At 45.2% G+C, this 144,179-nt stretch overlaps 1 long non-coding RNA gene across 1 annotated transcript; it reads right to left on the bottom strand.

Moving 5' to 3' along the window:
- Positions 1-79,102: 79,102 nt before the first annotated feature.
- Positions 79,103-139,582, bottom strand: LOC138565865 (uncharacterized). The gene is made up of 2 exons (XR_011301668.1): positions 139,403-139,582; positions 79,103-79,277 (listed from the first exon to the last, which is right to left on the bottom strand). It is a non-coding gene; the product is annotated as an uncharacterized lncRNA (long non-coding RNA).
- Between the last annotated feature and the right edge of the window lie 4,597 nt (positions 139,583-144,179).

Genomic DNA, 144,179 nt, shown 5'->3' with positions numbered 1-144,179 from the left:
GACATTTGGGAGTATATTTGTATATGGTCTATGTATTGGTAGAAATGGATGCTGTGTTTGCTAAGGGTCTGTCCCAGGGATTCAACAAATAGTTTGAAGAGGAGGGGAGATGGAGATGAGCCTTGCAGGACCCTATACTTAACAGAGGTGGGGTGTGATCAATATGGGGGCATGTAGACTAAGTGTGTCGTGTACGGGAGAAAGGAGATGAACCAGTCGAGTATGTCCCAGAGAGATTCTGTGGGCTAAGATGTCTAGTAGAATGGTGTGGTTGATGGTGTCAGATGATGCAGAGAGATTGAGGAGTAAATGTAGTGCTGTGTGCCCGTTGTCGCTGATGCTGTGGAGGTCATTGATGATGTGAAGAGAAGTGGTCACAATGCTGTGCCCAGGTCGAAAGGCAGATTGGAAGGGGTTGAGCAGGTTGTTTGTGGTGATGTGTTTTCACAGTTGGGTAGCGACAAAGTGTTCCATGATTCTGGCGAGGTATGGAAGGATATTAATAATGCAGTAGTTTTCAGGTAGCGTGGGGTCAAGAGATGGTTTTTTGAGGACAGTGAGATTTTTCCAGTTTTTGAGAGCAGCGGGGCTAGTACCATCTGAGAGACATGAGTTGACGATGTTTAGCTAGTGGAGAGCTAAGGTAGTGGTGCAAATGGATGCAGCTTGAGGTTGTCATGAATCCTCCAATAAGTGTGCAGGTTTTGTTTTGGCTGTTAGTGTGATGAGGGCATCACTGTTGTGTATTTTGGAGTTGAAGTTGTTCATGAGGGAGTTGCATACAGCAGTGGATGGGGATGCGGAAGGTGTGGATGGTGGTTTAGAGAGGGACTTGATGATGCTGAATAGGTTCTGGGTACGAATGGTGGTTGACTGAGTTTTTTGGAGGTAATAGGTGGCTTTGGCATTGCATATGGCTCTTTTGTATTAGTTGTGGCAGTGTCTGAGGAGTATCGTGGTAGAGGGGTCTAGGTTCATATGCAGGCTCTTTCTAGGCATCTGGCTTCCTGCTTGAAAGGGAGGAGGGAACTCTTGAACCATGGTTTGTGGTTGTTGTTGTAGGGGTTTTGTGATATGAGGGGTGTAACGTCGTCAAGTGCCTGTGTGATGATGGTGTTGAATTAGTTGAGTGGGATGGAGGGGTGTGCAGGTGGGAAGGGGGAAGTGGTATGCGTGGTGCTAAGGCTACGTCTGTAATGTGTTTGGTTTGCATGTCTGGGGGATGAATGGGGTGTTTGGCAGGTGGTGGGATTTTGTGTGGTAGTGTGACCGTGAAGGGGATAGCAAAGTGGTCAGACCACAATACCCAGATTCGATTATCCATGGAGATATGATTTTTGCTTGCAATCAAAAGCTCTAGGGTGTTGCCAGCAATGTGTATGGGTAGCTGATGAGTTGTGTTAGGTCATAAGGGGTGAGTGGATTGAGGATAGTCTGTAGTATGGGATTCGTGTCTGGAAGGGAACTACTGTGGTTGATGTCGCCATGGTAGATATTGTTGCAAGGGAAGGATGTCAGGCATTGAGGGGAAATAAACGCGGTTGCCAAAGGTGGGGTGTGGGTGAGAGGGAGTGAAGCAAGTAGAGAGAGTGCTTCAAAGGATGTATATGGACGTTGTCTGGGATTACTAAGGGTGAGTGTATCTTTATATGTGGCGACAATGCCACCACCTTGTTTGTGTCAGAGGTCTCTATGGTGGATGAGATGGTGCAGGGGGAAGTATGTCCGGCATAATAGGTGTGTGGTGGGGTTTGAACCAGGTTTCTGTAAGGAAGAGTATATCTGGGGCGTGTGTGCTAATGAGTGTTTATGCTTTTGACAATAATATGTTCCCTGTATTGCAAATCATTATTTGTTCTTTTCCCTGTTTTTCTTGTTAATATTGGGAGGGCATGTAGTATTGTATTTGTGACCGTGCATGCTATCTCCATGTCCTGTGCAGTGCTGTTCTACTGCCACGCTGGGAAGTGGGGGTACACTGTACAGTGCATTGTTTCATGTGGGCTTGCCATTATAATAACGACAATTATAGTTATTCCAACCTGGGTGTGTTGTATTTGTATTATAAATAAAGGAACTTATATCAAAATTTTGACTGTTATCGAGGACTCATCCAGATCCAAAATATAAATCCGAAACTGAGCATCTCATTGGCAGAAAAGACCGAAAGCTTTTTGAGGAGCGGCCATATTGGATTCCCACATTAGCAGCATCTTCTGGGACACTTAGGGCCTATTTTAAGTATGGCAGTAACAGGTAAAACCGGTGCTGTTCCAAATACCATATGGTATTAAAATACCACCTACTAATGAGTTGATATTGCATTGGATATTTACTGCATGGGGTATATTGAAAGCACGCTATGGGGTAAATACACACCCTATGTTACACACCCTATGCAGTGCTTTGCATGACACAACATAATAGAGAAAAGAGGCTGGCCCACCAAATTTATTTTAGACTGCAGGGATATAAAATCCGGGATGAAAAAACGAATATCAAAAGAGAGAGTCGGGGCCCTGACATTTCAAAGCAAAAAAACATTTAAACGTATTTGTAAATACCGTTATTCAAAGAGAACTCTTTGTTCAACATGATATGTAGCAAACAAAATGTTTTCTTTAGTAAGTACTCTGAGGAGTTGTTCAATGATGATTATAAAAAGTTAGAAACAATCAAAAACACATTAAATACAAATTACTTGAACTCACAAAGTCTAAAAATTGCAAAAAACAAATTCAACCATCTAAACCCCACCGTGGAAAACACCATGAGTGAAAAAGCAAAGATTAAATCATATAACCAGACATAATAAATAAGAAAAACAAAAACAAAGACATTTTCCATTTGAAGGGACACAGGATGAGACCCTATCTTGTGTGGCTGCCTGCAGGCATGAATGTGCCTCCAAACTGTGAGAAACCTGAAGGTGTCTCCCTAGCTAGTCCCCGGGGATCTGTCATCCAGGTGGCCAGGACACGGCCATTGCTATTGGATCATGTTCCTGGTGGTGGACCAGTGAGGGAGGATCACCTGGATGGGGGGGTCCTCTGGGAGTGGGAGAATGACGGGTGAGACGCGGTATCAAAAACACTGCCCCCCATCTATTATGTCACAAACACTTGCACAATACGCAAGAGAACGGACTAAAACTAGAGCCATTTACCTGACATGTCCTACTACAGGGGTCTGGCAATTGACCAGAAGCACACACACCGGACAGCCCTTTCCCTTCCCCACAGGGATAAAAGGTGGAGCAAGAGAGCACAGTATGAGCAAGGCAGACCGCACAGCAAGACAGCTAATCTAGCATGGCAGTTCAAGAAGAGGAGAAAGGGGACGAATATCGAGAGGCTAACAAGGAGAGACACAACCTTGCCCTTTTTTTGACGCAGACCTGCAAAACCTCTGCAGAAGGAATCCTAAGACAGAGGGCACTAGTCCAAGTGTGTTGCAGCAGATGCCAATGGTACACGGAGCATGCCTACGGTGATAAGCAGGAGTGAGGGAAACTCCTGCTACCGTGGTACCGGCCTTGACTCTAGATACAAGGAAAGCCAAGCGGTTCATCACAGCCGGTGAGTCGAAGGGAAAGCCGATAAGAACCGAACTGTGTTAAATGAAACTCACAAAAGTGACATATTGATAGATATTCCAACAACTACAAAGTGTTGAGGGAAGACAAGCTTCCGAGGGAACCGACACCACGTGGGTGTTAACTCGTGAGAAACTCTGTTTTATCCCATAGTGATAAAACTATAGATACCAGAAGGCCGTAGGAGAGCTGCCAGGACAGGTCAAAGTGGTCATACAGGAGGTCTAGCAAAATCCCTGTACAATCAAAAGACTTTGACATAATAACCACATCAAAAGCAAGGGAAGTGAACCCTGCGTCCTTAGAAATCAAGGGAAGTGAATCCTGCAGAAATTTAAAGCAAATGCGAATGTGAAGTTGGCTAGAGTGAGCCCGGCAGAGGGAAGCTGATGAAAAGGGGGCAAAGTCTAAAGTCCCAAGGAACAGTGTGTTGACAAAGGTGAACCTGGAGAGGGATGTCCACTGGAACTGTTTAAAAAGACATTGAGATTCCTGAATGAGGAAAGCCATGCTGAACCTTGTAGAGGGTGGCTGAGAATTGAGAGGGGTCTGCCCCCAGAAGGGTGGGACTCAGCGGTGAAGAATCCTCATCCCAAATATAAGTTGAAAAGAACTTTCATTTGTTTGTTATTTACTGAAACTCGAAGGCAAGAGACGTTTGCTGAAGAGACTTGGCCGTCGAAACCTGGAACTGCCATATCGTGCTGAGGAAAACTCGAGAAGTGTGCTCTGCTCAGAAGTCCCATCTTATCCCGTTCTCAAAATGTGGGGAAGGGAGACCCAGGCTACCACATCATGACATATTATTTGTGAACACTTCTTTCTTTTCTATGACCACTATCCCACACCCTTTGTGTATTAGTTGTAAATATTGGCAATAGGTTTTTCTTAGTCAATGCTTGCTCCCATCCTAGATTTAGGTTTACTTGTGTTTTTTCCAACCAGCATACAGTTTAATAAAGAAGATTGAACTGTAATCACTTGTATCTGTCTTTACTGTTTCCACCATGAGTTCCTAGCAATAAAATGTGATTAATGGGAGATCTCATACTTTACCAATTGGTATGTGATTCTTTTGATTGATTTTTCCTTGGAGTTTTGGATTAGACTAATATATGGTGCAGAATGTACATTAAACTTCAAATTGATTATGGATATTTTATTACCAGGTGCACTAGTGTTTATGATGCCTCCAAAGACCTTGGACATTTCTCTCACCCTGAAGAAGGCTGGGCCATTTTTGAATTTGTATATCAGCCAAAACTCGAGTTGGCACACATCTGAGAACAAATCGTTTACTTTTCATCTATCCTTGGGCTAGGAACTATTGGAACAATCTAGCATTTATTTTCTGTTTCTTTTGAAGTAATTGTGAATTACATTGGTAAAGTTATATGGTGTATGGGTTGACACATATGTGCAACCCAATATTCTTCTAAAAATAATTGACAACAATGTCTTTGGTTTTGTCTTTTTGTTTTTCTTTTTTATGATGCATGGTAATATGGTTTAATCTTGTTTTTTCATTCACAGTGTTTTCCACGGTGTTGTCTTTGGATCAGGACATGGTGGTGTTTTATTGTTGAATTTGATTTTTGCAATTTTCTAACTTCGTGAGTTCATGTTACTTGTACATGTAATGTGTTCATGATTGTTTAACATCTCCTCAGAGTACCTATTAAAGAAAACATTTTTTGCTACATAGTATGTTGAACAAAGAGCTCTTTTTGAAATGTCACGCCCCTACTTTCTCTTTTGATATTTGTGCATTCCATGTACCACATGCAGCTAAAAGTACATGTATTTGTCATACTACCATGCTCATAATAAGATTTAGGATAAAAGGATCTTAGACAAAATCTATTGACTGGCCGGATACTAAAATGTGGCTAGGATTGACAAATCTGGTAACATTTCCTGCAACACAAACAGTAAGAAAGCATTTGCAAGGTCACAGCTTTACAGAGGGTGGTTCTTGCAAGAATACAGCACTTTGACTTGCTGTATCATTTATGTTCAGTATTAATCCCATCAGGCTTTGCCTGATCCTGACATGTCCCAGGCAGGCACACACAAGACTGGATGAATGCTAAAGATGTCTACATGCCACAGTCTGCTTCCTGTGTGCTCCACTTGCAGGTTCAGCAGTTGTCAATGTGGGATATTTGGCTGTCAGATGCCCAGAGAAGCACTGGACTCCACACCTCCTTAGTTCCAATCTCCAACCAGCATCTTGCTTCTCTGACAGGCCCACGGAAGTCTACCTGGTGTGCAATGTGATTGACCGCCCGTCCAAACTAGAACATCCTCAGAATAGTTTAACTTATCATCTTTCATAATGATATTTACAGAAACATAATCAATGGTAGATGCCCTACTGCCTGACACTCTAGTATGTTTCAACAGGAAATCACCCAGGCAGTGTTTATTTCACATGATGAAGCCTTGTAAGTAAAGCAGTGAGGCCCAATGTTGCCCTTCAATATCTTTAAGTTTGCCACTGGACTCCGATGAGGTATTAAGGATAAAGTTAGAAGGGTCACCAGCAAGAATTTTGGCATTAAAGTCACCAACAAATATGTTTGGGAGGGAGTCTATGTAATGGTCGATTAGGGTGTCTACAGTTCTTAATATAGAGTGAAGCTCATGCCCACCTGGAGGGTCATAGATGCTGTTACAACGGTAGTAGATGCACCACACGCCAGGCCCCAATTAATCATACATGACCAGCACTGAATCGACTGAAGTGTTGATCTGAGTGATTTTAAAGTGATTGTCAACACTGAGAGTCAATCCTCCCTTTGGTTATCCACCCTTAAGTCCCTTTGTGGCCACATTGAGAATCGATTGGAGGCCATCAATTTCCAAGCAGTCCTTATTCGCTCTCTGGTGAGTCTCCAGCTGGTCTCCAGCTTTACTACAGCCAAATACCAAATGGAGGATACAAACCAGGGAAGCCCAGAAAAACATTTGATCCCCGGATGAACTGCATGATCACGAGGCAAATTGGGCTATTTTAGAACTTTGTCATGGTTTTATTACACAGCACACTCCAGCCAGGGACTCCTTCCCCGATAATGAATGTGGCTCACAATAAAAACACTTTTTATCTTTAATATACTATGGATTCTTTCTGAGTAGGCCTCCAACCCGTGTCGTACCCAAACTTCACAAACACCCTGTGTCACAATGGACTAGGAACCAGGCCGGTGTATATCAATAAGATATTTATTAATTTATTATTTGATGAAAAAGGAAAGGTGCTCAAAATACAGCAGCCACCTTTTGATTATTTCTCACACGGCTACTCGCAACTGCTGTGGGACAGATTGAAAGGAAATTTGTGTTGCTACACTTGAGAAGATAGGTAAGCTTACAGACTACTGATCATCACACCAGGGCAATGTGGAAAGAAAAGGAAAAATTGGTTTTGGGGGAAAGCAACTGCAAAAGGAGAAATACAAACAGCAAATGAAAATTTGTTTTACATAGGATTTACAATGACAGGCAGCTAGGGTAGGGGTTTAGCTCTCAAAATCGGAAATCGGTTTTCAAGGACAAGGACAGCGGCACATAACAGATAGGATTCAAGACAAAAGGGGTTGCTCTCAATGGGACTATGGTTTGGGTTTTTTAATAGAACGGATGCAAGTTAGGAGTTTGTAGGGTCATGCACACAATACACAAGTAAATTCGGTTTTCAGTTACAAGGAGATTAATTCTTCTGAGGCAATACTTTAATGACTATAATAATTCAATAAAAACAGTTGACAAGATTGTTGATTTCGAATGGCAATAATGTAGAATGTGAATTTCAATGGGGAATTAATTGATTTACTTCAAAATAATGCTAAGGATATATACAGACAACTGAGAGATTTATCAAAGGAATACGCTAACATACACAGGCTAATACAGATTTTTCAATGGAAAGGTGAAAGAATTATACTGGCAAGCTGGGACTTTCAATGGGATTTTCAATGTGGTTTCAATGGTATTTTCAATGGGGTGTCAATGGTATTTTCAATGGGGTTTCAATGGCGAAAATCTGGGAGGCAATGTTACGTAAGGTAAGCCTTGGTTTTGGATTTTGGAAAGCCAGCTGGATCTCAGGACACTCTGGACAGCTAGGGCAAGGGGTCTGGTCACTTCACTCTCCTGGATGGGATTCTGGACAGCCAGCTGGATCTCAGGACACTCTGGACAGCTAGGGCAAGGGGTATGGTCACTTCACTCTCCTGGATGGGATTCTGGACAGCCAGCTGGATCTCAGGACACTCTCGACAGCTAGGCAAGGGGTCTGTTCTCTGCACTCTCCTTGGTTTGGTTCAGCTGCCTCCTCTCCGCCCTCCTTCTCCTGTCTCCCCGGATTCTTGTGGGTCTGCCTGTGTGTCTGTCCTAGTACAGTCCCCCCTTATATAGCACAAATGACATCACTCACTTTACAATCTAGGGGGAGTACTCTATGATTACTCCTACCCCCGAATGGGACAGTTTACCATTCCTCTCTCCGCCTGCTGGCATTATTGGATGAAGGGGAGAGTGCACCATCTGTCTGTTTGGCATTTATTACAGTTATTTGTTCTCAGGTCACCTTTTTAGCAAAACTGAGTTATGCCTCATAGCTTCATACTTATACTAGCCCCGGCTATTTGAACCAGATATCTAGTTGTGGCTCGTCATGGAGAATTAGATAAATTGATTGCCAAATCTGTACAATGTAGCATGGCCATTTGGTGCATTTTTGTCCTTTTCACACAATGTATAACAGTTACAACTCTGCAAATAATTAATAATTTAATTTAGCATTTATATGATCGAGCATGTTCATAATTTCCACCTCCATCTTTCCACCAACTGTCATATTTGTCCCATTTTTAAATCAGCCAGAAACTAGTTTTTACAGACCATTTCAGTCCACAAAGTCCTAGGAACGTGCACTTAGTCTCTAAGAAACCGCCTGTAAATTGCATGGAAAATTGCATTTAAAAAAAAAACATTTCTTATTCTGAGTGCTGCGAAAAATGCCTAAATTAAAATCAATCTTTAAATGTCAATTGAAAGAATCTGTCCTTCTCTGTGGGAGGGGTGCATCATCCCCCACAGTGAACTGTCTTCCTTGCAACCAAAGATTTTTATGACCCCCTTTGAAGTTTGTCAGTTCATCTTTAGCAGGCGTTGCAGCAAGGGCTCACCCCTTCTAGTCATGCTCCATCCACACTTTGCTTTCTTTGTCCTCCCTCAGCCCCTGCCTTAAAGTCTGGCAAAGCAGGGAATTAGATCACCCTTAATCACATCACATGTTACTGCAGAATGGTTCACCGGTAGGTGCGACTTTCAGTGAGAGTGGGGCTTTTCCTTGTGAAGTTTCCTGCTTTAGGCCAAACTGATTTGTCCAGTGTTGTGGGCCACTTCAAAGGTGATTGAGGTCTTGTGGGGGAAAACATAATGTACCTTGCTTTAGTCAACCTCCGCCCCACAACAGATTTCCCTGAAGCAGTGCTGTCTTTTCCCTGTGGCTTTTGAAAGTCATTTTTCTTTCACAGTGTGTAAAGTGCTGCGGTTCACATGAAAGGAAAAACAAAGTCGTTTCCGGTTGCAGTGTTGAATTTCTTGTCCCTCATGTGAATTAAAAGTCATACAAAGCCATTTTGGATGTAGTGCATAACTTCTTGTCATTAGATGAAATCAGAGCAACGCAGGGCTGTTTTTGGTTAAAGGTTTAACTTGTTGTCATTCAGGTGGAATAGAAGCAAATGCAAAGCCATTATTGATGCAATGTTTTAACTTTTTGTAATTCAGAAGGAATAAAAGCAAACTCAGGGCCGTTCTGGGGTTGCAGTGTTCAAATGCTTACCACACATGTGCCAGGGAAAGCAAAGCACAGCACAGCCGTTTTTGGTGGCAATGTTTAATGCAGATTTTCAGGTGACAGGGATTTCTGTTTAGGGCCTGTAAATGCACAGCACAACTTGATGCTTATTAATGCTCACGCAGAAGTAGCAGACGTTTGTAAATTAACTGCACTATTCATCAAGGCCTGCTAATGAGGCTCAAAATACAAAACACTTCAGAGTCCGGATTGATTAACTCAGCAGGGGTTTAGGTATGTATGTGTGTGTGTGTGTTAGGGTGAGAGATTTGTTTTTCATTTATGTAATGAGACCCGTGGTCAGACATTATTTAATTGCAGATCTAATGCTGTTACAAATAATTGCAATACCAACTTTTTATATGACTCTACAAGCTGTACTCCTTCTGCCGCTAAGGGTGGCATTGATTAGTTGTACTCCCCAATGGGAATGGCACTCATTATTGACCACAGGCACATATGACTGTCAACCCTACCGGTATTCATACCTGCACGCACAGATTTAAATTGTACCCGCTGTTATTTTACCCTGTGTAGAGGTGGATTAAAATGTACTCCTCCTTTCATCCAAGTAAATGAACATTTTGTGATCTCAGTACACTATTCCTGTCTTTTTAGATCAACTATAATGAACACCACAATGTTTATGTTTCATGAATTTATTTTTCAGTTTTGAAATAACTCCACAAGTTCGCATTTTGCTTAATATGTTCCGTAAGGTGTGCAGGCTAATATGTGGAATGTGGTAATCCTCAATCAATGTCTCATATATATTCCTTTTTTCTGCATTCTGTTACACAGGAAGGCTGTGGAAGACATTTTCCATGAGCCCGTAATGGGGATCTAATACTTAAAAGCCGTGCATAAGGTTTTAATGCACTAGATTTCCATCACAGCTCATTTTCATTCATTTGTATGTTGGGGAGGAGGAGCGGCACATAACTTATGATTCCGCCGCCACCTTTTTCTCCAACATACAAACACTACAGCATTTGTGACGGCATGTATTTTCATGCCGGGGCAAATGTTGTGCATTCCATTGGATTGTGCCTGCTTTTTACACCTGCAAAAAGCAGACAGACTCCATACGAATCCATTGTACAAGAAAATGAGCACAAAGGTGTGCATTATGTACTTAGTGATTCAATCATACAACCCTTTTATCATAGAAATATAGGGCAAGCATAAGGATCTGTGCTCATTCTTATGTTTCCAAAATGCCCTTTGAATGTATGCAACATTGCTAGTAACCCTCATTAATGCCATTTCTCTTTCTCATAGTGGTATTTTAAAAGAGTATTATAGGAGGTCACAAGGCTGTCAATCCTGGAATCCTAACCTTCTATCAGAATACAAGTTCCATGGTTATTCTAGGTTTTGATAATGTGCCCGGCTCAATAAAATTAGTGCAATGCTCTAATTAAGACTACAACATATACAGGAAGCCATCATTACATGTGAACATTTATAACATTTCAAAAAGATCCAGTTTTCAATCTTATTACTATTAAATGATTTCCTTTTTTATAGCTTTGTTTGTTGACGAATGCACACTAGTTGGTCTCTCCAAATGTCGTTCATTCTTGGAAAGGGTCATGCTCAGATTGAAACACAATAACTGTTTTCTTCTGTCAGCACCAAGGTAATGTTTCATCGTGTATGGTGGCCACAAAACACACATATTTATTACGGTATGCACAAACGCTAATCATTAATTATTCCCCCCTGCCACACACTGCATGGTGCACAGGCCTACGGAGCGGAGTTGTGAGGAGAGTTGGAGTCTGCAGGAGTCCCTACAGTCTTTCTCCCCTTTCTACCACTACTGTGGGAGGACTTAAAAAATCCCACACAGATCGACTCTTGGCGAAGCGGTGAGCGGAGTTATGTGGAGAGTTGGAGTTTGCAGGAGTCCGTGGGATCTGCAGGGAGCAATGAACCTTAACGTGAAACCCTCACGGCACACAAAGCGCACAGAGAAGAAGTGTGCAAGAAAGGAGCTGCAAGAAGATCCAGCTACTGAAATAGACACGGACACGGACCCGTGCCGCCTCCGGTTTAGGAGTGCCAAAATTTCATCAAAAGTGCCTAACACAAAGGATCTCCTCAGCGACGACACGCCCATGTCAAGTCTTGGGCAGACATTAAGCCAAACGCCAGGTGGCGCACAGACGACGGAGGAAGAAATGCAAGCATCCCAAGAAGCGCAAGAAAACAGTGGTGAAACGAGCAACTCACCCTCATGCGATGCATGCAGCACCCCGCCAACTGCCTATATGGCGAGCGGGTCTCCGACGGGGGCTGCCGTAGCCCTGAGCGGCAGCGCTGCACAGCTGAAGAGGGTGTCAGGAGGGGGGCCAGTAAGCCGGCATCCGCTCTCCTTGACCTTCCTGGTCATCCTGGACCCGAGCTGGAGCCGGCGATCACGCCGTCGTCGAAGGGGGAGAAGCCTATCCACTATGAGAGCCGAAGTCCTCCAAGCGCTGCCGACCATCAGAAAATCGTTAAAGCTGCCGAAAGAAAGGAGTTGGAACTGCAAGTAGATGATGCGGTCAGTCCCAAAACAGGCCACGATACGGCAACTCTGAACGCTGATCACCTTGCAGAAAACAAGAAAAGGAGCACCAAGGCTTTGGTGCACATGGAACCCAGGTCTCCACATAACGCAGCACCCCTGTATACAGAAAGGAGCCCACAAGATCCAAAGAAATCCATAAACGACAGGCAAAATAGGAAAAAGGAAAGCTCTGTCACTACGCAAGACACTGAGGAGAGTGACAGCAACGTGGAAATCAACAAAGAAGACAATCCAGAGTCTGACTCAGAGTTAGAGATGAATCAGCCTGCTGCAAAAATAACAAAACAAAAAAAAATGACATGAAAACTACGCTGCTATGTAAAGTTCAGGCTAACACCACCAACCCGAAAACGCAGAAGAAGAAACAAGAAAAAGGTGAGATAAAACCGACAAAAGGTAAAATAACAACAACCAGGCACCAGAAACAATACAAAAGAAGCGCCGCTCAGCCGAAATGGCTTCCAACCCCCCTGATGTCAGGTACCCTAAAAGCCTTTTTCTGCAACCACCAAAAAAGTCAATTAGAAGCCGTCCAGGATATCACTCCAGCTAATAAACTTCGTAAAACCGATCCAACGAAGAACCAAGACACAAACCCATCTATAGTCGAAGCCGATCCCTCACAGCATTTATCGCCAGAAAGAAAACAACATAGACGCTAACCAAGTGCAAAGAGGGCCCAACCCGCTGCCTACTCCCGCGAGGAACCAACAGGACTCGGGCCACCACGGAGACGAGGCCATACCACGAAACAAAGAAATCCAAAATACGGAGAGGCAGCAGCAGGAAAAAGGATGCTTGAGGTCCCGGGAGGAGGTAATAAACCTCAGCTCGAGCCAAAAACCATCAACCCAAGCCAAATCGGGGGAGCAGAACCCTAAAAAGCAGCTGGGTCAAGTAAGTAGAGGACAAACAACACTGAACATGTCAGATTACGAACAGTCTGGAAATCACTCAAGTGGCAACGTGACTTCCGAGGGAGACCAGTGATAACAATACCATCTCCTACGAACAGACTGCTCAGTGAAATATCGACAACAACGCAAAAAGATTCACCAAGTAAAAAATCCAACATGTTAACGATCATGTCAGCTATTACGATCGGCTTAGCCCCATTTTGCAAACTCTACGAGGCTATAAAAGACAGAGTCCAAGACAACACCTCGATTCTTGCAAGCTTAACGACAAAAATGACCTACATCGAAGGCTACATCACCGCCTTAGAGGAAAGAAACAGTAATCATCATAACTGTTTGGGAAAAAAGTAGAAGACCTGAAAAAGCTAGTAGAGGCGCTCCAAGCAGAGAAGAAAAAACAAATGATAACGGAGAATATTATCAAGGGACAGAGTGAGGTCAGCGAGACTCCGAATGAACCAGACACACTGCGTGAGCCAAAAGAAAAGGCAAAAGAAAGGGTCGGGGCTTCATCCAAAACGAGCTCCACTCTATCAATGAAACCAGGAGCGATAAATCACCCATCCACAAGAAACCCGGTGGTACTAAAATTAATTAGCACGCATCCGGTGACGATGACGACACAAAAGCCCACCAGAGGTAACCAAGAATCGAGGAAGCCAATCCCGAAAAAATCAACACAAGAAAATGAACTTTTAGAAATCGCGAGACCAGCGAAAAATGTGGGAAATACTAGCAGCTCCCCGAGATTAGCAGAAGACTTCTTGAAAGACACGGAGTTGATGAACCTCTCGCAACACTGGGAAAACACTCCCGGTGAGTTAGATCAAGAGGTGTTCATCACTGAACCTGAAAAAGAACAACACCAATACAAGAGCAGGCCATCAGTAGAAAAGAAGCATATAAAGAGCATGGAACGAAGGATCAAGCAGCCGACAAAGAGCCGCAAGAGTTAATCTCACCCAGCCAGGAAAAAAAGAAACGGCTCAACAGCAGGGCAGAAATCAAAGAAGACAGATGAAAACCTAGCAGGCACGTAACCCCTGAGCAGAAAAGAGAACCGAAAAGAGGAAGCGGACAGCAAAGCAATAATATAAGGGCTGAAGACGAGGAACTACGTTCAAAGAACAATCAAAAAGGATTGATGGCTACATGATTCTAAATAGGAGAACTCTCCTAAAAATAACAAGTAAAACAACGACACTCAAAGGAATCAAGTCAGAAGATATTAAATCAGTCGAACCATATCACAGAGGAAACACAGCAAAAGCATACCTCCACGTCAAGGCAGCCGGAATCCAACACATAAACTCGAATGCAATCAGAGAAATGGAGCAAATTGGCTTCTTATTGTCAGAAATAAAAACTTCTAATACCAGAGAGGAAAAAGTGTGCCACACAAAAGACACGGAAGAACGGAACTTTCGATACACATCCAGAACGGAAGAGCTATATCAAGCTAAACGGACAGGCAAAGGGCTGGGGGAAAAGAAAAACCTAGCCCCAAACCGGCGCTCGATTCAAGAGCACAATCACTACCGACATCGCCAGTCCAGTTATGATTATGAAAGTAAGAAGCCACATGAAAGGAGAGAAATATATGAAAAAGGAAAGCGCGATCATACTTTAGGGCACAGTCCAGAGGATCACCGTAGCCAACTCCCCTGCAGCCCCAGGAATAACATACAAAGGCAGTCAACCGACAAATGTCACGACGGAAACTCAAGAAAAACAAAAGCGGTGACAACATCCCAAGGCCCATGGTCATCGCTCAAATCAACCCTGATCCTGAAACCTCAGAAAAAGCAATGAAAACGGTCCCCTGATCAAATGCCCATAGGATCCACCAATACATCTACAGAGGCAGGAACGGAAATTCACACCTTGAGATCATGGAATACGAGAGGCCACGCTCATCTGACTATTGTGGGCGACGTCAATCTAGGCCTATTGGACATTGTATGTCTCCAAGAGACATGGCTGTCAGAAAAACCGACCCTAGATGTTTTTTTAGTAGAAATATCGCTGACAGTAAAGGACCTGCTGGGACGCCCATCTTCGGGACTCTTGACAGCAATAAAAATGGGTTTAGGTTTAAGTACACCGAAGAAGTTAATGGAATCATATGAGATGCTGGTTATCTTGACAACATGGATCCACCAAACTGGACTGCCGGAGCACGGACTACACCACCAAATTAGCAATTATAAATACATATTGGAACCCCCAACGGATGTCAACAAAAGCCTATTGCACGAATATGGGGGAAACAATAGATTGGATTTACACAGGGTTCGAAAAGATTGACATCATTGTGTGCAGAGACCTGAACGCCGATTGCACTGGACCACACGAGAACGAAAAAGATCGGGCAACACAAGGTAACACACTTGAACGAGGAAAGGCCTGGAGGTCTGTCTCCAAACCAACGAACCTACGCAACATCGCAGCATTGTTCCCCAAACAGGTTAACATCCCGACGTGGGAAAACCAGACTTCCAAAGCCACCTTGGACTACATCTATGCTTCCCAGGGTCTTCTGCCAAATATTCTGGAATACAAAGTCCAAAGAACCATGCACAGTGACCACAACTTGCTGACTTGTGCATGGAAAGGAAAACAACCAGCCAAGCAGAAATACAACTTTAACGTTGAGGTCAACAACCAACAATCCAGGTTTCGCCTGGCAGAAGCCGACATCTTAAAGATACCGTCGAAATACATACACCCGACGGCGAAGTAGCACGGCCAAACTATCTGCCCCTACTAATCCCATACAGAAAACCCACCTCAGGTAAACAGAACAAGGCGGTGCGACCGAAGCATGTCTATGACAAATTGGTGGCGGAAAAGAGGAAAGTGGTATGGAAATGGAAGAGAGCAGCAAAAAAAATGAATACTAAAGAAGCATGGGAAAAATGGAGAATAGAAACAAAGGCGTATAAACATTGGTTAAAACATCATAGATTTTTCCTCTACCAACAAGATGCCGAAAAGATGCTGAGAAGTCTAAGCACAAAAAAAAAATTGAGTGACTTCTGGGCGCTAATTAAAACAATGAACTCACCCTCATCCACAGAAATCTCGAATGCCATGTCTGAAGAAAAATGGGAAAGTTACTTGGCGGCCCAATTCGACCTCGCACAGGGGAGAGCACCTGAGGAAGACGAAGCAACCACCGCCCCATGGGTCGATGTATCGAACGTGGACGACATTGAAAGAGCTATCAACAAACTTAAAACATCGAGAGCCCCCGGCCCGGACGGTCTGACCAACTTAGATCTGAAACAATCACCAAAAGCATGGGCGGGGGCAATAAGCAAAATCTTCAGTCACTACAGAAATACAAAAATTATCCCGGAAACTTGGCTGAACGCCACAATTGTCCCAATATAAAAAAAGGTGGCAGAGAAGATCCGGAAAGCTGCAGACCCATAGCACTCATGGACATTGTTGGTAAAATCTTTGCAACAAAGCTATTAGACCATTTCTGAAGCTGGGCCAAAACTGCTCCATGCAGTGACATCTTCCAAACAGGCTTCCAGAAAAACGGAAGCACCGCTATAAACATCCTAATGATAAACATCTTGAAGGCCAAAGTCAGAGAAGGAGCACCTAGAGTATATCTTGCATTTGTGGACCTATCAAAAGCCTTCGATAAAATAGACCGGGCAAAACTGTGGACCAAACTAACCGATTGGAAATGTCCATCATCGATCTTGAACTCAATAAAAGCTCTGCACGCTGAAACCAAGATCCGAGTGAAACTAAACAATCAAGGTGTACTGTCTGAGGAGATCCCAGTCAAACGAGGCATCAAGCCAGGATGCCCCTTGGCTCCAGCCCTCTTTATTGCTTTCCTCGGTGACTACCAAACTAACGAGGTAAAAATAAGAGCGTTCCCACCAAAAAATGGGAAAAAGAATATATCACGACTCCTTTACGTGGATGACGCCATCATCATCAACCAAACACAAATTGGCCTTCAACGGAAACTAACAAATCTGGAAAGATATACGAAAGAGAACAATTTGGAAATTAACATAACAAAAACAAAGGTACTGGCAGTGGACAGAACAACAAAGAAGTCGCCCAGACCGCCAAAAAAGGTTTCTGAACAAAACAAAAATCGAAGTTGTCAATGAGTTCAAATACCTAGGGGTGACCATAGTCGGGTCGGCCAGAGACAAATTCGATTCAAGAACAGCTATGGATCAAGGTGAAACGTTTAACAGCACAAACGAGATTGGTGGATAAAAAAGTTGGGAAATTCTTGCTTTTGCCGTCGATCAACTTTTACAAGGCTAAGGTCGTCCCGTCATTTATCCATGGAATGGAAGCATCATTAAATATCCCAAGCATGATATGGCAGAATTTGGAAGGCCATGTCTGGAAATCGGTACTGGGCCTACCAAAGTCGACATCCATGCCTGAGATTAGATGAGAACTGGGCCTCGTTTCATTGGTATCGTTGGTAGAGCAAAGCAAGATGAGACTATTCAGAAAAATCCTGTTGGCGGACACCCTGCCTATTTATAACATCATTGCAGAAGAGCTTAAGTGCGGTACATGTAAGGCACTCAATAACTGGGTGTCAAGACAGCAAGAGATCCTGAGAGAAATAGCATGCTCGGAAGAAGATCTGAAAACCAACCCAGACCGAGTGAAATTGAAAATGGAATTGATGGACTGGATTAAGACTATTGACACAGCTAGTGCCGATAAACTATAATCTCATCTCCCACCGACGTTCAACAAGGTCATGAAACCTCAAAACTACTGCATGAAATTTCCAAACAAAGGTTTGCGAGGTACGTTCTTGAAAGCCAGACTTAATTGGCTGACAACGCACAAATCCTGGTGATTCGCTCCCAGTCGATGGACAACGGTGGTCTTCTGTGCAAAAATAATGATCAAGTGGAAACACTGAAACATTTAGTGTTGCAATGCCCAAAGACACAACAAAACAGAGACACATATCTCAAATCTCACCTGCAAGGGGCAGTAATGCTGGACGAAGATGCAATCTGGAACAGGCTAATCTCGGGAGAGACAACAAGATGGAGAGAGAGAAAGAGAAAGAGAAAGAGAGAGAGAGAGAGAGAGAGAGAGAGAGAGAGAGAGAGAGAGAATGCGAGAGAGGGTGGGAGAGAGAGAGAGAGAGAGAGAGAGAGAGAGAGAGAGAGAGAGATTGGCATGTGATAAATCAGGTACAGCAAGTTCTTTTTGCTGTCCTAGAATGGTTCTTTTTTGTACGGCCTCATTCTGACAGGGTGGATGAGGTGAAAATCTATGCAAAACCAAATGACCAAATTGTTCTCAACTTGGAATGTTCTCGGATAGGACAGGGAACCCAGGTTTTCTGAAACCATAACAAATCACCTGATTCTATGGATCCTCTGTCTGCAAAGTTAGAGGAGTCAGCCACCATATGCTTTTGTGGGATGGTTTCCAGCCATTGCTGCAACCTTGGTCTCCGCCATTGCTATTTTCCCCCGATGCATAGTCCAAATTTGCTGCAAAGTCCAAATCTAGCAGACTGGGTATATATAGTGTGGGAACCCCTCCGACTTAATTGATTCATCTTTTACAACGTGCTTAATACTGGAGAAGAGTCCAGCCAACTTGGATTGGCTTTAGGTGAGGGTCTACATCTGTGTTCTAGGGTTGTTCTATAATTTGTTGAGCTTCCCTGGTTCACTTTGGGTGTGAGGGTACTGTACCAAACCTATGTAGGGCTTTCTGGCCATTTTGGTTTGTATCTGTGAGTCAGGAGGGTTAGGAAGAGCTATGTTTGTGGAGGAAATACACCCAATTTATGTTGCTGTGGAGGTGCGTGTTTTGAAAGTGTTCATGAGGAGGTTGAGGCAAAAAGGGTGAGTTTGACTTATTGGTAGGGGGAACATTCAGATTGTTGTGGCAGAACCAGAGATGGATTAGTTGTGGGCCTGTTTTCTTGATTGTTGGTGGCGAGTTTGCATTCTGGAAATGATTTGGTGTATTCGATCTGGGATATCTCTAAAAGTCTGCGATAACTATGGGTGTGACGTTTAAGGACTTCAAAGGAATTAATTATAAGAGATTTCAAGCTTATTTATTTATTTTTCATTCGTATAGCGTGCACATGTCCTCGGGCATCATGGCACTGGGGAGAACCAGTTACAAGAGGCCCGTAGGCACAATAGGTGGTAAACATAGTTACAGTGTTGCATACAGTTAAAGAAGTAAATACAATATAGTCATAGGAATACATGCATGCGACTACAAAGATCAGGATGCAGTTGAATACATGAATCAGGGAGGGTTAATTGAAGAGCCATGTTTTGAGGGCTTTGCGGAAAGCCCAGAAGGAGTCTTCTGATCTGAGTTTGAGTGGGAGGGAGTTCCATTGCTTCACTGCTATGACTGGGAAGTTTGTGCCACCTGCTTTGACACGTTTGAATGTCGGTTGAATTAGTCTTTGTTTGTATGGTGTTCTAACGGGCCTGGTTGAGTGTGATTTGGAGAATCTTTGGGAAAGGTAGGGCGGTGCCGACTTCAAAATGCATCTATGGATGATGGTTAGGGCCTTGAAAAGTATTCTTTCCCGGATGGGGAGCCAGTATACCGCCTTACGGGCAGCTGATATGTGTTCAGTTCTGGGGAGGTTGATAGCAGCTCATAGGGCATTATTTTGGATGGTTTCCAGTTTTTTAGATTGTGGGCCGAAGTGCCGGCAAATAGAGCATTGCAGTAGTCTAGCCTAGTGGCCACCATGGCACGAGCAATCGTCAAGCAGCTATCTGGCGATAGGAAGCGTCTAAAGGCATTTAGGAGTTTAGTGGAGTATGCAGCTGAGGAGGCGATGGTGTTGACTACTCTGGTTAGTATGACTGCTGTTATAAACAGGGCTAGGGTTTCAGCACAGTCATTGATCGGGGGCTGGGCATATTTCTCCTTTGCATTTTGGGGGCTTAATGCTTTTCAGAATGTGCATGGTTTCTTGGGAGGAGATTGTGTTAAATCTAAATAATGGTGGGGTGTTGTGAGGGGCAGAGTGGAGGTTCTCAGTGACAGTATCAGCCAGGGTGGTTTGTTTGGTGTGGCTCAGGGTGGCTTGTTTGCGATGATCTTTTGGAGTAAGCTGATTTTGTTCATCATGGCAATCTAGATGCTGTCACGCCAGGCACGTTCTTTCGTAAGCGGAGAGGGAGGTAGTGTTTGGGATTCTGGAGTTAAACGTATTGGCTTTGGCTTGAATGATTGCATTTTTGTATTGTTTGGACAGGTTTCTGAACTCTTGTTTGAGTGTGTCGGAAGGCAGTTTTCTCCAGGAGATTTCGGATTGTCTCTTTTTTTCTCTAACTTCTGTAATGTACTGGGTATACCAGGAATTCATGTGCACTAGTGATTTGACTTTTTATGGAGCTAGTGGGGCAATCGATTTGATAGCATGTGCTAGTGTTTTAGTATATAGGTCCACAAGATTGTTTGTGCCAAGGCTGAATGAGATGTCTGGGTTGAGGGCATCCAGAAAAGGCAGGATATTTTCTTTAGTTAGTTTACAGGCACTACATTCTAGGGAGGGGGGCATCGCATTGATGTGTGTTTTGGCTTGTCGACTGAGGGGGAGAGTGAACAGGATAATATGGCATAGCCATAGACAGGGGGTATTTAACGTGATAGAGATGTGGCAGTTAGGTAGGCTATCCAGTCTAAGGCACACCCTTTGTTGTGTGTGGCGCTCTGGAGGCAAAGACTAAAGCCAATGGCGGAGAGTGAATTGGCCAGGTACATGGCTGGTAAGTCATTAGAGTCATTAAGGCACAAGTTCAGGTCTCCCAGGAGGAGTATTTGTGAGGATGGTTTTGTATTCTCTTGAAGGATTTGAAGAAGGTCTCATTCAAATGTTAGGATGGGGCCAGGAGGATGGTAGACAAGTTGGGTGGTGATCCTGTTGGAAGGGGAAATTGGCATTTTTAGGGATAGGATGTCACAGTTGTTGTTCAGAGAGGTGTTTGCTTGTCTAATGTGTAAGTGGTCTTTACTGATAACGGCGACTCCGCCACCTTTGGTGTTCAATATGTTACTCCTGAGTATAGTGGATCCTGGTGTTGTGGCAAGGGAGAGAGCTGGCCCTGTGGCAGGGTGGAGCCATGTGTCTGTGATTGCGAGTGCATCTAGGTTATTGGCTGTTAAGAGGTTGTGGATGTCGAGCGCGTGGGCTGGCAGGGATCGGGTGTTGATAAGGGCTAGCTTGAGAGATGGGCTCTGGGAGGCAACTGGTTCTCTGTTGAAAGTGGTTGTATGTTGGTGGGAAGGCAGGATAATCATGATAGTGGGGGCCGCCCCAGTGTTGGTAGTGGGAGAACAGGTAGTCTTAGTAGGCAAACAGGCATTGTCAATGGGCACACATGCAGTAGGCGATAGGGCATTAGTATAGGTCATGGCATTGGCATTGGGTCCATCACAGTTGGTCAGGCAGGCATTGACATTATGCATATAGGTAGTAGTTGTATAGGTGCTAACATTGGTTATGGCACTGGCATTGGGCAAGTAGGCAATAGTAGGAGGACCGGTAATCACAGAAGGCATACAGGCATTGGAATTGGGAATACAAGTATTCACAGTAGGCAAACAGGCTTTGTTAGTGGGCACGCATGCAATAGGCGATTGGGCATTAGCATTGGTCATGGCATAGGCAATGGGTCCATCACAAATGGGCAGGCAGGCATTGCCGGCATCGACATTAGGTATACAGGCAATAGATGTACATGCGCTAATATTGGTAGAGGTACTGTCAATGGGCATATAGGCAGTAGGCGTTTGGTCATTAACATTAGCATTGTTCATGGCATAGGGCCCATCACAGTTCGGCTGGCGGGCCTTAGCTTTAGGTATACAGGCAGTGGGCGTGTGGGCAGTAACATAGGTTAAGGCACTGGTGTTGGGAAAACAGGCATTAGTAGAGGGGGGACCGGTAATCTTGTGTGGCCTGAAGCCATATGCATTGGTAATACTACTACTGGCATTGGGTGCATAGGAAAACGAAACCGTGTGTTACCAAATGTGATGATATCCCTGATAACACTCAAGGGTCTATTTGCCCTGCGACCCCAAGGGTGGGATATACATGGGAGTATGGATATAGACCTAATAAATTTATTTTAGCGATCAATTATTTCACAAACAGTTAGTACATATAACTCTAAAGGGGAGACTGAATCCGATTCCGTAACAGAACTAAATAACTGGCAGTTTGGCCAGTATTGTAACTCAAATTACTTTCCAAAAGGAATATACACACAGGTTTTTATTAATAACACGAAAAACACAAAGAAGTATAACAATATTTCAAAAAAAGTTCAAAAAGCATTTTCAAATAAATTTCAGATGACTAGTGTTTACAACATTCACACTAGAAAATTTTTGAGAATTCATCAAAGTCCATAAGACCCATTTCAAACAGCACCATTGAGTTCAATCAAATGCCAACGCGTTTCGGATTACTACAGAATCCATCCTGAGGGCTATGGTGACTATTCGTTCCAATTCTTCAAAATATTTCACAATTCAAATCTCTAGAAAATAACAGAGAACACAATCACTAAGAGTTTGGATGTTTTACCACAACTAAATCACTAATAATATAGGGAGGACCACAAACCTCGTAGTCCATCAACAGTAGTTGTTGTCAGATAATAGAACCAGACTTTGCGGGACCACAGTGCACCCCTAGGTCCGGTAGCAGGTAGGTGTAGGACTCTAGGAAATCAGATACCCTATGGGGAGGGAAAGAAGGTGTGTATACATTAAAAAAGGGGAAACCTCACTGTCAAGTAACATGAGGCCCCTAGGGCCTCACAGTCAATCTCATATGCAATTGGCACACCATTTTGGACTCAGAGCTACTCGGAGCTCAACATAAAACAAGCTTTGAGGGCATACTGTGCAACTCAATCAAACCCAAAAAGGGGCTCCTAATTCAGAGGGTCAGGCCCCCCAAGTGAGCGGTCAAGGCTGCAGTACAGACTAAGGCATTGTGGCATAATACAAACATTAACGTTAGCGTGAAGAAACATAACTCAACATGAACGTTTAGCGTAAGGAAGCATGACTCGACATTACAGCGTTAGGCACCTATGCTTCTAAACAATACGAGCGTCCCATGACACTCGAACCTCAATATGAGTTCCAAACTCATATACCTGCTTCGCAACAAAGGGAAGCGTTTGTGCGAGCACTCACCTCGCTGTGTATCCGCTGTGTATTCGAGAAACCAGCCGTCCGACGCATAAGCGTGGGGTTGTCTGTATCTTATGTTTATAGGTTGCCATGGCGATATCGCGCATGCGTGCAAGTGTCGCCGGCCGCCATCTTGGAGTGGGCATTAGCGAGTCCCAATCCAGGAAGTATACATTCCAGGTGATGCGGCAGATGTCCAAAGGCACCTGGATCGCAAAGGCCTCAAGACGCTACATTGCTGACAAGGTGAAGGAGAGACTCATATGTATTCCGGGTTGGCATTATTACATTAAGTGTTTTAGGAACCATACCGTGCTAATAATTGACTTTTAAATATATATTTTTTTATTGATTTGGTTAAATTAATCAACCTTTCAATTTTTTTAGTACATATTTACAAATTATCAAATAAATATCCATGATAGTAAATTCAAAAAATTGAGAAATAATACATGCATTATGTCGCAATTCATTTTAAAACTAAAACATCATACAACAATCGAAAGAAAAAATTCATAACAGTTTCTAAAAATAATAAAAACACTATTGTTTTAGGTTTGTACAATGCATCCATTATTTGTCAGTTTAAGGTTATGGTTCAAGGCAACTATATAGCTGGTGTTTATTTTAACATTTCCACGTTACATTCCCCTCTATGGAAGTCAATGCAAGACATCAAAGGATAGATTTCAAAAAGAGATGTGCCAGTTGGTTTTGGTCACTGACTTAAAAGGGCCTGCGGCCTGTGCCATTTGGGACCCTCTTTTACCTTCCGAGGGACCCACATGTTGAGCTTTCCGCGTCACAATGTAGCTCCTAATTCCCTATCTGCTCCTAGAGTTCTCTGCAGCCCAGCGTGGTGTTGTGCATCTCCAGCCTTAGCCCATTTAAGAGGTGTTTTTCCTTCCTGATATAAGCAGCCTGCGGTGCAGACCTCAGTCGCCCTCTCTTAGTCTGATTGGAGGTAGGATCCTCACCGTTTTGGGATTCATGATCTGTGATTGATTGCTATTATTTGTTCCAGCAGTCCTTGTCCTCTGCTTTGTTTTGTCATCTCGAGCGCAGTGTGTCTGGAGCGTAATTAATGAGCGTCTGAAGCATATTGTAACTCGCTCATATCAACCTGGCGCAGCAATTTAATTCCCATCATCAGCGTCTTCCGGAATGGATTTTTAGGGCCCAGTAAAGAGGCTCCATCAATACTGTGCCTCCTCCCTGTTGCACTCTTGTCACTGCAGTGCCTGAAGCAGACACAGGATAGTTTTGATACACACAATTGACTGTGATTATTGAAGCTATTAAGAACCGCGACACTGCAGGTGAGAGCTAATTCGTCAGACCTTGCCAAGACTAGCTGGTTCGATAGCACTGCGAGTAGAGTGCTCGCTCTGACATCTGTGCAGAGCCTGCCGTCGCAGGTTCGAATCCCGGCAGGGTTCGTATGCTAAATTATTAAGACTGATGGTTCAGAGTCTGTGAAACAACTATTGGGACAAGGAGGATAGAAAGATACAATGAACTCCTGCTAGAGCCTACAATAACTGCGCATGCATGCCACACTCTAAGCCTCCACAACCTCCCGATTGTGCAATATGTTCTGCTGTGCTGGGGTAGTGTATAGATGCAGTGTGTGACCATGTCTCTGCAGTGGGAGGGATTTGGTGATAAGCACTTGTGTGTGGGTCATACCAGCTAGTAACTGCCAGCCAATTACCAGCTGATAGGGCCTGCCCCCGAGGTGTTTGTCACCTGATGATTGCCTAAAAACCCCTCTCTCCCTCCACCAACAGTAATGCGTCACTGCATAAAAAACCAAGCCCAGTGCCTGCACACCGCACCTTGCTGATGGAAAGTACTCTACTGCTCGTGAGCTAGAGAAATAATTGAAAATAAAATGTTACAAAAATGTTAGCCCCCCTTGATAACATATTCACCGTGCCACTGTTTCAGATGCATGAGGAAAATGGCATCTGTTTCACGTCACACATACAATGTGTTATCCCATTATCCAGTCGGCATGAGGAACACACGCAATCCTTGAATGATGTTTATTGGCTGATCAAGGATTGGATGATAGAAAGTGGTCCAGCACTCAATAGTGGAAAAACTGAACTCATACAGCAAATACGCTAGGATCTGAATACCAGCACTTCCAGATAGCGGGCTGCAAAATTGCTACCAACGAGAACGTAAAAACACTGTGAAAATCTAAATCTAGGAATGAGGGCTCAAGTTAACTCTTTGGTGTCATCAGCAGGTTATTACATTAGACTGCTAGCCCATTTCTCACAACCTCAAGTTGTGTGACGGTAGCAAAGGCGATAGTAGGTTCCAAAATTGACTACAGTAGGGATCCCGAAAGAGGACTGTGCAAGGCCCCAACTGATTCAAAATAGCAAAGTGAGAGCAGTGCTTGCACTTCAAAAATGTAACCACGTCTCCAAGGTAAGACAAAAGCTTCATTGGCTGCCTATAGAAGCAAGAATAGAGTTTAGCCTCCTGGTTATTAGGTCGCAATGTTTGAATGGCCTGGAAACGGGCTCTGAAGTCTCTCAGATCAAATAACAGGAATCTCCTTGTGGTGCCTTGATGCAAGCTCACCACAGTCAGTAGGTCATGAAGGGCCTTCTTCATGGCAGCAGTGAAGGTCTGAGACAGGATCCCACCAGATCTGAGAAGCGTAACAGCGCTCAATGGGCCTCATTACAAGTGAGGCAGCCACAGAATGAACGGTGCCGGTAGGGCACCGGTACTGTTCATTCCGGGCCGCCACATTGCGAGTTCTGCAGCGGGTCCGCTCTGCATGCCTGGTCAGACCAGACGTGCAGAGCGGGACCCGCTAGCAGAACAGGATGCTAACAACGGGCCCGTTGTTAGCATCCGCCCCATTCCCATTGAGCTCTATGGGGGCTCAAATGGGAATGGGGATGTACAGGGGCCGGGTCCCGCGAAAAGGAATTACCGGGCCCTCCAAGGTCAGAATGGCCCGGTAAGTCCCCTTTTGCGGGACCCGGACCCGAGTTTGGAGTTAGCCATGCCGCTAAAAAAACGGCAAGGCTACCTTCAATCTGGTAATGAGGCCCAATGAGTTCAAAAGTAAATTAAATACCCATTTATTTAGAAAAAAACTCTCACCGTGGTCATGACCTCTGATTCAGGCCGGTGTACTATGTTGGTTTGTATGTTTTGTATTTCTGTCAGTCCATCTAGCAGCGACCTTATGCCTCCGGGCCTTTCTGGCAGCGCCTTATAAATAATTAAATGTAAAATGTAAATGTGAGAAGTACATCCCTGGTGCAAATGAATAGTTTTAAAAAAGTGCTTTTCTTTCATGCAAATATTCTTGCCCAGGATTCCCTTTTCAGCTTTTATGGCCGCGCGACCGAGGGGAAAACTGGCAGCACCAATTTGAAGAAAGCAACATTTGCTAGGTAGGTGTCAACACATCAAACTATTTGGTGTCATGGGCTCGGGAGAAAGATAAGAGGTGAGGAGCCTTGCGAGAGCATGAACATAGCAATCAGTTTGCGTGGAATGTAAACCGTATACAGTCTACAATCCAACAACATGATTGGACATCATACCCACGTTGTGTGCTAATCAGTTACTATTGTAGAATGAGCTCCCTCTAGTGGCTGGAATCGTGCACATTGCACTCCACGTGCTAGGTTGAGCATTGCATCAGCAAATTGCTCTGAGGATAGTGCAAGACACACAACATAATACAGTAGCTGGGCACCTATCAACAGTGGTGTTCTTTTGACCGTGGGGTTCTGGGAGACAAAACAAATGGAGCCTCTCCCTCGTTGTCTATCAGATGGCACTTGGAATATATTCAGGTTTTTGAAAATAAGGCATCTACAATTCTATAGGCTCGTTGATGCTTTCATTAAAAGTCATTAGCAATGATATCTTTTTTTGGCAAAGAAGAACAAACAACCCTGTCATCGTGATAAAACCAACGGCTCCCACTTTGGCAGGGAACGATATCAGGCGAGAGGGTGAAGCATTGATGAAGGAATGATTCCAGGGGTTTCTTTATTCATTTTTGTTTTTGGCAAAGGCGCACAGGAGAACGTAGGAGAGGCCATTTTGTAATGGAAGGTGCATTAAATGGTGGCATAAAAGCACCTATCCTTCAGTGCTGCAGCCAGTTGCCGGCCACATCCAAGGCACAGGGGTGGCACGATGCAGAGTTTGCATCTCCCATGCGTTTTCCTCCTCGTCTTGTTAAACCCCTACATAGGATTTTCATGCAGGAGTAAAACAAATGGAATCTTATGGCATCCACCTCCGTTTAGCTCCTGCTAATGAGCGGGTCGATTCAAATGGACTACATTAGTAAACGCGGCCGGCAAGGAATAATTTGCCGGCAGCGTGTACATTTTTACGCAGTGGACCGATGGCGATTTCTCCTGGTTTTACTCTACACTTTTTAAATGTATACATTTGCTTGCAAGGCACGAAACAGCACGTAAGAGCATGTGTTGGTGGCCCCTTTATGCAATTAGCATTTCACATAAAATGACCCTCTAGGAGTTTGTTGGCCTTTTTAAGAGGTTTACAGGTGGATTTGAGGCTTGATCGCAGGAGCCCAAGCATTCTGTTGGTGCAGAAGGATGAGGATTGAGACGGGAGGGCACATTATAATTTTGAATGCAGATGGCAGAATACACAGTATTATATTTTTTGTCTGAAGTCTTTAATGCCTGGAAACACCCTCTACTGATTGTGAATGTGAAAAGGGATGGGAAAACAGCACCCTTAAGCTTTAGTTTTACTCTGTTGATCCTTGTGTATCTCTTTTCTGCTACTCAATCCCTGTGTCATGCCTACATGCTCCACCTCTGCTTCCTTATCCTTTCTTGCTGCACGTATTGTTCCTCTATCTGATGTTTTCGGCCCAATGTTACTCATGCCTCTTGTGTGGCTTTACCCTATTTTGCTCCTTCCAACTTTCTCCTCTTTTCCTACCTTATTCTAACTTGCCTGTACACTCTACTTTACTCCCTACTTGCGCCTTCCGGCACTCCTCCTCCCCCTGCATTCATTTGAACCCTCTGAAATTCGCTCTCCACCATCGTCTTCTGCCTTCCAGCCCCTCTCACCTCGCGGTGTCCTTCTCCTCTCGATCTAATGTTTGACTACTCATCTGTTGTTACCCTTGCCTTCCCCTTCTTGCTTGCTCCCTATGGTCACCTCTTACCTTCTGATTCCATTCTTTGTCCTTCTTCTCTTTTGCTGTGGCCTCATCTGTTTCTCACCTAACTGCTTCTTGATACTTGCTGTTTTCCTTTTACACTGTTGTCACGGACTGTGTCCCAGGACAGCCTGCACTTACTCACCTCCATCCCCTCCTTCACTCCTCCTCCCCCTTTTTATGTCTTAGCACTTGCACAATCCAAATTGCCTCATGGCCTAGTCAGATGGTTTGTTTATCATTCCCTCCTCCCCTTCCTTATCTTCCACTCCACCCCCAACCCCTTCTTAATTGCTGTAGCACGTGCACGTTGCAAATGTTTCAAGACATTTTAAGAACGTTTTTTCTATTTCATACTGCTTCCTCTACACTGCTATCCCCCCATGTCTTGATGCGCCTTGCAGCATAATTCTTGCTGTATAGTGCTGTATAGTGTGCATTGCAAATGACCAATAAATAAAAAGAAAAATAAATAAATAAGCAATACACCACATGCCATTATGGGTGGATCTCAATCAGCAACAGTGGAGTAACTTTGCTGAAAAGTTTGTGGGGTGGGAGGCATGACATCTAAATGCAGGGTCGTACTGGGGCATACAATTGTCTCAGGCACCAATGGAAAAGTGGCCCACAGTTGCAAATGACTGTTTGAATGGTACTCAAGGGGTCGTTTTTTGATAAAATGTGAATCAAATTGTGCAATTTAAAGAATATTTATTCAGCAACAACGTTCAAAACTACTAGCCACATAGTGAAGTAACTCAACAAACTGCCAACATTGGCCAAAAAAGGGGCACACTTTGACCAAAAAACACGGGGCCAGCTAACATTTTGGGCTTGGGCATTTCCCTGTAGGCCAGTCCGAGCCCCTCTAAATGAAGGGGGTCCTTGCCAAACGAGTGGGACAAAATGGTGTGCCATAAAAGTTGAGGGGGAAAAACACACTTAAACCACCTAAAATTAAGCCAATGGCCAGCAATAGGGTGTGACCCACCTAATTGTTCCAAAGAAACGATGCTCCAGCTTCCCTCCTGCTTTCTATGTGGTCCCTCCAGAGCCCTTAGGTATCTACACGTTGTTTATAGCAGCCAATCTAAAAGTCTATCAGTATTGGCTACTTATCTATAGTCTTTTTGGATGGGTTTATTTTCTTAGATGTTACCTGTTCTTTCTGTTGAAGTAGCATCGTTTATACCTTTAGCTATGAGAAAGCATTGCTCAAAATGTATCCCGGGAATAACTCTCACCTTCTTCTGAATTGCATTTTGTACTTTTAGGCCTTTTGAAGTAGTCAATCAATTTTGTAGTCCTGTGCTATCCATCGTGTAAGCTGATCAGCAAGCCTGCTCGCACTACTCTCAGATACCACCTCGCCCATCTCGTCTTAAAGGTAGAGCCTCATTTTTCTCCAGTGTGTATTATGGGAGCGCAAACTCATACTCATACCTGAATCTCATGCTGGATTTCGAGTCTGGTGATTTATTGTCAAATTCTCAAAATACGTTCTTTAACCTTAAGTCAGAGTATACTGAAGTGGGAGAATGGGAGAAAAAGCTCCCCCCAATCTCCTCGTGACCATGGCCTAGAGGATCGCGGCACAGACACCCACCACAAGATGAATTTGTCTATCTACCAGACGACCAAACACCCTGGTTCAAGAACATAAGGATATGCCCACCAGCCTGCCCTACTCAAGCCGACACCTGCGGCATGGATGAACTCGACTAAGACCTCAACAACAAGCACCCACATCGTTAGAGATGCCATAACGACCTGGCCAACTGCCAAGAACACACGTGCCACCATGCACACTGGTCACTCACGCACCAACCCACACGAAGAATATATTCAGTGCTATGACGTAGGTGACGGATACACCCACTGACGCGCATCTTTATTATTTTTCACATAGGTTTTTTAGTAATGCAGAAACGCAAGACGCATAAAGCACTCGCGTATACACTTGCTGATGCTTCTCCCACCCCTCGCATAGTGATGAGAATATAAAGAAGACGTAATACTGCCTATGAAGCCATGTCAAACCGCAACACAGGTGCCGTGCATTACACATCCCAACCCATGAACCAGGCCCAAGTAGGCCGCAAGCAAGAACCGCCATGAACACTGAATGAGCGAGAATACAAGTGCTGATCACGCAGAACGAGCCCAGCGAGAGCTCACAGCCAAGGGGGCGATGTTGCAACTCGTATGCTACCAGCCGGCGCCAAGGTCACACCTGTAAGCAAAGCCAAGCACACAGAAGCAAAATACAACTTTAAATGTGCAGAATTCCACCCCAGCTACGGTCTCTCCACGCGTGACCAAGCCAACCTGACAAGGTGCCAGACCCACGAGGAAGAAGTCGCCTGGGTCCCACGTCTGGGACACAGGTTGCAACAGTGAAATGACCAGATGGACACCTACAGCGATGGGAATGGCCTGCTCTCAAGCCTATGAGCAAACCCGCACATTGTCTGCACGAACACATAGTTACACATTGTTGCTAGTGACAGGTACACAGCAAGCTGGGAACAACGATGGTCCCAGACTGGGGGGCTCGCGGGAGGACCAACCAGAACATGGGGGCACTCATCACTGACGCCACTCACATTAGCCAATCAGCAGGGGTCTTTGTGTAACAATTTTCAACTATCTAATAGAAGGGACAGCCCAAGTACACCACCTGACTCATCCTCAACCACTAATATTGCTCTCTATATGTATACTATACTAACCCTACCACTCGAGGAACCAGTCCGGAGTGGCAATAGGTTTTTCGCTAACTTTCCCAGGTGACGCAAGTAGCGCGTCATACTGCGGCAAAAAGGGCCTGCGAGCCCCACAAATTTTGAGAGTCTGGACGGACGCGTACGATCCTAGACCCATCCCTGCCGTTGTTTTAATAAACAGCAGAACCGCCTTGCTTCTTGTGTGTGTCTAATACTCATTTTTTCGGGAACATGGAAGGAGTTGGGGCCTCCCAGTCCGGAGGTCTGCGGACGGCTCGGCCGACCCCAGGATAATCGCCCAACAAGTTGGAGGCACAGCTGAGATCTGTTTATGATCTACCTTTTCATTTTTTCCAAGGCCTCTCGTTGCGAGGAGGCCCGGCGGCATGGGCCCCCTCTGCCGCTGCCCCCTTTTTGAGGACTACAGGACCATCGCGGAACTGCGAGAAGACAGTACAACGCAATCCGGATATTAGCCCTCGGGAGCCGGTTGAGAAGTATCCAGCCCGCGGTTGGCAAGTGTCCAGACGTGGTCCAGATGAGGGGAGGTGGCGAGCCGCTTGGAGGGGTGCACGCAGTCGAGCGGCCCTGCATCAAGAGAACTTGGTGAGTATGTCACACCCAACAAGCAATGTGAGATTGTGAGGGAGGGGGAAGGAGTGCAATAAGGGAGGTGGGAGGTATTACTAAGGTGTGCGGCAAAGATTTGATCAATTAGTGTTGACGGTGAAGTGAATGGTAGCAGGACAGGCGCGAGAGCCGTCCGCTACCACGTCATGGAAAAGGGTGGGTGGAGCAAGAAAGCACCATGTGCGGTTGCTTGTAGACAGTGATTGGCCTAGGTTGTGGCCACCTGTAAGGCGGGTGTGTGTGTGTGGCTTTCCTAAGAATTGGCGGTTATTGATCAATGAGTAGATGAGGATCCCTATTGATCGAGCAGTGAAACTCGATAGATAGATGACGTTTTCCTGTAGGTGGTAGCTAACTTGTTGCCTAGTACGGAAGATAATTGGCTGGTTAAGCCCTCCCGTTGAGGGGTGTATCACACGCGAGGCGACGCAGCGTGCGCAGTCCGATTATACGAGTATGTTGTTGGTTACCTTGTTCCAGGCAAGGACAGCTGTGGGGTTAACGGGGACAAACAATAAAAACTTATTGCGAGCTTTCTAAAGTGTAAAAGATCTTACCGGTAGTTTTTGGAAGAGGTCGGTGATGTCACCAGTAGGGCTTTCATAAGATACCTTGACCACACAGCATTGTTGAAGGGTGGTGGGGAAGTGAATAGAGGGCAGGGGGTGCGCACGGAGGTTGTCGGCCACCCCAAATACGGGACAGGTGGAGAGGGGGAAGTGACCGTGCACGGAGAACGCCGGACACACCGAGTGAGGTAGGAGGAGGAGGGGAGGAGAAAAGTGGGACAGCTTTATGTCACACAGGGCATGCAGCCGCAGGGGGCTTCGTGCACTGTGGCCGCAGGGGGGCGTAACGGTATTAAGGAAGAAAAACAAACACAGGAAAAGACAGCATATTTGCAATTGTTATATTTGACTGTTTTTCTTTTAGCAGACGGTCGCAAGTCCCCAAACTACGGGCCAGGTAACGACAACTATACTGAAGGGAGCTAAAAACACAGTTTAACCATGTCATACGGGTTAGGATCGGGAGGGTGGGGAATACCCTCACTACCCCACTCCAGCATATGTGTAAAACACTATTGCCCCATAGGGAAAAACTGATCAAATACAGCATAGAATGGACACAAGGGACAGACAACAAAATGCCGACACCCTGGCCGCCTAACGGCAGTTTCGACCCGTATATCCAACACTCACTACTGACACACATACATAACACATACAAGGGGAAGAAGTTGGCGCATCACGTGGAGGTGTTTAACTTATGGAAGATGTTCCAGGGGTCCCGACCAGGACCAACCGGGATGTTCACTGTGGAGGAAACGAAGGAGGGGAAGAAGATTAAGGAGAAAGAGGGAAATGGGGAAAAGGAGGTTGACAGCGCACAGTGCGCGGGAAGAGACCGAGAGGGGGACGAAAAGTTTAGCATCGCAAATGAAATAGAAGTAAAGAAGGAAAGGACCGACGACATGCCCTTAGCGAAAGTAGTGAAGAAGGAAGAAGGGGGGTTATATCCTGTGACGGAACTACGACAAGCAGTAAGGCAACAACTAACAGCAGCTGAGGGATATTCGAACCCCGCGTACAGCCCACCACCATATACAGCTACAGGTAGCTACACAGGGGGGGAGGAGGTGACAAGTACGGTAGGCCCAACTTGTACGAAGATGCACGCAAAGGAAGGGAAGAATAGTGAAGAACCAATCCCAACCATAGGACACGACGAGTGGGTAGCCGCGCAGGTGCTGTTAAAATTGCGAGGGACACTAACGGGAGAAGAAAAGGAGGTAGTACGCAGACTGAACCAGCACAATGAGGGTAGCAGTGAAATAAGAGGGGAGGAAGATAAAAGGAGAGAAGGGGAGCTGTTATGAGCAGAGGAGGAGATGTTGGAGGAACGATTGGCAGAATTAAGGAATGAGCAAAACGCCCTGATCAAACAGCTTGAGAAAGAGGAACGAGGGAGAAGAAGGGAAAGGAAGGAAAGTAAGGATGAGTTAGAAAAAATGGGGGAACGAACTGAAGAACGGAAGAGGGAAGCTGAAACGATGAAGGCGATAGCAGAAAGGGTATCTCGAGCAGCACAGCGTGACAGGAAAAGAGAGGAAGAAGAGAAAGAAAAGGAAATGGAAATATGGAAGAAGAAAATACTATCCGAGAGCACCAGGAAATACGAGGAAGGTAAAGTAATAGAAAGCATATTAGAAAGGGAGAGAGAGAGATGGGACAGGAGGAGAGAGGAAGAAAGGATATTAGAGAAAGTGAGTAGTGAGGTGATGGAGGAATTGAAAAAGAAAAGAGAGGAAATAGGTGGTGAAATAGTGGAGAAGAGGGAAGGGGAAAGAAGAGAGAGGAAAGGGGAGAGTGGGGTAAGGACATATGTACGTCGTGATGCAGAAGTAGCCACAACATCAGCGCAAAGGGGAGCAATTGGTAAAGGAGAAGAGGAAGGAACGGATTTAATAGACTTAAAAACAGTGACGATTAGGGGGAAAAGGACAGATTGGGGGTTGTCGCTCCTGGATGAATTCTGCAGCGAAGAAGAAGAAGGAATGGGGGAGAAGGAAAAAGCGGCGATAGGGAAAGCTTAGACAAATTGTACATCACCCGCACCAACCGGGAATCACCATGGGCATGCAGAAAGAAAGAAGAAGTGGGGGGAAGTGAGGAGAAAGAACGAGAAGTGGCGGGAGGGCAAACACGTGCAGTTACACCCGCATCATTCCATCCAACATGTCTGCCCACACCTGCTCCTGAACACACCCCCTATGCCGGCAGGCTTAGAGATCTTCCCGGACGTAGACAGGAAGAACGGACACACACACCCACATTAAATAAAGAAAATAATAAGAGAAGGGGGAGAAATGAAGAGGAAGCTACAACGAGCAGCGGTAATATGGACATGACAGATGATCTAGTTGACACAGAAGAAGAAGAGGGGTATACGGACTCAATACCGCGACAACTGGGGGGACAGAGGGGACACAATCTAATGCCGCTATTGGAGAGGGGGGGTTAGACCACAATACGTCCCTTGGAAGCATGCCGATAAGGGAAATATAAAGTGTAGGCTCCCATCACTAAGTGGAGGAGCGGGAAAATGGATATACAAGATGGAAAAGCACACTGCAGGACAGAAACTAGCACTAGGAGACGTGAAGGGCCCATTAATATCAATATTAGGGGATGCGGCAGATGACATCTGGAAGAGAGCGGGTTTCCCCGGGGTCACAATAACGAACACATCACATGACGGGGCGCCATTTGCGAATTGCAGGCATGCATTATGGCAAGCTCTGAGGGTACAATACCCAGACACCTCAGATATAGGAGCAATTATGTCACGCAAGATGCGTGAGAATGAAGATCCTGTTGATTATATCCAGGAGATTCAGGAGAAGTGGCGTATGGAAACTAGAGAGCAATGGGACAAGACACCGGCAGTATTTTACCACATACTAATACAAGGGCTTCCGGAGACAGTACAAAAACAATTGAAGAAAATAGTGGGGAAATACAATTGACAATAGTACACCATTGTAGGATGTGGCAAGAAAAGATGAAACAAAAGGAAGAATATAGAAAAGCAGAAGAGGCTAAATTAGTGCAGACAAAACTGACTAAATACACCATGGAAGGAGCACTAATAACTACACCAACAACAATGACACCAAACCCCACGCAAGTAGTGGCCGCACAGGATCCCTCACAACTACAAATAGCACCACTACCACAATCACCACGACTTATAACACAACAGCTGCCACCACCCCCACCATACACGGCTAACCTAGGAGGGGGGTATATGGTACCAGGAAATGGATATTATAACAACCTCAGGGGAAGGGGAGGAATGATGAGGGGGAGGGGATATGGCCAACCTGCACAACAGCAAGGGGGAGGATTTTGAAGTTTCTACCCCACTGAGCAATCAGGGTACCAAGATAATGCAGGAGGTTTCCCATGGCAGACCAGGGAACCACCTGTATGTTGGGTTTGTGGGATGTTAGGACATGTCACGTACGTGTAGAATGAGACCCTCCCCACCAGCATGGGGGGAACAAGGACAACAAGGGCCTATGAGGGAGAAGCAGGGTTACCAACAACCACAGGGACTACAACAGAGCAGCACACAGCAGCAATTAGCAACACAACAACAGCTGCAGACATATTCACTACCGCAACAACAGGTGGCAATAACACAACAACACCAAGTGAGTGCAGCCAGTGCAGCAGCTCACTCAAATACAGGACCATAAGTTAACCCCCACCGATACAAAGCTACAACAAACACAGTTGGGAAGGGTGGCTATCCTGGGACGCAACCCTTACACAGGAAGCGGTCAGTCATTATACCCACAATCGGACAGCCCACAGACGTCCTTGGTGTGTCCCATCCTGTTGATAACACCTAATAGTGCGGAGGAACCACGCATTGAGGTAACGATAGGTGACAAAAAATTATATTTCCTTGTTGACACTGGGGCAACCAGGTCTTGTATAAGGGAGGGTAGATTCAAAATGTCAGGTGAGGCCATGAACACCCAAGGATTTTCTGGGGCTAGGGGTTGGTTCCCTTTACTGATAACATCTCCTTATCTATTGGAGATTATGACATGTCTGTCCCGCTCCTGTATTCAAGGGAGTCGCCAGTGAACATACTTGGGAGGGACATAATGAGCAGATTAAATATGTCAATCTCCTTCACGGAGGATGGCATAATTTGCTCCACACCAGGAATAAACATGCTTACTGCATGACAAATACTGCGAGCGTACTGTGGCCAGACAGTAGATCGGGTTGAGCCAGTGGATGGCGAACTGTTCCAGTACGGAACAGACATGGCATTCGCCTGGATGCTAGGAATAGAAGGAAAGATCTGGAGGAGGCCAGCAGCATATTTGTTCAGGCCTCAGACACCAGCTAATGAACCAGAAGGGAAGGTGATTTCGGTGAGCATCGAGAGTATTATAGCAACTGCTGATTATATCGCAGTACATGCCCAAGACCGGGAAGGGAGAGCATGGAGGGCAGTGATAGCACTGGCTGAGGGATGCAGGCTCACCCAGGTGTCCGATGAAGAGCTCTTTTCAGAAGACAGGGAAGAAGGTGAGAAGGTATTTATGATGAGTGTAGATATATGGCAAAGAGTGACGTATAAGCAAGTGGCACAGAAAATGGCCATGGCACTTGAGGTACCCGCATCTACCCCAGTTCCATTCTACGAGGAAGATATGGCTAAGGTTCCAGCATCACTGTGGACCACCAGTCCCTATGACGTGGGCTGCATAAAGAGTATCGGAGGAGTAAGAATAAAGCTGAAAAAGGGTGCAATACTACCTAGAGTGAAACAATACCCACTATCAAAAGAGGCAGGTGAGGGCATATACGAAACCATAACGGCCCTGATAAATAATGGCATATTGGTACCATCAGAATCACCATGTAACACGGCCGTGTACCCAGTGCGCAAAGCTAAAGGAGGGTCTTGGCGTTTTATCCAGGACCTCAGACCCTTGAATAACATCGTAGAGGCAGAATACCCCATAGCAGCAAACCCAGCTACAATATTATGTGGAATTCCGGCAGAGGCCTCACGGTTCACCGTGATTGACCTCAAAAATGCCTTTTTCTCAATACCCCTGCATCCAGATTCACAAGACTTGACAAGTTTCACATACAGGAATACAAAATGGAAACACACCAGGTTACCACAAGGGTACTGCGAGTCACCCTCAATTTTCAACAGAGTAATACAGATGGACTTGGGAAACATTGAATTAGAAAGTACGGTGCTGCAATATGTTGACGATATAATAATTTGCAGCCCAACCGAGAAAAGGTGCAGGGAGGACTCAATGAAAATGCTGACAGTGTTGGCTGAAAAGGGTTACAAGGTAGACAAAGAAAAGTTACAGTACTGTCAGGAACAGGTACTATACATTGGTCAACTAATATCCCAGCACGGAAGAAAGATGGCACCACAAAGAGCACAAGCTATATCCAACACGACACTACCACAAACGGTGAGGGAGCTGCAGCAGTTCCTGGGATTATGCAACTACTGTAGAGCATGGGTTTTTGACTACAGCTCATACATAGGACCCCTACTTGAGGCATCGAGAGAAGCACACAAAGGGGACAAAACATTGGGATGGACAAGGGAAATGAAGGAGGCATTTGACGAGTTGAAGCACGCCATATCCACTGCTCCGGTACTAGCCACCCCAGATTATGAACGACAGTTCTTTATCTTTTTGCATTGCGACTCAGCGGTAATAAAAGCAGTATTGACTCAGAAAACCAGCATGGGACACAAGCCAATAGCGTTCTACAGCGGTCACTTGGACCCTGTCATGCTAGGACATTTCCCTTGCGAAAAGAGTCTCGCCGCAGCTGCATTTGCGGTGGAGAAATCATCATCGATAACAATGGGGTGCCCAACCACACTATTTGTGGCGCATGCGCATTTGCAATATTGAATAACCCTAAGTCCACACTAACCACACAGAGGGCGTCAGGTTATGAGATCATCTTGTCTAGACCCGAATTGTCAATTGTCAGATGCAGTACAGTTAACCCAGCCAGATTTATAGCGGAAGTTATTGAGGAAGGTGATTATGCTCACGATTGTACACAGACTATCGAAACGTACTCATGCACTAGAAAAGTTGAAGAGGATGCACTTAAGGGTGGGGAGATTTTGTACATTGATGGGTCATCAACAATAGACCAAAATAATGGGATAAGGAGAACTGGGGCAGCAGTTGTAAAAATGACAGAAGATTTGATGTATGTCCCAGTGAAATGCGTGCAGTTACCACAGCATTATTCGGCTCAAGCAGCGGAATTGGTTGCACTGATCTTGGCATTGAAGGAAAGCGTTGACAAAAGAGTTACTATATATTCTGATAGCGCATATGTCACGTCAACCGTCCACTCGGGGCTGATAAAATGGCAGAGAGGATGGTTTAGGAGAGCTGATGGCACCCCAGTGCAACATGCTCTTTTGTTAGCAGAATTAATTGAAGTAATTAATGATCCCCAAGAGATAGCTTTGGTTAAATGCCGGGCACACACTAATGAAGACAACCATATCTCGAAAGGGAATGAAACAGCAGACGCACATGCCAAGCATGCGGCATACTTTGGTGAAATATGGAACCCCCCAGAGTCAGAGAGAGGGAGGGGGAGGGGGATGGCAAAACAGATGATAATGAAAGAAGGGTACACCCATCTCCCCGCAACACAGATAATGGAATTACAGGCAGCCGCACCAATGACAGAAAAGGAACTATGGGTAAAAAGAGGATGTACGATGTCCCCAACTGAGGCACTGTGGCGTCAAAATAACATTGGAAAGGTGGTCATGCCGTTGGCACTGTTGAACACTGCCCTGGCCCAGCTCCATCATCCAGCACATACAGGAAAGGAAGTAATTGCAGCACGAATTAGGGAAGATTGGTTCTGCGTCGAGTTAAATTCTCATGTAACAAATTTCATCAGCAATTGCCTCACATGCCAACAGTTTACGGCCGGTCACACGCTGCAAGTGATAAAAGGTACTATACCCCGGCCAGAGGGACCCTTCCTACACATTCATATTGACTACGTTGATATGATCAATGTATGTCAAGGACATAGGTATATGATTGTAGTGGTATGCCCATTCTCCAGGTGGATCGAGGCTGTACCATGCTCACACGCGGATGCGTTCAGAGCAGCAACATTTTTAGTGAGAGAGGTTTTCCCCAGGTGGGGTGTGTGCGAAGTGCTGCGGTCAGATAACGGCCCACACTTTGCTAATGAAATGTTTCAGCACATCACGTCCTTGCTGGGTATTAAACATAAATTTGCATGTGCATATCACCCGCAGGCCAACGGTATATGTGAACGTCTGAATGGCCTATTGAAAGAAGAAATCGCAAAAATTCAGCAGACAACCAAGAAGAGCTGGTTGTACTGTCTTCCGCTGGCTCTATTTGAGCTAAGGAATAGGCCAGGGTCTGACCACCACCTCACTCCCCACGAGGTGGTGACAGGACGTCAAATGCGCCTTCCTCTAACGCCTACATCAAGAGCATTCCCAGACCATGAAAACACTGCAACTGTTCTTGGTGACGAAATGTATCAATATGTGTCTTCTTTGATTACTAGTGTAGCGTTTGTATCTCAACAGCTCGAGCGCACGCGGGGCGGGTCGAAGAGTTCTCAACAAGAAGACACCAACAAGGAACTGGGAAAGGAAGGACTATGCACTATTGCTAAAGGTGACCATGTGCTACTCCGCAACTTTAATAGAAAGTGGAACGGTCCACGCTTTACTGGTCCTCATTTGGTAGAGGAGGTAGCTACCAGAGCTGTGAAATTGCAGGATAAGCGTGCCTGGAATCACCTACATGACATAAAGATCTACAAACTCCAGACCCGCCCTAGCGTTAATGACAGGGCCATTGGAAGAGCAACGACATCAACAGCATCGGCTACAGAGAAGGAGACATCGACCACAGCTGATGACAGTAGTGTCACTACACCTGATCACCCCCTAGATTCCCCAGAGGCAACTACTGAGATAGACATTGGATGCTTGCCCACAGCCCATCCCATGGTAAAGAGATCACAAAGTAAACAAACTTCCGCCAATTGAGCCCCAGCCCCATCCCCTCTAAGGTCACCCCCGATTGAAGGACGTTGTATAACAAACTTGGGTATTGCGCACACACATATAAAACACTTGTATGTTTTCTCTTTTTTCTTCTCTCGCACATGCAGGTACCGTGTATAATTGTATTGTTAAGAAAATAAGTAACTAACGGTGTACTCTGCCCAGGAGTAGATGCTGCCCACGGATGATAACACCCCTGAAGCCCTATCACACCAATTTGTATATCATATAAGAAGACCAAAGTACCTAAAAAGAAGGAGGGTACACGTATTTTACACCGCATTTGTTTTGGCCATAGAACAATCATTTCCACATCTTCACGAGCACTTACCGGCTCTAGGAGATAGATCACTAAGATTAGCGTGGGAACAGCTCTTCGCCTGGACACTGACCGATTACTTGATAGGGAGAGCTTAATAACGACGACTAACAATAATAATAAGCGTATTTAGGATTTTCAGGCGGGCACCTTTAACGTCGCAATAATAAGCTGCCGGACTGCAGCAAGGTAAGAGCAAAATGCCGGTGAGACTAGCTCTTGTAATAAAAATGATAGGATTATTGGTCATCACTGGCCTGCTGGCTGCCTCTGTATGGCAGAAAAGTTATGCTATCAATATTATGGCTGCACCCAAAACTAACATGCCCCCTCCCACGGCTGCAACAGGTATGACGTCAGGTGGTACTAGCAACCCTACGGATAAGGGAAGTAGGGTTAAACGCAGCACATATACTGATAACAAGGGTATTGATAATTACATAACAGATTCAGCACACGTCTCAAACAACATGTGGTACCAGCACATGACCCAAATTGGTAAGCAGACAACAGAAGATAGCTGTTATGTGTGCTCATTGATCCCATACGCCATGAGCGCTTCACGGACATTCGTCGCCACAGAAATACAGGAAAAGACGGCGCGATGTATAGTATATCTGGCACTATTTCAAACGAGAGGACGATTTCAAGGAACGGTGGTGAGAATGCAGTGGGAAACAAGAGACACATACCCATACGAAAACAATTTCCTCAAGTCATATTTGAGTTACCATAAGAGCAGTTTACACGCTGAAGCGTTCAGATACATGACGAGTGGCCCTGAAAAGGGAGAAACGAAGAAAATAACACTGCAATACCTACCATGTGATTGGTAAGCCACTGAAGTTCCTGGTATACAAGGATGTTGGGAAAGGCCACTGATGACAATAACAGGGAAGGTATACATGAACAATGAATGGGAAATAGGAGTGGTCGGTAGCAACATAACAAGAGAAAATATTACCAGCATACAGGAACACAACGACAGATGTTGGACGACATGGGGCAAATACGTACCCATGCTGACATGGATGGAGAAGGATGAAGACCCAATAAGCATACTACCGCTGACCGCGCCCAAGTTATGCTACCAACACAGAGGAAGTGTGTTAGAATTACCTGAGGGGGTTCTGGAACGGCAGTGATAATGGATCACTATTGGGCCTGCGGAGATAAGGCATATCACACCCGGCCTCCGTTGTTGAATGGTATATGCACAATGGTACACATCAACGTACCATCACTAGTGGTGCCCCAAAAACATGTGAACAATGCCAATTTCCCCAAAATGGATGAAGGAAACAAGAGGAAGAGGAGATCCGTACAATCACAGGAGGGAGAGAACAACAACAACAATAATGTCCTAACAAGGATAAAGAGACAAGGAAAACCCCTGACAGGAAACTACCTGTGGGGAAGGTCGGAAACAGTACTCACTTCTATTCCACCAGAACATAGATTATTCAGCAGGGCTGCAATGTTCTTCTCGTCAATAATACACCCAGGACTGCAAGCTTATGCAAACGCTAAATGGCTCCAGATCACCCAATGGGAACTAATGATGACGATTAATTCAACAGTAAACGGATTCAATGCCATAAAAGAGAAGCTGCGAGCGGTAAGAATGGTAGCACTACAGAACAGATATGTACTGGATCTTCTCACAGCAATGGAAGGAGGAGTTTGTGCAAAAATAGGACAATCATGCTGCACATTTATTCCTGCTAACGATGCAGATAATGGTACACTTACTGAAGCAGTATCACAACTGGCCCAGATGCACTCCAAGATGATGGAAGAAAGTAAAGGAGTAAAGAAGGATAATAGTTGTTTTTCATTGTTATGGTCATGGGTGCCATCGTGGCTGTCGGACGGGCTGAAGATAATAGTTGGATGCATAATACTGGCTGCAGCTGTATTGATTGTAATAAGGTTTTGGAAGGCCAGGAAGGCACGCACTACAGACAAAATGATCGAAATGGTTGGCATGCACCCCTTGATGCCAACTGACGATGACCAACACACCAACGTGATAATAAAGGAAAGAGAGAAACTGCGCAAACATATCATCACCAATCACTTAGACCCACCATCCGTAAAGCTTGAGAACCCAAGAAACCCGAGGAGCTATATCGGAAGATGGGTATACTGTAAACCGGGAGGGAGCTGTGTATATATGTACTGGTCATTTGAAGACCATGTCAACCACTATGGACACCTGGGAGGAGTGACCAAAATATGGAGAGTAAGAGGAGATAAAGAAAAAGATATGTTTGTGGTCGACAAGTCAACCAGAGGGGGGACTGAATGGGAGAAAAAGCTCCCCCCAATCTCCTTGCGACCATGGCCTAGAGGATCACGGCACAGACACCCACCACAAGATGAATTTGTCTATCTACCAGACGACCAAATACCCTGGTTCAAGAACATAAGGATATGCCCACCAGCCTGCCCTACTCAAGCCGACACCTGCGGCATGAATGAACTCGACTAAGACCTCAACAACAAGCACCCACATCGTTATAGATGCCATAACGACCTAGCCAACTGCCAAGAACACACGTGCCACCATGCACACTGGTCACTCACGCACCAACCCACACGAACAATATATTCAGTGCTATGACGTAGGTGACGGATACACCCACTGACGCGCATCTTTATTATTTTTCACATAGGTTTTTTAGTAATGCAGAAACGCAAGACGCATAAAGCACTCGCGTATACGCTTGCTGATGCTTCTCCCACCCCTCGCATCGTGATGAGAATATAAAGAAGACATAATACTGCCTATGAAGCCAGGTCAAACTGCAACACAGGTGCCGTGCATTACACATCCCCACCCATGAACCAGGCCCAAGTAGGCCGCAAGCAAGAACCGCCTGTGAGGGAGAATTCTCTGTTTAGGCTGAATTTCCTAACCTAGTGAGTCCCCCAGCAGCTTTGCTGGATTTCGGGAGTTTGTTTTTTTCCATCCTGCCAAGAGTGAGACTCTTTTTCTCCCACTCTGGGACATGAATGTGTGTAATTCCTTCGAATGTCAATGTGTTCTATGGGCTATGGGGTCTTTTATTCCATAGGGTCTCATATGTTTTTCTATGTGTGTTACACCGCACCCTACGTGCCGTAAAACTGGGGCGTCCTAGCAGACCTCCATCATAGACTCCATACCCGGGGACTGACTACTGTCTCCCCGGGCATGTAAAGTCACCATTGGCTTTACTAGACCTAAATTTACTAACAGAACTAGTACCAGCCATCCTATTGTGGACGTACTAGTAGGGGTAATTCGATTACTCCTGAGTCTGTTATTCGAGGGGGCACTGTCCCGTCCCCCCTCGTCGAGTTTTGGCTGGTGGCAGTGGAAACTACTTGGTATATTCGACCCCGAATATAACCCTATGGGATTCTTCCCATTTTCGAGATTAATACTTTTTCTCGTTAATCTCTAACATACCACCGGTTTACTTATCTTAAATAAGTCTATCGGATGGTATTTTCTGCCAGAACTCGGTTTTTAAAATGGCGTCTGTGTTCGTCTCTGTGACTCCTAAACCAAAGGTTGAGCACTTTGTTCCCCTTTTGGCGGGCTTCTGTACAGAGACCCTCCAAAGTGGTGCCATTCTGTCTGGGTTACCACAGGGGTGTGGGAGGGGGTGTAGGCACCCTGGACTGAGTTGCCTTGCCAACTCCAGTCGCACTCTGGTGTGATTGGCCCAAGTGGTGAGCCACCCTGCTCACCACTTAGCATGTTTTGATTGACAGCTAGGCTGAATGAATGGGGGTTTTCTGCATAAAAGCAGGGCTTTTGGGACTGGATCTTCAGAAGTCGCCACAGGACCTAAGAATCGACGAGGGTAAAGCTGAGCCGACCTGCAACGATGACACCTCCGGTGGAGCCCTGCTGAAGCGACTCACCACTTCCCGACGACAGAGGAGATCTCCCTGCCGGAGAGTCTGTTCCCCTGACTGATGGGAACAACCAGTCACCTTTGCTTTTTCTTTGCTTCAGGACACAGTGGTCGAATTGCCCGTGCAGAGCACCTCGGAAACCGGATAGCCACTACCCCTGTACCGCGACCAAAAGGTGGTGCCTTGTGATGGAGCACTCCGCGGCTGGTCTCTTCCCTGGTGGTGCAACGATCTTCAAACTTTCCTTCGACGACGAGATCATCTCTTCTCTTGGCAAAGACCGGACGTGAATCCACCACCAGGAACAACTGCCCCCGCCGGAGCTGTCTCTCCACAAACAAGGTACCGTGTCCGCCTGGCTTCCCTTTCTGCCGGATCGAGTGAGGTGTCTTAATCCTCGCCTTTCCATTGGGTCGCCTCCAAGCGTTCTTTAACTTTCTGTTCTGAACTGGTCCAATCTTTCCATAACAATTTGCGATAAAGACTCGAAGCACATTTCCACTGAGACACTTTTGGGACATATCGCCTTGCCTCTCTCCGAGTGGGCCTGGCCTCTGAACTTTGTGATCTGCAGTAGACCCTGCCTTATTCGCCTTGCATTTGTCCGTAAAGTATTGGTACCGAGTTGATTTCACAACCTGCCTTATTTTTCTCTCCCGGCCTAACGAATACTAGAGTGCCATCTAGGTAAAAGCATACACCTCTGTCTGCAAATAAGTGATGCCGGTAAACCTAGACTTGTCGAACTATTGTTAGGGGGATTGATCTGTTTCTTCGTATAGTAATTGTGATTGAAGTTGTTTGCCATATTAGTGCCAGAGTGTTTTCTATAGATGTGTTGTTATAAATAAATACCCTTATATCTTTACACCGAAGCCTTGTTGTGTGTTTGATTGTCTTACTGTGTAGAATTGCCCTATTTTGTCTGACTGCTCAGCCACAGCTATCAAGTGAATCTGTGTGGTACAGACTGCTACCAAGTGGGTTTACTGCCAAACACCTGTAGTCCTAAATCTTTTTCAGTGGTCCCAGAGGGAACTGCACAGGTTTCCACCTAACACCGCCATGAACACTGAATGAGCGAGAATACAAGTGCTGATCACGCAGAACAAGCCCAGTGAGAGCGCACAGCCAAGGGGGCGATGTTACAACTCGTATGCTACCAGCCGGCGCCAAGGTCACACCTGTAAGCAAAGCCAATCACACAGAAGCAAAATACAACTTTAAATGTGCAGAATTCCGCCCCAGCTACGGTCTCTCCACACGTGACCAAGCCAACCTGACAAGGTGCCAGACCCACGAGGAAGAAGTCGCCTGGGTCCCACATCTGGGCCACAGGTTGCAACAATGAAATGACCAGATGGACACCTACAGCGATGGGAATGGCCTGCTCTCAAGCCTATGAGCAAACCCGCACATTGTCTGCACAAACACATAGTTACACATTGTTGCTAGTGACAGGTACACCGCGAGCTGGGAACAACGATGGTCCCAGACTGGGGGGCTCGCGGGAGGACCAATCAGAACATGGGGGCACTCATCACTGACGCCACTAACATTAGCCAATCATCAGGGGTCTTCGTGTAACAATTTTCAACTATCTAATAGAAGGGACAACCCAAGTATACCACCTGACTCATCCTCAACCACTAATATTGCTCTCTATATGCATACTATACTAACCCTACCACTCGAGGAACCAATCCGGAGTGGCAATAGGTTTTTCGTTAACTTTCCCAGGTGACGCAAGTAGCGCGTCATACTGCGGCAAAAAGGGCCTGCAAGCCCCACGAATTGTGAGAGTCTGGACGGACGCGTACGATCCTAGACCCATCCCTGCCATTGTTTTAATAAACAGCAGAACCACCTTGCTTCTTGTGTGCGTCTCATACTCATTTTTCGGGGAACACGGGAGGAGTTGGGGCCTCCCAGCCCGAAGGTCCGCGGATGGCTCAGCCGACCCCGGGATAATCGCCCCAACAATAGGGTCAGCAATTTGAGGAGGCAATCGGCACTTTGAACTCTGGAAAGGAAGTTTGCACAAACACTCGGAAGACTCATATCTACAAATTGACGTTCGAGCTTTGTAAAGATTTTAGATCACTTCCTGCACATATGAGGGATGTTCTAGGTAGTTGGAAGTAGGTTGAATAGTTTACAGTACTTTCTCTTAAGGCACTATTTTCACCTAGAAAAAAAAAATAATAAAAATTGTCCTTTTTTCGTCAATAAACAACCTAAAATAGCCCCAGAAGTTCCCCTTTACCGTTGTTTCTCCTGCACTTGTGTAATCTCCATAGTTTTCCTTTATTGATCACATTTTTATCTGTTCATTTCCTTCGTCAGAGTGTTTTACATTTGTGTCTCTGAGTGTGTGCTTCACTTGACTTTTTGGTACATTGGGGCCTCGGGTGGGGCTAAGTAAAGTAGTCAAGGGAGATGTTATTCCATGACCTCTTGGGTCACCTCTGAGTGACCCCACTGGGAGAAAGAGGTAGTTGATGGGGCCTGCGTTTGCATTGGCCTAACAGAAAATTCAGCAGTACCCCTGTAAGCCCTTCTGAGGGCCCCTAAGCTCCTTGAAGAAACACAGGATGTACCACAGACCGCTGAAACAGCCTGGGCTACTCCATACTTGGAATGCATCTGACGATCCTGCTTGCATTCATATATGATAGGTGGAGTGGGTGCCATGCCCTGCACTGTGTGAACGATGCAAGTAGGTTTTTGAATCAAACCTTGCATATTTTGCCTAGCATAGAAAAAGGGGAGCCATGCCTGGAGCAAAAGCACCTGCTGCCACTGTGCATGGCCAGTAACAATATTATATGATGCCAGAGGCAGAAGCAGCATTTGGTGCTGGTCACCTCATGAGAGGGCACAGGCATTGTAAACAATTCATGATATGTGGTGGAAGGTGAATACTTCTAGGGAAGGGGTATTGACAGCTCCTCAAAATTAGCATGAACAAACAAGTATAGTGAAGGAGTCCTAAGTAATCCACCTGAGAACATTTTAAAAATGTGTTGAAATTGTGCATTTTTCACCACACAATGTTTGAAAAAATTACATAAACAGCTATACAATGTGCAATTGGTTCTCTAAAGTAACACAAGAAAACATCATATAGATGGTATTTCACAGGAACATCTTACAACATTTTCATGATGCCTGTATCCACAACATATGCCATTGTTGCCATTGTAAGTCACTCTTATGCAGCTATGTCCATAATAAATCCCAGAATTCCCAGAGTAAATCTCTTCAATGTTGCAAACACAATCCATGCATGTACAGTCACTGTCAATTACTCTCATGAAGCTGCGGCCATAATCAGTGCCAGTATGTTCATTGTAGATCACTTTCATGAAGCTGTGACCACAATTTATGCCAGGATTGCCACTTTAAATCACTTCCATGATCCTATGGCCACAACTGAAGTGTTTATAGTCACTGTAAATCACTTTCATGATGCTGCAGCCATATACTGTACCAGACTTCCCAAAATAAAGCTGTGATGATTTCGCGCACAGAATAGGATGGCATTGTCAATATAAATTACTTTCATGTTGCAGCTCCCACTGCCAAACATTTTCGCAGACCCAGACACACACTACACACAGTCAGTCCCACTCACACTCATTGCAATACATTTAAACGTGCATGCATACAATGGTTTTCTTTCTTTTAACTTACCACCACAGGTCTGCTTCTTCCACTTCTTCTCCAGAATCGTCCCTTCATCATACACCCATTACACCCCCTAACCACTCACTCTCTGCCGACCTCCCAACATAAACAGGGATAATTCTCCCTGCCGCATGGTTCTTTGTTACACTGCAAGTGTGGCGTGGTAAAGACCCGCACTTACTTGCAGTGCGGTAAAGACCGGTAACCGCTGTTGCAAAGAGAGGGTGCAGACTCAGGAGTCCCATGTCTAACTTAGTTAAGGACCAGAGAATGCTCCTACCAATTGCTCAATGGCCACAGGGTCCTGAATGTGGCAGTAAGCTCCTCTGCCCGCATGGAATACTACACATTCAGATAAGTCATCTGTGCTGTGCACCCTCTGGAAGAAGGCGGTAAATCAGATGCAGGGTTGCATACTGCGCACAATGGCCATGCACACCTATATTAAGTGGTGGCACAGTAGCACCTCTAAAATTCACATGGTGCCTGCTGCCACCGATTCTACCACTTACACATCAACTGAACCCGCCTACACAGGATCCTCCAGTAGTGGCGATGTTCCTGTAAAATGTCATCTATATGATGTTTTCATGTGTTACTTTAGAGAACCAACTGCACATTGTATAGTGGTTTATGCCATTTCTTTCAAGCATTGTGGTGAGAAATTCCCAATTTCAACACATTATTTTAAACATTTTCTATGGCAATTACTTAGGGCTCCCTCACTATACTTGTTTGCTCATGCTAATTTTGTGGAGCTGTCAATGCCCCTCCCCTAAAAGTATTCCCCTCCACCACTGGCCTTGAATTGTTTACAATGCCTGTGCCCTCTTATGAGGTGACCAGCACCAAAGGCTGCTTCTGCCTCTGGTATCATATAACATTGTTCATGGCCATGCACAGTGGCAGCAGGCCTGTTTGCACCAGTCGTGGGACCCCTGTTTCTATGCTAGGTAAAAGGTGTAAGGTTTGAGTAAAAAACGTACTTACATTTTTCACATAGTGTAAGGCATGACACCAACTTGCAGCAGCAGGATCGTCACATGCATTCCACGTATGGAGTATCTGAGACTGTCCCACCAGTCTGTGGTGCTTGCTGTGTTTCTACAAGGAGTTTAGGGACCCTCAGAAGGGCTTACATGGTGTCATCTGCATTTTCTGTTATGCCACTGCAGCCACAGTGCCCATTAACCATCTCTTCCTCCTAGTGAGGTCACCCATAGGTGACCCAACAGGTCATGGAATAACTTCTCCCTTGACGTACTCTACTTAGCCCCACCTGAGTCCCCAATGTACACAAAGGTCAAGTGAAATACAAACACAGATACAAATGTAAAACATACAGATGAAGCACATGAACAGATAAAACTGTCAACAATAAAAGTAAAATAGGAAGAAAATACTAAAGAGAAGGGCAAATTGAGCTATTTACATATTGTGAACTTGGTACTTGGCCAACAGGTTGCAATTACTGACCCTTGTAGAGGGGAGCGCGTTCAGCAGTTACTTGACATCAGAAAATTAATGAATTTATGTATATATTATCAAACCCATGTTAGGAGAAATAATCTTGTCAGTGGGTATAGAGCACTCGTAAGGTAGCGTGACCCAATTTGCCCTCTCAGGATTTCACATACTGTATGCAGCCTCACAGATGGTATATTAGTGAAAAGCAGACACAAATAGTAGCTGGATGGCTGAGGGAAGTTACCCAACAGTGGCGCTAAGGGGACCCCAGTTATGAAGCTCGCCCGTGGGCAAGGGCTGTCTGGCTACTGGGGAGAGCATACGTCTGGTAGCAGAGCAGTAGCTTCACTTACAAAAATGTCTTTGTTGCTGGAGCAGCGTCTGTAACGCTGTTGGAGGTACCATGTTTTGTTCGTCAGCGTTGCTATGGAACCAAAATGCGTGTTGTGCGCGATGGCAAAAATTATGTTATGAGAACTGCCATTTTGGAGTGGCCGCATGTGTTAATGCTATTTGCCAACTTTTGGTACGGAATCCGTTTTTTTGGGTGGATCCCTGTTCTGATTATATACAGGGCCATGCCTCTTTTGAAAAAGGTGAATTATAGAATCCATTCATATGCTTTCATCCTTTTGGTATCATCTTCATGATATATGGCTGCTCTTGAGTGTTACTTTTACCAGTTAAAAGTGTCTTTGCAGGGCATTGTAGATGTGGTGGGCTTGTCGTTAGTATTACCCCTTAATGCTTAACAACGCTTGGATGCAGACAACCCTCATCACAATGCACATTTTTGGAGCCAAAAGAAATAGGCGGAGAAATAAATAAAGCATACTTTGAACCAATCCGAAAGTACAGTTTTCTAGTTGGATTCATTGATCCTGTAGTGTGACTGGACAATGAGCAACCAGTGGTCAGCCATATGGTTGGTTGAGGTAATGTCCTATAATAGGGCATGTGATGGTTTAACTGATTGTCGCAGGGCTTTGCCAGTTGATCCGTTCATTCAGGCCTTGACAGTCAGTTTTCAATCTGAAGATCCACCCATGTTCTCTTTTTAATAACGGGGCATGTATATCTCCACCTCTCGGTGGTATATATACCTTTTCAGTAAAAGACCAGGTGAAATCAATTTCCTTATGTGCTTTTTTTGTGAAATGTCCAACCAATGGGGCGTGGGGTCACTTGGTATGCATACAGGATTGATGTTCTTGTATTGTTTTCTTTATTGGTCTTACTTTCATCCCGATGTATTTTAGATTACAGGGACAGGTGATGAGGTAAATGACATTACTTGTATTGCAATTTGTAAAGGAGAGTTGCCTCCATGGGGTGCATAAACGTAGGTATAGTGTGGTCAACCTGGTGGTAAGGGGGCAAACTGAGCATAACCTGCATGGTGTGTGCCCGACAGGACATATTGTGTCCAATAATGTCGGTTGACCTTGGGGTGCCTGCACTGGGTGGTAGGATCTCACTAGTAAATCTCTAATGTGTCTTCTCTGTTTTATGGCAAAACGTGGGGGCTTCAGTGTTTGATTTCCCACATTCAGGATTGGCCACAATTTGAGTATTTTTTGTTCACCCTGTTGAACTGAGGGGAGTAGCTAAGTACTGCTCTAATGCGGTTTTCCTGTCTGGGCCTGATGTTTTGCTCTAGGGTGGTTTCTCGTGGTATATTGAAAGCCCGTTTCCTAGCCGTCTTTAGGAGTTTCCTGGGGTAGCACTTTTATTTGAAACTTTGTGTGAGAGTCAGAGCTTGTTCATCATATCCTGCAGTGTCTGAACAGTTACAACCAAAATGAAGGTACTGGCCAAAAGGTAGATTCAATGTCACGGTTTTAGGGTGGAAATTATCGAACTGTAGCAGAGTGTTAGTGTTTGTTGGTTTTCTAAAGACTGTGCTGCAGAGGACTCCCTCTCTTGCTGTAGTTTTCAAGTCCAAAAAAAGGATTTCTTCTCTGCTACTTGAATAGGTGAATAGGTGAACTTGAGGTACCTGTTTCTGCTGTTCAACCAAGACATGAATGCTTGCAATTGTTCTTGATCTCCTGTATAGATGAACAATATATATTCTATATATATCTCTGCCACAGGGCAATTTCTCCTGTGTGTTGGTTGTTATTGTTATGTCCTTTCAAAATCTGCCACAAACAGGTTGGCTAGATAAGAAGAAAATGTGGCCCCCATGGCTGTGCCTGACATTTGCTTGAAGAATATTTCTTTATATATCTCTCCAAGACTATCTGTATAGCAATCTCTAAGTCAAACTTATGTCACTCTTCTAGAAACTGACAGGTACTGTAAGATTATTTAGCATTTTTTTTTCATGCAGCACCACTGCAGGGGTTTGGTGCATTGCTATAATGCGGTACAGCAAGGCATGTGTTGCCTGAAATTCCTCTGTTGCAGGAGACACATTTGAGGATTAATGAACTAACCTCATTAACAATACGAACATGATTCTAAATCATTAATAATATAATGTGTTCTCCAGTGCAAAATGAGATGGAAAAGACAGGCTCTGAAAGTCATTTTAAACGTGCATCCAGATTTTTTTCTCTTTTTTTCTATCTGTGCTCTGTCCACAGTATTTGCAGGAAGCAAAGACTCGAATAAGCAGGAAATCAGTTTTGTTACAGTTGCAACTGTATAAGCCAAGCCATTGTTGAAAGTAGGAGTATAGGACATGATGGATTTTTATTGGATGCACGTCACATTAAGGGAGGTAACAAGAGTTTTCCTGTAGAATCTCGGGGAAGAAAAGAGTTAGAATACATTTTTACACAGCTCAGAGAAAGACCTGGCTGGTGGCTGGGGAGTGTCCTGATTGAAAATGCAGATCCCAGTGCACTGCTGCAGAGACTGGGAATTCCAGTCAATAAGCCCCGGTTTGAGTGATGGCAGATGCTCGTCCTTGCTGGGGTGCTTTAAGAGGGAGCATTGAGCCACTTCCAGAAGGTGACCAGCCGAAGAATTTCACATGCTGGACAGGCTTGGTAATTATATTGCAGAGTGCGGGGGCAGTGTGTATGTGTGTGAAACTATTCAGTCAGAGTAGAAGAGGGAATTCCAGTGTTTTATCAACATGTTTAATGTTGCAAATTGAATATGTTCTCGCCGCTCTCTTCTCATTTTGTTACAGATAATGTTGTTACTGTGCAATTTCCATTTATTTCTGTAAAAAGAGTAAGATCGTGTTGAAATGCAATTTTTTATAATACACAAAAATATCTGAAAGCAGACGGGTGGTGTGTTTTATTTTTCTCTTTTCTTTGTGCATCTACCATTACAGTACTGATAATATGGGAAGATGTTTAGACAGTGCAATTTTCATTTTTAAGGTAGCTAAAAATTAGACTTGGCGTAGCTGTGTGCACGATTCCATTCAGTATATAAGTGTGTGTGTTTTCTGAACGGAACATAATAATAACATAATGAAATAGCCTGCTGCTGGAGGTACACGAGTCAGCAGAAAGAGAGGCCCTGGACATAGTTCACTGATGTAGATAAATTGGTGATGAATACCACATGTTAGCTTGCTGTCGTAGATAAATCAGTGAGAACAGCCCATGGTGGCACTCCAAATGAAAATGTGGTGTTCCTGAAATGTAAGCCTGAGGCCTCTCTAGTGATCACACGAACAAACTAAACAAAAATAAGGGGTTCTGGATATTGGGGCCACATATAAAACAAAGGAATTATGCTCACCAGAAATACCACCAATAACGCCTACCAACATAATGTATACCACTAAATGTATCTGTGTGCTGAAATAATGTATGTATACTGTAGTACTATATACCAAATCTAATCTGAATGCAAAGAGTGATTATTACTGAATTATTTTCATTTTGGCGGTAAGAAATTACTGCTAGGCCCCAAATCTATACAAAATACCCAACATATTTATGGTGCGTTGCAGGCCAGGAAAGTGATCATAGAGCACCTATTGGGCATGGCAAGTGTGTCTCACACTGCCATTTGTACATTAAAGGGAACCCATTTCATAATAACAGTGTATCACCAAAAACGAATTTCAGAATGTCACAAAGGGAAACCACATTCTCAGACCTAGTGCAATATTTAGAGGCAAAGTTGTTTGCACATGGGATGTGGTCATCAAACAGTACCTCAGAATTCAGGGTGAGGTGCAGAAAGAAAAACTAGACAATATTTTTGCAGAAGGCAGCATAATTCAGGTCTGCCTTACAAGGTTATTGAATGCAGCCGATAAAAGTGCAGAGAAAGACTGTTTAATATGGCTATGCGCCAAGATATGGTTTATTTTGAATAGGTCCCTGCGAATGCAAGAAAATTATACCGAGCTAATTAACAGGTAAAAGACTGACTTAGATGGGGCAAGTAAAAAAGAGGAGATGTTAAGAACAGAATTAGAAGGATGCCAAAAAGACATGCAATTAAAATGCAGAGATTTTGATGCTCAGTTGTCCAAAAGCAAGAAACAATTTGAGGATAGTGAGCAAGAATTGGTACACTTAAAAGCCTTAGTGGACCACATTAGACAGGATAAAGATGAGATTGTTTCAGAAATGCAGATTTTACAAAAAGAACATTTTGTAAAAGAAAGTGATCCCCAAGGTGCAGAGCAAGAAATGGTTAAAATGATTCAAGAAAGAGACAAGAGAAACAAAGAATTCAATGAATGCCAAATGCAACTGTGCGACATGCAGGAGGTAATAAATAAAATGAGTGATGAAAACAACTATCTGCAAAATGAAGCAGACAGGCTCCTTAAAAAGTGCAAGGACTTAGAACAGCAAATGTGCATTCCCAGGTCCCAGGAGAGGCGGTAGGGTACTACATTTAATGGAGTGGAGGTGAATTCTATTTCTACCCAAAGAGCTAGTGCTCCAGTGACTGAGCCGGTGACTGAACTTGGTTGAAGCGCCCTTGAGGGATTTGATACTCCCATTGGGGGCTGCCACCAATCCCATACACCTGGAACCAGGATTGAGTCACCAAGTAGTGCAATTCCATGCATTGCAACAAGTAGCCCCATACAAATAATGAAATCTATTAAAGCTCCGATCAAACCATTTAAAAAAGGAGGGGAATGCTGCATTGAGGATCACTTAGAAGCGGTTCATGACATTTTTAAAGCACTCCAGATACCTAAGGAACAGTACAGACAATATTTTCATTTAACTTTAGATGCTCCGACGACCAGCATCATAAGGGGATTAAATGAACAGCAGAATATGACATGGGTGGAGTTTGAAAAAGAAATTAGGCGTCATTTTTCTCTTTTCCAGTCATTACATGAGGCAAAGAAAGTTGTTTACACACTTACTGCTGGGCCTAATACATCCCCTCGCCAGTTTTTACAAGACTTAAAAAGAGCATTTTCTCACTTTGCTGAATCTTTTGACCCCAATTCTAATGAATTTAAAAACGCCTACTTCTATGGGCTACAGAAAGACATCATATCCCAATTGGTTCGTGAATTTGATCGTGACAAGTCCCTTGAGTGGATTGTGCATCAAAGCACAAAACTATATGAGGTACTCTATTGTCAGGGTAAAGAAAGTGATAAAATGAAAGATACTAGACCTAAATCTAAAGAACCCTCAGCAACAGTGATGGAAATCAGGTCAGCCAAGATGTCCCTTGAGTCTGCTCAAAGTCCAGGTAAAAATAATTTGGCACCTGAACAAAGGGTTAATCAACAAAGGTCATCACACTCTGCACCAATGTTTCAATCACATGATCCTAGTAATAGGGAGAGCTACATCAATCCTAGGTATTTAGGAGATAGGCCCCGGGCAGGCTATCAACCTGATATGTCAGGTATGAACCATAATCAGAGACAAAATCAAGATCAAAGAAATGATGGTCCCTACCAGACATTGGGGACACAGAGCAAATTTGATCCCAACACCATGATATATGGTAATCAGGATAGACCCCGATATGTGGATCGATTTGCTGATAATGGGAATCAACATAGGGGCCAGTACCCACAACATGAGAGACAGGACATGAGACAGAACATGAATTATACTCCACGTCAGTACAATGATTCCCCACCAGGGGACTACAACCGAAGGATGGGTGCACCCCACGCCCCTCCACAAATGAATCAAGAGTTCAGAAACTATCCCAATAGAAATCACTCACCTGAGAGGTATCAGAATAGATCCAATCAGGGAGAAAGCAATCAATATCGATCTAGGCCACAGAGAGAGGATTCTAGAGTGTTGGAAAGATTCCAGTGCCTTGAGGCCCAAGTGAAAATGTTAGCTGAACAAATAGGAAAGCTTTGTACAGCACAAAAACAGTCATCAAAGGAGGGGGCTGATGCCATAGCAATGACCGGGGGGCTTCTTCTGAAAAGTGACTAAGTACTCAGGATACCTACAGCGCAGAAAAGACAGATTGCTCTGATGTAATTTTGCATAATGACTCTGAGATGTCTAATGATTTAAAAGTGAAGATGCCAGTAAGTGAACATGTAACAGAAAGTGCAAATACTTCTAAAAGAGAGGTACGGTTTAACCTAGAGTTAAATCAAACATTGGAGATTTGTACAATGAAATAAAAAAACCTGAAATTCCAAAAGAACAAAGAGACAGATTTAAGAAAAATGACTCATGCATGGGGAATACCAGTAAACAGGGAGTAAGTGGGGATGATATAATTTCTTACCTGGGCAGTCAAAACAATGACCGAACACAGGCAGAAAAATCAAATACTCCAAAGGAGGGTACCTGCCAATCACCTGAAGTATTCTTTGAGTCACATATTTTTGAAGAAGTTAAGAGGGCTGATACCATACTAAACGATCACATATACACAGAATTAAACAATGACCAATTGCTGAATGATGTTGTTACACATGTTCAGTTGGAAGATTGTAATGTTGTCCCTGATGATACCTGGATGGATAAGCGAACAGTGGCCACACTCCAAAAAACCTCTGAACATGGAGAAATGAATAAAGTCTCTCACGCAGAAATGGGTAAAAAGGAGGGAAAAATGTCTTTCCATTTACCAATGTGCTTAGCCAAAAGTGAAAAAGGCCTGAGAAAGGTGAGTCCTGAAATCAGTAAGAATTCACACTTCTTATGTGTATCAGAGGAAGTTGAGGACAGGTATTATGCTCCCATCACTGTAGAAGAAAAATGCCAAACATTTGCAATGATTGACACTGGCGCACAGGCCACAATTATGTTCAAGGAGATGGTAAAGAGTATCAATGAAGGGAGATCCCCACAGAATCAGATCACAGTGAAGGAAAATCAAGGTCCAGTGCATAACTTTAATGGGGAGGAGGTGCCCATCATAGGTGTAACTGAAGTTGACATAAAAATAGGAAAGCACAGAATGAAACAAGAGGTATTGATCACATCTATTTGTGAAATTCCATTTCTGATGGGGACAGATTGCCTGAAAAGATTGTCTCCTCTCATAGATGGGGTGAATGGAGTGCTGTGGTCCTTAACCAAAAAACCATTGAGACCTAAGAAAATAAAATCACAAAACAGCAACATAAATGAATGTCACACCGTTGCCAAAACAAATGATGCTGTGGAGGTATATCTCCAGAATAGTTGCATACCTAGTGTCACTGTTATATTAATGTGTCAAGACAAAATGCAGAGCGACAATGGAAAACTACCTGTACAAATATACTTGGAGCCAAGGAAAAAATGGCAGACTGCCGTAGATGAGCACTTTACGTTTTTATTTAAAAGAGAAGACATGCAAACAGAATATTGCTCCTAAAACAGATTCAGAAAAACACATTACCACTCTTGCTGAAATACACATGGAAGATAAGCAACCATGGGTTCATGTTGGTATAAATGACTTTATGCCACTTTAGCGCTTGAACAGGAGAGGAGCTTCATTAATGAGAAATTGTTGCAAAAAATAATGGAGAGGGAGGAGATCCGAAATTTAGGATTAAAAACCAATATGTTTCTGGGCTGAACAGTCCAGACTTTGAAAACTGAATTGCAGGCAGATGCATGCTGAAAATCAGTATTGGGCAGAAAGCAATTTACCATAATGTATGGATAGTGAGTGGAGCACAAAATGACTTACATGGGCAATGACAGCATGCATAGAATGTGTATGGTGTTAGATTTCCTTAATCAAAAGATATGGTCACGCCTGGGTGGGCCGGCACCTGAATTTGAAGACAAAAGAAGGGCTTATCACTGTGCACAACTGGTCCCTTATGCAATTGAACTACAAATAAGGAAAGATACTATTATTCCTGCATTTATAAAACAGTTTGCAATAACACTGAAATGCAAAAATGGACAGCAGATGAAAGACTCTGATGCATTTGTGTGCCTGAATGAATCCATAAAACAGCAAGGCCTGGATTATGAATACATTCCATTGGTAGATATTGGTGAAGGGTCTGTAAAAACTATGGCAAATAATAAAGGTTTTCAAGATATTCATTTAGAGGAAAAATTCCGATTAGGAATGGCCATACAAAAATCACATTATACTGCAGATCTAAATAACATGGTGATTGGAAATATCCCTGAAAAGTATGTAGATGCCAAGGGTGAGTTGCCAGAATACCTGGACTTTCAGCCCAAAGGAATATTTAAAATTCATTCTGTGTACCCTTATGATTCAAGTGAGACAGTGTGCTGTTATCAAGCGAGTTGTATAACATTTGATTTAAGTGAAAATGAAATGGAAAATCAGCCCGTTGAAATGGAAGCTGGCATGCCAAAACATTTAAAAGTGGCAGCTTTACAAAGAGACACAGCCACACAGCTAGAGGAAAGCGCCAAGATTCCGCTACCAGAACATTTTCCAGAATTTTCCAAAATGGTAGAGGAGCAGATCTCCTTAGCGGATGCGTGTAACAACGATGAGGATAGAAATTCATTGAGGAAGATATTTATGGAATTTAAAGATGTATTTGCAAAAGATGCTTATGATTGCAGGCTAACTAATTTACAATTTACACATGGCCACACTTACGGAAGGGTGTAGCAGAAGTCCAGTATTTGTATGCCAGTATAGACTACCGCTGGCATGCTTAGAATCATTGGCAGAGATTGTTCAAAATTTAGAATCACGGGGAATCATCAGGCCTATCGATAGCACATCCAACACGCCCATTTTAGGTGTTTTAAAGCCAAATGGTCAATGGCGGCTATGTGCAGACTTGAGGGAGTTAAATAAAAGAGTACCAGTGTCCAGATGGCCACTGCCATTCATTGATCAGGGCCTAGCTCAGGTACATGGTTCAAAGGTGTTTACCCCATTAGATCTCACCTCTGGATATTGGTGCGTCCCATTGGCAGAGGAGATACAGAATTTATTTTCCTTTACATTTGACAGAACTCAATACGCATGGGTTAGAACTCTGTTTGGGTACGTTAATAGTGGGAGTGAATTTGGAATATTTTTGATGAAGGCCATGCCTGATGCAGCAGAAAGAGGAACCATAGTTTATGTGGATGATGTCCTGATAAAAAATGAAAGTTTAAAAAACCATTTTGATGAAATAAGACATGTGCTTGGCCAATTGCAGAAAGCAGGCGCCAAAGTGTCTTTACAAAAAGCACAATGGTGCAAGAAAAAAGTGAATTTTCTAGGCCATGAAGTAACTGAATATGGGCTAAATCCACAAAAGAAGAAAATAGAGGCCATACAAAAACTAAAAGAACCTAAAAATGTGAAAGGGAATGACAGGATATAACAGGAAGTTCATTGAAAATTATGCTGAAATCACTCAACCATTAACTAAACTGCTAAACATTAATACACCCTGGAAGTGGGAAAAAGAGCAGTCTGAGGCTGTGGCTAAATTAAAAGAATGTCTTGTAAAGGCACCATGTTTAGCATATCCCATAAAGGACAGGGATTTCTTTATAGAGATAGGTTTCTCTGAACATTGTATGTCAGCAGTGTTATCACAAAAACATGATGTGAATCACAAAACCATTGCCTATGCAAGTAAAGCATTTCCCAAGTTGAAATGAAATTCAATGAATGTGAAAAGGCCCTATTAAGCACTGTGTGGGCGCTACAACATTTCCGCCCCATTGTTCAGGGAGAAAAGGTGATTATTGAAACAAATCATCAACCTTTGCAATTCTTAGAGAGTAAAAGAATTAGGTCAGGGAATCTAGCGCAGTCCAGAATCACTTCATGGACACTAGCATTACAAGGTTTTCCTGTAGAAGTGAGATATGGCCAAAATAAAAAGAGCCCAATTGCTCAAGGTTTAGCAGATTTACATGACTGTGCAGCTGAACAAGCATCAAACAAAATGGAAATAGAACCTAATTTACAGGAGTTTGAACAATCACCACACAAAGCTTTTGATGAAAAAACATGCAAGGACTTGCCAACTGTATATGTTGATGGTTGTACTTTTCACATTGAAAATGACAGTAATAAACAAACAATTAGTGTCACAAATAGGAAATGTCTGGTTGAAATGTGAAGGTATCCCCAGCATAGGGATGAGAATTGGAGCTAGGTGCAGTCAAGTAGCGGAATTGGCAGCCATTTATAAAGCAATTGCTACTGCAATTGCTAATAAATTCAGTGAAATTGTCCTGGTGACTGATTCTGACTATGCACGAAATAGCTTTGTGGAATATATACCTGGCTGGAAAGAGAGAGGCATGATTACATACAACAAAAAGCCACTTAAGCATGGAAAAATTATACAAGCCATAGACAAATTGGCGTCAGAAAATAATTTGACAATATACTGGAGAAAAATTCGTGGCCATTTAAAAACTCCAGGAGAGGATAAAGAGGGGAATGATAAGGCAGACCACCTGGCTAAAATTGGGGATGTGATGGGAGAATTGCTACCTATTGAACATTTACTGGGTGAAATACAGATTGATGCAGTAACACGTTCTAAAGCACCAAAGGAGACAGAACAATCAGTGGTATAATGGAGTTACAACACCCCAGACCAAGATTTGATTGAGGCACAAAAGAATGATCGAATTTTGGGAATCTATTATAACCATTTGATAGATCCTGGACAACACCATTTAACAGAAGATGATTGTGTGGAAAAAGAGGAAGTGAGGGTGCTATTAAAGAATAAAAAACGAATTAGACTACAGGATGGACTCATGGTTAGAGAGTCCATAACAGGACAGATACAATGGGTGGTACTTCTTTCATTTAGAGGGCTAATGCTACACCATGCACATGATGCCATAACTGCAGGCCACAGGGGGGTCACAAAAAACATTGGAAATACTAAAAGATTATGCTTATTAGCCACATATGTACCAAGATGTGGAATTGTATACTAGAGGATGTCTAGTATGTGCCTAATTTAAACCTGCTTCACCAATGCACAGAGCTCCACTAATGAAAAGAGGCCTAACCCTTCCATGGTCAGATTTGCAAATAGACTATGTAGGGCCTTTAAAAAGGTCGAGCAGAGGAAACCGTTATATTTTGAGTGTGGTATGTTTGATGTCGAAGTGGATTGAATGTATTCCTGCACCAGATTGTAGTGCGCAAACAGCAGCCACATTGCTAGTGAATCATGTGTTCTCAAGGTTTGGGTTACCACAAAGAATTGAGTCAGACAGAGGAAGTCATTTCACAAGTGCTCTAATGAGCAAGGTATGGCAAATACTGTGAAAAGTAAACTACATATCGCTTATCGGGCGGCTTCTTCAGGTGGAGTTGAACGGGGTAATAGGTCTGTTGTGGACATTTTAAAGAAATTTGTAGCTGAAGCAGGTTCCAGCTGGGATTTACGTTTACCGTTGGTTTTGATGGCAATCAGATCAACTCCTGCCAAAGCAACAGGTATTAGCCCACATGAGGTCTTGACAGGTAGGAAAATGGTGTTGCTGCAACACCTGCTATACAGAACACATGAGCAAACACTTGTAAGCGCATCTACAGTTCATGAATACATTGATGAGCTGAGGAAGCATTTACAACATGCATTTGCTTTTGTACAGAGAAATCTGGAAAGGGCTGCTGAGAGTGCTAAAACATACTATGATAAAAAGTCAACAGTAAAGGGCTATTGTGTAGGGGATCAGGTGTATAAATTTCATTTTGGAAAAAGTAAACAGAAAAATTCAAAATTCCTAGCAGCCTGGCAGGGGCCATTCCGAATTATAGATAAAGTCCCTCCTGTAGTTTATAAAAATTTTAAAGACTGAAGGTGAAACAGCAACAGAACAGTTTGTGCATGTAAACCAAATCAAGCCATGTCATCCAAGACATGAGATAAAAAATATGGAGCGTGTAGAAACAGATAAAGTCCCTTGAACACAAAAAGGTAAAATAAATGGGTACAGTCAGGAGGCAGTTACAGAGAAGTTAAATAAAGATGGTTGATTATAATGGCACATAAACAATGTAATATATGTAAATATATATATAATATTTTAAAAAAATAGAAGCTGAAGTTTATGGAGTTGGTGTGCAGAATGAAAATGCATTAAATATTGAATGTTGTTTTATGTATGCTTGTTTTCTTTTTAACCTGTGCTTAATTTCAGAAGGCGAAAGAAATGTTTTACAAAGCATGTTTTATTTTTGGCAAAAGGGTGAAGTTAGTATTGTGCTATATACTTAATCTGTTTCTTTTCTATTTGATTTAGAATATTAACATATTTGTACCGGAGGTCATGGGAGACGATAGAGTCCTGGAGCCCACGTGGACAGATTCCGGAAAAGCCCCGAAGGGGGGCGAAGACCAAGGCTGCAAAGCGATCAGCATTGAAGATGATGCCAATAATATGGTTAATGATGATGATATTCGGAGGGATCTTCAAAAATTCAGAAGCACAGGTTGTCATTGAACCTGGACCAGCATCTGGTATCGCGGTAGAAGAGGCACCAGGATTCATCATGAGTGATAGAAGGATGATTTTCCAGAATATCTACATACCATTGAATCCTGAGATTTTGATTGAAAAACATTTGACCCATACCGGAAGTAAGATTGAACAGACTAAAGAGTGGTTGGAAACAAGAAAAGAGGACTCTAAGCAGTCAATAAGAGATATATTGATGCAATTGGAAAAATCATTTGTGAATTCAGCAGACATTAAGAAGAGGAGAGGAAAAAGAGGAGCGGTGATGCTCGCAATATCATTGGTAATGTCTATAGTTGGAGCCATAAGAGGTACCACAATATCAACAGCCAATGCCATTTCGGTAGGAACGCTGAGTACTAAAGCGCAACAACTGAGTGTTGACCTAGAAATAATACAAAAAACATTAGATGGGATTAGAGGGGGAATGGATGAACAAGTAAGATTCATAAATGAAAACTGCAATCATTCTAAATAAACAAGCGGATGTGATGCAACGGGCGACTAAGCTAATTATTAAGCATGACAGAACTTTAAATGAAATATTGAATATAATGAGTCCTGTTGATAGACTATTAACAAATTATATGAGAGAAGTTCAAACTGCAGTTTCACAATTGAGTCAAGGACATATTCCCTTGTATTTTGTTTCGCAGGATATTATTCATCAAATGATAGAAAGGTTGACCAGGAGGGAAATTGATGTTGTACAGGTAAAAATTGCATTTGAAATGGGTAATGCAATGCCATAATATGTGAACCTGGAAAGGTTAGAGATTGGGTTCTTACTATGCATCTCATAAGTAGCTCCTGAACTTATTTATCAAACCAAGTGGGTACACAACGTGGGGTTTTGGCAAGAGGACACATTTATTAAGATTAAGACTCCAGAAGTGGTGGCGTTTCAGTCATGGGAGCCTGAAGTTTACTTAATACCAAACTTGGAAACGTGTGTCAAATTTAAAGAACAAAATTATATGTGTCCAGGTAAACTGTTTGTTCCTGATGCCACAGATGCTATTTGTGGTTTGAAATCTGACCCAAGTATATCAGAAGGATGTGAAGTGATCATTAGCAATATGGGGAGTGAAGAACTGGCACAGGCTAAGATGGTCAGAGGTAAATGGTTGGTCAGCACCTATTTAAAGAACATGAAAATAGTACATTTGAATCACGGAACATATGTGGTTAAACAGGTGAAATATAATGTTTTTTACTTACAGGTTCCGAAAGATACAATTGTGTCAATTGGAGGGTTAACATTGTTTCACGTGACAAATTTGGGAAAGCCAAGTAGAAAATATCGATTTTTTTCAAAGGGACACATTTCCAATAGATCCGGATGTGGAGATTTTATTGAATTACAAAGAAAAACATGTAATCAAAATGAATCTGAGAAAAAACAATATTACAGTTAGTAACCTGGGTATAATGGAGGTGGAAAGATTTAATTGGGGAACATGGGGGGAACATTCAATAGTGGGTTTAGCTGTCCACATGGGTGGATGGTTGATTGTGCTATCAGTAAAAATGAAAATGTTGCTAATCTTAGTAACTACGTCAGGAAGAGAAAGATATCCCAATATGCATACATTTTAAAAGAAGAACGGGGGCAAGTGGTATTTTTCCAATTGGCTTGGATCGTAGCCAAATTCTAAAAAAAAAGGAGGGAATATGTAAGATTATTTAGCATTTTTTTTCATGCAGCACCACTGTATGGGTTTGGTGCATTGCTATAATGCGGTACAGCAAGGCATGTGTTGCCAGTGTGACATGGACATGTAAATGAAAACAGGCTATTCAGTCAAAAACGATTTCTACATCTAAAATGCAAATAATGTTTTTTCACAGTTAAAAGCATATTTTTTTTTTCTCACCTGAAATTCCTCTGTTGCAGGAGACACATTTGAGGATTAATGAACTAACCTCATTAACAATACTAACATTATTCTAAATCATTAATAATATAATGTGTTCTCCAGTGCAAAATGAGATGGAAAAGACAGGCTCTGAAAGTCATTTTAAACGTGCTTCCAGATTTTTTTCTCTTTGCTTCTATCTGTGCTCTGTCCACAGTATTTTCAGGAAGCAAAGACTCAAATAAGCAGGAAATCAGTTTTGTTACAGTTGCAACTGTATAAGCCAAGCCATTGTTGAAAGTAGGAGTATAGGACATGATGGATTTTTATTGGATGCACGTCACATTAAGGGAGGTAACAAGAGTTTTCCTGTAAAATCTCGGGGAAGAAAAGAGTTAGAAGACATTTTTACAGAGCTCGGAGAAAGACCTGGCTGGTGGCTGGGGAGTTTCCTGATTGAAAAAGCAGATCCCAGTGCACTGCTGCAGAGATTGGGAATTCCAGTCGATAAGCCCCGGTTTGAGTGACGGCTTGCTGGGGTGCTTTAAGAGGGAGCATTGAGCCACTTCCAGAAGGCGACCAGCCGAAGAATTTCACATGCTGGACAGGCTTGGTAATTATATTGCAGAGTGCGGGGGCAGTGTGTATGTGTGCGAAACTGTTCAGTCAGAGTAGAAGAAGGAATTCCAGTGTTTTATCAACATGTTTAATGTTGCAAATTGAATATGTTCTCGCGGCTCTCTTCTCATTTTGTTACAGATAATGTTGTTACTGTGAAATTTCCATTTATTTCTGTAAAAAGAGTAAGATCGTGTTGAAATGCAATTTTTTATAATACACAAAAATATCTGAAAGCAGAAGGGTAGTGTGTTTTATTTTTCTCTTTTCTTTGTGCATCTACCATTACCGTACTGATAATATGGGAAGATGTTTCGACAGTGCAATTGTCATTTTTAAGGTAGCTAAAAATAAGACTTGGTGGTAGCTGTGTGCACGATTCCATTCAGTATATAAAAGTGTGTGTGTTTTCTGAACGGAACATAATAATAACATAATGAAATAGCCTGCTGCTGGAGGCACATGAGTCAGCAGAAAGAGAGGCCCTGGACATAGTTCACTGATGTAGATAAATTGGTGATGAATACCACATGTTAGCTCGCTGTCGTAGATAAGTCAGTGAGAACAGCCCATGGTGGCACTACAAATGAAAATGTGGTGTTCCTGAAATGTAAGCCTGAGGCCTCTCTAGTGATCACACGAACAAACTAAACAAAAATAAGGGGTTCTGGATATTGGGGCCACATATAAAACAAAGGAATTATGCTCACCAGAAATACCACCAATAACGCCTACCAACATAATGTATACCACTAAATGTATCTGTGTGCTGAAATAATGTATGTATACTGTAGTACTATATACCAAATCTAATCTGAATGCAAAGAGTGATTATTACTGAATTATTTTCATTTTGGTGGTAAGAACATACCGCTAGGCCCCAAATCTATACAAAATACCCAACAGTACTAACTAGTTACGTCTGCTTTTCCCTGAGCAGAGACATCTTCAGTATATCGATCACTGAGGAGCATTAAGATTCCCCTCTGGCACAGACCATGAGCTCCTTGGGTGGTATGCCCCCCCTTATTGAACCTGAGCCTACTCCAGCAAAGCCAACCCCAACCTCAGAAGCAGAGGATACTTCAATCCCCAACAAATGCCTGCTTAGGGAGTTCCTATCCTTGCATACTTATCTTACAGATTTAATAAAGAGCACAACAATGTTCACTCCGAGTGTGTGTCACATGCGTATCACAAGTGGTGTCAGAAGTGGGAATGCGACAGTGCCATGGAGGCCCTGATCAATATTCTTGCAGAAGGCCAACAGTAACTCCAACAGCCGATTCAAATTCCGGTCCACCAAGCCCAAGCCAAATCAACAGGCATTGCAGCAGGTTTTACCGCTGCAAGTAACCTGGCAAAAAACCTCCCAGGAAAGGGACCAAGAATCCAGGATTCAGTTAACCCAAAGGTAGCCTCCACTCAGGAGAGAACTATGTGGCTCCTCTACTGATGGGTCAGTTCCAAACAGAATACCAGACAATCAACTCTACTGGTGAAACATGGTATGAGGACAACTTCGCTAGATGAAGACACATATATGCTACTATACAGAGAAATCAAGTTAAGGCCTGGAGACATGCCTTGTCAGCCTTGTTTACATGTGTGTTTGTGTGCATGCAGGTGTTAGGATTGTGTAAAGTAGCAATGTTGACATGTATTGGGCCACCTGCATGATGGTGGTGTTCACAAAGATGATGCTAACATATATTGGAAGCAGCAGCATCATGAATGTGATTTAAAGTGGCAACACTGACATGTTTTTGGGACACTACCACAAAGAATGTGATTGAAAGTGGCAATGCTGACATATACTAGGGGAATCAGCGTCATCAACGTGATTTAAAGGTGCAATAATGACTTATATTGGGGGCATCATTGTAATGAACCTAATTTAATGTGACAATGACATATGTTGGGGTAAATCAGCATCATGAATAATATTTTAAAGTGGCAATTGTGACATATGGGGGCTCCAGTATCTTGTACGTGTTTTAGAGTAGCAATGATCATAGGCACCAGCATCGTCAATGTCATTTAAAGGGACACTATATTACTATATGATCAATGTATTTAGTCAATGCTAGCCAGGAATTTGTACGCCTATTGTTGATTTTGCATTGCCCTAGCTAAAATCGAACCTGTCTATTGTTGATTTTGCACTGCCCTAGCTGAAATCGAACCTGCCTATTGTTGATTTTGCATTGCCCTAGCTAAAATCGAACCGGCCTATTGTTCATTTTGCACTGCCCTAGCTAAAATCGAACCTGCCTATTGTTGATTTTGCACTGCCCTAGCTAAAATCGAACCGGCCTATTGTTCATTTTGCACTGCCCTAGCTAAAATCGAACCTGCCTATTGTTGATTTTGCACTGCCCTAGCTAAAATCGAACCTGCCCACAGCCACGAAGCATATCCCTTAGGTGTCCATCCACCATGTTCCTTAGAGCACTCCTCCTCCTTATATTGTACCACTTTCTGCCGTCTGAAGCAACAATCTTCACTCAGCCACGCACACATCTGACACAGCCATCAGACTCCATGTCTCTAGCCTTGTCCCATAGACCCTGCGCATGGCGACCCCACAATGGACCCTATGACGCCCACCTCAGGCCTCCAACACCTCAATATCAACATTAACCCCTACCTCAATGACCCAGCCCTCTGGCTGGAATGCTTTGTTAGCAAACCTACTCAGAATCAACCGTGTTCCCTATCTCTTAGAAACAAAAGATTAGGCACCAGATTCCGCATACGCCCCTCCCGTAGTAACCTCCCTAAGCAAACACGACACACACTTCCATGCTCACCCATTGCACCTAACAATAGCAAACACCCCACTACAGAGGCGAAATTGCCTATTATCAAGGGCGTCCTTATGAACGCCAGATCCCTCTCAGCACACGCTCTAGACATAGCAGACCTTATAACATCGTCAGATCTTGACTTCATTGCCATAGCTGAAACCTGGCTACATGCCGCATCCGGCCCTTCCTTGTCCCTTGCCATACCACCCGGCTTCAGCATAATGAGATGTGACCGCACCTCTGCCTCCCACCCTAGAGGTGGTGGCCTAGCCATCATCCACAACACATCACTCTGGATTTAAGAGTAATGACCAATACCAAACTTGAGTCCGCTGAACTATTATCAGTCAAACTTGCACTAACACCCAACCAAACAGCCACCCTCGACCTAATCTACAGGCCTCCAGGCCCTGCACCCTCCGTTGTCAGCGAAAAATCCTCCCTCCTCCTTGACAATGCTAACACTAACTCACAAATCATCATCCTTGGAGACCTCAACCTGGGACTTGGCGACCCCAAAGATCCTATTGCACTTGATCTGGAAAACGCCCTTACCAACTCTGGCTTCACCTTGCACATCCAAGAGCCCACGCATTCTAAAGACATCATAGTTCCCTGAGATGCTGTCATTCCATCGGCCAAAGAATAGTGCTCTAAGAGAAGCATAACAAGCAGTTGTCAAAGGTAAAGGATGAATGTACCAACCTAGCCCCTTATCCCCATGTTGCGGTAGATGTGTACAGATCCAGCAATTGGTTTTATTAAAAATTGCATGAGTGGCATTCATTATTAACAAAAGAGTATTATTCTGATAATTCAGTCTATGCGAAGAATCTCTAGGCGACAAAGTATGCAATTGCACGGAAGGAGTGGGGAAAACAGATACATTTTCAACAGGTAAAAAGTCCTCTAGCGGATATTCTTCCTCCAGGTACCATAACCCAAAACCAATAGTTACTACAAACCCAGTTATTATTATTAAAAGGCAACAATACATTTTCGGGGTCCCCTTACACGCTTGATCAATGTCTCTGCTAGCCACATATTTATCTAAAAGTTCAGTGCGAGCAGTAGCGGGTGCAGTCATCGTCGTCTTCAATCGAAAAACACCAATTGTTCGTTTGCTGGCGACTCCAGTCACGCGTCTTCTTAATGTCTTTCCCACAACCCTTAGCCAACAGAATCCTTTCATACAGTTGGGCCAAAAGGCAAGCCCTCAAATGATTTCCCAATTGCACAGTCAAACCGTGCCGTACGTCTATCTTCTTGGATGTAAATTATATTTCACAATTTCCGGTGTTGAAGGGTCAGAAAAAAGTATGTTGTCACTTCCCACTGGAGGTGGCGAGTGAACGGAAATGGGATCAGATTGATCCGGAAGTACCACTGTTGGAGAGTGTGGAGACAAGATGGCCGTTTTGTCCGGCCTTATGAACTCTGGAACGGTCTCCGATACTCTCTTGTCGATTGTTGCTGTTTCGGGCACGTTGGTTACAGCATTGGAAAGGGATTCTGTGTCTTCTGTATTGTATGGCACAGGCTGCAGGATCCGTTTGGTGTGTGTCGCATGGATCCAGTTCTTCCGACCTGCTACCCGCACAGCAGTTTGGGTGACTAGCAGGACCTGGTAAGGACCCCTCCACCGAGGTGCAAGGCAATACGACCTTTCAAAAACTTTCGTGAGGATCCAGTCCCCTGGTCGTAGACTGTGACCGGGACCCTCGTATCGTACAGGTAATGCCTCTCGCACCTGATGATAAATTGAAAATAGATTTTTAGTCAACTGGTTACAGTAATATGAAAGAAGCACATTCTCTATATCCTGCAACAAGCAACTTTTTGGCATACCCCAAATATTAGCAGGTCTTCCCATTACCACCTCAAAGGGAGAGAGCCCAGTCTTAGTTTGAGGGGTTGTTCTCATCGACAGCAACACGATCGGTAAGGCGTCCGGCCATTTAAACCTGGTGCCAGCCCATGTCTTAGCGAGCTTGTTCTTTATAATGCCGTTGTGCCTTTCCACTAATCCGGCACTTTGGGCATGTCTGGCCGAATGGAACCATTTATCAATCTGCAATCCTTTGCATATTTGTAGGATTACGGCAGCGAAAAAGTGTGGCCCATTATCCGATCAGATGACTCTCAGCAGCCCGAACCTAGGAAAGAACTCCTTTAACAGATTTTTTGCTGTGGTTATGGCTGTTGCATCTCTAACAGGGAAGGCCTCAACCCACTTGCTAAATGCACAAATGACAACCAGTACATATTTAAGATTGTTGCACCGTTCCATCTCAATAAAATCAAAGTGGATAACTTCAAACGGAACAGAAGACGGAGCGAAACTTCCTCTAGGAGTCGAGGTACCTTTTCCTACATTGTGCTGCAAGCAAACCATGCACCCTTGGACAAAGCACTCCCCAATTTTGAAAATGTTATCATTGGCCCATACACTGTGTAACATTTTAGTCAATTTATGCACGCAGACATGGGCTGGACCATGAGCCATAATGACCATCATTGTAATATAGGCGTCAGTGAGTAACCATTTTCCTTCAACATTGTCCACCCAACACCCATCACCATCCAATCTCCCTGCACCCTCGACCCATTTCTTGGTCTCCTCTATAGTAGCATCTGCTTGAATGTCTTTTACAGAATCGATACTTTCACCGAAAGTGTAAACATTTACAGTTTCCCTTACAGCATACATTCCTGAACTAAAATCAGTAGCAGTTTGTTTAGCTATCTAATCAGCGAAAGCATTCCCTTTTCCTATATCGTCTGTAACCTTTTGATGTGCTGTACATATTACAATGGCTAACTGAACAGTAATTGCACTATTAAAGTGCCATGCTGTATTTTCGTGCCATGTGAGGTCAAGAAACCTCGTTCTTTCCACAGTCCACCGAAGTTGTGAACTACCCCAAAGGCATACTGACTGTCGGTATATATATTAACCATAAGCGCTTCAGAAAGTTCACAAACTCGAGTTAACGCTATAATTTCTGTGGCCTGCGCGGAATTATGCATAATTCTTTTGGTTTCCACAATCGTGCTTAAAGTAGTGACGGCATAAGCAGCTGCGGATGTACCATTCGGAAGTTTGAAACAAGAGCCATCACAAAATAGCTCTCCTTGTGGGCTATTCAAAGGCGTGTCTTTCAAATCAATTCTACCTTTTGTCTCTTGTTCTGTAGTGTAAAGGCAATCGTGTGACGTTTCGTCACCATCAACAGTATCTTGCGGGACAGGTAAAAGTTCAGCAGGATTTGGTACACAACACCTCTGAATTTGAATGTGGGGAGCAAACAAGATCAATTTGTATCTTGTCAATCGTGCAGAAGTAAGGTGTTCCGTTTGGGTTCTATTCAATAAAATATCTACAGAGTGAGGTACCATTAGGGTTAACGCATGACCCAGGACCATTCCCTCGCTCTGTTTTACAGACGCAGCAGCAGCAGCGACAGCTCTCAAGCATCTCGGCAAAGCGCATGCAACAGGATCAAGGATGGATGAGAAATAGCCGCACGGCCTATTCTTCCCTCCATTTTCCTGCGTTAACACAGCCAAAGCACATCCATCACGTTCATGCACATACAACACGAAGGCCTTTTCATAATTTGGAGTTCCTAAAATCGGTGCCGAACACAGCGCGGTTTTGAGCAAATCAAATGCTGTCTGGTGTTCCAAAGTCCATGGCAATGGCAAAGAAATGCCCTTCTTTGTCAAAGCCAGCATTGGTTTAATAGTTAACGAAAAGTTAGGGATCCACAATCTGCAGTAAGAAGCCATACCTATCAGGGCTCTAACTTCCTTTTGTGTATTTGGGACAGACATGCCAGAACTAGTTTTTATCCGTTCAGGTGTCAACCTTCTTCCCTCCTTTGACAGGAGATAGCCTAAATAGGCAACCTCCTGACAACAATATTGGAATTTTTTGAGTGAAGCTTTGTGGCCATGTTTTGCTAGATGACAAAGCAACAACACGGTGCCTTCTTTACAGACACTCTCAGAATAAGCAGCCAAGAGGCGATCATCTACATACTGTAGTATCATGCAAGTAGTAGGTAACCGAGAGTATCGAGTTGCTCTTTCAATGCTCTACTATAAATACTTGGACTCTCAGTGTACCCTTGTGGTGCACGAGTGAATGTGAACAAGCGTCCACCTAGGGTAAACGCGAACAAATACCTACTATCCTTATGTATAGAAATACTGAAAAACGCATTTTTAAGGTCTACAACGCTAAAGTGAGTGGCAGAAGCCGGAATCATAGTTAGTATCGTGGTAACATCAGGTACAATGGGAAATTGAGGAGCCACAATTTTGTTAATAACACGTAAATCAACTATAAATCGAAAAGGAATCGCATTATCACCTTTTTTATATACTGGCAAAATCGGGCTATTACACACACTACCTGTAATTTCCTCAATTACTCCACGATGTACAAAATCAGAAACTATACATTTCAAAGCCTGTTCACCTTCAACTGAGATCTTATACTGCGGGATGCGAGGCAATTTTACTCCATGTTTCAGAATAATTTTTACAGGTTCAATTTGAAGAATGCCCACATCATTATCATCAATTGCCCATAAGCATTCCGGAATGTTACTGAATTCTGGCGGTAAAGGTTGAGTCAAAAACTGAGAGGCGAGTGATTGCTGAGGTGAAATTGTTAACCGAACTCCGTCCGGGGAGTAATGTATTACTGTATTCAATTGCTTCAACAAATTCAACCCCAGCAAATTCTCCCCACAGTTTGTAGTAAGTAGAAATGGACAATGCTCCGTAAAGGGACCCAGTATTATCGGTACTGGCAAACAGACCGGACAAACTACAGGTGTGCCTGAAAACCCTACGGAAATGTTGGACTGCCCTGACAGGGGAATGTTTGGAACCCGCGAATGGTCAATGGAACACTTTTGTGCTCCCATATCTACCAAAAGTAGATGCTTCCTATTTTCCACCACCATCTCAACATAGGGGCCTTTCTGATGAACGGGAATAGGCGTTGGTTCCAAATCCTGTTTCGGGCAATCCTAACGAAACAGAATGTCATCAAAAGGAAGCTCTTCAGAAAGGTACGCGGCAGAAGGGTGATCAAAAATGTTTCTATTATCCCCATTCGATACTTGTTTATCCTATGAAGGAGGTTGCTGTGATTCTGGTGCAAACTGTCCTCTGCCAGGGCCCCCTGCACCTGGGCGACCTCTGGATCGTCTACCCATATTCCCAAATGACCTTTGCTGCAAGGTCGGACATAGTGCGCGCAAGTGACATTCCAGTCGACAATAGGCACACTGGTTAATGGTTACCGGCACCAGGGGCGTACTTCCCTGTGGAATGTATTGACCTCTAAATTGATTACCTCCTCTAGGGTTTCTAACAATCTGTTGCAATGGTACATTTGTTTTTAGGTCACCCTTTTTTTTCTCAAGTTTTTCCTTTTCATTATTTACACGATTGTCAAAGTACTGAGCCATGTGCAGTACTTCTGATTGAGACTTCGCCTGCCAAGCGCTTTCGGAGGACATAATCTGTAACTGGATGTCAGGCAGCAATCCACGTACAAATTTGTTGACAAACAGCCTTTTCCCTGACTCTGTGCCTAGGTCTTGTCCACTGAAATCCGAAAATACCTGTTCAAACCGATTGAAGAACTCAGTGGCACCCTCAGACTTTCTTTGGACACAGGCCGTAAGCTTGTCCCAAATTATCATTTTTTCAGGAACTATAGTTTTTAATTTTACGATAATCCTATCAGGCAAAGTTAATATCACTTGAGGCGGTCGCTCGCCAGCTGGTCTTTCTCTGTCGAGCCTAACCATGTTATCCCATGTATCTCCTAACCCAGGTACATCATCTACAGTCCTAATCTGTTTCCATAAATCAACTGGCAGGAGTACGGGAAATAATAAATCGATATCACTTAAGGTGAATACCGATGATTGTAAGACCGATTCGGATTCTTTCTTATATCAGGAATAGATTGCTTTATGGTGTTCACTTTCTGTCTTGAGAATGGGACGTGAACAAACTGCGATACATAATGTGCAGGAATGTCATGCAGCATCGGCCTCAATCTCAACTTTTGGGAAAAATGTCGGAGGGACCTCTCTCATAGGCAACTGAGAAGTAGGCAGCTCAGAACGCTTACTAAGCAACAGGGCCAAATCAAGCGCTAAGGCAGTCGAAGAGGTATCCATCGAAAAAGCTCTCTTATAAACACTCAACAATTCTGCGGGACAACAAAAATTACTTTTTACACACTCATTCTACCATAACCTGAATCACCTTCTTTTGCATTTCTAACGTAGACTGACCATACGTGTCATGTACTTCATCTGGAGTTATCGACATATCCGAAATCTATTTTATCGCATCCTTTGTACACATTCGTGCTTCCTCACCTATCAATTCACAGCGAGGAGAAAACCTTTTCTGTAAGAACATAGTACCTAAACTATCATCATCTACTTCTTCATTCTGTAACTCTTCCAACTCCTTCTTATACACAAAAATCCTCTTGACATGCTCATATACTTTCTCTGCAGCATCTCTAGACAACGCTAAGGCGTGCAAATCCTGTAACCCTTGTGGGAGATCTACATCATTTAATCTATTCCACATTATGCTCAATTGAATTCCTAACCCTTCAATAAAAACATTTTTCTCAGGAATACTTTTTAAATTTTCGAGTGTGGAAAAAACATCCGCTTGTTCACCCTTCTCCATACAATGTTTAGCCCAAGCAATCAATTTATTCTTTTTATCTGGGGACACAGTATTACGAGTCACAACCCTTGATCCCGCTCCCTGGTCTACTACAAGCGATACGGAATCACTTGGAAGAGGAAGAGTACGCACATTCTGAATGTCAACAGGTGTAGTCAAGGGGCAGGCAAAGGAGCGGCGGCTGGAGGAACAACGGGAATAACAGCAGGGAGGACCGGAGGAACTATAGGAGGAGGAAGAACAACAGGAAGGGGCAAAGCACCAGGAGGAGGGACGTACTGGGGTGGTGCAGAGGCATCGGGCTTTCGTTCATGCAAAAGTTTATTAATCAATTCATCGGACGTATGAAAATCTTTCGAAGGGTAGATTTTCTGAATGCCTAATTGAAACGCTCTGTCCGTGTTCCTAACTGATTCCAATTGCTTTTTTTGATCATATAACCGTGCCTTTTCGACACTCGTCATCTGTCGACGCATATGCTTCTCTCTACTCTTTTGTCGCTGCAAAGCTTCTGTTTTCCAACTGTGCAATGCGTCAAATGCTGCAGGTCTAGCCTTTTTCTTTAACAATACAGACTCTAAATATTCTATACGAGGGATTTCAAACCTACCATTGGTTAGCCACCGAAGATTAGAAATATGTCTGGTCTGTCTGTGCCAAATGTCATTAAATGCTATACTACCAAAGCCTTTTTTACAGTACATAGAACATGCCGGCGACCCCTCCTGTGGTGCAGGATGGCTATCTTCCAAAGATTGTCTGTCACTGCGGAATAATGCCCTGAAGCAGGCAGACAATTTCCCAGGCATATCAGAGTTCTGGTGTTACCTGGTCAAATAATTCTGCTCGCGAGTACAATGCGCCAAATCCAAATTGTCAGGGTTAAATTAAGAATCGGGTCACGATTCACCAGACCAAAGGACTGGGAGGCCCGATCGGGTTACTAAGAACAGTTCTAAGGACCCACGTGTCTGGTGATTTCGGCAAATTTACCCACCTCGATAATATGTACCCTCGCAAAGATGTTCGTCTCGGGCTAAAGCTCACCATTTAGGGATCGGATCGTGCTGTTCCGCCGAGGAATTCACTTCTCGTCCAGAGGGGCCGTTTTGTTCGCACCGTCTGCTCCCGGTGCGATAGCCGAGCCAACATTCAATGAGACGAAGTCAATCTTGAGGGTCCCAATTCGGGCGCCATCTGTGGAATCAGAAAATACAATATTAAGGCTTTTACACCATGCAAAGAGAAATACACCAACACAGGCTTGTAAAGATTCCCAGAATCTTTATTGCAATACTGTACAGTTACAAAACAAAGTGCACAAATAGCTATTTGGCCGTCAGTACATCACAGAGACCACCAGAAGGTTCAATGTGAGCAGTGAACAGGAATTGCTAGCTGGACATCAGCGTATTTATACAATTTCTTCATAACGATGTCCAGCCTCCTACAAGTTAATCATGTACTGGGCTAGGGTCGCGCCAGGTTCATTCCTAATTTACATATCTCGTGCATGCGGTTTACTTTTTAATACATTTGCTAACTAGCACTATTATTCTCTGGGTTTAACTTTACACTCTTTATACATTGCTTTAATGCAGGTCAAACAGATGTTTCGCATGACATGTTTTAACAGTGTTATTGTTCTTATATACTTGTAGGTTAACATCACCGATTCAAGTAATCCCCTGATCCCGAGGTCAACAAAGGCAAGGTCTACATGACCCTAACATGTAGCCTGCAGGCAGGTTGGACATTAACTCTCCTACAAAGGTTGAAGAGGTTAAGTTAGAACAAGAGAACACAGGTCAGCCATTTTAGGCCACGGGGTGACTTTGCACAAATAACTAAAATGGCGGCTTTGACCTAAAATGGAGGCTTGATTAACTTAAGGTTATGACCTTGCAATGCGGATTTTCTCGCAGAGCGACTGGGCATAGGCCAACATATACAATGAGGACGAAACAATACTATATCAGTTTTAACACCTGACCTGCCCCAGTCCCACATGCACTGACCGGACAGGTGCACGGCAGATGCTCTGCTACTGAACCGTTGTGCGCGGATGACCCCAGGGGTCAAAAATACCTCCTGCCGGCTCCTTCCCTGCTTACCCTGTAAGCTTCCAGGGACACAGGTTTTCCTGCACCCATTCCTGCTGCACTCACTTCCTTGGAGGCAGGACAGACTTGCACCGCCTGGCCCACAAGCCTCAAGAATACGTCCTCAACTGTCCTGCCTGGACCTTAACTTTCCGCTAGCTCCTGCTCATTGGCGCTAGCGTCACCTGCCTTACCAGCCGCCAGGGACCTCGGCACAACCTGCCTCCTCTGCTGGCACTTCCTTGGTGTGAATGGGGCTCCTGGATGGCAGTGTCTGTACCCCTGCTGCTCTCTCTGCCACAGAACTTGTTCCTTGCACCCCATGGTTACTTCAAGACAACCTTGTCACCAAAATATAGTAGGTCCATTGGGTAAGAACATGCTTGACACAGTCTTCTTTATGGTAGATTTATTGTCTGTTCCAGAGTACCAGGTAAGTGACATTAAGTAAGACTACAACAAGGACCTCCATAGAGGGGAGTTAAAAATATGCCTTCACGTTGCAGACCATGCAGCACAGTCATTCAAACTGCACTGCTTAGAAAGCTATGGCCATTCTCATTTCACTCAGTCATACTACTCTCTCCGTTTAATCGCTCTAATATTCTTTAATCCTAATTGCTTTAGAAACAACAACAGCTTGCCACGTCATGTAATTCCACCCCCACCCCAATGTCCACCAGTGTCTCTTGGCTGGCCACTGAAGCTCACCAATAGTATAGTGGAACAGACAGATTCAGTGAGAACTTCTAAGTGCATTCTCCATGTACAAATTCCATGTCTTCATTAAACATTGATGAGGAACTGGAAGAAGTCTGGCTAGAGCGGTTTCTACAATAAGGCAATCATAGGCAGCTTCCTAGAGCCTCAGTTGGCCGTGTCCCCAGGAGCAGTATACTGACCGACAAATAACACATCTCGGCTTATTGCAAGGTCATGTTAGATTGCTGCTAAAATTGTATTTCATCTGAATTGGTATAAACCATTGCACCGTCCCTTGGCCTGCCCTCTTACTAATGAAATAATGGCTGGAGATAATGTTATCCACTGCCTTGTAGGAGTTGATGGTATCGTTGATGGTGTTTTGTAAAGAGTTGGAATATTTTGCACCCACCAGGGGGTTCCAGGCCTCTGCCTGCGGAAGGAAAAGGAGCTGAGCTAATATAAGAGGATGGGAAAGTGGGGACAAATGACACAGAAAAACTGAGTCATGAAGCGGGGGAAGAGGAAGAATATTTTGCGATAGCATCGGTGCATGTCAGTCCTGTTCAGAGGACCAGAGAATTTGATGTAGAAAAGATGGTTTTATTCTAATGAGTATGGAATTAATTTGAATGCTTTACAGGGTATGTTATATATTTATGGTGCTACTTCAGCAATACTGTTTAATTTGTCTAGATATGAAGCAAAAGAGATTGGGACTGAAGCTTAAGTTGAATGTAGGATGGCCTGGGTGATGTCGGTCGGTACTGAAGTATACTTGAAGAGCAGGGCAGAAATGTTTAAGAACTTGATGCAAAATATAAGAAACATTTTTCTGATACCCCACAGTAACTGCACGCTATCGTGAATGTTTTTCTTTTATCCGATAAATACATTTTTTGAAGATAAAAAGGCCTTCATCTCAGAATGTATTCACACTTCCACTCAAGCAACTGATTTGATTGACCCTGTACAGGAGATCCATTGATAAGGTGTGCTTCTAGGGGGGTGAAATGGGGGCGTCGCCTTCACGGTATAGTCCTGGAGTCACTCATATCTGGGATCCAGTGCAATCATTGATGTACATTACCACCTTCTGTCACCCCATCCTTCACTGCAGCATGAAAAAGAACCCTATGAGATCCATTCCATCCCCTCCACATGGGCAACTTAATGACTCCGTCCTCGCTTCTCCTCAGAACTAACTTTGAGTTGAGGCTCCTGCTCCAAGAAGTACACGTCTCCATGTTCTTTTAAAGTGACTTATGTATTCGAGACACGCTGCTTCGTGGCATGTTAAAACACTGTGCAGTAGTCAAGAGCACCAAGGCTTCACCAAAGCACAGCCGATGGCAAAAAAGGGAAGAGCAAGGCATGTAGGGGTGGGGAACAGGAGTGCACATAAAATTAACTTTGATGGTTCAACACTGTGGCAGATTCAGAAAGATAAGAAGGAATTACTAGCTGTAGGAAGTGGCTGTGTGATGGACTCGAGATGTGCTCAAGCGGGCCACTCGAAGAGTTGTGATTTGTTTGTAGTTAGGGAATAGGTTTACTAGCAAATACATTTCCCTTAACATTTTTCTTTCTTACACAACTAGTTGGGAAAGCAAGTATTCGCTGTGGAAAGAAAAACTTTTAATGTATCTGAACTGTGTGTGTTTAATGGCTCCCAGATAATGGAACGCTTTTATCTGCACAATTCTCTTGCTCCATCAGCTGAGCTGCAGACATTCTCATCTTCTCTGGAGAGGCTCCAGAGCTTGTCTTTTTGAATTAGCTGCCATCCCCGCGTTCTTCTCCATGGGGCAAGCAGATAACCTTCAACGGAACACAGACACATGGGAATAAAGACTAACACTGTATCGCTGCAACTAGGACAATATATATTGTGCTCAGCAAGTATGTCCAGAGTATAGGAACCTGACTGGGGGCCTTTGACTAAACTGCGGCTTCTAACAGGGCCAAATGCCATATGGCCCCCATGGCACCAGTGTCACCTGCAGCCAATCATTCTTTTTTATTAAACAGTACTTTGGAATTTGCAGTTTTGTATTGTTCATTTCAGGAATGGGTCTGCAGGTTTTAACATTTATTTGATTGGATTTTTATATTTGTAATGCACATATCTCTCGGGAACCTGGCAGTAAACCGCATCTAGGCGCAGGTGAAAACACAATCAGAGAAAGACAAACATGAATTACTTGCTTTAATTTAATAGGGAGATTTACTCAAACACATATGTTTTCATCGGCTTCCTAAAGATCGTTAGGGATTCAATTTGCCATAGTTTTAACAGAAGGGAGTTCCAGGCTAGAGGCACGTAGAGGGGAAACGTCTGTCACCCCATGTAGTGGTCCTGGATGGAGGGACCACCAACAGACCATGTCACATAGATCGCAAAAAGAGAGTAGGACAATGAAGTTTGATCTTAGATGACAGATAAACTGAGCCGAGACCATGAACACATTTGAAAATGTTAAAGGTGTTCTTGGCTAAAAGGTCAGGATTGGTGAGAGATGGGCCTCTTGCTTTCCGGGCGGGTCTCTCAAGAGCAAAGCACTGTTTCCTGACATGAAAACAGCCTGTACTTCCCAAGTTCAAATCCTATGGCAATGCTGAATTAGCCTTTCATCCTTCCAAGCGTATCCTGGACCATAAAATATGGTAATAACACCTGTTATTACAGTGCATCGAAGTAAGAAAGATATGACATGCAGCACTATAAAACAACACAAATCCTGCATATATAATTGTCTGTGGTGCTTGTGCATTGGGCACTGCTTATTTGCTTATTTGCACAGACACTAGGCTTCCTCTCTCAGCCCCTCTTCTTCTACATTTTTTTATTGTGTTTCTAGTTTATAAACGTTAACACATAAAACATCTGACAATACATATACAATGAATATACACGTAAACATTCCTTTCAATAACTCAAGCTTCACACAACATACATTCTAATATTCTGCTAGGCAGAAACGATGGAGTGGCAAATGTCACAGCCATTTTATCCTCACTCTCAGTCCCGAAGCTGCCCGAATGAGTACATATAGGATATGGTTGCAAATACTTTGAGTTTAGGTTCAGTGTTATGAAAAATAAAATGATCGCCAAGCTCTGTGGTCAATATTCACTTAATGATTCAAGAAAACAACTCTTTTATTACGGATATAGTTCTCAAACATAAAGATCAGTGGTAATTTGTATGTTTCCAAAATGCTATTCGATTTTATACAAAGAAGCCAATAACCCTTGTTAGTGCTATTTGTCCCCTCCCCCTTTTTCATAGGTGTATTTCAAAAGAGTGCAATAGGAGTGTACCAAACCATCCATACGGGAAAGGTAACCTATCCAAAAATAATGTACATGGTTATTGTAGGTTTTGATCATTAACATTTGCATTAAGACAAGTATAGCATTCTTATTGTAACTATAATGTATACTTGATGTAATCATTGCAACAGAAATTTGGCACATTTTGAACTAAAGCCAGTGTACAATGTAAGTTCAAACAAATAATTTCCTTTTTAATACCTTCTTTTGTCTAGAAATACAGCAATGAAAACATTATAGTCAGAAGTGTGTTCTATAAGACCACTTACCTGACCATACCTTACCTTAGAATACACACCAAGTTATCTCCAAAAAATGTCCTTTCATCTTAGAAAGAGAATCATTTAAATCAATGATCAGTTCTTCTGCAAACATCAAGGCAATGTTAATTTTGCATGTTGGCCAATGTTTGGTTGGTTTTTCTGTAGAACTTGAACATTTGTTATAGTATGCACAAACACTAATAATTAACAACAAATAGAAAATAGCCAAAACAGTGGTAGACTCAGCAGCTTGGGCCGCTCGTCCCTTACAATGTTGGTTAAATATCCAGTACACCCGTCACAGCCTATCCATGCCACTCTGACATTCTACGTACAGGAAATTCACCCTCAGAATGATGGGGACATTCCGGCAAGACTCTAATGTACCTCTCCGAATAATAGATCAACAACTGACGAGAACCAACCAAATCCCGAATGCAGACAGAAACCTTATCAGGAGTGCATATTCGAAGACTCCTAAGGAGCCTACATACCACTTTTCCAGAGAGGCACAACATTCACTAAGTGATGAAATGAGGAGATAGCAGATCTGCACATGTTCACAGTATGGCATGGCAAGGAAGGAGCTAGCACCAATGACATTTTTACCAACTGTATCACTACTGCTTGGAAGGTATTCGTATTCCACTGCTCACAAAGACATGCCCATGTCTTCTATGCAGAATCATATGACGCAACAGTTCTGAGCGGCCAGAACTTGTGAATCAGCTCTACTGCCTCATGGGGGAAGTTCTGCCCCTGAGCGGGGACCACTTGTCTCTAATGGGTGGATGGACGGAGATCTGCTACCCATCAGTCTGTTATAGAGGAGCTGGACAAAGCAGCGAGAAAGCCGTGCACCGGCATGCTCCGTCTCCCTACAGGAATCCTGAGAAATTGCACATATGCAATGGGACATGTCTGGCAAGGTATACATTTCTCCAAGCCAGCCATGGCCAATTTGACATCCAGTCTTGGTTTCTACAGGGCGAGGGGGCACTCTTGTGCTGCTTCCTCTCTATACGGCCAAATCAGAAGAGGTCCGAACCAATTTTCAGTAAAAAAACATGTTTTGCTTTTGTGTGTGCATGGCTGCGCGAGTGTGTGTGTTCATATGCACACGCATGTGAGCATGTGTTTACATGTGTGTTTGTGTGCATGCAGGCGTTAGGATTGTGTAAAGTAGCAATGTTGACATGTATTGGGCCACCTGCATGATGGTGGTGTTTACAAAGATGATGCTAGCAAATATTGGAAGCAGCAGCATCATGAATGTGATTTAAAGTGGCAACACTGACATGTTTTTGGGACACTACCACAAAGAATGTGATTAAAAGTGGCAATGCTGACATATACTAGGGAATCAGCGTCATCAACGTGATTTAAAGGTGCAATAATGACTTATATTGGGGGCATCATTGTAATTAACCGAATTTAATGTGACAATGACATATGTTGGGGTAAATCAGCATCATGAATAATATTTTAAAGTGGCAATTGTGACATATGGGGGCTCCAGTATCATGTACGTGTTTTAGAGTAGCAATGATCATAGGCACCAGCATCGTTAATGTCATTTAAAGGGACACTATATCACTATATGATCAATGTATTTAGTCAATGCTAGCCATTTGCACACTCTGTACACTCAGGACACCTTATGTTTGCTGACATTTAGCCTAATCTAGGAATTTGTACGCCTATTGTTGATTTTGCACTGCCCTAGCTAAAATCGAACCTGTCTATTGTTGATTTTGCACTGCCCTAGCTGAAATTGAACCTGCCTATTGCTGATTTTGCACTGCCCTAGCTAAAACCGAACCTGCCTATTGTTGATTTTGCATTGCCTTAGCTAAAATCGAACCTGCCTATTGTTGATTTTGCACTGCCCTAGCTAAAATCGAACCTGCCCACAGCCACAAAGCATATCCCTTAGGTGTCCATCCACCATGTTCCTTAGAGCACTCCTCCTTCTTATACTGTACCACATTCTGCCGTCTGAAGCAACAATCTTCACTCAGCCACGCACAGATCTGACACGGCCGACACACCCTCAGCCATCAGACTCCATGTCTCTCCCCAGCCTTGTCCCACACGCCCTGCGCATGGCGACCCCCACAATGGACCCTATGACGCCCACCTCAGGCCTCCAACACCTCAAAACCGACATTAACCCCTACCTCAATGACCCAGCCCTCTGGCTGGAACGCTTTGTTAGCAAACCTACTCAGAATCAACCGTGTTCCCTATCTCTTAGAAACAAAAGATTAGGCACCAGATTCCGCATACGCCCCTCCCGTAGTAACCTCCCTAAGCAAACACGACACACACTTCCATGCACACCCATTACACCTAACAATAGCAAACACCCCACTACAGAGGCGAAATTGCCTATTATCAAGGGCGCCCTTATGAAGCCAGATCCCTCCCTGCGCACGCTCTAGACATAGCATACCTTATAACATTGTCAGATCTTGACTTCATTGCCATATCTGAAACCTGGCTACATGCCGCACCCGGACCTTCCTTGTCCCTTGCCATACCACCCGGCTTCAGCATAATGAGATGTGGCCGCACCTCTGCCTCCCACTCTAGAGGTGGTGGCCTAGCCATCATCCACAAAATCACTCTGGATTTAAGAGTAATGACCAATACCAAACTTGAGTCCGCTGAACTATTATCAGTCAAACTTGCACTAACACCCAACCAAACAGCCACCCTCGACCTAATCTACAGGCCTCCAGGCCCTGCACCCTCCGTTGTCGGCGAAATATCCACCCTCCTCCTCGACAATGCTAAAACTAACTCACAAATCATCATCCTTGGAGACCTCAACCTGGGACTTGGCGACCCCAAAGATCCTATTGCACTTGATTGATCTGGAAAACGCCCTTACCAACTCTGTCTTCACCTTGCACATCCAAGGGCCCACGCATTCTAAAGGCAGGACCCTCGACTGGCTAGCTAGCTCTAATTGTAATATCAATGTCCTGGTCATTACCCCTTGCCTTTGGTCAAACCACCACATCATCTCATTTAATATTGAAGCCGCCCCGCGTATCCCGACCGTGATTGCGCCTGCTCTCCCGACCAGAAACAAAAAGGACATAACCAAGGAGAAACTTCTCCCTCTGCGACTCCCTACGCTCAATACGGCCACTGACTCCTGTAATGACCCTACCACCTTAGCGGACATCTATAACTGCAGCATGCTGACAGCTATAAACTCTATTGCCCCCATCAAATTGAGGAAGGCCAAACCTCGAGTACACTTGAACTCCTGGTTCACCCCACAGCTAAGAGTACTCTGCAAAACCAAACGCTGTGCCGAAAACCGGTGGAAAAGCCACCCTTAGGACGCGCAGAAAGATGGCTTCGCCCTGGCATTGCTCACCTACAAAGCAGCCATTATAGAGGCGAAAAAAGAATCCCTTAATAATCGCATCTTGCATGCTGGCTCCAACTCTAAGGAACCATTTAAGATCTTAAAAGAGCTTGAAACCCCTGTTGCCCCCCCCCCCCCCCAGACACCTGCATTAAAGACAGCAAATGGTGTGCTAACATTCAGTCAGCACTACTGAATAAAATCACCATGCTTCAATCTAAAATCACAGCCAAACAAGACAGCCTGAAACTGGACAATCACCCTCCTACCCCAGCAGGGGCCCTATCCCATGACCTGCCGAACTGCAAATGATTTGCCTTCTCACCGCTCACCACTGCAAAGGTAGAAAACATTATCGTGAGGATCAAACCGTCCAACTGCCAGGCCGATCCCTGCCCTGCCCCAATTATTAAGGAATCCGCCCACGATCTGGCCCCATTTATCACATCCTTTATCAACGCCTCCTTTAAACTGGAACTGTCCCTGACAACCTTAAGAATGCATGGGTGATCCCCCTGCTCAAAAAACCCTCCCTCGACCCTAGCATACCTACGAACTACCGACCCATTACTACTGTCCCGTTCCTGTTAAAAATTCTAGACCGTGCAGCATGCCTGCAAATCCAAGAGTTCCTGGAAGCCAGTAATCTTCTAGGTCTTAGACAATCTTGTTTCCTCCCCAGACACGGAACAGAGACAGCTCTACTAGACTTAAAAACTCGAATTGACGTTCTAAAGGACAACGGCAAACTTGCCTTGTTACTTCTACTTGACCTCTCTGCGGCTTTCGATTTGGTCAATCACCAAATCCTATGCAAGCATCTTCACTCGGCCGCCCATTTCTCACCATCAGCTACGACCTGGATCAAATCATTCTAGAGTAATAGATCTATGCGTGTCTTTTCTCAATCCGCAGCTGCAGATCCTTCCCCTATTCACTGCGGAGTCCTCCAGGGCTCTTGTGTGTCGCCAACACTCTATAATGTTTTTACAAAACCGCTCTTTGATGTACTCGACTATCTGGGTGTCTCCTATACGAATTACGCTGACGACGCTGACGACACCTAGATACTCATTCCCATCACTGGAGACTACTTGGCTGACACTAAGGCCCAGAACGATGTTTACCTGGTCATTCAAGCTTGGATGGCACAACACCAGTTATGCCTCAACGATGACAAGACTGAGCTCCTCATCTTGGGCACTACGGAACGTCTTAGTAAACTTGAGCCATCCTACCAATTGTTTATCATCGATGGCAACACCATCCAAGTTTCGAAAGACAACAAAACTCTAGGCGTCTACCTTGACACCACCTTATCACTATCCCGACAAACAAATGCAGACAGATCTTCCTCAGTTTACACCTGCAAACTCATTGCAGCTTGCAGTCCATTCCTTGACACCCCTAACACGGTTACACTGGCCAGAACTCTCATCATGGCCAAAATTGACTACGGGAGTGCTCTCTACCTAGGAACTAGCCAAGAGAATTTGAACAAACTGCAAATCACCCAGAATAACGCCATCAGAGCGGCCTTAAACATCCCGCGTAACCACCACATCTCGGAATCTAGATCCAATTTACGCTGGCTACCGGTCAAACAGAGGATCTCACTGAAAGTCTTAGGCCTTACCCACAAATACCTAGCCAACCAAGCCCCCCGTATCTCTGCAGCCGGATATCCCGCCATGCGCCTACCTGCCCGCAAAGAACCGGCCAGACCCACTGTCTAACCATCCCTATGTTCAAACTATAAAAAGCGGGTGGATCTAGCTTCCCCGTCCTAGCTTCCAAGCTTTGGAATGCCCACCCTCTCACCATCAGATCTGAAGAATGCTTTAGTGCCTTCAAATCCAAAACTAAATCCTGGCTTTTCAACGAGTCTTGATTCTGGACCTCCTATGTTCCTGAGAGCCTGCCCCAGGATAACACCTGCCCTAATCTATACTCTGTAAATATGTATATTGCTGTATGTATGCCCTGAATACTTTGCACTGTTTAAAAGTTTTGTATATATGTATGCTTATGTAACCATGTCTAAAGTTGCGCCCTGATGCCTCCGGGCCTGAAGGTGCGCGTTACAAATAAAACAAATACAAATATATTGAGGGCACCATTGTCATATTGTATTTTTAAAGTGATGACATATTTTGAGGGTATCTGCATTATGGACATGATTTACGGGGGCAATGTGCAAGAAATTGCCCCTTTTTGTTGAGAGGGTTCTTGATGAGGGCTCCACAGACCTAAATGGTATACTGTCTTCACTTTGGTAACTCAGGAAACGGGGCCCGAGAGGAGCAGCCAGTTTACAAGCTAAAGAAGAAAGCACAGTAAAAAGCTATTGCTGTACGAATAAAAATATAATTTTATCATCAAATTATCATAATAATATAAAAGACAATACAAAGGAGGACCCATGGGAAATAGGCCACACTGTAACAGTGAAGTCTATGGAAATAGTGTTTGTTGTTTCATGTTACTGGGATGTATACCCTGCACCGCTGCCATCTGCAGGAACTCTGAAGGATCTGAGTGGGGGTGGGTTAGGTTAGTGCGTAGAGGACAAATGCAAGATAGTTTTGCTGTTATGTTGATGCTCGTGCAGGCCTGTTTACAGGTGCTCTGTATCAAGAATCAAGAGACCTTTGTGTCCAGAGGATGGACTCGCAGGTCTGTGGTGATTGGATGCATTTAGCAGGACTATGATATGTACATTGATTGCAGAGGTTTCAGGTTCTGTTGTTGGGAGAATGAATGAGTCAATTGCAGTGTGCAAGTGTTTTCGTTAGTATGTGTATAGTGTGTTTCAGCGTAGAATAGAGATTACTAGTGTGGGGAGTTTGGTGGAGAGCCGGGTGAGCAACTTGGAGCATCCAGTTGGTGTGGCCATGTTGACCACTGGGTATGGGGGTCCCTTTGGTCAATGTAATTATGAGGAGATGTTTTGAGGCATAATGCAGTGGGTTGGTATCTAATGGTCTGTACAGTGTGCTGAGACTGGCGAGTGGAAGAGACCAATAAAACGTGCGGCTTTGGGTTCCATATAGAGAGAGGGAATAATAAATAAATAAATAAATCGCTGAGGATCATGAAAAACAAGAACTGTGGAGAATTTTGGCATGTCATTAATAACATTGAGGCGCCTCAAACGTTACTACAGACCTGCCTGGTAACCGAGGCAGAGTGGATGGCACTTTTTGCCGAATTATATGGCAAAGAGAAAGACTTCATAATACCACCTGCCTTAAATGAAACATCTTGGGGATTAACCATTTCTAAAGACGATATTGCAAGACGATATTGCGGAGATAATAGTAAAGGCAAACATTTCCAGGGTGCCAAGCCCTGATGGACTAGCAAACTTCACTATTAAACAACAACCAGAACTCTGGGCTGAAGTGTGTTTGGAACTATTTGAAAGGATAAACACACCATGTCAGACACCAAAGTCATGGAACTCCGAAGTAATCGTTCCAATCTTCAAAAAGGTAACAGAGCATGTCCTAAAAACTACTGCCCTGTAGCATTACTAGATGTTCTTGGTAAGATATATGCAACGGTGCTACAAAGGAAATTGGTTGAATGGTCTATAAAAACAAACCACGTGGACGTTAGACAAGCTGGTTTTGTCACAAACGTAGGATGCTCATCAAACCTTTTGATTCCCTACCTGATAAAATGGAGTCCCTACGGACATGCACAAACGTTTATCTTGTGTTTATTGATTTCTCTTATGCATTTGACATAATTGATCGCAAAGCTTTATGGCAAAAGCTGCGATCCTTGGGCTGTCCCAAGGATTTGTTAAAGGCAATCAGAGAACTACACATGGAGACCTCGATCAGAATCCGTCTTGACCAGACTGGCACTCTGTCTGCAGAAATTAAAACCTACAAAGGAGTGAAACAAGGTTGCCCCTTTGCTGCTGCAATAGCCAGTCTATTTATATCAGACATTGGAATTGCTATAGACACAGTGCGATCGTTCCCTCCAAAGCTACAGGCAACACATGTCAGCTGGCTTCTATATGCAGATGACCTAATCCTGCTGGATGTAACACCAATAGGCCTGCAGAGAAAGCTTGATGCTGTTCAAAAATATGTGAATCTAAATCACCTGAAGATTAACACCACGAAATGTGAGATCTTGCTGTTGAAGAACTTAAGAACTGTAAGAAGCAATATAAATAAAAAGGCAGTGTGGAAGCTCGGGCAGGAATCACTGCGTACATCATGCAACGTAAAATATTTGGGTATGCTGATAGGTGCTAGCATACATGACGGCCCATGCACACTAGAAACTAATAGGAAGTGTCAACAACTGGCTAGTCAAGCGCTTGTCCTAAACAAAAGATTTGTAAAGTTCTTCTTGAAGCCGGTAGCTCCGATTTTATTATATGGAGTGGAAAATGCACTAGACTGTTCACATGCGCTCTGGCCAACACTAGAAAACATCTATTGGTCAAATGTTCTGGGTCTACCAAAAGGCCTGTCAACGGCATGCATAAGATACGAGTTAGCACTAATATCGCTAGACGCCAGAATTAGTTGGAACTTGCTGTCTCCATACCAAACAAGAGCTTGTGCGCAAATTTCGCAATTTCAAATTTTTCATGTCATCACTTCAGAAAGAAATGACATTTTCTCGATGTGGGTCAATAGATGTGAAGACTTGCTGGTGGAATTTGACATCAAGTGGGAAATGCAAAATGAAAATCCTAATGCCGCTAAGTTAAAAATCAGGCGGGCAGAGAGGGAAGAGACCTGTACGAAGAGAGCTGCAAATAAACTGATGGTCAATACACCAGTTGAAGCTAGGCACTTTAATGAACTCCAAAGATATGTACATTTGTTTCCGGACCCCAACGCAAGGAGACTGTTTATGTTTTTTTGACTGAATGCCTTTAAGACAAAGAGCGCCTTTGTGTATGGTCAAGCAACACAGGCATAAACACCTCTTGTAGATTCTGTACATTAGAACTCGAGACCCTTAAACATCTGGTGTTATTTTGTTGAAAATTGCGGCCCTTGAGAACAACCCATTTAAGACCATGGAGTGAAAAATATCCCTCCTTGTGTGCTGATGAATGGTGGCAGAAAATGTTCAATGGCACGGACATGAAACTGCTAACTTCGTTAACATTCCTGTTAGCAGGGTTGAAAGTCTGTTGAAAGATGATCTAACACCGCCTAAATGAACTAATAATTATGAGCCCTGGAGTGAGTCTGAAGGATTATGAAGGGGGAGGAAGGATTTTGTTTGTTCGTTAAAGACTGATTGTTTGGTGTTTAGTCATTTTAAAGGTTTTGAAAAACTATTTTTAAAAAAATAAAATAAAAATAAAAAAGAAATCGTACACAAGAGATACAAGTAGGCTTCCAGAAAGCGAACAGTCGTGGTGGGGTTCCTAGGACCAACTCAGCATGCTGCGAGGTCAAGGTGTGATATCTAGGAGACAATGGCCTTAGGCTTCAGAAAGCAAACAAAACAGAAGGGCACTATTGGACCCAAGCAAGCAAAATCACAGTTGGAAACCAGGGAGCAAAACCTCGAAGGGGCACAATTATAGTGTGTCACACAGAGGCACATGTACAAATGGGCAACTGTTAGCAAATCCCAGTGGGCAGAATCCCAGTGGGACACCTGGGAACATTAAAGTGCACTTATTTGAAATGTTGTTGAAATATGAATAAACTAATGATACACCAATAGTTACGTTTTTATATAATTTAGAATGAATCTTCATCCTACCAGAGGCTAAATTGTATTCTTCCGTAACAACTCTAAATCAAATGTTACCATCAAAAGTTATTATTTTTTATTTAAAAACAAGAAAAAGGTGCCTTTACATAGTTCATACTACTTGGGCTTGTATTTTATGTTCAAGGTGCGCGCTTCTTTAGAGCAAATAATAGTTAGTTTCCTAATGTAACAGGGAGTATTTTTCTAGAAATATTAATCTTTTCTCCACAAACCAGATTCTCTATTACATTAGCAGGTCAATGGTTCCATCTTTTTATCTTTGGTGGGTTGGTCAGGAAAACATGACATTGCCGTGCATGTGTGTGAATGTGTAGATACATTCTTTGTCTGAAATGTTTATTCTCTCTCGTTCTATTGTAGATATGTGGGTACACCTTGGAGAAAAAAAAATGTTCTTATACATAACGTCCTACACCCTAATTGGGGTTTTTTGTCCTGAAGAAAGCCTTACACGTGTGACCAAACTGTTGTAGAAAAAGTGTCAAGGGCCAACGTGTGACCAATAAGAAGGCTAGAAACAGATATATCCTGTCAACATAATAAATTGGGGACTTGTTCAAGACGTATAAAAAAACAGTTCTGAAATAAGTCACCTATAGGCTACTAACATCACTCTTTCTTATGTTTAGTTGGACACATTAATATAGTTATAGGACACCACTACTGAATTACCAGTTTCTTTTGTTTTGAATGGTTTATGTGACCAAGAGTTCCTCTTTTTTTAAATTGGTTTTGTATTAAATACATTTTGTTATATTTTTGCTACACCTGAGCATTTCATCTATTACATATGCTGATTTAGATGTTGAGAAATTCTTGCCTGGGTTCAAGTCAAGTCTACAACGTAGAGTGCTACGTTAAAGGGTAGCTTGTTGTGGAAACCCCTTCTTTTCCGCCCATGTTATATGGTCCTCTCCCAACAAGCTCCTTAAACAAAAAAGAGGACATCAAAAGATTATGCTCGCTGAGTATTTAAAAAATATTTCTTATCTTTGGTGACACGTCATCACATAAGCATTTCCTTCTCAAATGTATATGGATTAATCATCTTCGATCTGGTAATGATTCATACCGTGCAAGTATATATTCTAGTAGACGTTGGAATATTAAGAGTGCAAGCCAAACACACTGGTCTGTAGAACGCATAGTTTCAGCTTTCCTTTGACAACAACCCTTCAAATCACTAGCTTGGGCCGATTCGACCAATTCTTCTGGGTGCTTGAGACTGGTGGTGGATATACCCTTTTGTTGAGGCTGCAGGCTTCCACATCATGGCAGGCAGATTCTTACTCTGCCCTTTATTATTCGACTGTCTGATGGACACGCTTCCAGCACTGGGAGTCTTTGTGGGTTCCCACATATTTAAACCAATCGTCCACAACAATCAAGTTAATAAGACAAGGTGTTCTATGCAATTTCAAATCCGAGAATCTTAAAGGGAATGGCACACTAGGTTACTTATACTCGAACCTTGGCCAGGTACAGTAATCTCATTCTAGCCCATCCCTAGCTAATGTGTCCACCCACAATCCAATAAGGCTTGGGGCCTTCAGTTTCTGAAAGAATGCTAAAGAGTTCCCATTGGACATTGAGAGCCCAGCTCCAGCCCTTGCTACAGCCGAAGCTATTGTAGCGCGAGCATAAGGAGAGGCTATTGCATCACCCTTCCACAAAAGAAGATGATGACAAATGATATTTGAGCATCCCGATGACAAACAAGTGAATAGTTGTGTGCTCCTATTATACTCCAGAATCACATTACACTTTGGGGATTTCAAAAATCTTTTAAAAATTATTCCAAACATGGCCTGTCACATCCCCTCCCTCCTGGGATATCAACTGCACCTAGAAGGCCCCATCTGCCTGTAGGTACCCAAGCCCACAGACCCTGCCGCTCATTTGGCACATGGCCAGAAGATAAAAGTGATGAAGAAGAGTTGGAATCTGAACAATGAAGCTTACCCCCTGCAATTAGGACATTATCCACTTAATCATCTTTCTCATCACTTCGTAACTCAAAAAAGAAAAACATACCCAGGCAACCCCAAACGAGCTACTAATTTTAAACAGAATGACCACCCAAATGTTGATTGCAAACATAAATATTTATTTGCACACTATTTCACCAGAGGGGAACACATACTATACTGCTGCAGATAAAACTCCTCCTGTACTCAGAGACATGTAGGAGCTCTGAAGAGGTCATATCGGGGGATGCCTTTAGCCCCGCCCACGTGCCTGCCATGCCCATGGTCGATTTACCCTGCCCTATCGAGGTCAGAGGTAAGTTAGATCTCATAAATGACTCGGCTATAGTGTCTCTGACCTATTTGCTCAAGGTAGCTGTTGAAGGGCCCCACCCAGCTGCATTGAAGTTCACTGATAAAGAGTCATATTTTCTAAAAGGCGACAAACTTTCTAGGTATAAAATCACCAGCCAACGCATGTCCAGGGATGAAATGGGACCTCCACCGTTGCTGGACTAGGAACTAATGTTGGGAGGCAGATCTCCTGGTTAATATGAAAGACGGACATCACAGGCAAGATGAAAGGACCCATACACAGGACTAAGCAGGGCCCATGTGTGTGAATGTTGCCTAGTCGGTAGATGAAATTTTGATGATCAAGAATTTGACATTCCATGACAGGAATTTAAAAGGTTCAAAAGGCCAAGACTGGAGGAGGGCCTTGAGGAGAAGAGGCAGGTCCCATGACAGAGAAGTGTTCTAACAAGAGGCCTGAGGAGTTAGGAACTGGGGGGAGGCATAGGAAATGATAGGTGGGAGAAGGACTGAATATCCACTAATTTACCTTTAGGGTGTACATGGAAAATGTAGGGAGGGGAGACCCCCCCTCCAACCACCCTAGATGCTATAGAGTAAGGTGAGCTGCATTCAAAGCACTATGATGAGCCAAAGGGGAAGGGGGACAGTGGTAGGACCCCACCCCAATATTATCAACCCACATAGTATAGCCCAGGACATGAACAAGACTGCCATTGTTTTAGATGTTAGTGCATTTTGTGTAGATGTTAGTAATCATAGTTAGAAGACAAGGCCAGCATGGCAAAGGCGGCATTTCATGCACTAGGCCCTAATTGCGAGACGAGGGAAACATCCAGCCATACCCGATCTCCCATGAGTCCAACCCCCAACTGCTATAAAGCTCATTCATTGTTCCAACAGTGTTGCAAAGATGTTTTTCTACCCAAAAGGAATGTGCCCTACAAGGCCGTGATCATAAACTGTCACCTGGTGTGCATGTTATCTCATACTGGCCAAAGTCTGATCTGGCCCACCCTATGGCGACCACGAGTTAAAGCCCATGTAACTGACTAAGCCCCAAGATCCTTGAATTCCATGGCACCAGGTGACCTTCGACCATCACCCCTAAAGTGACAAGTCTTGAATGTTCAAACAGGGTGGACATTTCACGTCTGTGAGCTACAATCATGTGATTTTTATTGCGAGGTGCTGGGAGGGATAAATTATAGTTCAAAACAAGGGTGGAGACCTTGGAGCCGGATGGCGCAAAGAGGAGTGAGAGAAAAGTGAGTGTGGAGGTCAGAGCACCCCAGAACCTCCTTTGTGCCAGTCTTAAAACCTGCCAGGTGCACAGTGTAATGATGCAGTAGCATTGTGTTAAGATTATAGTTAATTTGTTCTTTGTCCTTCGTCGATGAGACAAGATGATCTCTGACAAGATGATCTCTGCAGTACCCACGTGATGGAAGACGGACGGACTGGGCTGGAACTAATGACCTGGCATCCCTTATGGAGCAGGCGCACAACAACCAACCGCGCAGGTTTTTACTGTATGGTATTGCATCACAATGACGATGTGTCTCCTCTTAAGCCTCTGCTTGTACACTTTTTTGCCAGAACGTTCTTGGCAGCAGAGTTCTTTGCTGTTGCTCTCATTTTTGTGTGAGTTTAAAACATGTTATCCTTACAAGATCGACTTGGGCCTGTCTTCCCTGGTGGGTTGTATTCTCTCTGCTATGAGCGTTCAGGGGTGTGCCATCAAAACACCCAATAGGAAACCCTCAAGCAGAAAGGCCAAAATGCAGAAGGAATCACCTTTCGATGAAAAAAAGTATCTTTTCTCATACTATGTGTGAAATATCTGCCAGTATTTTAAAGAAGCCTGTAAGATGGATGAGCGATGAGCATTTTAAATCGCTACTGCCATTTCTTATGAGAAGCCTTCCTTCCAAAGCCCTTGCTTTTCCACCTCTAGACCAAGATGCGCAACCTCACAAGGGATAGCCGATCAAAAGGGGCTAAGCCCAGTGCGCAAGGACGTAATGGGAGAATCCAGTCCAGTGCCTGGCACCACCTCCTAAATGATTGAACTAGGTCATCCGTTCCCAGGAGGGAACCACCAATATCATGTGATCCTCATCACTCCAAACTCGTATCAATACTCCCAGGTTCAGGGGAAAGAGTTGCAATGTATACAGAAGGCAAGGGGGCTAGGCCACTGACATGGCATCTAGAGCCCGTGCTTGAGGGGCCTGAAACAATGAGCAATACAGCAATGACGTTTCATTTCTAGAGGATGCAAACAGATCTATTTTGGGAAGGCCGAACCTGCAGCAAATGCTGCAAAACATTTGCAGGTCTAGGGAGAGAGTCTGAGAGGAAGGGAAGTCCGGACTTCTTGTTGTAGAGTCCCTGTATGTGTGCAAAGCACAATGCAAAATAGTGAATCTAATTCTCGCACCCTGCGAGTAAAAATTCATTAACAACAAGAGCTCAGCAGGCCCTGTCTGTCACATTGGCGTTTCTGCAAAGGCAGACAATGAAAACAGGTAAAGCACAGCTTATAGGGCCAATTCGATGACCCAGGAGGGATAGGAAGGGAGATCAGCCAGGGGGTCCGCTTGGAAAAAAAAGACAATATCTGTTGGATGCCTAGGCGTGTCTGTCTGGGGATGCAGGCAACCTTTTATTGAAGTAACAAAGATGATGAGGAAGAGGCATAATGGGGTCATTGTCGTGAACCCAGTTTCCACTCCTATAGTGGTGACAAGAGTCTACTATCTTAGGGAGACTTTCCTTCTGAAAACGCAGTCCGTGAATATGGAAAATACCACCAGACCGGGGATTCAGATGAAAGGGAAGGAGGTAACACAAACAGACCCTAGGAAGAAGACAACAAGGACCATGATTAGACAATCATGTCAATATACCAACTCCTTAACATTCCACCTGTTCTGGTGTGCTTTCTCCTACCTGTGTGTAGAGTTTGTTCGGCAATGGACCTAATGCGTGATGTACCTCTGCCAGTTGTTTAGAGTCCAGAGACCAGAAAACTGACCAACACTTGTAGCCAACGTCGCAATAATGTGCAGGAAGTTCAATGAATCCATATGAGACGAGCACCACTAACCCGAACGGCATGAAGGTGCAATCCCTAACCAAAATTCTGGAAAAAGCAGGTGCCCTAATCCCGAATGGCACGAGGGCGTACTAAGGAAAAGGGGAGGAAAAGATGAAGTCCGGCAACTCCAGGGAAGAACAACTGCAACAAAAAAAATAATAATAAAAAAATAAAATGAAATCGCCAAATCCAATGAAGGGTAATCCAAAAACACTGAAAATCCAATGAGAGGCAATGCGAAGAGGAATGTGTTTGTAAGCGCGGTTACTGGCATACATTGCCACAGCCAGCTGGGACATGTTTTCTTACATCACCATTACTGGCATTATGTGCAAAGCAAACATAATTATGTGCATATATGGGAATACTGGCATATATAGTTATCACTGGCATGGAAATGTATGGGCACAGCCAGATGAAAATGTTTTATACTGGCATATATTGTGGGGAAAAAACATCATGAAAATGCATTGGTAAATACCCTTGTGCACTGTTGGTGACTTGCATCTGTTGGATTTTTTTCATGGGTTACCCTACAAAACAGATCACAAACTGGCCTTATAACCAATTTTTCCCAGAAAGCGTGTTGTCTAATGCACCACTTTAAAACATTTTCTTGTGTTCAAAAGATCTCCTATGACCCCTTGGATAGTTTGGGCTCCTTCGCTATACTATGTCGCTCTCCGATTAAACAGAAGACAAAAAAACCCACCTGCTACCTCTGCTTAAAGGACTGCGCATGCCAGCAGTTGCTGTATGTTATTATAATTGTTTTTTCTTTTAAAACACGAAGAGGTTTCTGAGGGCAGAGCCGGGGTTTGAACCTGTGTTGCGCTGCGTCATCTCAAGACCAGCGCGTTGTTCACGAAGTAGGCCAGCTTTCAAAAATATTGGCAAAGGTGTCTCAATTTTGGTCCCATTTTCATCCCTACAAATAACATACAGGATGGGGGGTGGGGGTTGGTTGCAAGAAGCCCCTGCCTAGTAAATGGGACAGGACAGCCCCATCACACCCTGATAGTGTGTTGCATAGCATTGCAAGGTCCCCTCTTTGAGAGCAGTCCCAGCCCCCCTCTGGGGAAAGATTGGCCCATTAGGCACCTAATTACAGGATCCTTTGGTCTCCAGGCGCCATTAACCTTGGGATGACTTCTTCCCCCTCCCCCGTAACCCTCCACCCACAAAAGGCCCATAAATTAAATCCAGGGGGCGTGTTTTCCTCCTCCGACACTGCGAGCTAGTGCTTAATGTGTCCGCGCCTTAGCAAAAGATTAATTGGCGATGGTGTTTATGTAAATACAATGTATGCGGTTCCTGGGCGGCCCAGTTCATAAATTAGGAACAATACTTCCCGTGCTTCCCTCCATAAAGGGGCCGGGAAATGAAGCTTGACTGGGCGTAATGAAGCGTCTGCGCGCTGCAGGAGTATAACTCACCCGGCCGGCCTCCTCCGCCATCCGTTCTTGTTTAGTCCTTTAAGTGACAATAAGTGAGAACAGAGTTCGTTTTAATGAGCACTCCCGAGTCACCTTACTGAATTTATGGAGCCTGGAATAATGTTATTGGAATCGTCAGTAATCTTTGGTGCTACGTTAAGAACTGGGCCCTTGGCCGCGCTTCTGAAAATGCGCTACGTCGATGTGCACAGGAGATGACTTGCTGCTGCCTCCGGGGCGTGCACACATAGGCTGCTGGTGCAGCAAGCAGGGCGGGCCTCGGGGTCGGGGTGGGGCAAGGGTGGTGGAGGGAGGGGGGTGCATAAGATTGTCTCGGGCACCAACGAAAAAGTGGCTCACAGTTGCAAATGGGAATGTATTCCTTTCGTGAAGCTGTTTGACTAGTATCCAAGGGGGGGGGGGTTGATAATGATGTGTTATTTATATAGCGCCTTAATCCAAAGCGCTTTACAGAGCACATATTTGCATACAATATTACCCAACCGAAATTGGTACTCATTTATCGACCTCGGAAGGATGAAAGCTGAGTTGGCCTTGCCGGGATTCAAACCTGCAACCTGCATATCACGCTCAGATCGGAGCAGCGAGCACTTAACCCGATGAGCTATTTTACCGGATTAATGATAAAATGTGATGCAAATTGTACATTTTAAAGAATATTTATTCAGCAAAACTTTTAGCCGCATAGTGAAGTAACTCATCAAACTGGCCCACATTTCCCAAAAAAGTGCCCCACTTTGACCCAAAAAACTGGCCCACACAAGCATTTTGTGTTTTTGGTTCGGCCATGGGCCTATTGCCCTTTAGGCCAGTCCGAGCCTGGCAGCAAGGCACGATCTTGCAGCGCAACACCACATTTCCAGACCTGAAGTTTCAAGGATTGAACCGATATAATACTTGTGTCTTCCTTTATCTCCTCGGTGCTCACAGATTGAGGTCTATTTAGCCTTAGCACTGGCAGCACCCTTAGAGAAACAAAATGTGGCTCCCCCTCCAAAATAGAAACATACACACGCCAAGCTTCAAACACCTGCGCAACACGAACAATGTATACCAAACAGATTCTTTGCATCTGGTTCTGCCTCTTCACGACATATTCTACATAATAAAAACACGCAACATAGTTTACTGTAAGAACCCAGGATAAAATATAATTACATAACCCAAAAGGACAAATCTGATCGTGTTCTACCAAGGATTGTTTTGTGGCAGAGGACTACTGTCATTTAACTGAAAACACACCAGATCAGCAACAAAAAAACTATCTGGACTTCAAATGCTTGTCATGATCGTATCACAGGCCAACTCTTTTTTGGGAGACTTTCTATTGGCAAACTCTGCTGTGGCATCAGAAAAATGTAATGTCTTAGCAATGTCATTTTTGATTGAGAGCATTGCCAATGAGACTAGCCTCTCTTTGCTCAATTTTGAGCAGATATATGCTTTAATAAATTTCGTTTTGAGAAGCTCCTTTCTCCACTTGCTACAGAGACTGGTATTGTTAACAAAATGCGTAACGCAACACAGACATTTGGAAAGCAATCCCGCAGTTTTCGACTTTAAATCAACTGCACCACACCAAACGGTTTCTGTACATTTACTGGTAACAGGGACATCTACTTGTAGTCATTGTTTGACAAGGGCAGGCCGCTTCTAGTTGTGTGTGTTGTGACAAAAGATTTGAAGAGCTATACATAAGCAAACTGTTTTTACATGTCTACAAATGAGACATTATGGAAATAAACTAAGCAGTTAAATAAGGAGAGGGGGTTACATTTGCGATTAAATGTGTTCTCTTCAAATATTCTCTTGCTAACTGGAGTGTGGGAGGACTTTGAGTTCCAGTGCACACATTGCAGTGCAAATATCTCTAACATTCACACATATTAGGAGGAATTGTCACCAGCAAAGAAGTAAACTTCAAAGTGAATACCAGTAGATTTACAACTTTTTAAGTAATACATGTTAAAAGCCCCCACTCCACTAAATGCTATTCACTTTACAAACTGTTTAAGATGAGAGATTGTCGTGAGAGAATTCAAGCATGTGTATGTTTTTGTCCTGACACAGAACAGTAAAATGCAAGCAAAGTAACTGCTAAAGCTCCTTTGCATACTGTAAAATGCAGAATGAGCAGCTAACATCCTACAGTCAGAACACGTAAATAATGCTAAAAAATGTGTTTTTATCCTGTGCCTAGGCTCCATGTTCATCCATGGCAGGTACAGAAATCGGTGAGAAAAGAGTATGTTATCTAATGGAAGAAACCAACATGCAGACAGAGCCCTGGACTGATGGGGGTTTTGGGGTTTATTTTCCTCCTTGACAGGCTGCTGTTTCCGGCGACCCTGTGCTTGACCCTCTTAAGTGTGTTAGTTTATGTGCAAGCCTTAACTCATAAACATCAGGGGCTGTTCCCTTCACACTCATCTCCTGTTCAGCATGTTAAGTGGCGGGTTCAGCTCTGGCGGTTTGAGGGCGAACATTGCCCTCAGCCCACAACCCGTCTACTCCACTGTCATGCATGTGGTATGTAAGAAGGGACGGTCGGAGGTCTGGCCAGCTCAGGTCCCGGAACAATCTTGGTTCAGAACTCTGCGGGCTGACGCCAGAATGCTGTAGCAGGGACACCATTTTGTTTTATTTTGAGTATTCAGTAGGTAAGGGTCTATGCAGATTTTGTTGTTGTTTTGGTTGCAGAATCTCCACGGGGGTAAAATGATACTCCTGATACCATTCTTCAAAGAGAACAGATGCATCTGCTCCCGCTGCCCCAGGTACTTGGCACCTACACAGGCTTGAAGTTGTTAGGGATGGTCACATCAAGTTTAGGTTTTTATCAGTAATGCAAGAGTGGTGTCTTATTTGAGTGTAATGGGAATTATGTCTCGAGAGATGAATTGTATATTCCCACTACTATGAGGTCTAGGGTGGAAACAGACTATTTTACTAGGTTTGAAGTGCATGGGAAAAATTGTTCGCCCAAGCCCCTTATTGATCTCACTAGTTTGACAAAGTCGCTAGGAGATGCACGATTGAAGGTGGAGAAAAGAGAGGGACCGTCTTGTTCTTTATTCATGGAAGGTTCTGATTTCTGCTGGGATTCGACATTGGATTGAAAAGAGACAATCTTAGTCTGGCATGCCAGAGCTATTTGTTTGCAATATTCTGGAAGGATATAAGGTGAGAATTGATTTGAGACCCCGGTTTGAAACACACAGTTCCTTGTAGATGTTCAATGCTTCCATTATTTTACTGTACTTGAGAATGTGATGTATACCTATCGTCCTTTTTTATTGGCGAATCAGCATTTTCTCCAACACATCTTGGGTCAAATGGTGGTCCAGTTTATCTTTGATAGATGCCGTAATGTTTTTTTGTTACAGGAAATGAATGCAAGACGCTCCTGAATGTGTTCTGCTTTGCTGTTACTTGTTTATTATTTGTTCATCTCCTGTAAGGGGCCATTGAACATAAGGGACCAGCAGCAACTACATCATGATGTATCCAGACCCCTGGATGACATTCTCACCTTTTCTCACTATATGAACTGAGTTGGACTAAAAAGGGCCTAAAGCCAGTACACCTGCTAGAGCCACGGCGTCGCTGTGCTCACCCTTTGCTCCCACACATAGGGTTCTTCTGTCCCACTGACAATTTATTCGCTGCAGAGCTGCTGTTACCTCTCAGGTCTAAGGAACATTTCTGTTTTGGGCATGTAAGTTATCTTTTGGTTACCCATAGTAGCATTCAAGACCAACTCAGAAGTTAACCTGCTTCCTCTCAACCTATCTTTGGACTTCCCCTTCTGCTCACCCACATCTCTCTCTCTTGGGCTGCCACCTTTCTTCACTGTCTTCCTCTATTCTCTTCACCTACCGCATAACACCTGTCCTCTCCCCCACCTTCTATTACTCATTCTCATACCCACGTCAATGCATAATCCCTTTGCAACAGGTCTTCTTACACCACTGACCACTTTGAGCCTCAACACCCTCAACGTTCACTTCTCGCTATCACAGAAACCTGGATCTCCCCTCAGGATTCTGCTACACTTATGGCTCTCCACACTGATGCATCAACCTTATCCCACTCCACCAGTGCAGTTGGGAAAGTTGGCAGTGTAGGGTCTTCTCTGACATTCCCTCTTCCTTCCTGGCTCTCTCTTTTGGCTCTCTATTGACCCCATGGTCCTCTCAGCTCATTCTTCCCTTACCTGAATATTTTCCCTGAGCCACTTCCTACTGGCCTCTTATCTCCCCCCCTATTTTACCACCCCCTCCATGACCAGCCTCACCACTCTGGCGTGGAATTCTCTTGACCTTGTCTTTCTTCCTACTCCACTCTCCTCTGACTTATACATTGACCTCTCACTCCATTGTTCAGTTTAACATCTGTCCCTCCACCTTTCACTCCTCCTCTCCCCTCTTCAATGTCTAAGAGAACATTATGGCAGGGCTCTCTTGCCCCTTACCATGATGATGTAAGGACCTCCATCTTGTCTCTTCCCAAGCCATGCCTTTACCATTCTTTTTCTGACTGGCACTGTGCATTTATTTTTATAAGTTCACAGTGACAGTCAGAAAAACAATGACATTTGACAAACACTATCCTGCTCACACATTCACACATTACCGCCCTCACCCTTAGCGCCGGATTGCCTCTGAGATTCAAACCCTCAAAACAAAAATGCAATGCGACCTATGATGATGGCGCAAATCACTGACCCGACCCTACTCCTAACCTACAAAACAAAAAAGCCTTCCCTCGCCTCTGCAATGGACTCTGCCAAATCTTTGTACTTCACAAAGCTAATCCCCCCTCTTCACAAACACCCCCGCAAATGTTCATCTATCCTGCAATCTTTGCTCACACCTCCCAAGCCAATATTAATTTCTTCCTCCCTTGCTGCTAATTATTTTGCTTACTACTTAAACAGTTTATAAAGTGAATAACATTCCTTCTGTCCACCACCTCTTCCACTACATGCGCTACTCTCGACTACTTCACACCCACCTCTCCTACCAAATTAGCACCCACCAGTGCTTTAAGTGGGCCGGGGCCTGCCGGGGCCGGGCCCCGGCAGTCTCCAAAAAGTGAGGCTGAGCCGGGGCCCTGCCAGGGCCCCCCAGCCCCACCACGCCATGGCAGGACGCATTATCCCGCCGCGGCCGCAGCCGCAACGAGAGATGCGCCCGCCAGTTAAACGTCAGGCAAGCTGACAGAAGTGCCAGCCAGCCACAGCGTCGCTGTGACTGGCTGGCACTTCCGTCAGTCTCTGTAACTTTCTCTGATGACCCCTCATCTGAGGGGCCATCAGAGGAAGCTACAGTCCCTTAGTTCCCCTTTGCCAGCTCACTGACCCTCAGCGAACCCGCGGGCTCCATGATCTAATATGTAGATTAGATCACGGAGCCCGCGGGTTCGCAGAGAGTGAAAGACGCCTCGGGGTCAGTGCTCTGAGCAGAGATCACTGAGCCCGAGGCGCCTTTCTCCTTTGGCAAGGCTTTATAAAAGATGCCTTCAACTGTGTACGTTTAAGCCATCTTTTATACACGTAGAAATATTTCTATGTTTATAACAGATGGCTTGAATCGTACACAATTCAAAGCAACTTTTATAAAGCTTTGTCGACGGACAAAGCCACCTTGGGTTTTGTCCGTCCTCAACGCTTTATAAAAGATGCCTATGTTTCAAGACGTCTTTTATAAACATAGACATATGTTACAAATGTCTATGTTTATAAAAGGCAGCTTGAATAGTACACAAACCATAGTAAGGTAAGCACACAAGTGTGCGTAACTTACTATGGTGTGTGCACTTTCAAGCCACCTTTTATAAACATAGAAATATGTAACATTGCTATGAATATAAAAGAAGGCTTGAAAAATACACAAACCATAGTAGTACGCAAACAAATATATAAATGCTCAAATACATATATATATTTGTTTGCGCACCTTACTATGATTTGTGCACGTTTAGGCCACGCCCACAATGGAGGCCACGCCTCCAAACGAGGGCCCCCCCTCAATTTCTTACCCCACTTAAAGCACTGGCACCCACCCTTCACAGCACAAACCCATCTTGTGCTCCTATTGCTCAGTTTGCTCCTCGAATGGTCAAAGATTCAATCACCAGCTCTTATCTCTCTGAGCTCTTTAGCCTCTCTCTTACAGCTGGTCTCTTCCCTGCTTTTTTCAAAACTGCCACTCTAGTTTTGCCATTGAACAAACCCTAAACTGACCCAAACGCCCTCATAAACTATCACTCGGATTTCCTCCTTCCCCATTAGTCAACGGTCCTTGAGTGGATGGTATTAAACCAGATCACTAAGTACCTGGAGGAGAATGGCCTTGGAGATCCACTTCAATCTGGCTCCCGTAGTTTGTTTGTTTGTTTGTTTTATTATTTATAATGCGCGAGCATACCCTAAGGTAACCGGGCGCAGCAGTTACATGAATTTGCAAAGCTTAGTTACAACAACAAAATATATACATACACACAGTATTAGTAATAGCAGGATTATGTACAAATATACAGATAACACATGCAGGTACAATATATACAGATGGCAGGAATATGAAAGACTTAACACCTGGATATGTTTGAGGCCTACGTTTTCAGCCATGAAACAACCATGGATCGGAAGTTTTGATAAGGCAAGTCCATTCTGAGAGTTGGTGGTAGGGAGTTCCACAGTTTGGCTGCTTTCTCTGGGAAGCTATTGCCCCCTATGGTGGAACGTTTAAAGTTGGGGACAGAAAGGCAGTCTTTGTAGGCTGTTCTTGTGGGTCTCAGGGAAGTCTGCCTATGAAATTTGTGGATCAAATAAATTGGAGCAGCGTTATTGAGGGATTTGTGAGTGAGTGATGCAGTTTTTAAGAGAATTTTGTCTTTGATAGAGAGCCAGCTATTCTGTTGGCTGTGTACTGTAATATGATCTCTTCTGGAGATGCCCAATGTCGCTCTAAGAGCGTTATTCTGAAGAGTTTGTAGTTTGCTAGTGGTGGCTTTTGGTGACCCAAGATAGAGAGCGTTGCAGTAGTCCAGGCAGGACAGTTTGAGGGCTCTAGCAAGGGTCAAGCTACTGTTGTCTGACAGAAAGGGTTTGGCTGCACGGATCAGTTTACATGTGTAGGCCGTGTAGGAGGCTATGGAGTTCACCTGTCTGTTGAAAGAGAAGTTAGAATCCAAGTAAAAGCCAAGCGTTTTAACCTCTTGACCTACTTAGATGTTATTACCATCGATCATAAAAGAGGAATAGGCAGGGCCTAATTTCTTTAAGGTGGCGGTGGTACCCAGGATGATACGTTCAGTTTTACCATCATTCAGGCACAGTCCATGTGTGGCCATCCATGCCTGGATGATGATGTACACTCTATTCACCAAGGCCAAATCCTTCCCATAATCTCCAGAAAGCGGAAGGAGGATCTGGGTATCATCTGCGTAGTTGGTGTAGGTGATACCGAGATGATCCAGATCATCGAAAAGGGGCTTGGTAAATATATTGTACAGTGTGGACACAAGAGCCCTGTGGCACACCACAGGTGATAGGTAAGGGGTCTGCTGCAGCTGAAGGTGAAAAGACCCTCATGGTTCTACCGTTAAGGAATGATCTAATCCATGTGATGGCCTCACCGGAGAAGTGAGCTGATGTATTGAGGTGGGTGCATAGTACAGAGTGGTAGACCAGGTCGAATGCTGCAGAAAGGTCAAGGAGGAGGAGTAAGGCGGCTTGGCCATTGTCTCTAAGCTTATCGACCTGAGTTTCAGGTCAATAAGAGCAGTCTCCGTCCCGTGTTGAGGACGGAAGCCTGATTGTCTGGTTCCTAGTAGGTGATGTTCTTCCAAATACTTTTGAATTTGTACGTAGGCGACCTTATCCAAAATGTTTAGAAGGAATGGTACGGTCGTCATAGGTCTATAGTTGGTAGGCGTGGCTGGGTCAAGTGTGTTTTTTTTTAGAAGTGGAAGTACCCAGGATTGTTTTAAGTTGGTAGGGATAGAACCGGAGGAGAAGGAGGCATTGATTTACTTCGTGATGAAGGGGGAGAGAACACAGGCAGCATCTTTAATGAGCTGTGCAGGGCATAGGTCTCACTGACAGTTGGAAGGTTTTAGTGACATGATGATTTTTTTGTACTTCAAGTGGTGACTTTGGAGAAATTGAAGCGGGTGTTTTCACTTGAAGTAGGCTTCTCAGGAGCTTTGGAAGGGAGGGGATCATTCAAGGAGGCTTTTTTACAGGAGATTTTGTTTTGTAGGGTAGCAATCTTGTTGGCTAAGGCATTTTGGATTTCTGAGCACCAATTTTTATCTTTAGTACAGGTATCTGGTGGTGCAATAGGGTTTCTACTTCTTTAAGGATGGAGAATCATTCCTTCATGTTTGATTTGGCTTGGGATATGCGGGAGTCGAAGGAGGTTCGTTTTGCTAGGCAGATTTCTTTTTTGTAAAGGGCAGCAAGTTAAGTAAATTTAAGTTTATTAGATGCTGAGGGGAGTTTTTTCCAGGTGGCCTCGCAGTTTCTTTTTTGCTGACTTACATTTTTAAGGAATGGTGTATACCATTTGTTCAGGTGCGTTTTGGGCTTGCTTGGTCTGAGTTTGAGGGGGGCGATTAGGTCCAGCGAGGTGGACATGATTTTATTGTATTCTTCAACCAAAGTCTCAGGATCTGAGTTGTTGGGGAGTGCGTCGAGTGTGGGGAGTAAGTTCGGGATGAGTCTCTGCACAGTGATACTCTTTTTGTTTCTCGTGAGTGTAGGTGGAGCCCTGCTGATCGGCAGGGGTGGGGGTCGGGTAGTAGAAAGCATAAACGATACCAGATGGGGATCAGTCCAGGCTAAGGGTGAAATGTCGATGATATTGGCTAGACAGTTGTAGTCAGCCACCCAATCTTGTATTCTACCTTTGGCATGTGTGGGTTGCATACTTTTTTGGGTAAATCCTAATTCAGAAAGGGTAATACGTGTAGTACTGGCAGACTGGTCTTCCGGGTCATTGAAGCCCATATTAAAGTCCCCAAGGGTGAGTACTTGAGAGGAGCTTTTGAGGTTGCTGGATAAGATGATGTTAATGGCCTCATCAAATGTGCCTGTTGGGCCTGGAGGGCGATAGATCAAATGGTTGTTGAGGGTTTGGGCATTAGTCAGTGGGACTTTAACTGAGAGTAGTTTGCAGGAGATGACGTTGATAGGAGTTGCTAATCTCATGATAAGACTACATTTGTGGATAATCGCAACACCCCCTCCTCTGGAGTTGGGTCGGTCTTGTCTCAAGATGGAATCATTATCTGGGACTGCAAGCATAAGTAAAGGGCCAGCTGCCGGATGTAGCCATGTCTCCGTGATGACAAGGAAGTCGAGGTCTTCTTTGAGGCTCAGGTCTGCAATTTCTGTTGCATGAGCTACTAGCGATCTAGCGTTAATCAGGGCACCCTTAATTTGGGGGCCCGTGGTGGTAGTCATAGTTATGATGGGGGGGTTGTATTATTTCAGGATTGCTCTGATTAATGAGACTGTGTGGAAGTTTGGGGTTGGAGTTCTGAGATGAGTTAGGTTTTAGGGTAGTTAGGCTGGGCCGGACTATCGTGGTTCTTTGTCTCTGTATGATAGGCATAGAACAGGCGAGGGGCTCATACATTTTAGCTAGTCTAGCTCTGAGTCTTAAGTTCCTGTCAATAGTAGTACGAGGGAGGCTTGTAAGTCATTTATGTCTAGAGGTAAACCACTATATGGCTTAATGTTGGCTATAGTCGAGTGCATAGTGGTAGGTGAGTGGGGTGACAAGCTAAAAAGTGTTAGATTATTTGTAAGGAGCAGGAGGCAGGCGAACAGGCTAGTGACCAGGGGAAACATGCTAGGTAGTTATAGCAAATGTGTTTGAATATGTGGATGGTTGGCCTAGCACTTTGAGGGTGTTTGGGCCTAGGCCGATGCAAGATTGGGCTCTCCCTGGACAAAATGGGATATGGTAAATCCTTGAAGGTGGGGTGAGGCACAGAGGGCTCAGGCCACATAAACTGAGTGGTACTGGCCGTAGAGCAGCAGGTAATTATATAACGAGCAGAATCGGGCCAGGCAGTGGCAAGGCAGAAGGCGTAACGCAGGGCAGGGGGAGGCACTAGCCTCCGTCAGATAAGTGGAGGAGTAGGGGTTCAAGCTAAATATCCTAGTGGCGTGGGCCTCATGCGCAAGCAGTGGTAGAAGGGCAGGCAGACATAGGGGCCCTAACCACACATTAGTCGTGCTGTACTAGATGAGAGAGTATCATCTCATTTCAAGATGAGAGGAGTTGATATGAGATCCATACGGGCAGCACCTGGAGACAAGCTGGAGGCAAATGGCTAAAATGCAGTAGAGAGCCTCAGGGGCAAGATAAGGCAGCATCATGAACAGCATCAAAATCGAGGCAAAGCAGTAGGCTAAGATGTAGTAAAGAATGTCAAAAATCTAGAATAGTTGAAGTGAAAAAGCAACAACTAGAATCAAGATAATCACGGAGGGTGAGAGAGCAGTGAGCAGACCAATGCATATAGCATACATAATACACAATCAATTGAAGAATATAGAACAGGCAATGCAAGACGCTGACAGCGGGGTGGGCTAATGAGTACCAAGGGAGATTTGCAGGCTCATATGTAACAGATAGTAGGCAAGCAAGGATGGCAGTCAATTAGGACAAGAATATGGCGCAGTGCTGTCTGTGATACAAGTTGTGCAGGCGATAATAGGCGAACGGGGATAAGAGAGTGATAAGAGATTGGCGTTCTTAAACAGGTAGTAGGAGGGCTAAGAAGGCATGCAATGTTGGCAGGCAAGTTAGGTGAACAAGCATAATAGACACTATTATATGCATGAGCAACAATTAACGGACATTGCAGGTGCCAGCCGTTTATGACCGGGATAAGCATACATGGGATAAGAATACAATGTATTCGACCATAGGAGTAGCGTAGTCAGGTTGCTGGTAGGTAAGCACGCAGACAGTGACAAGCAAACTACCGCTGAACCAGCGCTAACACAGCGCTAACACCTAAAAATCATTACATTAGCAAGCGAGACTGAGGTTAATAGGCTTAATGCAGTGACAACGGTACAGGAGTTTGTGCGCAAAGAACAATGGTAGACTGATAGTGTTAGGGCCGTCCAGGTGCCGTGGACAGACCTGCAGTGGTAGGCAGTGTGCTATGATGTTCCTATAGAGTGAGGCGGAGAGAGGAGTGATCAACAGTGTTGATATCGGCAGAGGGGTAGTAAGCACTGCACTGAGACTGTACTCTGTCTCTGATGCTCAGCACTCCAAATGTACTTCTATACTCATCCTTTTGAACCCTTCTGTCGATATCAACACTGTTGATCACTCCTCTCTCCGCCTCACTCTACAGGACCTCGGGTTTTGCAAATCTGCTCTTGCCTGGATCGCTATTACCTGGCAGGATGCTCCTAAAAAATCTCCTCAAACTCGCAAACCTCTGACCCCACCCCTCAACCTGTCTGTGTGCCCCAGGGACCTGTGCTCTTCACCTTCTATACCTCTGCCCTCGCATGACTTATCTTGCCCTTTGGCTTACACTATTACCTCTTTGCTGATGACATGCAAATATTTTTCTCTTTTTCCTCCTTCACTCCAGCCATCTTGGAACAGATTACCAACTGTCTCAATGCAATTAGTTACTGGGCGGCTCTCTGCTGCCATATGCTGAACACTTCAAAAAAGAAGTAATTTTTCTCCAGGCTCCCAATGCCATCCCCTTCCCTCTTCTATCTCTTTTCCGACAAACCTTTTTGCTAGGTCACCCAAGAGTCACATCCTTGGGTTCCTCTTTGATAGAGACCTCTGACAGCAACACGTTATCACTACCACTGCCACTGCTGCTCATAGTAACCTTTTCAACATTTAGAAAATGTGTCAATTTCTCACTGACCAATCCACGGAAACTGTAATCTCCACCCGATGCTCAACAAACTTGACTGCTGCTTGGGCCAACTCTTGGCCTTCCTCTCTTGTGCTTCCTCTCTCTTGACAAAGTCCTCAACTTTGCTTGCTGCACTCTCTACAACCTACACAGACCCTCCCCCACTTCTACCTACCAAAAACATACTATTTGGCTCTAGATGCACAACTGCTCTCTTTTCAAGTTCCTTCTCCTAGTCAGAGCTATCAATGGCCTTGCTGCTCAGTACCTGTCTGATCCTATCTCAGTTTACTCACCATCTCGTTCCCTCCAATCCCCCTCTGCACTCAACCTCACCGTCCCATACCCTCTCCAAACCTCTTCTCTCTTCCACTCTTTCTCCCTACTGGCCCCGCTCCACTGGAACCCACGACCCATAAAAATCAAAGCCAGCCCAATTGCAGAACTCTTCAAAGCTCGACTTACGCTTCACTTACTTGCTAAAGAGGGAGCTCCAACTGCCCTCTCTCCCCCCATCATTCTTACCGGACCCCGCCACTGCTTCCAGTGACACTTAATGTAATTTATTATATTTAATTAGTAGCCTTCTTTAGTGTAATGCACGTGCCCCCGAAGTTTGATGTTACCTTTGTAAGTCACTTCTTTTGTTATATACATTGTGTTTCTGTATGTTTTGATTTCTCACTGGTATATGTCCTAATTTTCACTTTACATTGTCATCAAATGGCTCACTAGTAATTCTCATCTTTATTCTATTGTACAGGCACCATTTGTGGGAATGCGTCCACCATCTGTAAATGTGTTACTGTAAATAATTTCTGATCGAAAATGATATCCCTGGTTTTCAAATGAATACAAATTACTTTGTATTACTGAAGATTAAAATTAAAAAATATAATAGTTCATATATGGAGCGACATACATTGTACATCGAATCTTAGTGAAAAGCAATAGGCAGGCATATTGTATACTGGTAAAAATATCTTGTATTGACTTCCTCTGCATAAAGTAAGGGCAGCACCTTTTATTTAAACAAATTTGACTCAGGACTGGCACTTAGTGAAAAATAGCCAGCCATGTGAGTGACCTGATATATATCAAACACAAGCAAAGTTATGGTGGGGTTAAAAAGACTTGGAAAAAAACCTTTAACCTGAAATATGAAAGTAGAATAATCCAGATGCCACAATGTCAGCTAGTAACCATCGATGCAAGTTCACCTCCAGTTCAGAGCCACAATTCTCCAATTTCACAAATGTCTTAAAACATGGCTTTTTCAACAACACCTGACCAAGGACTAATCCTAATGGACACACGGACTGATGCACAGACCTCAACTCAGAGTACCGCGCTACTGTTAAAATATCCCAGCCCATATGCTATCTACCCACACTCTGAACAGTGCTCTGCTGCTCTTGAGCTAGGTCTGCGCTTTAAATCAAAACATAAACAAGAATAAAATGTAACCAGGCAGGCTGCAGCAATGCAGTGCAGTTTAGCCAACGAACAATACTTACCATATTTGCATGATAAGTGTTGCCCAGTAGAAAATGCACCTCCTCCCTTGCATCACCATGGTGAGCGGTCCTGTGATTCTGGAATGCCGTGTCCCAAATCAGAAGCCTGCTCACCAGCACGGTGAGCCCAAATCACCATGCTGGTGAGCAGGCGTCTAAGTTATGGAATCGGGGTTCATTTTTCACACATTCACTCATGCGCCCATACACATTCACTTGCGAGCCCATACACATATTAACAGCATTCATAACTCTTTCACTCTTTCACCCAAACATACACTCATTCCTACATATGCAGCCTCGTGCACATACACATTTAATTTTGTTACATGCATCCCAGGTCTAAAATTCACTCTGCCATCTGAAGGAGGACAGTATGCCGCAACGATTCTCTGGCTGCCAGGCAACATGATCGGAAACCCGAAAGTGCTTCCTTGTTCCTGCATGATGTTGCGTAGTGAATACACGGTTCTGCGCATGCGCGGCCCATAACGAGGCTCGCGCATGCGCGCATTGAATAAAGACAGTCCCGGCCAGCAATTCGCGCCGGGGACCAGAGCAGCAACATGTCTCCGGCGTGTCTCTTGGTGTGAGTGCTGGATGCGTGGGTGTGTGTCTGCATGTGGGGCCTGCCATCGCCCCACAATATCACACTGGCGACGAGGACGGTGCAGGAGCGAGCAGTCCTCTGCTCCGGTAGCGTCCAGGGAGGAGAACGCTGCTCCGTGTCGGCACGGGCTCACATGTGTGGCCGGCGGCCATCTTGGATTGTGCGCAGAACGCAGTGGTTGCGGCCCGTGAGGGTGCTCGTGCGCCATCTGCGATTTGCACCGAAAATCATCAATTTTTGGACCCTCCACATCCTGTGCAGCTGCAAGGTTGTGGCATTCTGTCGAAAAAAAAAAGAGTGGCACTGGAGAAGATATTGCGCCAAGGGTGATCCAGGGCCCCGTCTTCAAAGCAGTTCAACGCATTCCTGTGAGTACCACGCAGAGAAATGGGGGAGGAAGAAGAACAGGATGGCGCTCCTGCCCCATCCCTCGCAGGGTGAACAGCACACTAGCCCCCATGCCCGAATTTGATACCACGGGCCCACCTTCCAAATTGTGGGTGAAGGGGTTGGAGATGTTCTTCACGGCCTCGGGGATCACGGAGGGTGCAGAAAGAAGTGCAATCATGGTGTACTCGGCAGGGGCCGAGGTTCACAAGATATATGACTCTCTGAACATTCCGGTTGCGACATATGCTGCAGTGAAGCAGGCGCTCCGAGATCACTTTCTGCCAATGGCGAATGTAGACGTTGATAGGTTTGTCATGAGTGCGGAAGGACAACGTGAGGAAGAGTCATTGGATCAATTTTGTGCACGACTCAGAGTTCTGGCAAGCTCCTGTAGATGGGGAAGTGAAGAGGAGATGGTTCGGAACCAGTTGTTGCAGGGCTGCAGCTCCGGTAAACTAAGGAGGCAGGTATTGAGGGAACCTGGTTTGACCCTACAACAGATTCTGGACACAGGGAGGGCCTATGAGCTGGCTGACGCGAGGGGTGCGAAAATGGATGCAGCCATGCATGGGAGAAACGAAGGTGAGGCTTTTGCGATTGGCCGCACTAACCCAGGAAAGTCAAGGTGGACATCAAGAGGTGGTGATAGCCCGGGGGGGGGCATAGCAACGCTCCCTCGTGCCAATATTGTGGGTACGACCTGCCACACATGGGTGACTGTCCAGCCAAATCGAGAAACTGTGGCCGGTGTAACACACCAGGACATTATGCTAGGGTGTGCAGAGCATCAGCACCTGTCGCCGTGTCGAGAGGGCCCGAAAGGGTTTCCAGAGGCAGCACTCGGAGAGTGAGGGGTGTATCATCCATTGAACAAGGTATACAGGACCTAAACATCGATGAGGAGGAGGAGGAAGATGAAATCTTCTTCATCTCGAGCATAGCTGAAGGCCCCGGCAGGAGACGACAACCCAAGTGCACAGTTAACATTGGGGAAACACCCACACCGGTCTTGATAGACACTGGAGTGTCCGTCTGTGTGCTGGCGACGGAACACTACAACGCACTCCCTGGTCCACCAAGCCTAGCCGAGTCCACAGCACGTATATACGCTTTCGGAGGACACACACCGCTCTCCATCCAAGGAGTATTCGCGGCCCCAGTCACTCACGGACAAAATAGAATAAGGGCAAGGTTCTTTGTCACAGATGTGAGCCCGCATTCCCTTCTGAGTTGTGCTGCGGCTGAGGCATTGGACATTGTACACTTCTCATTTGCGGTCTACCACACTGATTTGGAAAATCTGTTGAGTCGTTTTGAAACGATATTCCGAGGGATAGGGAAACTAAAGGCTGACCCAATACGCCTCCACATCGATGGGTCTGTGAGACCAACGGCTCTAAAACACTGCTGCGTCCCTTTCCATCTGAGGACACAGGTGGAACACGAGCTGCAATCCCTGATAAACAAGGACATAATTGAGAAGGTAGAGGGCCCCACCCCGTGGGTCTCCCCGATCGTGGTAGCCCCAAAGCCCAAACAGCCGGGTGCGGTACGCATCTGCGTGGACATGAGGCTTCCCAACCTAGCGATCAAAAGAGAGCGCCACATAACACCCACCCTGGACGACATCATTGGGGAGCTTCAAGGGGCGAAAGTGTTCTCAAAACTGGATTTGAGATCCGGCTACCATCAGTTAGAGCTCCACCCCGAGTCAAGATACATCACAACGTTTACGACTCACGAGAGGTTATACCAATATAAAAGACTCAGTTTTGGTATCTCTTCCGCGGCAGAGGTCTTCCAGAATACCATCAGGGGAGCCCTGTCTGGACTCAAGGGAGTGATAAACATGTCGGATGACATTCTGGTCTTTGCCCGTTCCGAGGCTGAACACCTAAAGCGCCTGGAAAGCACACTGGTGAGGCTGCGCGACCTAGGGTTGACACTGCACAAAGAGAAGTGTGAGTTCCTGAGAGACAGGCTGGAATTTTTTGGGTTCGTCTTCCACACGGGGGTCATATCACCTGATCCCGAAAAAGTGAAAGACATCCGGGAAGCTACCCCGCCAACCTCACCATCTGAAATCAGAAGCTTCCTGGGTATGGTGACGTATTGTGGTCGCTTCATCCGCGATCTGGCCTCCCTGTCGGAACCCCTGAGAGCGCTAATCAGAAACGACATCGCCTGGAGCTGGGGGGAGAAAGAACAGAGGGCTTTCGACAACATCAAAAATGCCCTGTCGGAACAAGAAACGATGGCATACTTCAATCCGGATCGGGAGTCCGAAATTGTAGTCGATGCCAGCCCCGTAGGACTGGGGGCTGTCCTCATGCAGGCCGACAATCAAGGAACCATGAGGCCTATCGCATATGCCAGCAAAGCGCTAACGGAGACGGAGAGACTGTACTCTCAGATTGAGCGGGAAGCTCTGGCCATCCTATGGGGGTGCAGGCATTTCCGGATATATATTTTGGGAAAACCGGTCGTTGTGGTAACCGACCAGAAGCTTCTCATCCCGATCTTGTCCGGAACATCATCCAAACCACCGCCTAGAATAGAGAGATGGATGTTGTCGCTAATGGAGTACGGGGTCAAACTGCTGTATCGAACAGGCCCTGACAACCCAGCAGACTACCTGTCCAGCCATCCAGGTGCGGGGAGGCCAAAAGAGACAGTGGAAGTGGCAGAGGGTGTCTAAGCAATACATCTCGCAGTCGAATCGGCGCTGCCCATTGCCCTATTCCGCCAGGAGATCGCTGAAGACTCTAACATGGACGAGACGTTCACAAGGATCAAGCTTGCTATGGCAAATGGAGAATGGCGAGAGGTCCTCCAGGACAACTCCCGAAGGAACAGAGGGGCTCAGAAAGACCTGCAGGCCCTCTGGAAAGCACGCCATGAGCTCTCGGTAGCCGAGGATGGCCTCCTGCTAAGGGGTCACCAGATTGTCATCCCGAGAACACTGGTTGACAAGGTTCTGCAGCTCGCACACAATGGGCACCGAGGGATGACCAAGATGAAAGCAAGATTGAGACTCAAGGTCTGGTTCCCCGACCTAGAAAGTAGAGTGGAGGAGTTTGTGAGAAGGTGCATCCCCTGCCAAGCAGCACACCCGGTGGAGAGGGCCCCGCCAATCCAAACTATGGAGAGAAGTGACCAGCCATGGGGGACTGTCCATGCCGATTTTGGATCCAACGGCCGAGGGCTCTACTTTCTAGTGGTGACAGGCCAGTGGTCCCGCTATCCGGAGGTTGAACTGGTGGAGTCGACGGCGAGTGACCAGACCATCATGGCGCTGGAGAAAATGTTCGCCACGCATGGATTTCCGGTGGAGATATGCTCCGACAATGGGGCACCATTTCGGGGGCAACGTTTTGCTCAGTATTGTGAGGAGAGGGGAATACGCCATAGGAAAGTCACACCTCTCTGGCCGAGGGCAAACGGGGAGGTAGAGCGCTTCATGCGAACGCTCAACAAAGTGTTCCGTATATCAGCAGATGGAGGCGCCGACCTCCGACGCAACTTAGTTGACTTCCTTCGAGAGTATCGCTCGACCCCACATCAGTCAACTGGGGTCACCCCAACCGAATCACTCTTTAAGCGTGTACCAAGAGGGCTCCTGCCCGAAATGGGAGGCTGCCAGCCGGGGGAGATTGAAAAGGATCACGTGCGAACGGAGAGGGCGGTGCGGAACGAAAATGAGACGATCAGGAGGAAGCTCTCGGAGAGGCTGATTGTGGTGGGGGATACCGTGTTGGTGCGAAACAGAAGAGCAGAAGGAAAGTTATCGTTAACCTACGAAACCCAGCCCATGGGGGTGACGCATGTAAAAGGCTTGATGGTCACCGCGGCCAAAGCACGTGGAACTGTCACCAGGAACGTCTCGTTTTTCAAGCGCGTGGGATCTGCCGAAACAGATGAAGTCGACCCTCCGGCACCTGAGCCAAGCGATGGACCACCACCGAGACCCGATGGACTGGCCGAGACTCAAGGGACACAAGAGGTGCCTCAGACCGAGGCACGCAGGTACCCGAGCCGGGCGGGGCGTAAGCCGCCGCAGAGATTCCAAGACTTTATTATGGACCCTGCTTAGTAATCTAGGTCATGCTGGAACGTTTATGTTTGAAGAATAAGTTGTTAAGTTACACTGTTAATCAATGTTCATTGTTTGGGGAAAAAGGAGGGATGTTGCGTAGTGAATACGCGGTTCTGCGCATGCGCTGCCCATAACGAGGCTCGCGCATGCACGCATTGAATAAAGACGGTCCCGGCCGGCAGTTTGCGCCGGGGACCAGAGCAGCAACACGTCTCCGGCGTGTCTCTTGGTGTGAGTGCTGGATGCGTGCGTGTGTGTCTGCATGTGGGGCCTGCCATCGCCCCACAATATCACACACATGCACACAAGATGCTGAGCATTCCCTAGTAGCTCTGAATTTTCATGGACCTGCAGGAGTACCCCTTATGCACATTTGGAGCTGCTGTACTTCAGCATACATTCCTAATGGGCAATGCAAGGCTGGGGATTTGGCATAAGCACTGGGAAACCATGTTTCCCTTTGACAGTTGAAGCCAGTCCAGGAACGCTCCCTGAGCTGCTCGTTGCAGCTGAGAGAGCGCCTAGTGCTAACACTGGACTGACTTTGGGCTATATGCTCTTTACTGAAAAGAATGTTTCTTTTCAATGACTAGCAAATTACTCACCATGAACAGCGAGGACAATGCAAACTGTCCTTGACCTTCATAAAATCTCCCTGACTCTGCTAGTGAAAGAGGACATTTTGCGAGTTGTTGATAACGTTGAACTAATACATACCACAGGCAAACACACTTAAAGCAATGAGGGATTGGCTATTTATGTCATTAATGACACCAGCACTCAGTGACTAGGCTCTCCTGGGCGCCATCACTCCCACTCTATTAGAATTAAGGACACTGGAACTATTATAAATTGATGATGCCAGTACCATTGTGCTTGATGCGATGGTGTGCTCATTTACCACATGACTAAGATGTGGGGCTTTATAAAAGAAATATTGGATATTACGACATTTGTGGATATGGTAAATGTTTTTAAATGTGTTAATCTAACGGCTATGCTATTATAATAATTCAAGTTTTAAAATTGTGCTCTAGAAGAGACATCCTTCTTTTGGCAATGGAAGCATACTACTGAGTCATACTATTTTTTACCCCACTAAACACTAGCACAGTTAAATCTAGCACTATTGGGCACTGAGGACCACAGCATGATTGTGTACTTACGACTCGATCACTTTTCGCAACTGGTGACTTCAAACTATTGGATCATTCTTTCACCCACACACCCATAACATATATTCTCTCATACACACCCACACTCAATACACTATGCAATCCTACATTCACCTGCTCACCCAAAACATGCAGTTACGCAAACATTCACATACAAATGTTTCTTTCTTAGCTGCAGCCCCGGTCCAGAATACAGTCCACCATCCTCAGGAGGGCAGTATCCCACAATGGCTGTCCGGCTCCCACGCAACATGAACGGGAACCAGGAAGTGGTTCCTGGTTTCTGCACACGTACGCGGGAGCAGGAGCATTCCCTGGCAGATTTGAATGTGTGTGGAGGCACAGGAGCGCCCCTCATGCACATTTAGAGCTGCAGTACCCCAGCCTACATCCCTCATCTGGCATGGGCATGCGTGCTGTGAAACCATCTTTCCCTGTGACACCTCAAGCCAGCCCTGGTGCGCTCCCTCAACTGCTTGTTGCAGCTGAGAGAGCGCTTAGTGTTAACGCTGGCTTTGGGAAATTTGTTATTAACCGAATAGAATGTTTGTTTTCAAGAAAATAATGTTTCTTTTCAACACCTAGTAAATTAATCACCATGACGGATGAGGACAATGCAAATTGTCCTTGAACTTCATAAAATCGCCTTGACTATGCGAGTGGGCGAGAGTATAAAAGCGTCTGTGCAAGCCAGCCATGAAATGCTAAAATGTCCAATTTTCACAGGGACAAAAGGACACTCCTCTGAGAGTCCCCCCAATATCTGAAACATATATGTTAAAAAGACAAGGGGCCAAAGTGCAACTTGTCTGAGGCCTTTGAAGGTAGGGATAGGAGCAGACATAGGGCCTCATTCCGAGTACGGCGCTAACCAATGGCGCTATTAACGCCTTGGTTGACGCCGTACCCGGACCGGCAGCGTCTTGGTGGATGGCGGAATTACCGCCCCATTCCAAGGTTGGCGGGGCGGTAATTCCCCATTCACCAAGGCTCTTCCCCATTCCCAAATGAGCCCCCATAGGGCTCAATGGGAATGGGGAAGATGTATATAACAGTTACCGTTCATTACGGTCACCGTTATTGGCTTGGAGGCCCCTTTGCGCCCTCGACTTTAACACCTGCTTAAAGCAGGCGTTAAGGGCTAGGGCGCAAAGGGAACTCAGAGTATGGCGGTAAGGGATCACCGCCACCGGTCTCGTTACCGGTGGCCGCTATCCCTTACCGCCATACTCGGAATAAGGCCCATAGTTCCCTCAATATTTAAACATGCTTGCACAGAAGTACCTTTGTGTAAATATACCAGGATTTTTAACAAACCATTGGGACACCCCAGACTGACTAGTTTATTTCCATAAGGTTGCCCATTCCACAATATCAAAGGCCAAAGATAGATCCATACTGACTGCATAGACAGGGAGAGCATCATCCTTTGATGCCAGATTCTGTATGCAAGACATTAAAACACCTCCACAGCCTGTTCCCATATGTTCCTGGAAACCAATTTGGGGAATCTGTGTAATATTCATTGACTCACACCAAACCTCAATCTTCTCTAAAATAAGGGCAGAGAAAATATTTGAGTCAGCGTCTAAGAGTGTTAGAGGACGAAAATTTAGTGGGGGTAATTGATCTCCTTTTTTATAAATGGGAATGATATGTGACTGTTTCCAAGATGGAGGAAAGCATCTAGTAGTCATAATATCTGTAAACAAAATGTACAGGATCCAAGCCCATAACCAGGCATCATGCTTAAAGATTTTATTGGCCAAAGAATTTTGCCCAGGAGCACGGGAGGTGCTAGCCTTTTTAATGCACCTTTCGATGTCCTCAATTGTAAACAGCAAAGACCAATCATTATCAGGATTCAGCCAACCCACTGAGTTTGGGAATTGTTCCCCAGAGAGCTCCACAAAGTGTTTAGTCCAAACTTCTTCAGAAATCGGTTTACTTTGGACCACTGCCTGATTTAACTCTAGATTATTCATCATGTTCCAAAAATTGCTGGAATTTGTATTACCCAAAGCATCCAGAATACTTTCTTCATCTTGTTGATATAACATATGCCTGTGGTATTTTCAACTGATTGTTTTGTTAGCTTAATCATAGCATAACAAATCTCTATATCTAGGCTGCTATTTTTCAGTAGCCCACATATAGTTTGGTGTTCAGTTCTCTTCGGGTGGTGAACATGCAAATCAAACTTATGGGGATGACTTTTTTTCGTCAAGCTCTAGATATTACTATTAAATACGGACTGCATTGTAGATTAAATTAGCTGTTTGAAGGGAACAATTGAATAAAGCAGGAACTTGGATTCATATGCGGAGTTCCTTAAATTATGTGACCTCACCATATTGAATTTGTTAATATTTCCTTCATGCCAAATCAGTAGAGTACATTTCGTGTTTACTGTCAAAGGTTGGGAAACAATTATAGGTGAATGATTCAGACCTAAAGAAGAAAAATGCGAGATTAGCATATCATGGTCACTTGAAAGAGTCGGTACTATATCACATTTCTTACATGATTGCAAGAGGGCATGGGTAACAAAAATAAAATCTATAATAGATGAACAGTCCCTCCCATGCTATGTTGGGTGTTTAAAGTCCTTATACTCCAAGAGGTCATCTTAACAAATATAGGCCCCAGTTTTCCAGGGTTATGCACCATTTCCTTCCATGCAAAGACTTTTTACCTCTCTCTGTGTTTTCTATGATTAGGTAGTGGTCGGTATCAGGGGTGACGCTAGTAGAGGCAGTGCAGTCCGCATTAAAGTCCACACCCACAATCACATGTCCACCTGGGTAGTAGATAAACCATTCTTCTAAAATAGAATGAACATGCTGCAGAAAAGGATTTAGATCTATGATGGGATTCCATTAAATGTTTAACAATAGTATATCTCTGAAGGTTCTACCATTCAGTCCTTTAATAATTACCGCTAGAATACCCTTGGATGGGGACAGATGTTGCATAATGCGTTAACCCATGTCACTACAAATCGCCCTTGGATAGCGGGGACGTTTATGGTGGAATGCCCATCCAACACAGTGGAATGGACCAACCAAGTCTTCTGCACCAGGATAAAAGAAAAGGTTTGCATAAAAACACACACAGAAATGTCAGGCAGGAGAGTGAAGAAGCCTCTGGTGTTCCAAGAAATTAATGAGAGACCTTCTCGTATGCTAAAGTGAGCCTTTGATTTCTTTTAGTTGAGTAATGGAATCTCTCATTAACATGGTGAGCCAACGGCATTCCTCTTCCACCACTTTAGGACTATTTACACTTTTGGGATAATCAAATGTTTGGATATTTTGGTGACAACCTCCATGGGAAGAGTCCTCTTCCATTGTGGGGCCCTCTTCCATGCCATGGTCTAACTGAGGCCTTTCACTAGGGAATAAATCATAAACCAATCTATTATGATTGCAGGCTTCCTTTAGAAGCACATCATAAACAATGTCAAGCGGTATGACTAACATTACATGGTCATATCTGAGTGGGTGATTAAAATATACCAACTTTATGTCTTTGGTTGTGATTCACCAGAGGACTGGGATTTCATTAAAAAGACTCGCATTCTATTGCGGGATGAATGACCCCCTCTATCAAACATATACTTCAAAGTAAGACTCGAAACATCAGGGAAAGGAACTTTTTTCATTTTTATCACCTCTTTCTCCCTACTAGTGCTCTTTACTGGAATAAAGGACATCTGAAGCTCTTCAATGCGAGCAAGAGGACCCTCCCACAAAGCCAGCCTACCATATTTATTAGCTGTCTCTAACACCGAATGGTAGTTAGCAGTGATCACAGTTGCCACTCCTAGTTGATGAGTGGGCTTAAAAACTGTCTGCTGTTTTAGAATTTGAGTCAATTTTTGGAAATTGCACCTTTGTTAGATATTGATTATCAGGGGCCGTCCCTCGCAGAGGTATGCTTACTAAGTCCTGGACAAACGAATGAGAGGGACCTGCACTCAAGTCACAACCTACCTGTAAAGCTGCCTTCTGTCCTTGACTAACATCAGGAAACAGGCTTTCTAGCAGTAGCATTGGCCTCAGTTTGACATTCTTTATTGACCACAGGGGGGTTATTTCCTCTAGGAGGAAGCACTACAGGGACTGAGGGGGCACACTTAAATATGTCAAAGACTTGTTTAACTGTCTGGTTGTTAATAACAGACTTTGCCTTGTGACCTTATGTTTCATTGAGTCAAATAAATCAGTCGCTAATTCATACGAGTTCCCATGCACATTACCTTCTTCCTTCTCCAGCTCTTCCAAGACTGCCAGGGTTTCCTTATTTGTCAAGTTATGATCACCAAGAGAGCTATCAAATAACTCACAATAGTTAGCGGACCGATCAAATAAGTCCACTGAGGGACTTTTAACCATTGTGTCCTTGCAAATGTATTGGCGTAGGTATTTCCTTGAAGATTTGTTCTGTTTTTGTCTTTTTTAGTCAAGATCTCACATCGGTTAGTTTAAGGAGAAAGGGTCCTGGCCGGGGCCTCTTCAGCAGACAAGGCTTTCCGAGGTGGAAGACTGGAAGCCAAGTCTGCCGAAGAACTCAAATCGCAAACTGTAATCTCCCCGGGCTTATTTGCAGGGGGTGGGAGGACAGAGCCAATTAACTCAGAATACTTCTCCCTGTTTACAGTATGATTGTTCGACCTAGCTGCTTCTAGCGCATGCAGTCTACTCGCTATAATCTCTAGGTATGCAGAATGATTTTCCATTTCCCTAATGTGATGCTGGAAATGCATTGGAGGGACTGGGCCTCCCTGTCCTTGTCCTGTAGTCCTTTTCCATTTGTGTTCTGTATTGTTTTCTGCCCAGGAGTCCATGTGGGACTCCTGGCAGTGCAGCTCTTCCTGTTTTTGGTCTGGTGTACAGACCCATAGGATACCCTTATGGCACCCATGGGTGGGGGTACAACCCTGTGCCCCTAGTGTACGTTTTTGGGCACCTGTGTGTGGCCCACAGAGCAGGGTATGGGCTGGTGGCAGCTCCATGCTGAATTTGACAGATGCTCTAAGTATCCTCCATTATGGGATACCCAGGCCCTGCCATTGGAATCAGTTGATTCCTGATAGGAAACAAGATGACCCCTGTGGCTTCTTGCTTTCTATTGCCTGTTACCTTGTTTTCCCAAAGTCCTGGGAAGCCCTGACTCTATCCCTTCCCCCTGACTTGCTGTTGCGTGGAAGTTCTATATATGGTGCTGTTATGACGTCCAGGCCAGACTGGCAGGAGCCTTCCCAGTCCTGTATGTTGTGGGTACACCCTGTGGGTGGGACCTGGATGTATGGAGTGTGTGACCAATATGCACTTCTTGCTGTGGATGTCTGGTTTCTGGTGTTTGACACAATGACTGAGACAGCCCTGCCCGAAACTGGTATGAATGCAATGTGTAGTGTTGAATGGCTGGGTACTTGTCCCAATACACATTCCTTGTTATGAGTGTCTGAGAGGGAGGAGTATGGCCTGAATATGTATGGCCTGAATGCACTGTATGCCTGAATGGCTGACTGGCTGCATGAATGCCCTTCTGTATGATTGGCTACCGACTTGACGCAGCAGTGTGGATGAGAGCCAGAATAGTATATCTGGGGACCTCTCACCACTGGAAATTGTTCAGAAGCTGAAGTTGAAACTGATGCTTAACCTCGAAACCGAGCCTGAAGAGGAAGAAGGTTGACTGCTGTCTCCCTTCGCTGAAATACGAAAGCTAAAAGCCGTTGAGACTGATCCAAGAGGACCTGGTTAGGCGCCCTCTTCCCCTGCTCCGAGGGACCATCGAGCACCGCTAACTTTCGCCAAAGCGCCCTGGAAGTCAGACCCTTGAAAAGCTGCCGACCGGAGACTGGGACCGCTGAGGAGAATGAAGATCAGCACCGGACATTCCGTCCACCGTCGTCGACTAGTGTTCGCAAGTGTGCTGTAACCGCTGTAATCCGTGTTGCCTAGAAGAGGGGACTGCTTGACGTCGTAACGCTAACGACCGGAGCCGCACGCTCCTTTGCCTAAGACTTTTGATTCATTATCCCGCCGGAGAAGGCCAGGCCGTCAACACGCCGAGGAGCATCCACTGGTGGGTTTCCTGCCACCCAACGACCATAGAGACGCCGGACAACTCAACACCCTCGCTGGCCCACAGTTCTTCATAAACTCTATGCGGTCCTGAACTATCGTCATTGAGGTGCCCCGTACGCCTGCTCCTTGCAGAACGCCTTCGCTTCGTCGACGACGAGCACCACTGGGACTGAAGCTGCCGCCTTGATGCCGATCGACGATCCGTGGCTCCTGCTTTAAAGGGAGCCGTTCAAGAAGGATCCGTCGACGACTCGACGTCGAACTCTGCTATTCCAGGTATTTTGGGGTGGTAGAAACATTATAGGAAATAAGATGTATAGAACAATATATGGACTGGGCCTGTGATATATCTTTACTTTACAGGTTGCCCAGGTGGGGGGATCTCCACACAGAACTGTGTTTAACGGTAGAGGCCAGTACCCTGCCAATTGTTCTAACCAACTGCTTTCCTCCTATGTCTATTGTTGGTTGCCTTTATTAAGTGATCTGTGTGCCATTTAACCAGAGTATAGTTGATGCACTTTAATGAGATCTGATAATAATTGTGGTTCCACTTTAGAACTGTATATATTTGCCACTGTAGATGCACTGAGCACAAAGTGAGTTATTGTGATAGTGTATATAACCTTGAATATTAATTATATAAAGACTGTGTTTTAACTAATACAGTGTGTGGACATTCCTTTGTGGGGGCTTGGGGACTACACTGTACTTAAGAACCAGCCTGCATCACCTCTTGAGAAGCTAGGGCTTGATCGCTCGTCCATTGCTACCACAATAGAGAATCTTGGCTGGGGTCCTCTGTGCCTCTCCTCTACCATATAGAGAGCAGAAGTGGCGCGCATCCGTAAGTGGATCGCAAGTGGCTGTTGGGCTGTTGCTCTGCTCCTCCTAGTCCTTGTGAGTCGGCAAGAGGAAGGACTGTTGCTTCACTGCTGTTCGCAACACTACGCTGATATGAGCTATCTTCTTCATTGACCTCGGGACATGCCTATTTCACTCTCCCCGCCCACATTACCACAGCGAGGCTACCTATTAATACTATTGGGCCCGCGCACCCGCGGCGCACCCGTAAGTGGATCGCAAGTGGCTGTTGGGCTGTTGCTCTGCTCCTCCTAGCCCTTGTAAGTCGGCAAGAGGAAGGACTGTTGCTTCACTGCTGTTCGCAACGCTACGCTGATACAAGGTGCTTTGGATTAACATGCAGCCTTTATGGGACAGCCGTGACTTTTTTGTTGTCATTTCCTTACTGGGACGTATTGCTGAGACTCATTGCTGGGACTCGCTGCACGCTGCCTCTTGATAATTGTTTCTTTCTTTTACTCGCAGCTTACTTCTTCATTGACCTCTGGACACGTCTATTTCACTGTCCCCGTCCACATTACCACAGCAAGGCCACCTATTAATACCATTGGGGCCGCGCACCCGCACGCGCACCCGTAAGTGGATCGCAAGTGGCTGTTGGGCTGTTAACGCGGCTGCAGTCAGGAGGTTTAAAATGGATATAAGACAAGCTATTAAGTAACTCTTTAATCAAAGATGTGTTCTGTATTTTGTATAAGGATGGGGGTGACTTTCTGCTAGTGCACTTAATTTCAAATGGTCTCTTCTTTGCGAAGTGGCCGGCTGCTTCGTTCACATGTGGCAAAAAGCACCCGCCTGAAGAAATTAAACAAAGTTGTAAGTGATCCACTGTCTAGGATCACTGAAAGTTCTGTCATGGCACATGCAGGCGACGATTTAAGTCTACCGGCAAGTCCAAATGTGGTGCGTTCTAATGACCTAATTTGCCACGAAATGGTGTTTTCTTTTGCTTGCGCACAAAGTGATGCAGCATTGACCGCATTAACTACCCCTGCTCTGCTTTTGCCCCGAACAATCATACGTCCTCTGCCCGCAAAAGTTTTCTCAGCATGAGGATGGATGATCCCTTCATTGCTGGGGGTGGTAATAGTGATGGTCTGAGTTTGTCACCATCTGACAATTCCATTCTGGCTCTGGTTGTGTTAGCGTCTTATGAAAAGCATGTGCGTCTTTCTGTTGGCCCTTCTACTGCGGTCACCATGCCCAGTTGTAGGAGGGCAGATGTGCATATGCACTGTAAAGAGAAAGCAATGTTAAATGACTCTAGTATGTCACCGGTATTAGCGGCTTGTAAAAAACAGATATTAGCTTCACCACCCGCTAATTTATCCCCACCTGTACCCTTGAACACTGACAAAGATCTCTTAGCACGGGTGTCAGGAGGTGCTTCTTCTCCCACTAAAAGGGCTCCTGTTCCCCCTTTAGGTTTTGACTCCTTGATCCTTCAGAGGATATGCAGTCTCTGGAAGCCTCGTAACCTGTTCTATCAAGGATCCTTAATTTATTGGATAGAGGCCATGACTATACACATTATGAAATAAGGGACTGCAAGGCCTCACTGACCCAGATCTTGTTTAAAATTAATAGGTTGGAAGGAAAATTCTTTGCGGATACTCCTAGACATGGGGGTGGTGGTCACCCCCCTTGGAAGGGTGACATCGTTTGCACTACAATTGCTGCCACTCAAACTGACATTGTGGATGAATTGGTGCATACATCCTCGTGTCGAGAGGCTCATCCAACTGCCTACTCCTTTGCACAATCGTTTACTCAAACGGTTGCTGCTCCCCAGGATGTTAATCCTAACCAAATATTCACTCATGCTCAACTCTGTCAGAAGGTTACCATCAATACTGAAAAGATAGAACAACTGCTATTTTTCATTCAGGAGAATCCTAATGAGCAAGCTGGGGAGCAATTAGCGCCGGTTGAGGATATGGATGCAGGCAAATGTTCCATCCTGATAGTCCCTCTGCTCTTACGAAGCTATTCGAAACAGATACACAAGAGAGCAATATTGACGCCAGTGAGGCTTACTCAGCTGGTGCAGGACAGCTGTTTGCCTCTCGGAAAGAGAAACGCCTCTTTATTCGTGCCTTAAAAAGAAAAGCCGATAGGCAAGTAGCTGCAGTGGCCTCGAACTTAGCCGTGCCAAATATCAAAAATAAAAAAAAATAAAAATGTCTAAAATATTGTTTAAGCCATCCGATAGGGAACATCGCCCATTTAGGGCAGGCCTACGCAGAGGGCGAACAAGGTTTCTCTTTCGAGGAACTATCCGCAGAGAGCAAAAAAGCCTTGCAAGTTCCCAGAAAAGCAGAAGGCTTTGGTAGTCGCCTGCATAATGACAAAGGGCTAAAACCAGTGGTGCGGACACATAAGGCTGGGGCGGATAAAAACAAAAATGTTTTTGTAGTTTCCCCTACCATTGCCCGTTTGCATTCAGTTGCTAAAACTCCTTGCAAACTCATTGATCAGCTTTTTACAAACCCTTGGATAATAAAGTAGCACAAGTAGGGAAGGGCCCCAGTGAGGCTCCCCAGGTTGGGGGCCCCGGTCAAGCCGACATGCAAATTAATCTTGGCCCTCCATTAGCGAATACACATCCAATGCGCACATTTTGGATGAGCACTCTGCCTCTTCCTCAGATTTAATAATAGAGGAAAGAATAAAAACGCCTGCGTCTTCAAATAAGCCAGAACTGCCACCATCGTGCTCGCCGAGAGCGTTGTCTGTTGGCCTTGCATCCATCGTTAAGCCCGTAGTGACATCCTCCACTATTATTGGATGGGAGACTGATCCCGTCATATATGAGGCCAAACGCCTTAATCGTTCTGCCCTTCTGTAAGCATTTGGCAAAATTCTTGAATTGCGAACTTTGCATTCTGACGACATAGAATGGGTCACTCTTCCACACATTCACAACCATTGAATGGTGTGCAAAGTTCAATCTATTATCATTACAGACTTGGTGTGGCAGTCCAAACGAGAATTACAACTGATTGGACTGTCTCCCCACATTTTTGACTCTATTGATGATGCAATGTGTTTCAATGAAACTCCCTTACCAGCCCCTAATTTGCCTTTACCAAAGAACCTTGGCTTAGATGCCCAGGGAGAGATGAAAACTGCAGTAATTGCACAGCTAGTTTCAAGGTTTCAATGTCAAATATTAGTAAAGATTGGCCATCACTTTAAAACCTGCAATGGACAACGTACCCGAACAGTAAATCTAATTCTTTGACAATTCTGTCTTGGAATTCATGAGGATTTAAGAATCTATACACGTGGCTCAAAAACCCTGTTTCTTCAGTAGAATGTGACATCCTTTTATGTCAAGAAACTATGTCTGTACAAAAGCTTTTGCTGCCTGACTTTGTGGTGCATCAAGTGATGGCAGAACGAGGTTTGAATGGGCGGCCGTATGGTGAAGTGGCCATATGTGTGAACACTCATTTGAACATTAGCACACAGGCCGTCAATAAATATACAGCATTCCTTCCCTTTTGTTCTATGCGTTCTAGCTACACATGGAGGAGGGGTTCTAATGTTTCGTGCATCGATCACTTTGCCATCTCAGCAAATTTACAGGGTACGTGTAGTAGAATTGAGACAACTGAGCCGGGCCTAGGTGACCATGTTATTATTCAACTGTCTATAGATTTGTTACTTCCAGGAGATTGAACCATGGTGTAAATCAATCATTTTAGAAGGCAATCACCCTGGCCTCTCCCTTCTTTGGAGTAACAGGCTTTGCGATAAGATCAATGCCACATTTGATGCCCGGCTTGCATGTTACGACGGCATTTGCAATCCCAGTTCATCTGTATAAATTGAAGCAAAGTGGTATTTGAGTGTTATAGCAAGTGTGATGGTCACCCTCCGTAGTGTGCATAACAATCCTATGAATTTCAATCTAGATTTTGGTTGCAAGAAAATTCAACTAGCTAAATGTCTCAAAAATGCTGCATTGCGTAATCTTAAGAGTGCTTGACTCCCAATGGAGGATTTTCTGAAGGAGAAAAAGGTGATTTGTAATGCTTATCGGAATAAGTGCACAAACTTAAAACGTTATTTACACAATTTGTCCAATCAGAAGATGCATACTACATTATGTTGCAATGACAGACATACAACTCGGGCCCTGCTCAGGGCTGATTCTAAGACCTGGAGCACAAATCAGGCCTCCATGATATCCACTGACACCTGGTTGGAATTTGTTAAGCTCAAATTCGCCTTGCCTTCTATGTTTGATAATATTCATACAAAGAAATTGACAACTCCGTTTTTACCTTTACCACAATGGTCCATTCAGGACATTGAATGGGCAATTCATGCCTTAAAATATTCCAAAGCTGCAGGGCCGGATAGTATCCCCCCCATGTGCAATAAAGCGAAAGCCTTTGCTTTGGGCTAGGATTCTGAAGTGCCAATTCGATAACATCTTAGAAACGCTTGTCATTCCCCCCTCTTGGTTATGTTCAATAATTGTCCCGTTGCACAAAAAGGGTTCAGGAACTACCCCAGCTAATTTTCAGCCCATTGCTCTCATAGATGCGGTGGCCAAGGTATTCGCAATCTTACTGCTTTGTGAACTCCAAGCCTATTTGAAGCAACATAACATTCTCTCACGCTTCCAAATTGGGTTTCGGGCTCAGATGGGGACAGCATTAAATGCAACATTATGGCTCATCTGCTTGCTAAAGCAAAGGTTCCTGACTCTGGCCCATTATATATGGCATCTATTGACCTCACAGCAGCTTTTGACTGTGTGGTTCGGGGGTTGCTCTGGGAAAAAATGTCGCTGATGGGAATTCCCTCGCAAATCATATTTCTAATTGTGAAATTGCATGAAAATACTGCTTATTATGTCAGGGTTAATCATACTGGTGCAACCACCAATGCTATCCCTATTGGGGTGGGTGTCAAGCAGGGATGTAATTTGGCGGCCACTTTATTTCATTTGTAAGTATGTGGCATTAACGAAATCTGGGTAAAGCAAGTCATTTATCCCGCAAGGATAGCCCATTTGAAAATACACTGGCTCGCCTTTGCGGACGATATTGTGATCTTTGATCGTACGCCATTCGGCTTGCAAACAAAAATGCCCCAGTGTGCGGCATACTGCAATGCGCATAATTTACTCTTTAACGCTGCAAAATCCCACATCTTTATGTTTAATAACCTCAAGAGATGTCCTAGCACCTGGAAATGGACGATTGAAAACATTTCCATTGCAAAAGCTTCCACCATCAGATATTTAGGGTATTCCATCTCCGATTCTACTTCAGTCACCATGTGGACGGAAGTTCTAAATGTAAAGTCCAAAGTTCTTGTTACACAAATGCGCATGGTTTACACCAAATACTGTGCATTTTCCTTACTTCCACTATTCGAATTCTACACCCTCAAAGTTGAGTCAATATTATGGTATGCTTTGGACATGAGCCTTGCAGATATTGACCATTTTCTTGACCGATTCCAGCGGGGTTTATGGAAGGGCGTTTGCACCTAGCCAAATCCTTGCCCAATGTGGTGTTAAGACAGAAGTTGGGCCTAACCTCACTGTCCGCACAATATAATTGGCGTCAACTGTCACATTTAGCAGAAATGCTATTCCCTCCCAAAAACTCATTATACAAGGATCTGGGTCAAACGATAGTTGCTGCTAACCCGCCCTCCGCTGTAAAATATTACAATAAAATGGTGGTGTTATTAGCTGAATTAGCTCTCAATCCGCAGATTTGGAATTACAGCTGGCGCATGTACATTGCCTTTTTGCGCATGATTGGTGTTAAACCTTGAATAACATCGAGGCATTGGATTCCTATAAAGAAGTGGCAAGGTTTTGCACTGGTAGAATCCCGGTTAAAGCATATTTAGTGCAATTCCCATGTAAAAAAGCACAGGACACCTAGTTAAGGTTCAAATTAAACCAATTGCTAACATTGGATAGATCATTAGTTGGGCAACGTTCATCGCGCCTACCGGGTATGGTTGTAGATTCTGCAAGGACGTTAGTCAGCAAACCAGAAAGGCTTTGGCTTTCATGTATGTGGGGCAATAGTACTAAAGCAATATTATTGCTCACAAGGTTTTTGAATGTCTTAAATTTGGAATTGGAAAATAAATTCTTGAATGGGCTTGAAGCTGATTTTGCTTTGTTTGGTAAGTGTATAGGTAGACACGGCAACCAGTAGGGCCCTGTCTGTGTTCCTTCTAAAATTAATGCATTTTGGAGTTGTGGATTTTTGACAAGTAGTATATGACAAAGAAAACGCTCTTGGAGTTGTATCTGAAATATCCTGTAGTAGAGTATCTATTCCTTTCTGACTGGACAAATCATGGTCTAGGTTGTTTTCTTTTCGTTATGTGATGTTTTTGTTTTAAAATTGCATGTTCTTCTGTGTAAATATTTTACACCAATGGAATGGTGATATATGTAATGGATTTCTTTTTATGTAAATTGAATTTATGTGCTTTAATTGAGGAATGTGGAATGTAAATGAAATGTTGTAAACGTTTGTTGATCAAACTATAAACAAAAGAAGAAAAAAAAAGAAAAAAAAATAGAGAGCAGAAGTACAGACACCCCCTCCAGTCTTTACACTGGTGGCAGCGGTGGATGATTATGGTTTTAAGAATCAGTGTATAACCGTGCCACTTACAAAATATCTGCACTTTGTTAAATTGAGGTTTAGTTGTGTACAAGATAACTGCATTACAAGCAATGCCGTCTATTGTAAATGGTAAATTGACAAGGATGAGTTTAGAGGCTCTCCAGAGTGCTTGTGAAGCCAGGGAGTTAGACTTTGTGGATAAGTCTAGGGCTGAGCTGATAGCTGCCCTGGTGGACTACCAGACTGATGGTGAAACTCGTCAGGGGGGTGCAACCAATGAGGACTCTGCCCCTGGGGTTGTTGTTGAATCTGTTTCTGGGAATGCCACCATTCCTGCTGCCTCTGTTCCAAACCCCAGCAATTCCTTGGAGCTTGAGTTATTAAGGATGAAATTGGCCTTTGAATACCGCAAGTTGGAAATAGATGCTGAGCTTAAGAAAGAGGAGTTGGCACAACAAGTGGAGCTCAAGAATAGGGATGTTGAACTCAAAGATAAGGACCTCGAACTCAAGAACCGGGCCACTGAGTGTCAGAGAATCCAGCTAGAGAAAGCTAGAGTGGAGACTTCAGCTAACCCTGTTGAGAGTGGCAAGTCCCCAGCCACCAAGTTTCTGAAAGATTTGGTTGGTGTGTTTGTGGAGGGTTCAGATATCCTCCAATGGATTGAAGCGTTTGAAATGACGTGTGCAATTCATGATGTTGATAAGAGTGTTTGGGCTAAGTGTTTGTTAAGCAGAGTGCCTCAGACTAGATATGACTGTATTCTGAAACTGAGTGTGGAAGAAAGGGGTCTGTATGAGTGCATGAAGTCTGCTTTGGCAAGACACCTACCCAATACCTTAAAAGGTTCAGGGATTTTAAGAAAAGAGAGAATGTGTCTTGGTTTGACTGGGTGAGTGCTGCGCACATGACCATGATGGGGTGGATTGATGGTTACAAGGTGAAAACTTTTGTTGAATTGTCCCACCTGTTGTTTTTTGAGCATTTTTCTGAAGCTTGTTCACCAGAGCTGTGTCAGTATGTTGCTGACCAGAACATTTTGGATCCCTTTAAACTGGCCAGGCTAGCTGACAAGTCGGTCTCCCACTGGGTGTTCCCTAAGGACTCCAGTGGGAAGGGCAAGGACAAAGAAAAGGGGACCTCTCAGAAAGCTGAGGAGTCCCAGGAGCAATCACAGTCAGGTAAACCAAAACCTTCCTCTCCTATGTCCAAAAATCTAGTGAGGATAAGTCATCTGTGGGTGGGAATAAGAGTAGTGGTCCACCTGCTGCAAAGCAGGCTCCCAGTGGTTCCAGTACCGTACCCCGCATTCCTGGCACCTGTTGGGAATGGGTGACTCCAAGTGTAAAGGTAAGGCACTTGGAGTACAGGCTGTCAGCCTGAGCTACCCTTACCCCGTGTCTGAGGTGGAGGCCACTGTCCTCCCCTCCTCTACAGGGATCACATTTGGTGCTCCTGTAGGGATTTCCTTAGTGTCCCTCGGGGTCTGGGACCAGTATGCAGAAGTATTGGCGACTGTCCCACAGAACACCCGTAGGTTTTTGAGAAGTGTCCTCTTGAATGGCCAGCCTTCTACTGGTTTGAGAGACACTGGGCCAAGCATGACACTGAAGGACAGGACCCTGCTCAAGCCAGAGGACTATGTAGGTGCTCCACTGAGAACCACCAGGTTAGCTGGTGGGCCTCCCAAATTATCGCCTGTAGCCTTAGTCACACTCATGATTGGAGACAAGACAGCAAAGCTTCCTGTCCTGGTTCAGGACAATGTCCCTGCTAACATTCCATTGGGTAATGATCTAGTAGAGACGGGGTTGATCTCGGATGGACTACCCCTGACTGCTGCTGCAGTCACTAGGTCACAGGTGACGCAGGGTCTGGCTGTGAGTCAGGTATCCGAGCCAAAGGCGAGGCCTAAGGCACGAAGAAGGAAGAACAAGAAGGCCACCTCTGGGAAGGGGGCTCCTTCTCTTCCTGCTGTTCCTACAGCACCCATTGGGATCCATGCTCCGGACAGACTGGGTCCAGTGGAAAACCCAAACTCAACTCCTGAGGGAAAAAAGTCAGAAGACTCTCCTGTGGGAGAGGTTCTCAACTCGGAAGACCACCCCGACCTTCAATGCCTGTTGGCTGAAGGGGGACTCTCCCGGGCGGACTTCTGTAAGGGACAGAGAGAGTGCCACTCTCTCGAAGATCTAAGGAAACAGGCCCTGTCCCAGGCACAAGGAGAAGTGCCTAGGACATTCTGAATCTATTAGGAGGGTGAGCTCCTTGTTAGTGAGCCCACTAAGCCTGAACCTGGTTCCCTCAGGAGGTTGGTTTTACCCCAGGTTTACAGGCCTTTCCTGCTGCAGTTGGCACATTAGGTGCCCTTAGCTGGTCATCTTGGTACCAAGAAGACTAAGCAAAGGCTCTCTGCCCAGTTCTACTGGCCTCGGGTGGGAGTAGAAGTGGAGTCCCACTGCAGGACCTGCCCAACTTGCCAGTTGTCTGGCAAAATTGGAGGCAGTGTTATTGCCCCACTGCAGCTATTGCCAGTGGTTGGCACACCGTTTGAGAGGGTGGGCATCGACATTGTCGGTCCCCTTGACCCTCCCACTTCAGTTGGACATCGGTTCATCCTGGTCTTGGTTGATCATGCCACCAGGTACCCTGAGGCTATACCCCTTCGGACTGTTACTGCCAAGGTGGTTGCCAGGGCTCTCCTGGTCATTTCTACCCGTGATGGATTCCCTAAGGAGGTTGTCTCTGACAGAGGATCCAACTTCATGTCTAGTTACATGAAAACCATGTGGAAAGAGTGCGGGGTAACCTACAAGTTCTCCACCTCTTACCATCCCCAGACCAATCGTCTGGTTGAGAGATTTAATAAAACTCTCAAGGGCATGCTAGATGCTTTGGAAGAGCCCCTAAGTAGGAAATGGGATCTCCTCCTGCCATGCCTGCTGTTCGTTTACAGAGCGGTATCTCAGGAGGGTGTTAGTTTCAGCCCCTTTGAGTTACTCTTTGGACATCCGGTGAGTGGGCCCCTTGCCTTGATCAGAGAAGGTTTGGAGGCCACCCCTCCAGGTCCCGCCAAGCAAGTGGGGGACTATGTGTTAGGCCTCAGACAGAGGATGATACAGATGATGGGTCAGGCAATAGCAAATCTCAAGGCCAGCCAGGAATTGAACAAGTACTGGCATGACCTTAAAGCCTTGCAAGTGGATTGGACCCCGGGACAGGAAATCCTTGTGATGGAGCCTACCAAGCCTAGAGCTTTGGCAGACAAATGGACGGGACCCTTCAGGATTCTCTCCAAGATGGGCGAAGTCAATTATACAGTTGACATGGGAGTCCCTGGGGTAGCCCCTCAGGTATTCCATGTTAACAGGCTCAAGCCTTTCCACAGGCGAGCAGGAATTCTCAAGTCTCTTGCTAGCCTCAGAGCAAGAAGAGGATGAAAGTGACGACAGAGCAGCAGAGGGCCTCTAGGGCTTTGCTCCAGCAGTATGCCTCTCTGTTTTCACTGACACCAGGCCTTACACCTTGGTGTAGGCACGAAATTGACACTGGTGACAGTGTGCGTGTCAAAAGCAGGTGCTACTGTATGTCAGATACCGTTAAGAACCACATCCAGGCTGAGGTCACCAAGATGTTGTATCTGGGTGTTATTGAACCCTCAACCAGTACCTGGTCCAGTCCAGTGGTCCTTTTCCCCAAGGCAAGTTCTTAACATGAAGGGAGAGAATCCAAAGTTGCTCAGGTGGTCCATAAGCCAGCAAGGGTTTGACTTCACCATTGAGCACAGGCCAGGTGTCCAACATAGCAATGCTGATGGCCTGTCCCAAATGTTTAGCCAACCTGAACATGAGACTTATCCAGGGGTGGATTAATTCCCCCTGTCCTTGGTCTGGGAGGGGCGAGTGTTAAGAAAGATTTCCCTTCAGTGCAATTTTCCCTCCATTTAAGGATCCCCCCAAAACCTTTTGCTTTTGTTTGGCTTACCTAACCTGACTTTCTCCAGTGGAGCACAGTCTTCAGCGCTGTCAGTACTGGGAAACTATGTTAGTCTTCGACTATGTTGCCATTTCCTGGTAAATTTTTATCTATGTGCCAAGTACCTTACAGTACCGTGCATAGGGGTCTTCTTGTTTTATGGCCATAGCCACCCTCAAAGGATTTTTTTGGTGATTGTACAAGTGTGCGTAAGGCGACTTGGTGGCAGCAGTTTACTTTTAAATGGACCATGTTGCATTTACCGCATTTGGCCCAAGACTGTAGCCAGTGCCGAAAATGGCCATTCCACAAAGTTTTTTGTTCTGTCCTTTGGCCATTTGTCCCTTTGCCTTTCCCCAGGTAGAGAGACCCAGGTATTCCTTATTTGGGTATGCAGCCTCCCGCGAAAAACTCATCATTTGCGGGCTCCAGCATGTCACGTGTGCTTGTGCCCAGGAAGAGGGTTGGGACTGTCTGGTCCCAATTCACACTACTGTTGCCAGTATGTTTGGTATGCCTGAATGACTGAAACTACTGTGGGCTGTGATTGGCCCACACCTGGCATGAAAGCAAGAGAGCAGATCTTCCATTAGCTATCCCAGATTTGAGCCCAAAGCAAATCTTGGATAAGAAAAGGGGCTCTGCATCCATTTCAGGTTGATCAACTGAAGTTCACACCAAACTATAAAAGGAGCCAAGAATCCCGAAATGAAAGAGCAGATCCGTGGAACCGCCAGAGACGTGCTGGAAGGTTTGGCACACTGACCCCGCCGTTGTCCCGTCGGACCCCTGCTTTTGCATCGAACCAAGAAGGCCTGCAATGGCACTTCATCCCTTTGGAATAGTAGGACTAACTACTGTGGGCACCACTTGCTTACCCACGCAAAGAGCCTCTTCGGAAGTGTTCCTGGGCCATCCAGCAAACCGACCAGCTGGAACCCGGGGTATCGAATAGGAGTGCCGCCGTCCCGAGTTGAGACTCAAAACTTTGGAAATCGTTTATTTGTGGTAATGAGCCCTCTCCCATCAAATTCTGGGCCTACCTCTCCAACGTGGGCAGCAGGGCATCCAAGCTGTGCCAGGGTCAAGCTCGGTCAATTCCTTGACATTGGCCAGTCAGCGAGATGAGAGTAACTAGGCATCTAGGCTGCACCACATGATGTTGATAGGGCCTGGGGCGACAGGTTATCACTCGCCCCTCCTTTCCTGGCCATGCCCCTCCAATCAGGAGTGTCACCATGTTACAGGGGCACAGGAGGGCACACAAGCACTCGTGAGGAGCTGCAACCCTCTCTTGCTCCTAGCTCTTCTTCTGGGCGGTGCGATTGAGGTCTGCATTGGCTGGACATGGATGACAGTGTGCAACCTGGTGTTGGGACCACTTACTGTCCTCCCCAGGCCTGAGTCACCGATGCTGACGGTTTAAGCGATGTCCCAGCTCAGGATTTGCAGGGATCGTATCCAGGGTCACAGCAGCCTGGTCCATGGAGGGCGGGCCAGGCAGGGCGCACACCAGTTGCAGGGCGATGAGGCCACTTGCTGCTTGGTTCTCTCCCCCAGGCAGGAGTGTGGGCAGGAAGCTGCCAGTAGCGGACGGCACTCACCAGAGTTAGTGTGACACTGGGGAAGGGTGACGCTGGTGGCAGGGTGTTCGGGCAACCTCTTCATATAGCTTCCCCAGGCAGGATTTGTTGGCGTTGCACTGCCAGCAGTACAAAACCCACACCAGCGGCAAAGCAATGAGGCCACGTGCTTGCTGTGCCGGCTGACACTGGTGGCAGTCTGTCCACTCCTTGCCATTTCCTTCATTTTAGCACCACTGACTTGCCCATTTGCATAGCACGCTGTGCAGGTGTGAGGCACACTAGGCTGTGGGAGGGATCTCGGCACTGGGTAGCCAGGTGCGCTCTCGAGGTAGCACCTCTCCATGCCGACTTTCACTTACGTGTTTCTGGCATACCGAGTGTAGGAGGCACACCCATGGTCTTGTGCAGTGTCATTATTTCTTTTCTGCAGTCCTCTGCTTTCTGCAGTCCTCTGCCTGTGGAGTTCTTAGGTTTCAGTGCCACAGTCCTGTTAAATGGCATGGCTTGTTGGTGCAGGCAACAGGACACCTGGCATTGGGTTGGCCCGTATTACTGTCATGTTGGGCAGCATTTTCCTGGTTTGATGCTCCATGGACCGGAGTCTGTGTTACTTCACCGCTGGGCCTGGCATCTTCCGGGGGCCACCACCTTCTTGCTCTGACATTGGGCGCATCAAGGTTCACCACTGGGAGGCCCGGGATCTGCAGGGGCCATATGTTTATCGTGCACCCGTACCCAGGCATCTGCGTTGTTTAATTTTCTTTTACTTTTGATTTCGGGTGCAGCAGAGCAAACACACAGTGTACGCGGTCCAGGGCCAGTGTTTTCAGCACAGAAGGGTCCCAGCTGGCCAGTTGTTTCACTAAGAACAGGCAGTCGCACAAAACGTTCACCCCCATTTGCAGGAGGCCCTCATGTTACACCACCTCTATGGCCCGGGATCTCGCCAGGGCTTACCTTTGCTCAGCCCGGATACCAGAACACTCAGATGCTCACCGCCGGAGGTCCAGAATTCCTGACACAGCTGCGGCCCACTGTTGGTGTTGCGACCACGGCAGAGCGAGCATACAGCCATATGCGTTCCCTGCTGCTACGCGTTTATGGAGCACTTGTCATTTCTCCCATCTTGCTATGATGCATTATTACCTTTCATGGCCGCAATTTGCATGGGCTTTCCCATTGCCCAGCTCTGCTTGTGACATGGAGCTCCTGCAATATCACCGCTAGCAGGGCCCGGGACTCCCACTTTCCCACTTCCGACCCCAGAGCACCTTCCACCTTCGCTCCGGCATGGAGCTGCTGATTTCACGGCCAGGCAGCCCGGACATTTTGCAGAGGGCCATGCACATATCATACCCCCTATGCTCCGATGTGGAGAACTTCAGACGGTCACCGCCATTGGGCCCATGATCTTCCTTTCTTTACTGACTCTGCCAGAGCCCCCTCCCAACTTCGCTCCCAACGTGGAGCTGCCCCACTGCTTCACCTGCTAGGTGCCCTGGCTGTGCAACACCCTCCCAGGATGGGAGCCCGGCAGCGGACATTTCTCACACCACTCCTCCTCCTCTGGGCAGGGGCGTGATGTCTTGGTTTCTCGCACCGGCATGGGGTGTTTCTTTGCTCACGCTATGCCGCCAGCAGCCTGGGTGCAATTGTTGGTGCACGGACAGCCGCGCCACCTCCTCTCTCCCCCACGCTGGTCTGGGTACAGCAGTTGGTCCTCCCTTTCAGGGCAGCGGATGCCGCATAATTTCTGTGCCGCGGGGAACATATTCCTTCTCCCCTCTCCCGGCCCGTGGTCATGCGAGAGCTGCTGCTTTCTGGTAATGCCACAGGGCTGCGGGCTCCCCTCTCTCCGGCTGCACGAGCACCCTCTCCACAGAGGGCTGCGAATGAAGAGGGGTCTGCTGGCTAACCACTGGGCACACTCCACCTCATCCGGGGGAACGGGCACTCCCCCCACATCTTCTTTTTTGGTGAATGCATCACACCAGGGCATGGACAACCCTCACAGCCACTGCTGCTTCTGGTGGGATGGGGCGGTGCTCACTTCTTTTGCTCCACCGGAGCACTTCTTATGCGGCGGATGCTGCAGTGGGGGCTGCGGGCGAACTCCAACCCCCGACGGCACAAACACCCTCCTTAGAGGGCCACGGCCAGGGGAGACTCGCCGGCAGGGCTCCCGCATTGTCTTTTGTTGTCACTCATCCTCCGTCACACTCGTGACGATGGATGCTGCATGCTGCTAACCCTCCCGCAACAGGACACAGCTCCTCTCCTCCATTCGTTGCAATGGATGCTGATGCTGCTTTCTCTCCACCAGCAGGGACAGCTCCTCTTCTACCTCAAAACAAAAGAAAAAAGGAGAGAGAGGCAAACTCCGGAATGCCAGGGACAGGTAGCCCTGCAGGGTTTTTCCTCGTCGCCATTGTTGTGCGGGCCTGCTATGGACATCCAACAGGCCCCATTGTGCTATGGACATCAGCACTCTGGAGGCCCAGTGCCTTTAGGGGTTGGGGCCTGCTCTGGATAACCAGCAGGCACCATGGTGCTATGGGACACCAGCACCATCTGGAGCGGGGGCAGGGCGAGCCATGCCCCTGACCATGCATACCTCTGCCACTGTACTGGCACAAGGGTCTCACGGCATCAGGGCATGCAGGCCTGTGCTTCCCCCGGTGTGGGCCTGCAGGCCTACATGAATGAGACACAGACTCAGTCATTCCTCTTTGGGAGTCTGCAGCCGTTCTGGTGCACGTGTCTGCAGAGGCTCCTTTTATTGGCTTGGGCCATGACACATGACACAGTCATGGCCCATGTTAAAAGGGCAATACATAGGGGAGGGACACATTCCCGTAAAAGGGGCAACGCACTTGGGAGGGTCACACACCACAATTACAGGCCATTGATGGCCGCGCCAGACACGCTCAGACTGAGTGTATCCACAGTGGAGGTCTCACAGGGGCCCCCAAACATTGTAGGACTAAAGTGCAGGGATGGAGCAGGCAAGGGATGGAGCAGACAAGGGACTTAAGCAGAGGGAGAAAAAAACATAATATTACGTGTGCGTGTTGTTAAAATGGTCTGTGTGCGTGTCTATGAAATTGTTCGTGGCCATCTATGTATGCGTGCAGATATTTGTGATTGTGTGCTTGTGAATGCATAGGTGTATGGATAATAGCACAATGTATTGGATAATAGCACAATGTATTCAACATCTGTGGCATATCCCTCGGTAGCAAGCACCCAGCACCCGTTTAAGCACATCTTTTCAACATGCCACACATACACACAAGTCTCTTGTGCCTAATTTATGCCACACCCAGCACAATTTTCCCACGCCCCCTTGCCAACGCCCCGCTCGATTTCACATCCCATTTAAAGCACTGGCTGGTAATGAAACAACTGATACTCATCTTCCATTAAATAACAAAACACCTTTCAAAACAACCCTGATCTAGATTTCCGAATAATCCGCAAATGCTCTATAAAACCTACTGGTTTTTCCTTTCCAGACTGGCCTCGTCGTCGCCTGATGGATTATTTATGCGGAGCGTGTCAGGAGGATTAACGTGCACATATCCGGAGGTCGCTGTCAGCCGGAGATCCCACAGCTGGGGAAATCCGAGCGCGGGATCTAATCAGGCATCTGCACATTTCGGCGCGCGAGCTTCTCGGGCCTTGTTCTGAATGTCAGGCGCTCTGCCTGCCCTGCGCGGCGCATTATGGGCGCGCCGGCCCGCTCTCGCGGCAGAAGGTTATCTCCCACCAGCGAGGCCTTTTTATTACTCGTCACTCCAAATCGCCCTGAGAGATTGCAGGCCGATGACAGGCCCAGACAGGAACATGCTTGGGGTCATCGCAGTCGCACTCGCACGGCCTTGCCGCGGTCAGGCAGCCGGGAGTCGCCGCCTGTAAACCCTCGAGTCATCTAGTTACGTGGATGCTAATATGAAACAATTGTTTATATTAAAGTTAGGTAGAGTTCAGGTTATGTTTTACCGTTGCTAATAGACAACACCAAAAGACGTTATGACCTATTTATAATCGTTTTTTTTACGGTGACCAGATTTCAAAAGTAAAAAAACCCGGGATAGGGCAACTAACATAAAGGTAGGACTAACTGTTGAAAGTGGCTGTCAAGGCACTACACTTCAGTAGCGTGGTTAGTGAAGGGGGTTTAAGTGCTACTGTTCAAATAAACACATAATATAACGGATGTATCACAAACTAACACTATTTTAAATTGCACAACGGGGGCCCCGGGGGAATGGGAAGCGTTTCCCCCCCGGGGAGGTTTTTGGCACTGCACACGGCCAGCGAGTGGCCCTGGGGGGCAGAGCGCCTCCCCGGGGTATTTAAGGGTCCAGGGAAGGTTCGGGAGACAGGCGACAGTTGGACTTGGTGATTGTTAAGTCCTGTTGCCTGCTCCCGAGCCTTCCCTGGTATTAGCTGGGCCTAGAGGTGTGCGAGTTAGTCAGGTGAGGTAGGGGAGTGTTGGTAGAATGGGCGGTTAAGTAGTTTGTTAGTTTAATTTTAAAAAAATATATATATATAATTTTGTGGAACGTGTAGTAGGGGTGCCGTAGATAAGACACCCCTTGTCTGCTTACCGTTGGGTCCCGTGTTTTCTGGTGCGCGGCGTTAGGGAAGTCCAGGAAGTTGGTGGGATCGAGGGCTCTGGGGTGCCGTGGAAAGTAGGGCACAGCCTTCCTACGTTCGCTTGCCGGCGGGGTGTTTTTGGTTTGGAAGCAGTGTGCTGTTCACTGTGAACACAGCGACAGTGCCGTTCTTCCTGGGTCCTCCTGGAGTGTGGGCGGCCACCCGTTAATTGGACAGTAGACTGTGTGTATTACAGTCTACGCGGCTGTATACACGGTAGCAGGCTAGTGACAGAGGGGGCAGTGTGGTTCCTTAAAGGGACAGTTCTATTTTCCTGGATTTCCTTACAGTGCGGTGCATCTCGCGATACACCAGGGGGCAGTGTGGGAGATATTGTGTAATAAGGGATCTTTGCTTTATGTGGATTTTGTGTCTGGTGGGGGTTGGGTTACTGGGCACAGTAGAGCAGGTTTGGGGGATCTCTAAGGGCGAGGGCATTAAGAGGGGGCAGTATTTAGGGGGTAAGATAGGAATATAAAAATAAAAAAATAAAAATAAATAATAGATAATTAAATATATTATTTTTGGTTTACATATTCCCAGTGGGGTTTTTTATGAGGTGTTAATTTTACGCTGTTCAAAGTTAACAGTTTTGGCATTTTGGGTATAGGTCCACTGGTAGGTTTGGCTCGGGGCTTAGTTTAGCTAGCTTAATTTTCAGGGGGCATATTTTAGTGCACACCCAGATTATTGGTGCACTATGGTGGGCCAGGGAGTTAGCAAGAAGGGTTTGGTGGATGCTAGGGCTCTGAGGGAGGCCCTGGAAACAATTAGTAGGGCATCTAAGGCCCAATTGGAAGGTGCGGTAGGGGAAGTAACGGGAGAAGGGGAGGTAGGTGGGGGGCAGGCCGCAGCGTAGAGCTGTGGCAGATTGGGCTCTCGCGGCAGTGGTGGCTTGCACCCCCGCGGCGGGGAGAGGGGGGATTTGGGAATCCAGGGGCAGGAAGATGAGGAGGGAGATAGACAGGAGGGCGGCTGGGGGAGAAATGATTTCGGGTGGGCAGCCAGTGAGAGAGGCAGTGAATGATAGCCCTAGGGAAGCTAGGAGTGCTCAAAAGGAGGTGGCTCAAGGGAACCAAGATGGGAGCGGTGATGGGGCGCAGAAGGGGGTGACAGGGCAGAGGGGAAGAGGGGGTAAATACCTGCAGAAGAGTGCAGGTGGGAGAAGGAGAGAGAGGTCCCCATCAATTGAGGAGGTTAGAGTGGGGCGCAGAACGGCCCCCCCGGGTAGGAGGAGTGAGGGCGGAGGGTGCTGCGCAGCCCCCGCTGTTCAGGTGGAGGTAGAGGGTTTTAGAACGGCCCCTCCTCGGTCAGCGCAAGGAGAGCCTAGAGGGTGCAGCACGGCCCCTAGCGATGAGGATTACAGGGTGGAGGGCGGCACGCCTCGCCCGAGAGAAGAGGACCAGGCAGGGGTTTCTGCAGCCCTGCCGAGAAGACGTCAAAGGAGTGGCGGGGCGGACGCCCCGGGCTCGCATGAAGAAGATCAACTCAACTCGGGCATGAGCTCGCATTCCACAATGGTATTTAAAGGATGATGAAGTTGGATTGGAGGATTATGTGGGGCAGTGGGAGGTAGAAGGTTACAGGGCTGTAATGGAAAGGGGGAGGAGAGAAGACATTTGAGGTGGGATCGGGAAAGGCAGGTGCAGAGTGGTCAGAGGGCAAGAGGTCAGGGGAACTATTGACTTGGTGAGTCTGCTGATATGTTTTGTCCCCGTAGTAGGAGCCCCCTAAGAAAAGAGATGAGGTGCATCAGTGTGGACGCCAGACCGCAGACGGCCTGTGTGGAAAGAGCTGAGCGGGAAAGGGAATGGTCATCTGCATGGCAGAGAGGGGACACGAGAATGGGGACGGAAAATGAAGGGTCTGGACTGCAAGGGGTAAGGAAAGAAGTTGGTGTACAGGCCATTGGAGCCTCGGGGGATGAGAAGAACATTTGCTCAGTGGAGGTTCAAACGGACAAGGTGGTGGAGCCATTGCTGCTCGAGGTGCAAGTTGAAAAGGAAAAGGAGGTTGAAGTGAAAGGCAGGGAGAAAAAACTGCCATACATGGGTATAACAAAACTGTTGGGAGCACACTTGATGGCAGCAACCAGGGAGAAGATTCAGGCGGGGGAATTTGTAGAGGTTTTTAAGTTGCTCCATAGGGAAGTGAGAGCAAAGGAGGGGTCTAAAGAAGAAGAGAGGGAACTGGCTTCGCACCCAAGGGTCCCGGTGACTATTGAGAATTGGACGTCGGCATTTATAATTTGCGTTGCGTGGCCCTGCTTAAATATATGGACGTAATTAGGAAGGCTTCCATGAGTTTTGGGGGTTTTGCCTGGGTACTCTATGATGAGGAATTCAGAGCGAGAATGGTGGAGGACAGTCAGGCGGTCTGGGGGGAGATAGACATGGATCTTTGGCTGCAATGGATGGCTCCAACGAGGCCTGCCCCGACATTGCACCCAGCAAGTGGGCTGCCTGTGCCTTACGGCCCTTTCTTGGTCGCCCCGCCCATGACGGGGTGGGGGAGGAGGCAGAGGACAGTCCTCAGCAGCCTGCTGGGTCTTTAATAAGGACGGCTGCACAAGGAACCTATGTAGGTTCAGGCACGAGTGTAGCAAGTGTGGAGGAAAACACCCTCTCACTCAGTGTTTCCAACAGGGGGAGGGGGAGAGGTTCCGGTAGAGGGGTTTTGGGGGAAAAGCTTTTACTCCAATTAAAGTAGGGGTGCTGCAGAAATGGTTGCAATTTTATCCAGACAGGGAGGGGGCGAAGATTTTGAGTGAGGGGTTTTGTCAGGGTTTCAGACTGGGGTACCAGGGCCCAACGGTGCGTCGGTGGGCTGAAAATTTGAAGTCAGCCAAAGATAATGTTGAGGTGGTAAGACAAAAATTGAGCAATGAAATAGTGGCAGGAAGGATAGTAGGGCCATTTGATGACCTGCCGGGTGTCTTAGTTATATCCCCACTGGGGGTGGTGCCCAAGAAAGCCCCGTGGGAGTTCAGATTGATACACCATTTGTCATGGCCAGAGGGCATGTCAGTCAATGGTTTCATTGCCCCGGGAGAAGGTGTGGTTGTATATGCTAGTGTGGACCAGGCGGTGGAGTTGGTAAGGAAACAAGGGCGAGGGGCCTTCATGGCCAAGTGTGACATTAAGGCGGCTTTCAGTTGTTGCCGGTGCAGCCAGAGGATTCTTCGTTATTAGTATGCAATTTGAGGTCCGCATATACATAGACAAAGCCTTGCCAATGGGGTGCGCAATTTCCTGCGCTTTGTTTGAACGGTTCAGCTCTTTTTTACAGTGGGTTTTCTCATTTAGCTCGGGTTGGGAGATTATGCTGCATTATCTGGATGATTTTCTGTTCATTAGCGGGGCAGAAAGAAAGGGGGATTGCAAGGCAATGTTAAAGTTGTTTCAGGAGCTGATGGAAGAGTTGGGTGTGCCTTTAGCGGAAGACAAAACAGAAGGGCCTGCAGTGGTGTTGACATTTCTAGGAATTGAACTGGATTCAGTGGCCATGACCTCACGCTTGCAGCACGACAAGGTGAGCAAATTGGTAGTACTGCTGGAGAAAGCGGTAGGGGCCAAGAAAATGATGCTGGTTGAAATGCAGAGACTGGTAGGGC

Source organism: Ambystoma mexicanum, chromosome 2p (assembly GCF_040938575.1).
Source record: "Ambystoma mexicanum isolate Mex_15411 chromosome 2p, UKY_AmexF1_1, whole genome shotgun sequence".
NCBI lineage: Eukaryota > Metazoa > Chordata > Amphibia > Caudata > Ambystomatidae > Ambystoma > Ambystoma mexicanum.
The sequence above is the reverse complement of the archived record's forward strand: the minus strand, read 5'-3'. Positions and strand labels throughout refer to the sequence as shown.